At 45.3% G+C, this 101,776-nt stretch overlaps 4 protein-coding genes across 10 annotated transcripts in view; 3 read left to right on the top strand and 1 right to left on the bottom strand.

The window, feature by feature from the left end:
• The first annotated feature begins 9,874 nt into the window (after positions 1-9,874).
• Positions 9,875-44,515, top strand: EGLN1 (egl-9 family hypoxia inducible factor 1). The gene is made up of 5 exons (XM_086631566.1): positions 9,875-10,789; positions 37,306-37,425; positions 39,339-39,475; positions 40,954-41,021; positions 43,153-44,515. Exons 1-5 carry the CDS (start codon positions 9,875-9,877, stop codon positions 43,215-43,217), a joined length of 1,305 nt encoding a protein of 434 aa, XP_086487692.1. The 3' UTR covers positions 43,218-44,515.
• A 14,593-nt stretch (positions 44,516-59,108) lies between these two features.
• Positions 59,109-66,236, bottom strand: SPRTN (SprT-like N-terminal domain). Its single transcript, XM_086631571.1, has 5 exons — positions 65,980-66,236; positions 63,649-63,748; positions 62,806-62,934; positions 61,772-62,039; positions 59,109-61,482 (listed from the first exon to the last, which is right to left on the bottom strand). The coding sequence occupies exons 1-5, from the start codon at positions 66,231-66,233 to the stop codon at positions 60,749-60,751; spliced, it is 1,485 nt and encodes a 494-aa protein (XP_086487697.1). The 5' UTR covers positions 66,234-66,236; the 3' UTR covers positions 59,109-60,748.
• Positions 66,237-66,661: 425 nt separating this feature from the next.
• EXOC8 (exocyst complex component 8) lies at positions 66,662-75,351 on the top strand. 6 transcript variants are annotated; one of them, XR_015223022.1, is made up of 4 exons: positions 66,662-68,182; positions 68,853-69,701; positions 73,237-73,287; positions 75,113-75,351. XR_015223022.1 is itself a non-coding variant. In XM_086631565.1 (2 exons), the coding sequence occupies exons 1-2, from the start codon at positions 66,662-66,664 to the stop codon at positions 69,459-69,461; spliced, it is 2,130 nt and encodes a 709-aa protein (XP_086487691.1). In that variant the 3' UTR covers positions 69,462-72,607. The 6 variants fall into 6 exon arrangements, 1 of the variants encoding a protein (XP_086487691.1); XR_015223019.1 differs by having other exon boundaries at positions 68,853-72,033; XR_015223018.1 differs by having other exon boundaries at positions 68,853-72,055.
• Positions 75,352-94,302: 18,951 nt separating this feature from the next.
• The window catches only part of RHOU (ras homolog family member U), a 7,533-nt gene continuing 59 nt past the window's right edge, over positions 94,303-101,776 (top strand). The window contains exons 1-4 of one of the 2 annotated variants that reach the window (XM_086627388.1): positions 94,303-94,331; positions 97,435-97,550; positions 98,345-98,403; positions 101,380-101,776. The exon at positions 101,380-101,776 is cut by the window's right edge and continues 59 nt beyond it. In XM_086627388.1, coding sequence (XP_086483514.1) covers positions 94,303-94,331; positions 97,435-97,550; positions 98,345-98,403; positions 101,380-101,776 — 601 coding nt within the window. Of the gene's footprint in view, positions 94,332-97,216; positions 97,551-98,344; positions 98,404-101,379 lie in introns of those variants that run through there. The other variant, XM_086627382.1, reaches the window with a different exon arrangement.

Raw genomic sequence — 101,776 nt, 5'->3', positions numbered from 1 at the left:
TCTCATTCATGACAGTCCATCAGAGCAATTAAAAAATTTCTACCTGGTAAACTACAGAAATTCTTACAGCACTGATTGCTGTTTTCACTGATCCCAGTGACACTATTTCTCCATTCATTCTGGAGAGTGAAAGATCTCCTCTTCAGGAGTGTTTCTTGACTGACTGAGGGAATATCAGGTAGCTTTCTTTGTCATTTGCAGCTGACAGTCACTGTGGCTGCATTTTCCACTCTGCTGGCAGTAGTTTCTGTGTAGGATCTCAAGGAATTTCTCCCTGCACGTACGTTTTTGGGAAGAGCCCTCAATCTTAATTATGCTCCTCTCAACCTATCCGCAGACCTCATCTTACATTCAAAGAGATCCCGTTCCCCTTCCCGCTCCCACCACGCCACTCCGTAACTCTCCTTCCGCTGCCTCCATTGGAGCTCAGCAACTCCCCTGCAGAACAGCATTGCAAAACCTCCTTGGGGATGAAGACCTCCTCTATTTATAGAGCGCTGAGGCTAGATGAAAGTTTCCAGAGAGCATTCTGGAAGGGCTCCCGTCTAGCTGCTCTGACGGCTTACAAAGGGAAACGAGCTTGCTACCTTGCTTCACAGCTTTGACCTACACACAGTATTCACTAAACCTTTGCAGTAAAATACGTAGAGCACTCCAGAGCACCTCATGTTATACACTGGTATTTGTGAACCTTTGAAAAAGTTTTCTTCTTTACACGCCCCCTCCGTATCTGGATTACAAATGCAAAATCAGAGGCTTGAGGCAGATTCTCCAACATGAACCCACATTCTCGATTGATTTTTACTCTAGGTCTGCAATTCAGTGCTATCTTAAGATGATAAAGAGGCAGAACTGTTTTCAGCTTTGTGCTGTAGTTTTTTCTTATAAGGTTCAGTCTCTTGAGGCTGGTATTTTTCAATCAAAAATAAGGTTCCATTAACAAATGCACTGCTGAGTGTTGCTCCACAAAGACACGATTCAGGATTTCCTTTGCTCATGTGACAAGTGAAATATGGAATGTTCCTTAAAATAAGGGAGAAATGGTCACCCTAACTAAAATAAAGTAGGAGCCAAGCTGTATGCAGAGTAGGCATATTCACAAACACACGAGCCTTTGTGTGTTTATGAGCTAGCCATGTTTGGCCTCTCACATTGATAAGCTGCTGTTTATTTAAAAATAAATAAATAATAATTAAAAATAAGCAGCAAGCCCTTAACTGCTTTTGCCCACAACATATGCCTTTTATTGGAGGATATGTTTGCCCAAGGGAGGAGCGTTGCCTCCCACCCAAATTTCAACAATGTGTACCATTTGGTAAACAGGTGAGGACAGAGTCTCTATCTACTCTCTGCCTATCCCCTCCAGTTCAAATTCTATCTATGTTGCAAAGTGAGGAACCTGTAATCTGAGGAACCCTTTTAGGAATCTGGGTTTTACTGAAAACTCTGGAACATGGTCCTAGCATTAGACATATTCTGATGTTAACCCCCCAAAAAACCAACCAAACAAACAGCAACAAAAAATACCCAACCAACAAAGACAAAAAAAAAAAAAGACAGAATAATGACAGAGAGAAAATCTAGGCCCAATAAAACAGTAAGGAAAAAAGTGAAATCCACCTCCTGACAAGATAAGCATTATCATCTTCCATTGCACTACGGGTGGATGAAGAATGTGTAAATTGCTTGCTGACCTGTTTTTTGCTTCTGCATAAAAATGAAAGGCCATTTCTTCTAGTACCAATAAATGCCACCTTATCTCTAGGTCACTAATTAGCTAGCTGGGTGAGCAAGGAACAGGTTCAGGGGTAGCAATTCTAACCGTGACAAACTGATGCAGCATGATAGCAAGACTCGGACGCAACCCAGCCCTAATTACAGCTCTGTAGCACGTACTATCACTCCAAGAACAAACCAAAGATGTTAATAATTCATATTCAGCTGTGTGCTTGCACGAATTCCTGGTAAGTTTAATTTTCTGGGACCTAATATTTAGGTGCTTTGTAAAACCTCTCAAGCGTACAATTTCAGCATTATGGTTTACTGGATTCATTAACAGCGTTGTGCCATCTCAACATCCATTGAAAGTGATAAAACAAATAGTGTCAATTTAGATCATCCAGGGAGAATATAACAATTTTTCATACCAACATAGGAATTTAAATTACTATATATCCACTACTAGCATTCCTGGCTTACTAAATAACTATCCTTGGTATACGTTGCTTGGGAAGTGCTTTAAAAGATGCTGAAATATCTTACTCTGGTATTAGACTAAAAGTATTTGCACAGAGGGTTGTGCTTGTTAGCACAGGAAACAAGAAGACACAGAACACCACCATAATGAGTGTGCATCAATATCACAATTTTTAATACCGCATTTGTTCAGATCTAAAATCTTAAGAATTATTTTAATCAACAGACAGAACCTTTCAACTCCTAAAAACTGAAAAGAAAAAAAGCAAACTTTACAAAATGTGAGTTCCTGGCACGCTGCTTATAGAATCAATAGCCCAACACCCCTCTTCCCACATCCTTAGATAGCAGAATCAGCTGATACTATAGCCATTATCCTGTCTTGGTATTGAATATCGTGCACTTCAGATCTGCTGATGCTCTCAATACAGTTTCAAAAGGAAAGGCTTCTCTCTCAGTTAGGTAGAAAGTAGAAATGGGTCGAGTTATATAATACGAAGTAAATAAGGGTGAAGTTATATGACACGACTGAGTCAGCTCGCCGTTCTGACTTGGGTGGTCCTGCTTTCCCCTCCCTGACTCCTGGCCCTGCTAGTCCACACCCTCTCTTGCACCACATCAAACCACTCAGTAAGCTGATCCAACTTGTTAATCCAACTGAAAACTATTCTCTGGAACTGACTCACCGAAGGGCTTGACAAGCGTGGTGCTAAGGAACATGCTGCTGGAGAGAGCAGAGCCACCCCCTTCGGTGGGCAGCAGCTCAATGCCATGGCTTAAGTGTAGCACAACTGAAGGAAGAGTTGCAGAAGGGCACAAGAGGAGTGCTGAAGGCAAACAGAAGAGCATGGAGTAAAAGCCTATGTCTTCAGTAAGGATGGAAATGCAAGAAGAGGCATCACAAAGCCCTTGGGAGCAACGGGACATTGCATCCTGATATGCATGAAAGGGGTGCATGGGAACACACAAGCATCGTCCTGGCAGAAGGGAGAACAGGGAGTGCAGGAGAACACGGTGCTGAGCTGTATGGAGTCCATCTACATGGCAATGGCTCTTCAGGGTTCAGGCTCACAATGCTCGTGTGCGTGTGCATGTCTGCAGCCAGCCCTGGCAAAGGTGAGCTCTTCAGGACAGATGTGCTATCTTGATAGTTTAACAAAACATGAACTATAATATTGTATCCCCATTGTTCAAGAAAAGGAGGAGGACACCATTGTTCACTTGGAAAACAAACAAAAATGAAGCCTGCCCCCATTCTTCTCAAGAAATTCCCTCATCAAAAAAAAAAGAAAAAGTCAAGCCCCTAAGTCTTACTAAGGAATAACACCTAGTCAGTCTTATCAGTTCAAAAACTCCCTCACTATTGTCTTTTCCTTCCTCTCCTAAATTACTGAGACAGGTTTCTCCTTTCATAGCAGCAAATATTCGACGAACAAGCTCTTTTCTTGGAATCTCTCTTACTGGTACAACTGCCTCAGTAAGAAAAAGAACATCAGAAATTGTGCTAGCCAGCTGGAGAAAGGGAAAAGAAGCTGCATCTTCACTAGAAGATAAAACGTCCAGTCTTTTAACAAATACATCTTTATGGCTTCAGGAACAGTTCTTGAATTCCTCTCTCGAGCTCTGGGTAATAGTTTCCAGGGAATCAGGGAAAAAAAAAAAACAACACAAAAAAACACGGAGACCATAACTCATTAAATAGCAGAATATATTGTAATGCATGAGCTGAGGCACTCTCAAGCTTCCCAAACCAAGGTGCACAGAGCAAACTGTCCTTCTTGCCCACACCCCAAGGCATCTCTGTTCTCTTTCCCAAATGCAAGGCCAGGCACTGGCAGAAGAGAGAAGTACGTGCCTGGCAGCTGAAAGACAAGGAAAGAGAAAATACGATGTGCAATAAATCAAGTACGTGCAAAATAATCATGGCAGGCCACATCATCCTAACACTGCTCGGCATTGTTTCCACCTTGATGATCTTTCGGCATGTCACGATGCTGAATCATGATGACACAGGGGCAGGAAGCACGTATCAGACGCAAAGTGAAAAGGTCGTGTTTTGATTGTGGCCCTACGAAGCGCTGGAGAGACTTTCTTTGTGTTGGAGTCCCTTGTTCTCACGCTGGAAGACTTGCCTGCACCGCAATCAAGAAAAGCTTCCGGAGCAGTTCAGATAAATTTGACCTACATACAGATAAAACAGGAATTTTTTCTTTTTTTTCAATACTGCTTATCACTGTATCAGTGCATGTATTTGAAACAGTGTTTTAAAAATGTTCTTTAAAAGTAACTTTCTGCCCCTAACTGGACTTTAAGCACCCTGAGGGCCAGCTGGCTTGCTTAAGTTAGAGGCCGAAAATGTACATAATTGTCAGTCTTTAGCAAGACAGGGAGTTCTTTTCTAACCAAAGGCAGAAATACTCCCTCTGGAGAAACCTCTCAAACAATGTGGAAAAAGCTTTTGAACTTTCCATGGTACAAAGTTTAAAATGAGGACAAAACTGCAATGAGTCAGTCTTGAGTATTTTCTGAGCTCTGCTGCATTTCCATAGCTTTACAGATACAGACATCTGGTAGCAGCATTTTCAGTTTTAAAAAAAAAAAAAAAAAAGGCATTGTCTTGTAGTTCCCTAGCGTAATTCATTTTTCTTTAAATACAAATAAAATTATTGAAGCAGCCCCATATTTTAATCTGCATAAATCTCTCTGGATCAACCCTAACTATATTTCTGGTGTAATAAAAATAGGCCATGTTTCCAGAGAAGCAAACGCATATCATTTCAGACAGATTCAGGGACAGGAAAAACAATGTTAGCCGAAAAGCCCGGAGGAATCCTGCAATATTAAACACAATATTAAACACAAGTTTACACAAAGTAATTGAGAACACTTCTCCTTACAATTTAGCCCAACCCTTGTAATCTCAGATTATAATGAAAGGTTTTTCCTTTAAACATTACCCCATTCAGCGATAAACAACCAAATTATTCTGTTACTTTAATTTCAGCAAAACTTTTAGGGAAACTCTACAACGGCATCAACAAGCACTAAGCAGGATGGGAAGCGGTCCAGGGTACTGTGGATTATTTTCAGGGCTCTGAGCCCGACTCTCTGTTGTCCCGAGGGCTGTGTGCCACTTCATACCGAGACAGGAGAGTATCAAGCTCCTGGCACATCAGAGAGCTGAAGCCTGGATCTTGGAAATTGCTCAGACTCCTTGGCCTGTGCTGGCCACAGAGGGACTTGGCGGGACCCCACGGTTGCCACTAGAACAGCCAGTCAATAACTCTACACCTTCCTGATCGACTCTAACGGGTGACCCTTTCCTCACTTTGAAGAAAGGGAGGCGGGGGAGGTATTTGGGAGATGAAGAAACCACGCTAACCCTTTGAGCGCCTCAGGAAAAGAGTGTGTGTTCAACAAGGGAGCACTTGCATAGCCTTGTGGATGTACTTCGTACAGTTTGTCCCGATCAGAAAGGAAGCAAGTTTAACAGAGAATCCAACTCAGACACACAGTTCTCTAGTTTTATTTGGAAAAGCTGCAAACCTGTCACAGTTCGCTTGCTAGTATGAAAAGCAAGCTTGAAAAATGCCACTGTTGAGATCAGTGAATAACGGTTTAAGTGGAATAAGAGCAGTTAAGCTGAGGAACGCGGCAGAGCGGTCTGAGGGGAAGAGAGACAACGCTACAAGCCCCCGAGTTCTGAATTTTAATCGTGACGCTGTCACGGACACACATCTGTCTGACTGATAGCTTACACTACCACCAACCTCAGGAGCATGTGCAGCTTCCATGCGGCCTCCTGGCAGCAGTGAAAAACTTAGCCTGGAGCCCCAGGGACTTTTTTCCTGTCCACAGCAAAACTATCTGAAGAAGAGATTACTTTTTATTTAAACTTTATTTCTAGGCTGATTTTGTTCTGTGAATTAAGCTTCTCTAATCTTGTTATTCTGCATTCCCTTCTCTCCCTGGGTTTCAAAGATTCTTTTTTGGTTGCTTATACAACCTTAACCACTGCAGTGCTCAAAATATATATAAAGCATGGTATAAACGCAGCTATTATTACTACTTAGTGAAAACAGAAAAGTTATTCATTGACCAACATTCAGTTTTTGCATTTCTAACAAATGTATCAAATCCATATCTAAGTAGTGACAAAAAACTATGACCTTTCATTGAGTTTATCCCACAACATCCTCATCATGACTGGTTACTACTTTGCATTCTTTGCAAAGCAGTGTGTCTCACCATTACCTAATCACAAGCCAAGTTCTTTTCCAACATTCACTGACACAGACAAGAAATTAGCTATCCTGTAAACACCATGCTTAGGGAGCAAGCAGAGTAACCTGCAGAAAACAAGGAGAATGTCAGCAGGGTTGGAACTAGATGATCTTTGAGGTCCCTTCCAACGCAAACCATTCTATGATTCTATGATTCCCCCTCAGTTTTGGCAACCATCATGTTGGTCATTTGGCTTTGTATAACGTATGTTGCTTTCGTTGTGCTTTGTCCTTATGCGGTCTTTTAAGGAACAAGCTCTTTGGCAATGAATAGAGTCTTTATATGCTTGGAAAACATTTCTAGCATGTTGTAGACACTATTGTAATATAAATACTCATTGTCCTCCAATTTCCTTACCGCCACCACTCTTTTCTGCAGCTTTGTCACGGGACAACAACCTTCATTAAACTGTTTTGTGCCGCTGGTGAAGTGCTGCAATCATAAAATATGGCAAATGCTTCATATACCTAAGACGGATTTTGTTGAACTTGGTATTTCTGTTGACCACACTGGGGAAGAGCATGTCAAGACAATCTGAAGTAGCTCAGCACATTAGCAAATGTGAAAACTAAGACCAAGACCTTTAATTGCATCCCAAAAGACATGTGGGAAAGAACAAAAGACTTTTGAAGCCAAATTAGCCCATGAATTAATAACTATCATTAGGTTTTAGCCAGGCACCATATTTGTACCTTGGTCCTTTTCTTATTTGTTTCATAGTTGGAATACTGAGTTTCAAGTCTGTGACTTTCATCTTCATGATTGCTGAAGGAGTACGCAACAAATGCAAAAGGTCTAACTCTTCAGTTTCTTTCTGGCAGGACATCATTGTTTGCGTTTCTGAAGTTTTTTAAGATAACAGCCTTGACTTTCTTCTCATTTAGCCTGGTTTAACAATACTGCAAGTCCACGGAATTCCGTGGCATTAATCTCAGTTTAAAGTGAGCTAGCAGAATGTCTAGCCTAATGTTTTTGACATACCACATATTCCTTTAGTTAAAGAACAACTCTCATTAAGACTAGATTAAAAATCTGTCCACTTTATGCTCTGGATTTAAAACTCATTTTTAACCTCCTTCCTTCTGCCTCTACCACTGTATTTGCCTCTCTTTAAGAGCAATGAACAAAGAAATTACTGACCCACAACTCTTATCTGTTTTTAGTTCCCAGCTTTTTCAGCTCATTACGCTTTTTTTTTTTTTTTTAAATCAGCCTTGGAGCTTGCTGATCACCTTCACCTTGAAACCTCATCCTTTGGGCTTTCATGACCTTGTCCTCTCAGTACTCCTTTTGCCTTTCCAACAATTCATGCTGTTCTTCCTTCTCATTTTCTGTGTACGTACCGCAGGCATTTGTAGCCTTGGCACACTTTGTTTCTCCTTTCACAGCCTTCACGTAGCACATGCAGTGCCTAGCATTCCTCCAAGTCCTATTGCTATGTCAGTTAATTTTAAATCCAGTTCTATATAGAGAGATGATAAGAACCAAACCATTTTAATTGTGTACATAAAGCCATCTCGCTATAGCACACGTATATTACAGTCCTAAGCCTCACGACAGCCTGCGAGGAGCAAAAGCATTACTATTCCTCATCTATAGTGGCAACGAAAAACTGATTTATCCAAAACCATATGAAAGCCTGTAGCAGACTATGGGTTACCAACCAGAGGATTCATTTCACCTTTCTACCTCCAGGTCCATATATCGGCTCACGTACTGGACACTTCTTGGACTTTAGAATGGAGTAAAGTCTTAAGTTACAGGTAGCGCACAACAACTGCAGGCGCTGCCTCTCACCAGCCCAGCCCACGGAGTCAACACTTGCTGCCTGCTCACAAAATACTTCTCCGAGGGGGTGGGCCTTCACCTGGGAGGCGCGCTTGCTCCAGCTTACCATGAGGCTTTGAGGCACTGACCATGTTCAGCTGTACTGCAGGAAATCACAGAAGACACTCCACTTTCCTAACATCTGTGACAAGCAAGCAAGCAAAGCTGTGATTAAGCCGTATGGATCCGAGCTTACACATCACCTCAGGGGAGTCCAGATCCTCATGTGGCTTCTGACAGCCAATGTGACTATGTCAGGACCTTTGTCCCTCCACCAACACTGCTCTGCCAAACCAGCTTCCTTTTTCCTGTCAGGGGTTTTGCCACGTTGATCACGGCACTAGGTCTAACGCCTCCTTTCAGCGGCCACATGGCTTGTTCCTTCTTCCTGCATTTTGCTTTTTTTTTTCCTTAACCAGCCTGACTCCGGCCTTCATTACCGCAGTGTTACGTGGGGGGCAAGCCATTTATGAGGGAGCCAGTGCACGTCCCGCTCTGCTAGCTATCCCGCGGGGATATTTTGGGGCCCATAGGAGTGACAAAACCTGGCCCTCCCCTGTATCAGGGTGCTGCCACCCTCCTTGTCACTCAAGGCCACAGCACCCGGCTTCCAGGTCGGCCCGGTGCTCCTCCTGCTCCTCGGGGCCGCCGCCTCACCTGCGGCGGGCCCGCACCCCGTCCGCTCAACCCGAGCGGGTGAGACAAGGGCACCCACTGATTAGCAACCCGCTGCCCGCCCGGGGACGGCGAGAGTCTCCTGCGCAGCCCACACCGGTGACACTCCCAGCAGAGTTTCACCCCCGTCCCTGGCGGCGTGGGTCCGAGGCAAAGACGGCTGGGGAGGCCTCCCTGCTAGGGAGGCCGCTTCTGCCCGCCCTCCCGCCGCCACGGGAGCGCCCCGGCCGAGGATGCCCGGCCCCGGCCAGAGGCCTGTCCGTGGGCTCGGCGCCGGAGCCGGGCCCTGCGGCTGCGGCGGAACGAGGAGGCCCATCGGCCCCTCCGCACGGCGCGGCCTGCCCCGGCCCGGCCCGGCCCCGCCCCGCCCCGCCTGCCTGGCGGCGCGGCCCCGCCCGCCTGACGCGCCGGCGGCGCTGGCGGGCTGGAAGTGGCGTACGTGCAAAGCGGGCCGCGAGAGTGGCGCCTCCTCCTCCTCGCCCCGACACAGCGGCGGAGGCGCGGCGGGGAGAGGCGGCGGCCGCGCCGGCCCGCGCACTGGGCAGAGAGGCCGGCGGGGAGCGGAAGGCAGCCGCCCCACCGCGCCAGCCGGCTCGCCCCGCCGCCGCTCTCTCCCTCGGCCGCGCCGCCGCCGGCGGAGCGGCGATGAGGCGGCGTTAGCGGCGCAGGGCGGGCAGCGCGGGCCCCCGCGGCAGCGCAGCGCCCGGCCGCCCCGAAGGAGGCCGCGGGCCGGCGAAGGCGGAGGGGGCCGCGGCGGAGCCGGGCGGCCATGATGCAGTGAGCGTTCCCTCCCCGCTCGGCCGGGCGGGGGCCCGCGTTAGCGCCGCTCCCGCCCGCCTCCTTACATAACCCCTCGGCGGCGGAGCGGGGCTGCGGTGACACCACCAGCGCCATGGCGAATGACAGCGGCGGCGGGGCCGGCCAGGGCGGCGGCGAGAGCAGCAGCGGCGGCGGCGGCAGCAGTAGCAGCAGCAGCAGCGAGCGGGACCGGCAGTACTGCGAGCTGTGCGGGAAAATGGAGAACCTGCTGCGGTGCGGGCGCTGCCGCAGCTCCTTCTACTGCAGCAAGGAGCACCAGCGCCAGGACTGGAAGAAGCACAAGCTCATCTGCCGCGGCGGAGGCGCGGCGGCCGCGGCAGGGGGCGCTGCCGAACCCCGCGGCGGGCACCCCCCGCCGACCCGCGCCCACAGCGCCGGGGCCGCGGCGGGAGGCGGCAGCCGGGCGGCCGGGGCTGGGGCGGGAAAGGGCGCAGCGCCGTCGCCCCCGGAGGCCCCCGCCGAGGCCGCCCCGCTGACCAACAACCACGTCGCCGCCGCAGCCGCCGGCGGTGAGGCGGAGGCCCCGGCGGCGGCCCAGTCCCCGTCCCCCTCCGGGGAGGCGGTGCTGCTGTACCGGGACAAGTCGAACCTGTACCCGGGCGGCGTGCAGGCGGGGCCCGGCGGGGCCGCGCTGCGCCCCAACGGGCAGACGAAGTCGCTGCTGCCGCAGCGGCTGGCGCTGGAGTACATCGTGCCCTGCATGAACAAGCACGGCATCTGCGTGGTGGACGACTTCCTCGGCAAGGAGCTGGGCGGGCAGGTGGCCGAGGAGGTGCGGGCCCTCCACCACACCGGCCGCTTCACCGACGGGCAGCTTGTCAGCCAGAAGAGCGACTCCTCCAAGGACATCCGCGGCGACAAGATCACCTGGGTGGAGGGCAAGGAGCCGGGCTGCCAGACCATCCGGCTCCTCATGAACAGCATGGACGATCTCATCCGACACTGCAACGGCAAGCTGGGCAACTACAAAATCAACGGCAGGACGAAAGTGAGTGCGGGAGCCGGGGCCCCCTGTAGCCCGCATCCTGCAGCCGGGGAGGGTTGGGGCGGGAGCGGGGCGGCGGAGCCGGCGCTTCCCCGGGCAGAGGCGTGTGTGCGCGCACGTGTGTGCCTGTCCGCGGGTGTGCGTGCGTGAGCGCACGTCCATGTGTGTGTCTCTGTGTGCCCGTGTGTCTCTGTGTGTCCCCGGAGCCGCCGGCCGCCGCGGGACCCTCGGCCGCGGGCCCGGGCCGGGTTGGCCGCAGTCTGGGCGGCGGGGTGGGTGTTGTCCGCGGTCGGCGCCCGGGGGTTGCGCTGGACCGAGGCGGCGTGAAAGGGTTGGTTTACCTCCTCGCTTTTCCAGAGCGAAGGGAGGGGGAAGCGATCTCACTTGTATCCCTGAGTTTTGTTAAAAACGTGACCTGGAAGCTTATCCGCTAAGCGATGGATATTGAAAAGCAAGTTCTGCTGTGGCCTCCCGGAAAAACTGAAAGCAGTATAGTTAATTGCGGGATATACGGGGGGTACTTTTTTCTGGATACCGGCTGTAATGCGTTCCCGGTAGGAGCGGCAGCGCACCCCATACCCGAGTAGTATGAAAAATTCTATGCGTGACGCGTGCAGGCTCGTGTCAGTGGGTCGGGTTGCGGTAAGTCCCGGCTCAGGATGCGGGGTGCCAGGTGCTGAGCTTAAAAACGCGGATGGGAAACCCGCATCGATGGGCGAGTGCCCCGGTGGCACTGTAAATCGGTGGGTGCTACCGTGGGCAGCGGAGCTACAGCCGTGAGAAACAGGCTGGCTTCGGGAAGAGATTTATTTTCTTCCCCCCCCCCCCCACTATTATCAAATCTCTTTTCTGCAAAAAAATCTTACTCTTTAGCGGTATTTCGCGACCGGAGAGCTAAGTCAAAATCTCCCATTGTGTTAGCCTAATTTGCAATTCCCTTCTAGTCCTTTAAATAAAATTCACGCCCTTGGTAAAGGACTAGTAATGAATATTCATCAGTATCTTTTCAGTTTAAAAAAAAAAAAAAAAGAGGAGGGAAGCCCCTTCACAATTTGCTACCTCTATTAAAACATGAGGAAGCTAGTGAATTGGTAGGAACCATCCGCCGCGGTGGTTGCACTGTCACAGGCAGACTGTTGTTGGTGCAGCTGCAAAATCTCAGCTGGTAGGAAGCTGCGGGAGGGAGGAAGGGAGAAACTGGAAGGCAAGAAACAGCCTTGGATTTGTTTGGGGCACGGGAAATTCAAACTCCCGTGATAAAGAGGAGTGGGTGGGAATTTTTCATTCTTTTGAAATGCGGTCTTTGCGTACTTTTAGTTGAACTAATACTGTGATAAAACATTTTAAAGAGAGTGTGGTCTGCACTCCTCCTAGATCCCTATTAGGTTGGACTTTTCTAAGCCAACTTATGTTTCAAACAGTCCTAAATCTCTTTAAGGCCCTGTTACTTCAAACTTGCACTCTAAAAATATACGTGGCATTGCTGGGTTTCAATTTTGTGCAGTAAAGAATACTGCTTCTGCAAATAATATGTGCCAGGGCTTTAGGAAAAGTTTTTTGGAATTGTAATCCTGAATCACATGTGCAATTCTTGGACTGCTGTATTTTATGTTTCTAAGTAGTAACTGATACTTTTGCTAATTGTGGAAGACAAAGAAAAATCTCATGCAGCATGCTTTTGTGGAGCAACAGCAAAGCAATGAAGATCGTTTAGCCCCACTTGTTTTTCAGACACTGCTTAAATTCCTCTCTATTGGGAGATCAGAACAGGTGCAGGGATCACATCGGTAAAGGTGCAGTGCTTTACTCCTTGGCGGTACGGAAATGTGTTACTTTCTATCTTCTCATGTTCCCTTGCTTATCTCCCCACAAAAGTCAGTGCTTGTAGTGCTGCAGGAAAGCTTAGTTCCCCGAAGTTTCAGCAAGAGCAGAAGGAAAACTATCAGTCACTCTCTCAATTCAGCTCTGAGTTGAACGAGCAGAAGCAGTTGGTGAGAAGAGATGGCAAGTCAGTGGAAGAGTTTGATCTGTTGAAACATGGAGTTTGTCAGTGTTTGGGAATGCTTGTTTGTGAAGTGAGCAGGGATAGGAGTGATGTGACTTTGACCTTGCCTCTTATTTTTGCCTCCATGGAGAATGGCACCTTTCCTCTGCCATGAATACCACAGTAAGTTGAGTCGAAGGGCTGTGGCAAGAGGAGCAGTCTGGGAGTGGAAACTTCTTTTGTACATCCCTTCAGGGCTCCTGACTGTGAGAGAGGAGTGAGGGAAAGGGAAGATGTAAAATGAACAGACACACCTCTTGGGTATCTGAAGTAATGTTTTCTTCACGTCTTGCCCCTGCTTTTTCTGAATCGAGGTTTGATTGGTTTGCTGCAGGAGTCCCAGTGTACTTTTTATTCTTGGCAATATAGATGTGTGTGCAATGGAGCTGCTGTAGTAGCTGCAAACGGGTTACTCTGGAGCGTTTCTGTTAGTGCACTTTGCGTGGTGACAGCTGCTTAGTTACTTTTGTCAAATACAGCCTGCTTTCAAATCTTGGTGGATATATTGGATTTGCATTCACAGCAAAGACTTTTAAAAGGAACGATCCACGTGTAGTATTTATTCTTACTGGTTTCATTTCAAATAATAGGACCAAAAGGCATGGAAATGTAGCACACATTTACTGACTGAGCTCTTGCAGGATAGTTTTGCTACTCCTGTGTGTGTCTGTTGCAATACCGTGGTTTGCATAGTTGGTATGTGGAGAACTTAGTGTACGGTTTTACTGAAGGTGCTAAATAAACCAATTTTCAGCATCACTGGTGAGATTTGTAATTCCCCAGCATCTGGACCAGCAGAAGAGTTCTAGCCCTTGGCGATCCCCCTGCCCCTCCCTAAAACACTGCCAGTGCTAGCTGCACGAGTTAATGGGTTGGCCTGGTATTAAATGATTGCAGTTTGATATGGCACCTCATGCAACAGGAGACCTGCTGAATTGGGCTGTAGCTGTACTGGTGAGATCTGGGGTGGTGAAGTCCAGGAGTTTGTGTTTCCTCAAAAAGTAGTTTACTGACAAATCAGATGTGCACTGTTGCAGCTTCGAGGAGAAGGTGATTCTGTATTAATAGTTCTAAAGGTGTGTTGTTTTGGGGATTTTTTTAAAGCCGAACTTTATTTTTTTCTATTAGACTTTTACATGAATAAGAAGCAAAAACCCCAAACCACTTGCAGCCAGTTATTTAAAATGTTGAGTTCACTGCAACTTCTTAGAAAACTGGCTTTGTTTTTGAATATTGTGCAAGGGTTGGCATTATGTCACAGGAGTCACAGGAGCTTTTATTGAATCTTTAACCTTTACCACATCTAGCTCAAGCTCTGTAAACAAACATATCCTATTAGAGGGAATGAATCATAAACAAATCTGCTCCACAGTGTGCTGAAATTCCTCCCCTTTTTCTATTACTGAGTCTTCAAAAATGTTAACTAAATATACCTATAAAATGTTAGTTTTATTGTCTGTGTTTTAACTAGCAGCTGGGTATTTTTATAGAAATGAGTGGATTATTGATCAAAAGTTTAATGACCTTGTTGGTGAAGGCTAATTGTTTGTGATGTTGGAGAAGAACAACCGTAGATAAAACAGGAGTGATAATACCTAGATTATCAGTTGAATTTAGTTAAGGTTTAACTTGTCTACCTGTGGGTAGTGTTGGCACTGAACTTGCCATCGCTTCTACAAAGTGTCTAGAAGCAGTACATGAAAAGGGGAAAAGAATTGGATTTTGAGATGTATACCCTGCATCTCTTAGCCTGTAAAACTATCTATCAGGTGAAAAGCTACGTTGTTCTAGTGGCGTCTATTTTGAACTGATTTACATTGACCAAGGGCAGTCTCTAAGGTCAAGAACATGAAATAAAAATCAAATGTTAAGTGTGAGACACTTGAGATTTTACATTTGAAAGTCGCTGTTAGGGATTCTCTGTAGACAAACCAGGCTACCTAAAATTGATCCACTTAAACTGATGTGGTTTTGCTTAGGCCTGACCATCCGTAGATTGCTCTCCGGCCTGAAAGGTGACTACATAGCAGTAGGTATAAACTAGCCAGCCAGCTTTGAGGTGGGCGGACAGTACAGCAGCAGTTACAAGAGAATGGCTAACTATTTACTCATCTCAAAAGTCTTGACTTACTGCATTCCTTGCTTTTGTTTTCTTGGTTTCTTTCTTTCCAGACTCTGCTTCCTTCTTTTCTCTAGCAGATGGTGGCACATACTTGCATACATGAGCTGTAGCGTCTTTCTCCTACTTCCTGTTATTTTCTAGGTTTTTCTTCTTCCACTGCCTCCCAAAATACTTTTTTTTTTTCTCATTTCTCTTATCAGTTACCACACTTGCATGTGCATGTATTTCTGTTTCCTGCCCATCCTGTCTTAGCCGGTGGAGGTGTAAACCTGTTCATCAAAGTCAGGAAATTAAATCCTCCTGAATCTCACCCAGATGAGAAGGTTTTTTGTCCTTTGCCACACAGAGGCTGGGAAGGGGTTAAGGGAGGGGCAGCTTTATGAATTTTTTTGTTATGTTTCTCTTTCCCCTGTTTTGAGCTCTGCTGATCATATAAAACTTCATATAAATCTGAAGTTTGCATCCTTTCCTGGTATTGCAGTAGTATTGGGAGATCCCACTTGTGGACTAGGTTCCTCGTAATCACTGTATGAACAGACATCTGATCTGTCAGCTGTTCCTGCTTCTGCTCCCAACACACCACCGCCACCCATCTCCTATAATTGGGAGGAGATTGAACAAATAGTTTGACAGTCCCTGTTACATCCCTTTTGTTTTTGCTTCATTCCCACTCCTTATAACCTGTCAGAAGACTTACAGTTTGAATTGCTGCGTTTTAATGCTCTCCTGTCTCTACCAGTAGGACAGTGGCACCTGCTGCTTCTTAGCCACCAGTGGCTTAAAAATTTGCTTTATTGGCTGCACATTGTGCAAACCTGCTTTTGTGCTTTTTCTTGAAATTGTTGAATTGCATAATTGCTCATCTCTTATTCTCCCTGCCTTCAAACTCAGAATAAACTGACCCGACTGTAAGTACTTTACCTGCTGCTGTAATTCCCTGGATACTCATCAGTTTTCAATATGATGCTGTGTGCTAGAGCATGCCGGAGTTTCTGAAGACCTAGAGGGCTCTGGATTTGGACTAGTCTGTTCCTTATTAAATTAGCTTCTCTCAAAGTTAGTATGCTCCTAATAATCGTGTAAGAACGAGTGGATTTCTCATACCTGGCTGTTAGCTCTTCTATAAACTGGAAAGAAGAGGCTCTCTGCTCTGGCCATTTATATATGTAGCAGCTTTTCCTACAAATGTGTTGGATTAATGTTACCAAGGAAAGAAGTGTAACTAAGGAACAGTAATCAGCTGACAGAGCTGAAGCTGTCAGCAGTAGTGTAGCACTGAGAGGGGGCAGAGGGAACATGGGAGGAGGACAGGTTAAATCTGAGTTCTGCAGATGCTGTTTAAAATGGCGTGCAGGAGAGCTGAGCAAGGTTTCTGGATGTTCTTTCCACTTGAGCTTACTCTGCAAAATATGACCGTGAGTGTGTGTGCGGCAATAAGAAGACAGATAAAAATAAGAGGTAGGGAATAAGGACTCAGCAACCAAGCAGGAACTGGAAAGCATTGATGGTGGCAAAGCGCTGGTAGAAGGAAAGTGAGCACAGAGGCAGGTGCAAGGCTCTGCTGCAGCTCGGGTGAGTCCTGCCCTCATCTGCCAAGCCAAGGGCTGCAGTGGGGATCTGGGATGAGGAACGTCAGTAAAGCTGGGGGGGCTTCCCCTCAATTTGCTTGTGGCACGCTCAGTTACAGAGATACTTCTCTGTCGCTTGGTGGGTTTTTTCACTATCATACCTTGAATTTATTTCTTGTTAGAAAACTTACTGATCTATTTGATTCCTAATGGGTGACTGTATGGGTCTGAATTTGTCACTGAGTTGTGGGAAGGTGTGGCTAGGTCTCTCTCAGTCTCCTAATATTTGCTTGAATTGCTTGACCTTGCTAGAGTATGACCAGTGCTCATCCTTATCGATTCTTTCCTGACAGCGACGTTTCTGTTGGCGGTGGCATTTTCTTCTAGAATTGTGTGCTACTGAGCGAAGGATTGTATGGCGATTCCTGATACTTGGGGCGACCTGCAGTTTTTATATTCCTGTTGGGATAGAGCCCTGACCTGCGATGAATACATTTTCATTTGTTGTTCCTCATGTACAAGCATTTTGGATCCCAAACAGAACAGATGATCAAAAGGCTGTTTGTTGTCTCTAATGCAAATGATCTTTTGATTAAGAAGCACAGCATCTTGAAAAGACACGTGTTTGTGACCAGCAAGAATTAAAATGTGGATATTGCTGAGATTCTAGCAAGTTTTCCCACTAAAGAAAATTATAAAGATATGAGTTTTTGAAGGGCAACTGTGTGACAATTGTAACTTTGAATTATGGTATAAATATATTGTGTCTGAGGGTGGGGAGCACTGCCTGTGACTGCTAGGAACTTCTCCATATCCCTGTGTCATAGGCTAAAGTTCAGTGAACGCTTTCAGCTGGAGCCGTGGAGAAGTAGTCACTCTTCTTTGCCAGCACAAGTATTTACATGGCCATCCTGTGAACTGGTTTGGGGAACTGATCCATCTGAAATATAAACTGGCAAAAGAAGCGCTCCTGGTTCAATGTTCGGATGTTTGTGCTGGCACAGAGGACTGGCAGATGGTGAAACTTTCTTTCAGCAGCAATGCAAATTTATGCCAGCTTAAAGTGTTTGCCAAACTACAGCCTTAGTTTAACACTTAGAGACTGATTATTCCAAAATTTGTCTGTGAAAATTTGAACATGGTTTTTAAAAAAAATCTTTGCTAGCTACATGTTTTTCCTTTCTTAACTTTTATTTTCTTTGTTCTTCCATGTTCAGTGTGAGACTCAATTCTTGCCATGAGAAACGCATTGTTCTGGCCTCCAAGGATTTTCTTTGCCATAGTTTTTATACAGAAGCTTTGCTGATCTAGCTACCATATGATCCCATGTAACATGCACAGGAAAGAGGTATTTTCTCCAATTTATTTCTGCCATCCCCCAACTCCAAAGCTGGATTTATTTCTGCCATCCCCAAACTCCAAAGCTTCAGAACCAACCTGCTAGCTAGATTTCTTAACGCTTATTTACTCTTCCTATCCATTACTCTAGAGTTTTATTAGCACCAAAGCCATTCTTGGTTATCTCTATTTGACGGCATAGCTGGACTGGTGTCCTCTGTGATGAGCACTGTGCTGCAGCTTGCTTCTGGCTGCTGTTGGTGAGGAAGGTCCCTGCTCAGCCACATCCCCTTGTGCTGGGTTCAGCATTCATTCTGCTTCAGAGGGTTGGTCTGACATGGGCAGTTTCAGTACTATTTCAGCTTTCTTGTTTCCTCTCTGTTCCCTGGTGCATTAGGATAGCTCTGATGTTCTGGGTTGGTTCGTTGCTTGCTTTTTTCCAGTCATTTTTGACTGTGCAGCTGCAGTTAGTTTTCAAGTTGTTGCTGTTTTGGAGATTAGGAACCTGCAGCCTTGTGGTTTGTGCACATTGGTGATTTCAGTACAGTCTATCGTTAATTTCATTTTTTCCTGTTAGTGGTATCAATGACTTTCTGACTGTTTTGGTGCTTTGATGTGCTGTCTGTCCTAGGCACAGTGGGCTTGATTCACTACTGCCCAAAAATCAAGCAGGACGCTTCTCATCATAGCTGTGCAGTGCAAGAGGAAGAGCTATCTTCCCTTGCCAGTGGCCTCTTGGACTGAAATTCTTTGGAAGTCATGTCCTGCCAAGTCATAGGACCGTCTGAACAGCAGCTCTCCTCAGATCTCTGGGGTAGTTGTATCAGTAACCTTGAGTGGGAGTTTGAGATATGTTTTCTCTTTTCCTAAACAATGCTAAATTTCTCAATAGTTTGCCAGCAGTTTCCTGCAAATAAATCGGCTGCATGTTATTCTTTCATGGTGTTTACCTGCCTTCATGATGTTTGTAATTCAGTCGTGGTGTTTAGACCATCCTGGTTAATATCTGACAGCTTTTGCCTTGAACAAGCTAGGTGGCTATTGGAATTTTGCATAATGCTGTCCTTGTGGTTGCTACCGTGTTGTCCTGTACTGAGTGCTAGTATGTATATATGTACGTAGTGTATGCGTATCTAGTAAGCTACATTTAATCTTGTAGCTTAAATGAAGACTTTCTGCTGCAGCAGAAAGGAAACTTGTTTTATAAAAGGGAAATGTATACTTTATACAGAGCAGAAGTTTCATCTTGCCTGTCCAGAGTCTAGATTTGGGGTTATTTTTAGGCTTCTTGGAGAGCTGCTGTACAAAGACAGAACTTTTTTCAGTTCAAAATTCAGTTTTGAACTGTCGTGAGCGGGTTGGTTAGTTAATGCTTCAGTGGGTGCTTGTGGGGTTCCCTGTCTCTTGTGCTGCCGTATTTTGTTACCATACAGTAAAAGAGTGACTATGCATGTGTTTTGGGGAAATAAACTTACTCTGGATATATCAGTATAAGTTCTTTAATAGTTGGCATACTTTTTACACTACACTAAAGAAACAATATATTGAGAGCGGTATTTTCAGAGGGCAGAATAGTAAAATTATTTGACTTTCCAGCTACTACTAAATGGAGTAATTGTTACTTATTATACCCTTTTTGTCTTTCACATTTATGACTTACTTGTATATACCCTTGGACTAATGCTCGTCTTTGTGGCCTTTTGAAAAAGTAATTCGGTGCTCATGAAGTCCTTGTAAACTCCTTCCAGTTTCTGAAGGCTGTTGGTTAGCGATAGCTGCTCAAGCATATTTCCAGTGCAGGCTTGTGCCAGAATTAGCTGGTAAGTGGCAGTCATAAGCTTCAGGTCGAAAGCTAATTCACTGCTGTTCCAGGGCAGTGTCTGTCAAAAATAGAGCAATGCTTTTGTGCACGTAACAGCTGCTTACACTTGAAGACTTTCTTGTTCTTTGGTATTTGACTTAAAACTACTCGAGAGTATTTTTGTTAACATACAGTGTTATAAATAGGAATTGGGTAGAAACGTGCATGCCTGCACGTCCATATGGATGCTAGGGCCGTTGTGTATACGTTGTGTGCATAGTGCTCTAACAAAGAGATGAAGACTTTACCTGTAGGGTGACTAATGGGGCGTAACAAAAAAGACTATTTTATACCCAAGGTTTAATTTTACACATTAATTTAGGTTCAGACCAACTCAGAGCACATAGTTTGACCATGTAGGCACTCTGGACTGCACAAATGACATATACCTTTCAGGAGATGCTGCTACGTGGCCCCAGTGTGCTGCTGTGTCGTGGGTTATGTTGAACCGCCCCACACACAGCCGGTCACTCCCCCTCCCCCACCCCCAGGAATGAGGGAGAGAATTAAAGGATAAACGTGAAACCCGTGGGTTGAGATAAGAGTGATTTAATACAGATGATTTAATACAATGTAGGTGCTCACCACCCCTCGTATGCGAAGCCCGTCTCGTCCCGAAAACTGCAAATCCCGGACGAACGCGAGGCCCCGAAATAGAGAGGGGCAGAGAGGGAGAGAGAGAGAGAGAGAAAGAAAAAAAAAAAAACCAGCAGAGCAACAGCGCAGCAAGCGCAAAAGAGCAAAAGTGCAAAAAGAGCAAAAGCCCTTCTTCCCGGCTGACCCTCGCTTTTATACTGGGCATGACGCTGCATGACATGGAATACTAATTGGCCAGTTTGGCCCTCAGTCTTAAGTTCCACACAAATGACAAGGGGAATCGTGTCCCCCTTGTCCCAGCTATGCTCCCCCCTTATCCTGCCGTGTTTCTGTACTCCGCACACTGAAAAGTCCTTGGAGTTTCACTTCCAACCACAAACATCAGCTTGCTATCAACATTCTTCTCAGAGTGAGCCTCTGAGTGAAACCAAAACAGGGAGCTCTTCTGGCTGTTAAAAAAAACTCTGTCCCAGCTAAAACTGGGACATGCTGTGAGAGCAGAGCCTGAACCGCCTTGCCTTGCTGCAGCAAAAACAAGCATTATATTGAAAGCGATGCAGAGGTGAATGCAGGGAGGGAGTTTGGGAAGCTATGCTCCCTTTTCGCCCTAACAGGGTGGAGTAATTGCTGTGTTGGTTGTCAGATGACTGTAAGAAGCTTTAAAATTCAATAAGCTGGCTGAAGACTTGAGGGGTTTGTATGTATTTCCTTGATGTTGAGTTGTTTGGGATTTTTTTAATATATTTTAAATCTGCTTACAGAGGAGCTTGTGTTGTCAATTCACATCGCTTTGTTCCATTGATAGCTCAAAGTTCTTGGTGAAGTGGCAGAGGTCGTAGGTTTCTCTGCTGAGCGTGCTCTTGCTGTGGCTTGCTGACCTGCTGGTGTGTCCAGAGTCTGTTACCTTCCTGCTTGCATAGTCCAGAAGGCTGCAGCTATATAGTTAGAACAGTCTTGAAGTTACTAGTCAAATTTAAACTAAAAAGTTACAAAAATATACTAACCTGACTGTTGTGATAATGTCCATGCTAATTTTTAATGTAGAAATCCTCCTATGTTTTAAGCTCTCTCTGCGCTGTGAAAAAGACCAGGGATGCAACATGTGAAAGGTTTCCAAAGGAGTTTATAGCTGGTTCATAATGTATCTTTCTTGTTGCTGCTCTCTGTCCTGTTGAAGCATCTGTTGGAGCAGCCAACCTTCACTCTGGACACCAAGCTCCCGCAACAGCTTCTGCTGTGTCTGGACAGCGTGTGGTCTGTGCTGGGCTGAAGGCATCGGCCCCGTCCGGTTCCAGCGGTTGCTGCGTTGTTGTTCAGGCAGCTGGCACGCAGCCGTGCTGCTGTGAGAGAGGAAACTGCAGCCAGTTGATAAGGCATCTTGAACTGACTCAGTTTCAGCTGGCACGTTATGTGATGCCCAGTGAAATGGATGTTGGCTAATCATACCTCTGTTTGGCTTAACCTTATTTGGGTCTCCTTTAGCCTCTATATGGTAGAGCATCAGCCAGTCAGAAGCACTCTTCTTCATAATAGTGGATTCCCTTTTTCAGGTTGTATGGGGAGAGGCTGAGAGAGCTGAGGCTGTTTATACTGAAGAGGAGAACGCTTAGGGGTACATCTGTACCAGTGTGTACAGATACCTGATCGGGAGAGGAAAGAAGAAGCCAGGCTCTTCTCAGCTGTGCCCGGTGGCAAAGCAGTGTGCACAGTGAAATGCAAGAAATTCCATTTAAACAGAAGAAACGCTTTTTTCCGCTGTGAGGGTGATCAAACGGAGCAGCAGGTTGCTAGAGCGGCTGTAGAGCCTCTGTCCTTGGGAAGATACTTGAAACCTGACTGCTGGTCACCCAGCCTGCTGTGGGTGACCCAGCACTGAGCAGAGGGCTGGACCAGGTGATCACCAGAGGCACCTGCCAACCTCAACCCTCCTGTGGGAAAAGAAAAATAAGAATACTGCCTGGAGTGGAGGAGATACTAGTGGGAAAAAAAATATTTTAACAGACTGCAAAAATTGGCTTGTTTTGTAAGTCCTGCTTGTCGCATCTCTGAGGCTCGTATTTTGTCAGGCTGTTGTATAAATCAAAAACCTGCAGCTCTCGAGTTACAATCCTCACCCCTATTTTAACTTGTAACCATGCTTCTTCATCTGTATTCCCTACATGTTCTTGTTGCTCCTGCCCACTTTCCTCCTGCCTGTACTGTCCTGGAGACCTCGGTGTGCAGAGGTGGATCCCTTTGGTGCTGAGGGAGAGGAGAAGGGAGAAGGAACAGCTGCTGAGAGAGTGGGCCAACCCTGGCAGGAGTGCAGAGGGCTAGGCTTGCCTCAGTTGCTGCTCTCTGCCAGGTATTCAGCAGTTGCAGGCACCCTGTTGATGGGCTATCCACTGCAAGGACTGCATTCGAAAGATAAGAGCCACGTGCCTCTTGGGAGATGCCAGTTTGACCATTTGTGCCCTGTATCTAGTCACAAATTGAAGCCAGATGGAGTTCTGCTCATCTGAAGTGACCTTCTGTATGAACTAGATGCTAGACCATGCCTGAATTGTAGGTTAGAGCTATGTGTTTTTTTGAAGAGTATCCAGTCTTACTGTTTAAAAAAAAAAAAAAAAAATGCAGTGGGGCAAAGCATAAACCAGCCATTGTTACTGTTCAAATGCCAGTGACCCACTCTGCTCAAAACTTATGCTGTTTTTGCACTCTGGCTAATTAGTTTCAGATTCTAGCAAGTTGCCGCCTTGTGTTTGCTAGATGGGAGTTCTTCCTTATCCGATGTCTCTGTTTCACGCAAGTATTTGTCATCTATATTCATACCATTATGTGTTTGTTGTAAATAATAATTGGTGTGTATACAAAGCTTCAAAACATATATGAACTGATGTTCTTACATACCGTCCACCTTCTGGCAGTTCGGGAACTCTGAGCCAGATTTTGCATCTGGATCACTGCTTGTGATACGCACAAATGGGTGGACATATTTGCCATTAATTTATGTAATCTTGTTTTAAAAGCCATTTGTACTTTTGGCTTTTGCAACATCCTGTAACAACGAGTCCCACAGTTTGATTAGATGGAAAAGGAACTTCCTTTTGTTTAAAACCTACTGCCTGGTGATTTCAGTGTCTTCTAGACTCTCTGTATTGTGAAAACTCATTTCCCAGTAGTTCTACTTTTCATGGTTTTAAAAGTCTGTCGTTTGCTTCCATACATTTTTCAGCTGACATTCTTTCCCTCCTCAACTGAAGAATTGTAGTCTTTTTTAGTATTTCTTCAGATGAATCATGTTCCACGTTTTCTAGTCATTCCTGCTGCCTATCTGTGCAGCTTTTCTGGTTCTGCTAATCTCTCTTTTAAGGCAACCATAATTGCAGTAAGGCAACCATAATTGCAGTATTTGACGTACAAGCACATAATGAATTTGTATGCTGGCATAGTGATGTGTTCTGTGTCTAGTGATTTATGACACTTTAGTTGCCTCTGCTGTGCTGAGACGATGTTCTTAGAGTGGCCACTATTTAATACATTTTTTTTCTAAAGTGATACTGTGTATAAGGACGTGCTTTTTTTTTTTCCCCCAGAGGATATTCCTTTGCACTTACTCTTTCGTGAATTTCACCTGCTGCCATTTTGTTGTCAAGGTACTTGATATCATTTTACCCTTCTGTGCACCTTCTGCAGTCAGGGCTAGGATGGATTATGCAACATATTTTGGTATTGCATGTAAACACTGTCACTCTGCTGCTCACCCCCTTTTCGCAGGTCACGTATGAAAAGTACAGATCCGGTGGGGATCCTGCTGGTAACTCCTCATTTTTCACTCAAAGGAGGTTAGTTTGCTGTAGTGAAATTCCTGTTTCAATCAGCTATTTTGTTGCTCTTTGCTTTGCCTGTTCCAGTACTTTAGAATGCCTTGGAAGTAAGATTTATTCTTAAAATGCTTTATACTTAAAAATTTCTAAATTTTGCATTAAAATTAATACCTTGGGTAAATTTTTATTCAGTCTCCATTGTAGCTCAGAGAAAATGACATGTAGTGACTCCCCAAGGCCTCCTAACACCTGGCACAGACTCAAAAACAACACAGGAGTTCCTAGTCTGAAGTCCTGACTTTGTCATTTTCCTTAGTGAAAACAGAAAACAGGAGTGATCTCTCTCAGGAGCCAAAGGCCATGCCAAAATTATATTGTAATCTATATAGGCAATAAGAAACATATATTATGTTTACCTATTTAGTCCTATAAGTTTATAAAGAGCCTTGTAAATGTGGAAAATAATACTCCTGCAGGACAAGAAATGTAGATGAAGATACTGTCAACTAGCTTTATTTTAAGTTTGGTCTTCTCATGTTAGCAACACGAATGTTGTAGAGGTGTTGTTTCTGACTTTCACTGTGCCTTTTACTCTTTGTACACTTACATCCTCCTACTTTGAAGGGGTGTGCCCATTGAAAGACAAAGCTAGTTAACAAATGATCCTTCCTCACCATTGAGGCTTCAGCTTCTACAGTTCAACTAGTAATAGCTCTACAGTAAAACCCTGGAGAAAAATTGCCTTTGAATAGGTGAAAATTCTGAAATACCTTCCCCCCACCACCATGTTTGGGTACAGCTTTCTAGAGGGAGCGATGGACTTTTTCAGGGGCTCAGTGCAGAACAGAATTTGCCAGTGATGGGAAGATGGAGTCCCTGTAAGATTCCTTCCTTTTGAAAAATCTCTCATACTTTTCTTCATCATCTGTCCTTTGTTTGCAAGGAAGGGTTATCTTGGCTTGAGAACCTTTAAGTAAGGTTGCCTTTACAGAGGAAGTAAATTCTTTTCTGGAGTAACTTTCAGTCAGCGTGTTGGTAGCTGTGTGGCATTGCTTGTATTGATCCTGGGAATAAAGAATATTACAGTCTTTTTACTGGCACTTTAGGGTTTGTGTGTGTGCGCCAAACTGGGGGAGCAGTTGACATGCTTCAGGGCAGAGCTGCCGTTCAGAGAGATACAGACAGGCTGGAGGTAGTTTGCTTTTTTGCAAGGCCACTCCATGTGAACATTTCATCTGGGAGACAGATTATTTGAGCAGCCTCCTGCACGCAGTGGGTGAGTGAATATGAGCCAATAGTACTGTGCTGTGCATGGAGCAGTGGCTTTTTTCTTATTTTCAGTTGCAATTCAGTGTGCTGAGAGTAACCTCTGATGTCCAAGATGTTTTGTAGTGTGGTTGCCTAAGGGACCGGAGGACATGGAAAAGCAATTACAGCTGAGGCCTGATGAGGTATCTCAGTCATTAGTGCTTGCAGCTTGATTTCATGGGGTTAGTAGCAGGGCAGTAGCAATTAAAACCTGTGCTGTGGAACTTGGTCCCTTCATTACTGCAGCAAATGGTTGGCAGTGCCTCTGCCGTCCGTGGCTCCTTACCCACTTCTCCTCTTCCTCCCTCTTCTTCCCTTCAGTCTTTCTCTGGCTTGAAAATTGGTTTTCCTCCTCTATGGTTGCACATCTCAGATCAAGTGAAGACTCAGGATACAAAGTGAGTTCTGGGATCTGAAGTATCTTTAGTGTAAAGATACAGGGTCATCTACTACATGTAATAGAAGTCAGTAAATTGGTTGGCTGCCCATGGGTAATTTCCTGAAATGCCGTCTCCGATTCAGAAACCGTTATCCTCTGATAGTATGCAATAATAGATACATGTTTTAGCAGATCTGCTGTTTATTTTCAGTAGTGATGTAGAAATCTCATTTTAAAATACAGTCTATGGCCGAAAAACATACTTCTGCCAACCCTGAAATCTGAAGTGATTGCCTGATGACTTGAAGGGAAAGTTATTTCTTGTCTAGAAAGCTGGTGTTTTGCAGAATTGATTGTTGTTCCACTTGTTTCTTAGTTCTCATGGTACTCAGCATTATTTTCCCCCTGCTGGTAATGCAGATTTTTGTCAATGCTGCTCTTCCTTCTGATACCTGCTTCTCTTTCTTCGTCTTCCTTTTGTTTCACTCTGTCATGTGTCCATCAGTAATTTCCACTGCTGCTAAGATGAGGAGGAGTTCATATTCTTCAGTTGTTTCAGGGTGTTTGCAGACTGAGGCAAACAGTTTTTCATCAGCTATGTTCTAGCATATCTGTTTTTTATCTTTTTTTTGGTCACAACTTAAAGCTGGGAACAGACTTTGAAAAATTATACTTACGCTCTGCAGATCTTGCGTGTAGCTTGCATAAATACTTCCTATGGAACAGTCTTCATGGTCTGACGTGATGCCTCTGATCCAGGCTAGTGTTGCTAATCCCTGCAGTCTCTCCCTAGTGAGTACAGTAGATTGTAAAGCCCTTACTCTCCTTTGGTTTACCAGAAAATTTTCCACCAATTGCATTTTTCAAGGACATACAGAAAAACCTTTCTTCAGAAATATGAGAGAATGAGGTGTGCACGTCCTGTCTTGAAATCTGTCATTTCTGGGTGGGATGTGGAACAGGGTGCTTCCCTTTTTTAGTAAATGCAGTGCTTCTAAGAAGATTTTAGAGTACGTAAGTACTCAGCTGGTGTTAGGATTTCTAACTTCCTGTGTGAGCATTTGCGGACAGAGTTCCTGGTTCTGTGTTCTTCTGAGTGCCTTGAAAGAGGGGGGGAAAAAAAATCTCAATGACAAGTTGTTTCAGAGAGGCTTTCTTCTTGTTCCTGTCAGGTTTTGTACACTATGGCTTTTCTGCTTACGTTTTCACTCTGTATGGAGTTCAGGTTCTGCCACCTCCTGATTTTTAGAATGGGAAATTTGGAGTTTGAGATTAGCATCCTACCTCTAACCATGATACTTACTGAGTTACAGTTACAGCGATGTTGATTGACAGAAGTCTTCACAGATAGCATCGACAGGTGTCTTAGTTGTTGTTCACAGAAAGGGGCAGATCTGTGGAGAAGCCTACTTGCCTTTTAGGAGGGGTAAATATTTTGATGAATATATACAGAATATTATTTTCCTTATTGAAATAGTGGCAAGGAGGAAAGTTACCTAACTTTTTTGCCTGGACTGATTGTTTTCATAGCAGTTTTCTAATGTCCAAGTATAAATGGACTTGGAATGACCTGGATGGGTGGTTCTTAATCAATCGATAGTTGATAATGCAGCATGTTTTTTTCCCAAGGCATGAGAGTGATCTGTTTTTTCCATCATGCTGGTCTCTTGGGGCATATTTAATGGTTGTAACTGATGGGGAGAGCAGGGAAAAAGCCTATCAGAGCAGCATGAGGGAGCTCTGCTCTCTGCAGGAGGTCCTAACCTAAAGGTGATCTTTTTGCTGCCATGAGGGTAAACTTGCTGTAGAACAAGCTGAGTTAGTGTTTAAGAATATGGTGGGGCTTTTGTATCGGTTAAGTGAGGACAGGCAGTTTCCTCAGGTGTTTCTCGCTGCCTGCAGTCAGTGTTGGGTACATTCAGATCTTTCTTGTGCTCGTGTGGCCACGTACTTCTAAAACAAACACATCACGTTCCTGAGCCGCCCTCCTCCAGGAGTTCACTGAGCTGGTGCAGCCTCCTCCTTGTCCTGAAATAACGTGGCTGGCTCTGCTGGAACATACATGGAAGGGTGGGTTTTGGAGACACTTTTCTGACTCGCCTGCCAACATCAGCAGTCCTTCTTCTGGTGTTTATGGTCAATCTTTAGCTCTGTGTGGCCACAGCTGTTCCTCAAGTCTTTCCCAAAGTGTTGGTGGGAGCCTGACGCAGCTGGAACACCAGTAGGTTTGTATAACATCTGCTTATGTTTGAACTGGATATGCTGGATGATCTGGTTAAAACAAAAAAAAAAACCACCCAACCCAAATTGTTTATACCAGCTGAGAGAGCGCTCCTATTACAGTGTGATGGTGAGATTGTAAAGAAAGGCTTGGATGCAGACAGTTTGTGTGCAAGCCCATAAAAAGCAGTATGGGCAGAGTCAGCATTTCTTGGTTTCAAATTTTAGGTGACTTGAAAGTGTATTGTAGGCTGTTTGTTGCTTTTTGGCTTTAAACTCTACTCAGACTTTTGTGTAGCGTTAATATAAATTAGAGCAATGCTTTGTCTTTGAGCATTTTAGTGCAAAGTTATTTGCTTTTTTAATTTACAAATAATTTCAAAGAATTGTCTGGACTCGGATAGTAGGAGTGAATGCTATATTGTATAGTGTCAAGTTTTGAATGCTGTGAGCATGTTGAATCATGCATGTCCCCTTGCAAATATCATTAAGAACTATTTTAAAAATCATTTTCCTCAACATATTGTTTATGGCAGTAAATCGTTCTGTGGTTAAAATCTAGAGGTGCTGTGTATATGTATGTATATATCTCTCCTAGTAGTTAGCAAAACTATCGCTTAGTTTCTTATCTTCTGTAGGGAAGAAGTTCCAGGCTTCTCAGCATGTATAGTTTTGGGGGAAGAATGGTAGTGATGATGAGTGATACTCTTTAAATGGTAAATCTCTTAGCCATTCATGTTCACAGATATTGCAGTGAGGTTTTGTTTAAAGATAATTTAAAGAAAAAACAACAACCACCCATTGCCCACCCTTAATCCTTAGGGTTTTTTTTTCCTCCCCAGCCTCTCCTGGTAATAAGCAGTATAAAAAGTCTCCAGCTTTGAAGTTTGGGCTAGTGTGCATGCTTTATTTTTAAGGTAATGTAAGTTCAGTTTATCCAGTAGATCTCTCACAACTAAACAAATTCCGTGATCATATGCGATAATCTTAAAATAGGTAACTGTGCTGCTTCATGTGTCATCCATCAGCGTGCCTGGTGATGTCATGTGGTTGGCTCTAGAAAGCTGGTGTGCACAAACTGCTGTCGGAATATATTTTAAGTGATGTAGCTGAATGAGACTTAACTTCTTAACTATTTTAGTGCACTGTTGTAATTTGTTTTAATGTTGTGTTATTTTTAGTTCGTAAAGATGTTACTTCTCTGCGCTCTTTCCGAATGGTTAGTGATGAAACTAGTAAATCGATTAGTCTCATGAGAGAGCAGAACGTTCTGCCCCATCTTGGGGGGAGGGGGAAGTTTCAAAGTACTTCTTTTCTTAAATGGTATTATTCATTTCAAAGTATTTATGACATTAAATTAAAAACAGACTCTTAAAATTTGTGTTGATTGACTTACTTCTCTGTCAAATTTTTGTGCAGCGCCAAAACACTGAGTCACCAGTCTGCTTCTCTTGGAGGGAATGGGGAGTTATCCATGGAGGCCAGCCAATTTTACAAACACATTTTACATTATTCAACAGTTTTTTGAGTCTGAAGTGTATTGGTCAACTTAATTAATCATAATGTAGACAGATTTAGGCTGACACAAAGTATGCTTTAAACTCTTTTCAGCTGCAAAGTCGGGGTTGTGTTTGTTCCTAGGCTTTTAAGAGAGAATTTTCTGCCCCTGGTGACAGTGCTTTTCATCTGCCTTCTTTGGGAAACCTCAGTTGGGTGTATCTGGGGGATTTTTTTGTTAGTTTGTTCTAGGTGGTTAATTTTTTTAAGTTTGTAGTAGACTTTGGTATCAAAACTAAGAGAATGTGTTGTGTTGAATCTTAAGGGAGCTATTAGTGCTTTGAAGCGCTGACATAGCTTGGATATGTTCATATTAAATCTTTATTTATTTTTTTTTTAGAGGAACACAGGTAGTTTAGGCTTGAAGACGTTTGTATTCAGAGATGGATCAGATAAGCTTTACTTTTTTTTTAAAATATACTGTTTAAGCCAGTGTACAACTTTCTTTAGATTTGAACGGTTTTATTTTCCTAATTTATATTCCTAATCCGGAGTTTGATTAAGTTAATGGAAGCTAGGCCTTTGTAACATCGAAAGACTGCAAGGATATTTTCACTGGTTTCGGTGATTCAGTTTTAATACAGCACCTTTTGGTCAAATTGGCACAGTTTTGAGAATAGGCGTGTCCTACCTAACTTGGCTAGCAGCCTGGAAAATGCCAGTGTGTGAACTATTAGGGAAGATACAGTCTGTATTATTTCTGCTGAAGCTTGTAAGCTGATTCTGTTCTCTCTTCTCTTTACCTTTGAGACTTGCAGCTTTCCAAGCTCAGGTACAGGAGAGCAGAGAGAACCTTGTTAATGTTTAAGTATTGTTGTCTCAGTTTGGTAGTGGTGGGGGCTGCAGGACTTCATCTGGGAGTTAGGAAGTGTATTTTAGGTCTTCCTGTTATGTCTGTCTGTAACACTGGTTTCAGTCGCTCATCAGCTCGCCTTTTGAGATGCATTTCTCCAAGGCTTTCCTCAGGGCTCAATCAAAGCCTCACTGCAGGAACATGCCTTCTGTCCCTGCAGCGAGAATCTCCACCATATCCCTCAGGTTAATGGCTCTTGCTTGATAGTTTCATGGGAGCTTCTCTGTCTAATGTATTTTTTTTTTTTTATTTATTAGATGTATTCATCAAAGTATGAGCACATCCCACATGACTTAAGCAGCTGCAGTTCTGGGTTTTTTCCTGTGCCATTTGAAAGAACTGATGAATTATCCGAACTTGTATGCACATTTCTTCAGCGATTTAGGAGCTCATGAACATTTCTTAGAGCCTAATGTGCCTGCATGAATGAAAGGAGTGATATTTGGAAATTAACTTAATGTGATTTTGCTGTTGAGCAGAATTAGAATGGAACAGTAAAGGAAGAGTAAAAAATTTTATGTAGCTACAGCAAAAAACACTTGAGCTTGTTTGCCCAGTGGCTCCTTGGTTACATTCAAGATGTTTGGATCCAAACTTCATGTGGCTCTTCTGGCCCTGGAGTGCTGGGCTGAACCAGCATGAAAGTTTCTGACTTCTGATTTACATTGGTTTGTTAGGATGTGTGAAGTGAATGTTGTAAGAAGGTAAATGTCACAAAACTGAAGACAAGAGTAAAGCAGTGACTTAATTTGGAGAGAAGTTGAAGAGCCCAACTGCTAGGTGGGCAAAGCTTTCTCTAAACTTCAGTCGGAGAAATCAACATCTGATTGACAAGCTAGAAATAAGCAACATAGTAAGAGTATTAATCTGTTGTGCAAACTTTTGATGGTTTGTGATGTTGCTTGATTTTTGTATGCTTGTGAAATGCGGTTCTATCAAAGCAAGTAGAAATCTTGTATTGGCCATTGCATTGAAAGGCCTGGAAGGGGTGAGGTAGGTCAGGTTACTGTTGTTTCTGAACACCCTGGAAGCTCATGGAAGATATAAACCGTGTACATAGCCATGTGCTGATTCTATTTATAGTGTAAACAGCTATGTCAACTCTCAGTTTTTCCTCTCTCACTTCGTATCCGAGTTCATTTTTCATCTCTGTTCTCAGTTCGGTTTGTCTTCCCTTTGCCAGCTCAAGGCTCTGCCAAGCCTGCTTTGCTGTTAAAACTGCTGCTCCTACCTTCAGCCACAGGAGAGCAGTCACCCCAGTCTGGGGTGACGTGTACTTGGGCTTGCCAGAAGATGACCCAAATAGCTGGGATTTGAAGTAGTTGGGGTTTTTTGGGTTGTTTCTTTTTGTTTCATTTGTTGGTGTTGTTTTTTTTTGTTTGATCTGCAGCTAGGTGTTTTACCTTATCTGCAGGGAAAAATGCATCAGAAAATAATAGCTCATACTCCTTTGCTAATACACAAATTGAATGGCTGTAGTGGTAATGTAGTATTAGGAGGAAGGGCTTAAAGATAAAACGAGTCAAAGCTGCTGCAATGTGTCTGTCTCCTCCTTATGTTAGCTTCTGACTCGAATTTCCAGATTACTATTCTCTTAGGGACATGTGAACTACTGTGCTATTTAATTTTTAAGCCAATAAACAGTAGTTTACTTTCGTCTTGCTTATTCTCCAGTTGATGGTGATTGAAAGGCATGTTTTTCAATGAGGGAATCTTTGCAGGTGCTAGCGTTTCTCTCCAGCTTTTCTAGTTTCAGGGATGACTTCTGTGAACACTTGGATCTCTAGCCTTGCTTACTAGATCACAGAGCATATCAGTATAAAGTTTTACTCAGATGAAAGTTAGTGTTGAAATACTTGGATTAGCTGTGTCCCAAAGAGTTTATTTTAGCCCTTTCAGCTTCCTCTTTTTGGGTAAGGCTGACAGGAGTGTCTCCCCAGTTAATATTTTCTTTGCATTGCAAATTTCTGTCTCTGATTGTGAAGAGTCTGCAGGAGAAGACTACAGTCCAAGCCAGGTTGTACCACATTAGCATGTTTAAGTCAGTCGCCTTGACTATGCTCATGCAAGGTAGAACCAATACAGTGTTTTTTCCTACAGTTTGATTGTTGTTTCACACACCTGGTGAAAAAAATCTTAGTGACACGTGCTTAAACTGAAATGCATTTCCTCAGGACTGTTGTTTGTCAGGGATGAACAAATTCTTGAACTAGAAATATATCACTGATGGACCAAACAGGTCAGATTTTTTCTTTTCTTTGGTTCTTTGTTTCAGTGATGGTTTTTGATTTGTGGGTTGGTTTTGTTTTTTTCTTTGAATAATCTATCAAATGACCTATGCCAAGGATTTCCAGTCAAGTCTTTGAGAGCACCTGATAAATTTTGGTAGGAAGCCATTGGTCTTGTATTTAGACATCTTGTTTTGCTCACTGAGATTTGCAGTTCCTTCAGCAAACAGCAAAAGTGACATCTCCTTAACTGATGCAGCTTTCTTTAGTCTGAGCTAAACAAAGTTTTTTCACATTAATAAGTTAATATGACAGAACACGTCCCCTCTCCGTTTTGTATTTGTGGTTTGGGTTTCCCCCACCCCCTCAAGGAATTTTATGTTGTTATATAACTGGTATTTTCCTCTCTTTCCTAAGAATTTGCTATCATTGCTTCATTTTCTTAAGGAGCAAGACCTAAAACTTGTAGGTATCCAGCTGTGGGAGAAAGGGGAGAGGATGGAGGAAAAAAGCTTCAGTCTGTTTACCTGCAAGTTTCCCTTCTTTGTGTGTGGGAGAGGCTGTCATATCTATGCCATAGAATCTATGATATATGGGAGAGGCTGTCGTACTCCTCTGGGAAGAGGATGGAGGCAGCTCCTAACTGAACTCCCATTTTCTGCTGCACTGGTGTGCTGTGCCTCCCAGGGCTGAGTGTCTTAGCTGATGCCTCTTTACATCGTGGAAAAAAAACCCCATGGATTACTCCCTCTGATGTTACCTTCGTGCATTTAATTGCTAATTGGAATAATGGCTGACACACTGAGGATGGGGTTGCTGAGCCAAAAAATCTGTGGGTTTGATTAGTTCTTCTGTTAAGAACTTAATGTTGCTCATTTGGGCTGATGGCCTAAAGTTAATATTTCAGAGTTAAATGTTTGCAAGTAGAACATCTGTATGTGAATGAGCAATCAGCAGCTGCTTCAGTTTGTAGGGAGGGCGAATTCATGCTTTCTCAGTTACTCATGAATTCCGGAGGGTATCTTAGGACAGCCCTCATGTGCTAGGCAGCAGTGCGCAGACTAAAAGAGAATGCTGTTGGGTTAAAGAAGGTTAATACTAAAAATGTTTGCAAAGGAGTCCAGAGGGTGAATGAATCCAATGTGTGACTTAATTTTTCTGCAAAGAATATATTTAAGATTGCTAAATGCTGAAAAACTATAATGCCTGAGAAGCACAAAAGAGGAGACCTCCTTGTCAGTTACAAAAGAGCAAGTGTCTTGAGTTGAATTCCCCGATCGCTTTTATGGGAGAACTGATGGGACGAGTAGCTCTCTACTTTGGACAGCGAAAGACTTTATTGTTTGTAGTCTAAAACGCTAAGGAATGTTGGACATTCTGGTCTCAAATGCTTGGCTTTTTTGACTGCTATTAACAGTGCTTAAAAAAAAAAGCCACAAACCCCAAATTTTCTCCCTGCCTAACATACATTTGCTAGCTTATACTGTAAATGGTAAAACAACACAAAACTATGTGACTTTGTTATTTACTTAGGTCAATTTTTTGTCCTTTCCATGTGAGTAATCTTGCAGTACATGACATTTTGACATGCTCTCATTTCATGTTGTTTCACAAAGCAATACATTTCCCGTGTCCTGGAAATTGTTAAGTTTTGTGACTTAACCGTAGTTCAACTGGGGAGAGAGAACTGTCACACTAACTGGCGAAAGCAACCTATGCCCCACTGGCCGGTTTGCGGATTTGTTTGCTTTCCAGTTGGCTGCAAAAGGCTGAGTCATTCTTACTGTTATAACAAATATGTATTAGATAAGTTATCGCAGCAAAACTGTTTCTCGTCTCTTCCAGTTAATGATAGCAGAAGTTTCAGACTAAAGCCAAGAAACACGGGCTTTTTTTTAAAAAAACACAATGTCAACATTTTAGAGTCAAATGATTGCATGAAACGCTTCTGACACTGAATATGGCTCCTCCTTTTATGAAGCTGATGACAGCTGGTGTTTTCCCCAGGCTTTCCAAAAAGCGCTACTGGTCCTCTTTTTCTTTGGCAATGTTGATGTTAAAGTATCCATTTCAGTACCTTATAAGGGAAACTATAGCAATAGGATGCAAATTTATGCTTCTCTAACTGCAAATTTATCTTTTTGAGGAACAAATGGCAACCAAGCGTGCCCTTGAAAAAAAACACTGTATTGGCCAGAGAGACCTGGGAACTGTCCTAAACTTCTGACACTAGGTTTTCTTAGCTCCGCGACAGATATTTAGGTCATTTACATGCCTGAAAACCTTTTAATACCTGAATCTAACTCCTCGTGATTTTAGTGAGATTGGCGTTTCTCTAGCTACCTGGTCTCAACGTTTTCCTTATTCTGAATGAGTTTTAGTAGCTGTTTCACACAGATGTTGAGCAACAATTAATGTCAAAGTTTAACTTACATGATACTTCTCAGGAAAACCCCTTGAATTAAAACTTTCCTGTTATTAGGAATGCCAATACAGGATTTGATCTGGTTCTGCTTTCAGTGCTGCTCATGCTCCATGAGAGCTCGATAAGGGTTTATTTGGTCCATGAGCCTTTTTTCAAGAGGGCTGACTTTCAATGGAAACCAAATACCTTCCTCTTCCAGCCCAGCTTTGCTTTTGTTTTGTTCCTTTTTTTCTCTGTAAGAAAGGAAATTACAGAACCCTTATTACATTATTTGATATCTTTAACTCACTGTTTTGATTTTTGTGGGTTTATCTTCCTGCAGCAAAACTGATAAGTAATGGCTTTGCCAAACATTAGGTCACGTTACTTGATACGCGTAATATGTTTACATAATGTGAGAGTTGTAATGACAACTATGCTATGATTACAGTACAGGGATTGAGCAGGTGAAGTGCCTAATCTCAAAATTACAAGTATATTTGATATTTTTTTTGTAGTTTTGAGTACTTTTCATGCAGTGTAATGAAGTTTGGTTTAATTTTTAGGGTTTTTTATAACCACGGTGCTACAATTTGGCAAGTACTATGTTCTTATTTCTGCCTAGAAGGAGCTGCCAAAAAATTGCTTCTTCCCTTAACAGAGTATATATGGAAATAAAGATTTTTTGAAATCTTTGCTGCTATAGTGAAATCCAGTCTGCTTATATGTGATATACAAATATTTCACTGATTGAACTGCAAGTACTTTAAACTTTTACTCAGCGTTCTCAAAGCACAGTTTCTTGCAAGTAATGCAAACTGTGGAGACCTTTATTTGTTAGTATTTTAAAAAGGGAGAAAAAATGTTACAATGATTATGTAGCAAAAAAAGTACTGAAACCATTTCCTTGAAGTACTTTTAATCTGATGGGTTACGTTTTTTCACAGTAAGCAGGTTTATGTAAAATATCAAAAATATTTTTCCCAATAGAGAGGTGAAAGAGTTTGAAATCCGGAGATGTGACTTCAAATTCAAGTTTAACCCAGCTAAACCTAGACAGGAATGATTGTGTTTAAAAGTTTTGGGTTTGTTTGGGTTTTTAGATGGCAGGCATTCATTGAGGTTAGCGGTGTTTTGGACTGTTGGTAGAAACTCAGTTTTTTGATTTTCTTTTAAATTGATATTATGACTTTTTGCAGATAGGATATTGTCACTACAGACATCTGAGTACCATGGTGACAGTGAATTACTTGACCTGGAAAACTTCGTTCTGATCTCTTTCAAAAACCTGAAATGATTACTATTTCCAGCAACTGCATAAATATACGGGGATGTGCCCTACAACAAACTGGCCATGCGAACTGATAGCTAATCAATTTAATCAGGCCATCCGTGAGCAAGATGGCCAGTGTTTCACGTGCACATCCGCGTGTCCGATGACTCAGAAACCAAACCACCTTCTAGGGGTCTTTCAAGTCAGCTGAGCTAAGTGCAGCATGGGAAGTTAAATATACTACTGTAGTGGGAATCGTTTGATGTCAGAAGGTTATTGCAGATTACTGTTCGGTGTCTGTTTTCAATTTCTCACTTCTTGACTAAAAGGGATGTTTGTTATATGTGTAGGCTTGTTTCAACAAAGGTTCAAAGACCTCCTATGTACAGGACAAAACACAAGCCCAAGAATGCACTTGGAGTGATTTGAGTAAGATGGGCTAATGGTCTTGTCTAAAAAATCTCCTAAAAATAAAGTTTGACGCTGCTTTTTGAGGAGGAATTCTTTGCATCGGAAGCACAGAAGAGGGGAGGGGGGGGAATAAAAGATAAAAAGATAGGTGTCTGTGAACTTAAGTCTGGAAAATGAGTATTCTTATCACAAGGAGAAGCACATGCTACTTAGTTATACACAAGACAATTTTCCTCCCTTGTATTTCGTTCAAGGAAGGGAAGTCTGAAGGATTAATTGCAACACAGGAGCAGCCTCACCTTCCATACCTTAATTAACAGTGTTTCTATCAAAGTGTTTTCATGCCTTTGTTGTAGACATCTGTTGTGTTCAAACCTAGTTTTTCAACTAGAAAGAAAACACAGATTAAAAATTTCCTTTCCCATTATTTTGAACTTAATTTTTCTGTTGCTTATGTATTAATTACTCTAGGAATTAATACAGATAAAATATAGACTTTTCTCTACACACAGATGAAATTAATTAATTGTGTTTGATACTTTGACTCTAGGCTATGGTGGCTTGTTATCCAGGCAATGGAACAGGATACGTGCGCCATGTTGATAATCCAAATGGAGACGGAAGATGTGTTACGTGTATATATTATCTTAATAAAGACTGGGATGCCAAGGTATGCACTAATTTATTTATATAACCTTTTTTTTTACATATACTTGATCAAGCACCTTTGCTACAGGTCTTTGATCATGTCTCTGTTTCTGTGCCTTAGTTATGTTCTTACATTATGTTAACTGTGGGTATCCTTTGCCCCACTGATTCAGCTGTTAGTGAGAGCAGATGGAGATGAGGCATTTATCTTCAAGGTTTTGAATGATGCCAATGGGACCTCCTTGACAGTGAAATTAAGGAAAAGTCGTGTTTTTTCATTTATTTTTCTTAATTATACATATAAGCATCTGCTAGTATCCAAGCCTCATCAGTATCTAATTATGCAATTTATCGTACGTTATTTGTATGGTAAACTCCCCCCTACACACATACACAGCTAGTAAATAAAGGGTATTTGAAAGATAATTGCTTTTAGTTTAATTCTCTTTATATTCTTGTTGAATCTTGAGTTTACTGTTTGTGCAACTAGATTACTTCATCGAGTATGCGTATAAAAAGAAAGATGCTGTAGCTTGGGAGCAGTATCAAATAAGCCAAGTGTTAATGCTTCTTACTATATCAGTATAGTTCAAAGCAGCATAAGTCTTTGTACCATTGTAGATATAGGGTGTAGAATAGATAAGAATTTATAACACAGTTCAAGTGGTCCAAGTATTTACTGCCAGTGACTTGAAAATCTTCATAGATGCAGTGACTATGATAAAGTAACTTTTTAATAAGGATTTTCCTAGCAATTCAGTGGCATTAGGTAGATTTGAAGAATGGATGTAGCTAACTGGCTGTATTGAAAGCATGAGAGAGTAAAGCAAAGATAGCTTTGTTTATTCCTTGATTGCTGTGCAGTTAGCTATGCAGTTATTCTCATTGTATATGAAAAAAAAAAAAGATAAAACTACTGATACTTCTATCGTACTTAGGAAGTAGCGTGTGGAAGAGCACGTAAGCAGTCAGCTTCTGTGAATTGGGTGCACCAGATATGGGTAACACAGGTTGCAGCTGAGAGTTTTTTTTTTCTTTCGTTTCTTTTCTTGAATGCTGTCCATTTCTTAAAAGAGCTGGATGAGACAATGAGGCTGATAATGTACTCACATAAAACTGGTAGATGAGAAGGCTGAGTCAGAAATGGATGCACTTGAAGCTTTCTGTTTCTGACTGTTCTTTGAAATGTCAAATTTGAACCTTCCATAATAAAATAAATTACTAGCCTTTTTTGCCATGGTAGCATCTTCACATATAAGTGCACTGGTTGGACTGAATGTCTTAAAATGCCACTTTGGGGCATTTTTAGTTGATTTACAGTTTCTGTCCTGGAAAAAAATTAATATGTACCAGAGTGTAGAAGTCAAATTGCATTTTCACAATGACTGTGGAAAAATTTACTAGCTGGATGTTTAATTTATGAACAGAGGTATTTCATATTGTGCAAAATCTATTTTAAATTACAAATTAATACATTGACAGATGTATTGGTTAGCAAAGATGACATGAACTTGTGCTGCTGTTAAGTGAAACAATCTCTTTAATGAGACAGGGTGAAACTTGGATGTGAAATACAATGTTTCCCTCATTTGTATTGGCAAATTTTTAGCCACCTGTGTAATGTCAGTCTTGTCCATTTTTTACAAGTGGGTAATGCAGCTAAAAACCAGCCAGTCTAAACCCACATTACTTAAATATAAATGGAGGTTTAATATTTGCAAGTATTCTGAAATTACTCACTGAAAAATGTGTAAAACATATTGTTAAATGAAATGTATCAACAGAAAAGCCATAGATTTGTAATTTCTGTAGCATCTGATAAAGACTTTTATTTCAGTTCCAAGGGTCTGAAATATTTTCAAATGAGCTATTCAGGATTTTTAAATACACTGAGACGTTGTTTTCAAGCACTGGTTTTAAGTATTTAATTTGTAGGTAAGTGGAGGCATCCTTCGGATATTTCCAGAAGGTAAAGCCCAATTCGCTGATATCGAACCCAAATTTGATAGACTGCTATTCTTCTGGTCTGATCGCCGCAACCCTCATGAAGTACAGCCAGCATTTGCTACAAGGTAGGACTAATGGACTCTCCCTGTTTTGCATGATGCCTCTTTTATCAGGATGTGACCGAATACTAATGAGAGATTAGTGACACTATTAATAATGACCTTATCCCAGAGCTTTCCACATACAGTTACAGTTGCACTATGATGAGAAGGGTTTTTTTTCTTACTGGTTGATTAGGCTTTTGTTGTGCTGCTGAGTTTGTACGAATATCTGATCTCTTATTTTGGGGAAAACATCCTCTTGGATTGATAGGAGGGAGGACTGGAAACTCTGGAAGTTTCTGAGCGTGTACTTGGCAGAACTGGATTGGAGCCTACAGAGCCATAAGCAGACCCCACCTTGGCCAAGGGGTGTTGTCTTATTTTTGTTCATTTGATTTATTATTAATTATTTATTATATTTTATTATTTTTATTATTTCTCTGTAATGGCTTTACACTCACCTCCCTTCCCTTTGTCCTTAGCACCTTCCTGCATTACTGGAAGATTGACTAGGTACTTCAGATTTATGTCCCCTCATGTTGGGAGGGACTTGTTATAAAACAGTAATTTCCAAAGTAAGCCACCACGTTCTAGTTTGGGAATCGGGAGGGGGCTGTGGGGCAGAAACGACATTTGATACACATATCTTTTCTTCCTCTGGACTATTAGAGGAGTTGCTCCTAGTCTGAGTCACAGAGGGAACTTGCTATCTCCTTTGTCCCTCAGTGCAGGGCAGGGGATGATGCTGAAGGTACCTGCCTTCGCTGCCCCCACACCCTGAGTGGCGTTTCCAGATAGCGTTAATAGGTAAATCACTGGAGTTGTGATCCAGACTTCTGTTGCCCATGTCGCAATAAGTTTGGATGGCCAGAGCACTGAACGTGGACTGGAGCTGTGAGGTAACACAAGTACTTTTGCAAGAAGCAGCTTGAAACTGCCATCAGTGAGTCCACTTGCAGCCTTTCGGGAGGCTGTACTGCTGTCCCTCTGCCCTGTGTGCTCAGAGCAGTCTCAGAGGGTAAAACGCCATCTACTAAAGCTCCTTAAAGTCTTTTCTATAGGCAGTGGAAAACCAGAGGAGCTGTGTAAGAAGGAGTAATTAGGTTTTCCCTTATGGCAAACATCCAAAAAAGAGGTTCTTGCAGTGTGACGCAGTGATGGACTTGACTAAGTAAAGTAAAAGATGAGGTCACAGAGGAAGGTGATACAGATAGAGACAGTATTACAGATTCTGGACAAGAACCATAATAGCAACTCATTAGGAAAAAGTGTAAACTTACAGCATCAGTGTCACCCTTTCAATGACTCTTCAGACCATACCTACGAATAGAAAAACAAAACAAAACACCAAAACCAAACAAACCTGCTTGCTTTGTGCTTTATGAAATCTTTCTTCTGTCAGGCTGCAGAAATATCATCTCATTTAGGTTGTGTTTTATGTCAAGTGCTTGCTGTTTTTTCTCTTCATACTTCAGGAGTTCTTTTTCCATCCATTTCCCTAGGTACGCAATAACAGTGTGGTATTTTGATGCAGATGAAAGAGCACGAGCTAAAGTAAAATATCTAACAGGTAATCTCTTGTTAATATCTTCTATGTTCTTTTTTCCTGGAAGAATAGCTAATTAGTCCAACCTCACCTCCTTGTCACCCACCCTGTGCACAAAGGGAAGGAAAAACAGTGTAAGTCAGAGCGCGAGGTTTTACAGGGAAGGTGATCCAGTGGTTGAGCTGCTAGGCAGTGACTTGGGAAATCCAGGTCAGTACCTTGTCCTGCTCACGCTTCCTCTGAGATCTGAGGCTGTTCAGTATTTTTATACGGGAGATAAAGCTTCTCCCTAGTCTTGTCTCCCAAATAGGTGTGGAGGATAAATACACCAGAGACTGAGGTGCTGCAGAACTGAGAGCCCTGGAAATAGTTTTGGTTGCACACGGTGATTCGACAAGCGAGTGCAACTTAACTTGACTAGAATGTCTATACTGGAAAAAACAGAAGCCTAAAATTAAAATCTGGAATCAAAGAATGGAGCTACTTCCTCCATTTCCAATTCCACGATTCTAGCATCTGTTTTCCTTTTCTGGCTTCTCCCTCCAGAGGAAGTTGATCTAATTTTCCTGTTCAAATTAACATTATAAGGAGAAACAGCCTAGGACTTCTGTCATGCTTGTGATTTGCCATCACGATTTTGCGTTTGTTACAGTAGTTTAAAAATAAAGCAAAATCGTGTGTACCGCAAGCGTACACATGCACAGGGCCGGTTTCTCCACGGTTTCGTCAAGAGCTCCGAAACCACTGATGTCGAAGACACGTGCCACTCATTTCCAAATGAGATTTCCATTCCTTGCGGTGAGGCATCTGAAGCGCGTCAGCAGCCCCAGAGCTGCCCAGCGGCTGCGAAAGCTGCAGCGTAGTTCAGTCCACCTTGGTGCAGCCGGTGACTTTGTGCATTTCGGGAGCAGTAAGAGCAGCTCAGCTCCTGCCTGGCTTGCGAAAAACGCAGGGAGTCTCTCTGCTCGGGCCGGACAGGCTGTCCCACTGCTCGGTGGTGACTTCCAGGTGGTCAGCAATGCCGGATCACGCCCCCCTGGTGTGCGCAGGAAACCTGTCTGTCTGTAAGCCCGGCTTCGTGTCGCACGCGTGTGACCAAGCAGCTCCTGCAGCCAGCCTTGCTGGATCAGAGCTGTTTCGGTTGTTTCCGTGCAGCTTCAGCTGCTGCCCTTGCAGAGAGAGCGCAGGGAAGTGGTTTGGGTGGGCTTGTGTCTGCAGTGAAGGTGCTCCCCTCATGCCCCCCTGCCTCACCAGGGTGCCCCTAAACTGCAGACACTTACGGAAGGAAGGCTGGGTTGGAGGGGTTGTTTAAATTTCAGTATCACTTTGCCCTGTAATTGATTTATGTCATCATACTGTTGGGATTTCAGTTTTCATTTGCAATTAAAATTGCATTCTTCGCTCTGTATCTGCAGCAAGAATTGTGCAAGATGCTTTTTGTTTTCTACTGGTAATAAAATACAAAACTATAGAATAAAATGTCATAAAATAGATTGTCATTAAGCCAAAAATTAATAGTTTTCTAACTAAAGCCATGCAGCATATGTGTGAATTTTTTTCTTGAATATGAGATACTGTGTCTGTTAATGTTTTGACAGTTTATTTGAGGGTACCTGAAGTTATCTCAGTCAATCTTTAGAAAAAAGGACAGAAGAGGTGTGGGTTGGTTGGTGGAGGGTTTTTTGCTTATTTTTTAGCAGCAAGTCAAATGGAACGTTGCATTTTAAAAATCCCTTAATTTCTTTACAAAGAAAGTAAAGAATATCTTCTGGGTATTTACAAAATACCCAGAAACTCCAGATATTCTGATACAGAATCATGGACAATATCCTCGGATTCTTAACTGGACGTTCTTAAAGTTTACCTTTATAAAGGCTGAGGTCATGAGCTTCAGAACGGCACATGTGAAGTGAAGTATCCAGTTTCCTACTTGGGCAGCCAAATACATACCTGCTTTCAGAGGCGACGAGTAACTACAGCTTGTTAACTATACAGAGAATGTATACAAAAAATACCCATTTTGCTTGAACGTAGTATGAGACAGTCTTCGAAGTACTCTCTTAAAACTAATCTGGAAAGTGATGTAGCAGTTCTGTAGACTGTGCTTTGATAAATGCTGAAAAATGAAACTGATTTCCTTTTCATGTTTTTGCAGGTGAAAAAGGTGTGAGGGTTGAACTTAATAAACCTTCTGACTCAGTTGGGAAAGACGTTTTATAAGCCTTTGATTTAGCAACTCCCCTTGCTATTCTCCCTGATAAATCTTGATGCTATCTATTAACTTCTGAATGTGAATAACAAGATAAAGGAAAATCAACAACAAACCAACGTTTGAATAAAGAAGCAAACAGTGTTTCAATGTTGCATCAAATAGAAGATTCTTCGACTGCTGAAGCATTGTACTATGTGATTGTGACTCCAGGCCTGTGACTGCTTATGTGAAGAAGATAAGCAATCAGTAAGAAACAACATATGCATCTGGACATAAATAAGTGCCCTACATAGAATTTGTCCATCCTTATATTTTGCCAGACCTGTCATCCAGCTGAATCCAATTCATCTCTCCCTTTTTTTATATGGTAAAAGTTTGAATTTTGGGTAATTTTTGTATGACCAGGTACAGTTTATCAAAATTGAGTCTTAAAAAAAAAAAAAAAGAAAAACTGAAAAAAAAAGAAAAAAATTTACAGTATTCTCCAAAATAACATGGATCTATTTTTGTAAAACTGTTCATACTGTTCTCCTCTGCCATGAAAGACCTAATTCAATGTAAGGGTTGCCAGTAACTGATAATCACTTTAATTTTCTTTACACCTTAAGTCAAAAAAGGAGCACTTTAATTACCAGCTAAAAACCTGATTGTTTTATATCATATCTCACACTAATCTTAACTTTTAAAGATTGCTGCTGTATTGTTTTTTTGACTATGTCCTCTTGAACCTTATTAACAGAAGCAAATCAGTATCTTGCTATTAGTAACATTCAGTTTGTGGTTTTGTATGTTGAATCCACGGAGGGGAAGTTTCTGTTTCTTCTTTGTTTTTTGGTTTGATTTATTTTCGTTTTGGGTTTTATTTTTTTATTTTAAAGTGATTGGCACTAAGTGAACTTGACACTATCGGTTGCTGTCATTGGCTTTGGGGATCTGGTAAATACCATCAAGTTACAAGAACATACAAGGGCTTTCCTAGGCTATTAGAGGTACCCAGAACCTCCCTATGTACTTGACAGAAAATTTTGAGCATTCTCCCTTTTCTAAAGAATACTTGCCACTCTACTTTCCTTTGTATATAAATTAATAGACTGTCTAAAATTCACTTTTTTAATTTCCTTTTCAAATGTTGGTGTCCCATGCAGTCTGTAAGTTGACACCTTGACCTATTATATAGTATCAAGGAGGTGGTCAGCACACTGAAGCTGAAGTGCATCACTGTAGGCTCCTTGTGCAATACATCTTTAGGTTTTCACTGTGCTGAAGGATTTCCCCGAAAAGGCACTGCCCTTTGACCAATGCTGAGGTATATATTTAGTAAGAAAACCTTTATTTTCTTTTTACATTGTTTTCATTTTATCAAGGAGAGGGGACATCACAATAAAAGTAACGTGCAGAAACTTTGATATTTTTGGTTTTTTCCTTCTTCCTTTTTTTTTTCCTGAGCTTTAAAAGCTTGAGAAAACAAAAGCAAACCTATAAAAGACAGCATTCATATTTACAGGAGTTTGAGGGTTGATCAACTTACCCACTGCAGTTTTCAATCTGTCCCTTATTTCCTTACTTAGCCAAAACAATGTGAGTGTACAGAAATATTTCTGTATATATTACAACTTGTGACAATTTTAGCATCTGTATAGTTTGTATTCAATTAGAGACCTTTTCTATGGAAAGCTCAGTAATTTTTTATTAAAAAGATTACTATTGTTCATGTAAAACATGAAAAAGCTAATTGTTTAGTAACAAACTGACAGAAAGGGGAAAAAATTCAGTATTGGTGTATTATTTAGGAGAACCAACAGAAATCCCAGTTTTGTTTTGATTTCACTTTTCCTTTTTTTAGTAAGTTCTTGCCCTTTACAGTTCTCATCCTCTTTCCTCTTTTCTTCCCAGAAAAACAGACAGGATAACTTTACTGTAAGTGCCTCTGCCAACCTGGCCAAGGAGTGCAAATCTTCATTACTGTCTGGTCTGCAGTGCATTTAGGCTACCAATGAAACAAGCAAAAAAGCCACATCTTTCTATTTCATCTTCTTTTAGTACCACTTTAACAGAGGTTTGGTTGGTTTTGTTTTAGAAATGTAAGCATAAGCCTTTAAACTCATTTCAGTCCCTCTGTAATTCAAACTTCTGCAGTTACACGGTGTATCAAATTCTAATCACACTGTAGGTTTGTGCTTGCCAGACAGGTTTAAAAAGTGCTTAATTTTTCACTCCATGTAAGTCATTACAATAGGGTCAAAAAATCAGTCAGCCGTTTCTTCCATGTCTTCTAGAAACTGTTCATTTCATGTCGGTTGAATATTCAGTCTTGAGCATCACCAAGCAGGTCCTTGTTTTGAAACTATTTTTTAAACTGTCTTATGATCTGTATGTGTCTAGTCCTGGTTAAAGATAAAGCTTCATAATGCTATTTTTATTCATGATGTTAGCCAGCTGTAAAATATGACACCTTTATCTATAGCAGGCAAAGAAATTCAGGATTCATTTACAGGTTGCCTATAAAGTTGTGTAATTTGAAAAGCAGTGTTCATTATGAAAGAGCTCTCAAGTTGCTTGTAAAGCTAATCTAATTAAAAAAGATGATGTATAAAGGTTCTTGAAAACTGTGTGGTTGTTTGTAATATTTGTAACTTTTAAAACTACTCTGCAGCAACTGATTTATAAATTCCCCCTTAAAGGGGGCATGTGGATTTTTGGTGGTTTTGTGGGGGGTATTTTGTTTTGAGTTTTCGGTTGTGTTTTTGTTTGTGGGTTTTCTTCCTTTTTTAAAAAAAAAAAAAATCAGAGCTATTTCTGCTCTGGAGGAGGATCTGTTTGTTTTGTTGTTTGGTTGGGTTTTTTTAAGACTGCTTACAGTTACCTGGGTGTGGTGATCATTTTCCCTCTCAAACAGAGAGCACCGAGTTTAGGCTGGCTGGAGAGTGATGATGGATATAGTCAGCTCTAGTTTTTTCACCACTTTCTGACAGGTATGTGAGATGCAAAATGAAGGTCCTCTTTGAACAGGATTTGTTACAGTTTAATGGGAGCTCTTCAGTTTTATGTGTCCCAATGAATTACCAGCCCTTTGAAGATGGTAGAAGTAGAGTCTACAGATGCCAACCCATAAGGAGATGCCACACAATTTCCGTAAGCTTTTCGATGAGCTTCCTAATTACTGTATGGTAATCAAGGAGGCATCTGGCTGGCTGTGCTTCTGCCTTTGCTCTTAACTCTTGTGAACACCCCCCCCCCGCCACGTGTGCTTGTCTGTCTTGTGCTGGTTCAGGAAGAGTTGTCTGGATCTACAAATGAGTCTGCCAGCCTTAGTGTACCTTTCATGGCACTTCGGTACCTGTTGTACTCAGTTCTGCTCTAAGGTGATGGTTCTTGCCTGTGTGTTAGGCTGAAACCTAAGTGCAGCAGCACTGAGCTGATCCCAAAGTGCTTTGAGGCTTTTACTCAGTGCTGTATAACTTCTTGCATGTTCTCTAGAAGTAGCCTCTTCCCCATCTTTGTTTTACTTTGCACGAGGAAGAAGCCTTTCTAGCACTTCCAACCATCATGTGTAGACCTGATTTTTTTTTTTTTTAATTAGCACATTGTTGAGCACAATATGCAGAGGGATCATTTTGCATAGTAAAGTCAAACACTGCACCAGGGAAAGATGAAGTCTTTCTTGGGTGTTTCTCAAAAGAATGATACTTGCAAATCTGAGAGGAAGCTAGATGACAGCCTCTATCTTATGTAAAACATCTGGCTGTACTGACCACTTTAAAGTCAGGAGTGCAAAGATCACATCTCTTAAGTCACACTTACAAGTATAACCAGACTGGAAAGTACCATTTTTGTGCGTGCTAAATGCTGTGAAGAAGAGGGGAGAGTGCTAAGTGACAAAAGCAAACTTCAAGTCTCAAAACCACAAAAGTCTATTGAGTACCTTGCCTGCAGGCATGCAGATATGCAGATAGCTGCATGTGCTTGCAAACACATAGTGGGAATTTATGAGTACTGAGCAGCAAAGACTTTGAAGAAATTCATGAGACTTAACTGGATTTGGATCTCATTTGCTTCATTTTTTGGGGGGAGGGGGTATGGATCTGCAGAAACTTGGGTCTCCCATCGCCAGCTTTCATGTAAAATACTCATTTAGCTTTTTTTGTGGATATAAAGTAAAGCTCAAATATAAGTACGTACTGCAAATGCGTTGAAGTCTGTGCTCTTATGGTGCTACAGGAGCTGTGTTTACTCTGGAGCATCTGCTGAATCTGAGTTGCCCGACCCTGTCATGGGGGTGGATAGCAGCTGACAGAAACAGGTTCAAGGTCCTCTGTCCTACCAGATGAAACCAGTTCCAGAGAATTAGCTCTGTTGACTTTTGCTACCACTTACTCAGTTCCATCAAGCTTTTTCCCCATAGCTTTGAAGTTGAGCGCATGTATAGCACAGTTATCCCTTTCCTGAAAGAAGGGGGAGGGTGGAAGGCAAATGGATGAGCCAGATACTAAGAGTCAGCTCTAAAAGCGGAAGGGGCAGATGAGTCTATCCCCAATGGGTTGGTGATTTGCATCTCAAGTCCTTAGCAGGACAGGGAAGAAGGAATGAGTTGAATAGAAATGGTAAAGTAGGATGGGAAGAGACTGATGCATAAGACCAAGATAAAACTTATGTGTAGGGTGGGTGTGAGGAATATGGGACATGCCAAGTGAAAATACGCTGTAGGTGTCTGCTTTGGAGACAAACATGAAGTGTAAGGAGAAAGAGTACACAATGTGTTTGCCTCAGGAAACACAGCTGTTGATGCATCTCATCCATCCTTTCTCTTCATGGATATGTTGCAAAATAGTGTATTTTTATCTCTCAAGATGGGAGGTTTGTAACTTTTTGCTTGCATTAGGACTTGGTTTCCTTGTCTGTCTTCCAGTTGTAAGTTAATTGGACTTTGGGGATTTTTTTTTTCTCCTCTAATTTATTAAACGTGCAGCTCAGGATTAAACTTCTATTGATAATAGTTTATGGGCTCTTCTGGAGAGTTTGTTATAACTACCTTGTATGTGATGTGGTGATAAATGCTGGAGAAGGTGACCAGCTCTTTTGGCTTGTAAGCCCAGTACCAGCATCTTCACATGGCTAAATGTTTGCAGGGCATGCCTGTCCTGGTTTTGGCTGGGATGGAGTTAATTTTCTTCCTAGTAGCTGGTGTAGTGTTAAACCACAACGATGCCTCACATCTGAGTGGAGATTGATGTAAAACACAGATGGACTAACAACTTGCCAGTATCACACAGGCAGCTGACTTGACTGCTTCAGGGCAGTGTCTAAAGTGGAAACCCATTATTTCTTTCAAATGCTGTTGGAGAAGGGAAGTAAAATTTCATCTCTGAATATTCACCGTGTGGATCCAGTGCTCCTTGTGGGCTTGTCTGTGTGTCAGTGTGGTTTGCCAGAGTGGAACCAGTTCCTCTCCTGGACTTCTTTCAGGGGCTGGTGTGGTTCAATTTTATTTTTGCTTTTAAATAAAAGATGAATCCAGAATAACTAAAATGCAGAGATTGGACTCTACTCACAAACAAAAAGCCTAATACCTGAATATTGTATTGGGTTGTGAGCTGGTATTTCGCTACCTAAAGAAAGGAAGAGTCAAACAAAAAGCCAAGCAAAAAAAGGTTCGGAACTATCTTAAGGCAAGTCACTTAGATTGTAGATGTATCTTGCTTACACTACTGTATGTAAGCGAGCTTTATAAAACTGTCAATAAAGATTGCATTGTAGCAGAGGACGTGGTGGCAGCTCTGAGAAACATAAGGGAACTAGAATTCAGAGCTTGATTAATTGCTGTTGCAATCCTGGGAAGTTTTTTGCATACAGTGAAGATGAGAGTGAATGTGTCAAAAAAAAAAAAAATCAAACAACAAGAAACCGCTAGCCAGCAACAAACGTAAATGCCACCACCTCTAAACCTAAACTAAAAAAAAAGTGCAATTGTGGCTTTTGGTGAGTGCAGTACCTTGGGTTACTGGAATGGAATGGTATTCTAGAACAAGTGTTTCTATTTGAGCCCCTGGCAGCATCTTTAGAGATAAAGGAGAATATACTTCTCCAAGGAAAATGTGATTGTGGACACCACTAACGTTTGGCAGAGGGAGTCGGGGCCATGGGTAATAACAGAATCTGTTTTCTGAGATTAGAGTCCAGTTGATGGTGTTCCTGATAGAAAAGAGCAAGGTTTGAGATGTCGGATTTGGCATATTTATTTTCCCTTCACTTCCCCTTCCCCAGCCACAACATAATAGTAAGTGATGTGGTGCTGGGCACATGTTCTGCACAGTCGCGTTTCAAGGAACAACCAAAAACTGGAGTAAGTTAACTCTCTTCGGTCTTAAATTTTTGTTCCATGTGGAACTCTTTAATGGGATGTAGGCAGCAATTTCTAAGCTTCTTTAATTCTATTTTTTTGCCCACCTGTGCCATGAGAACACTTTAGGTTTTTTTTTAAAAAAAAAAAAATCAGGCTTTGTTTAAAATAGCACAAGTAGGAAGCAACTGTATATGGTTAAGACTTGCTGCAACTTTATAACCACGCAGCATTACGCAATGACAGAACCAGGCAGGGCATGTATTTTATGGTAAAAATGAGCTTTACACAAATCCAGGAAACCGTGCAGGGTGGCGGGGGAGTTTGTGGGGTCCTTCGCTGCCTGCGAGCGGGGGCAGCTGCCCACAGTGGAGGCTGTGCTCGGGGCCACAGAAACGTTCTGGGAACTGGTTCCTGGGGACAACTGGAAGTGAGAGCGAGTGACTGGGTCCCCCCTGTCCCCCAGCCACCGGGACAAAGCCTCCCCGAGAGCCGAAAAACAGAGTTTAGAGTCCTAGAGATGACAGAGAGGCAAGTCACGCCATTTTCGATGGAGGATGCTGTGCTGCACAAACAAAAGGTATCTTATCCAAGGATATGTATTTTGGTTGGGAGGTTTTTTTTTGTTGTTGTTGATTATGATGGTGTAAGCTCTTGTTCAGATACTCAAGAGGCAGCTTTATCTACAACTAAACATCCACTGGTGCAGGGATGAAGGAGCAGGGGAAGGTGGTTGGTTACACGTCCAGTGCTTACAGTAGGTTTCCAAATTTGCTCTAGTTGCCTCAGGCAAGCGCGCACGGAGAACAGCAGCCCTGCTCCCCGCCTCGGTCCTTGCCATTCTGGCTCCCGCACACACGTAGGGGGCCACTCCTGCCCCCTCACTAGCCCACCACTTCTGCGTCCTTCCAGCCTGCCTCAGCGCCCCAGGCATTGCCCTGCGTCAGCTGAGCTGCAGGCTTTTGTGCTACACCCCCTGTGTGGGTGTTGGATTAAATTATAAAATACTTGGCTGAGGAAAAGGTTTGTGTTTTGTTTTTTTCTCTGAGATGAAGGCTGGCACCAGCCTGGTGCCTGCCCTTCCAGGTGCTCAGGTGCTACCCAAGCCCTTGGCTGAGAGTTGCAAAAAATGCCTAGAGAGAAGTGGCTACCAAGTCACGGGCAGCAGCATAGCTTCTGGCTGCTGCCGCTGGGCAAAAGCTCGGTGCAGCAAGCTGCTGACTGTCTCGAGGAAGCAAACGCGTGAATCTTGAATTGCTGAGGGTGCTCCTCCTCTTTTGGCAGAGGTGGTGGGATTACACATGACAGCTGAACTGTGGTGCTTCATGGGCCATACGCTGAATGCCATGTATCTGACCATGCTAGCATAGCCCAGGTGCAGTTTCATGCCAAGTGTGGGTAGTCTTTCTATTGAAGAAAGTGAAGGGAGACACAAGCAGCCTGGAAACTGCTGCAGGATTCACAAACAGGACGTCAATCTGATGAAGGACATCAAGCTGATTCATGTCATTCTCCTCAAAATGGTATCACTTCGACACAAATCCACAGCTACGTATGAAAATACACTCGAGACTGGCATCGACCCATCATATAACAAGCCAAAGCTGAGGGAGGATGCTTGCCCAACAGCAGGCACCTCCGATCCCTCTCCTCTTCCTGAAGAAGTTATGGCAATGCTTCCCCCCGTACCTGTTGTGAGGCTGGTAGGGACTGACCATGATCCTATGCGTGGTTCAGTGCCTGCACTGCAAAGGGGGCAAAGTGTTAGCTTAGTGTGGGAGCGCTCCACTGCAGGGCAGTCCTGAGGGAAGGTAACGTTTCTGCAGCCTATAAAGGGATTAAAAGGAAGGCTGCATTAAGGCAAGTGTAGGTATTTTCCTCCAACCTCAGGTCTCCTCGTTCCTTCAGGAGCTGCTCATGTCTAAAACAGTTTGCAAACAGCTCCAAAATCATGGTGGCATCGCTTACCACAGGGGACGTGTGACTGCTTTGACAAAACTGTGCTTCAAGAACCAAGCATCAGCTCAAATATTCACAGTAAAACCTCTTGGGTGGTGTCCTCTTAACTCTGCCAAATTGCCTGGGAAATGTTGCCAGCTAGCTTGAATAGTCTTTTGGGGTTTTGCAGTGCCTGAAATACCTCCCATTTCCTGTCATCAGATGCCTTTCCTGCCTTCTACATCTCTTATAGGTACATTCGAAGTTAATTACATCTGAGCTTTAATTCACGTCATCTGCAGGGCTGATAATCCTGCCCCCCACCCCCACCGTGTTGCTTGGCCAGGAAGCAGCAATTAAAACCTGTTTTTCCAGAGCAGGCCATGAGAAGCAGTGACCCAGCTACCTGCTTCTCTGCTGGGCTTCCTTGTACCTGTCTTTGTGTTGTGGCACATGCCTGGCTCCTGCCTGAAGTCCCCCATGGGATGGGGGGCTTGTCCCTCCCGAACACAGCCTGGGTGGTGGCAGTGATGAGAGCTGCCTGTGCCGAACCTTGCAAGCAGAGAAAGGAATGTGCAGCTGGAAATAACCAGATGGTTACAGATGATGTGAGAACTCCTGGGCTGTGCCAGTGCAAGGGCAACAGATGGATCTTCACTGCTGTCAGCTGTAATTTCACTCTGTCCTGAAGTGTTCATGGGGTTGTTAGGCAGAAAGCCAGGGCTGCAGAGGTAGAAGAGGCTCCTGGAGATGGTCTGGTCCAGCCCTCCTGCCCTGAGCAGGGTCACCTAGAACCAGCTGCCCAGGACCATATCCAATTGGGGTTTAGGTATCTTTGAGGATGGAGACCCCACCAACCTCTCTGGGCAACCTGTTCCTGTGTTCAACTACTCTCACTGTAATAAAGTTGTTTCTTACGTTTAAATTAGATTTCCTATATAGGTACTGCTAAATGCAAAGCTATAGACTAACCCAAGTAATTCTTAGCAACGTATCCTACAAAAGACAGCAGATTTGTGACTGAAGTCCCTTACTTGCAGCTTTTCATACCCTGCCTGGTAGAGGTGCTGTCCTCTGTGAAGCCCTCAGGGTGCTTTATCCTCAGGACGACTCTTCCCTTTGGATGTGTTCCTGTTTGCCATCTGACAGAACAGCCCAGACTTTGCACCATATCCTGCCACTGACATGTTATCTGGAGCAGCCTGTGCCAAGTTGCATGGTCCTGTCACACACCAGGGAGTTTGTCTTGATGTTGGTTGAAAAACAGCTAGTATAAGATGTGCTGTGCACTACAAATAGCACAGCCCCTACCAGTCTTGGGAGCAATACCTGCAAAATAGCAAGTGTGTGCTGGGTTACACATTAAACAGGCCAAAACTATTGGACTTGGTACACTGCGCTCAAAAAGAAGGGGCATAAAAAATGAACTGCTCTGGTCAAATTATTTCTTGCTTCTGAGAAGTGCTGCCCTTGAGCTGAACGAAATGGCCAGTGCTTCCTCGAGCCATGCACTAGTGCTGCAGGCAGGCTGTGTCCCACCGTGCACCGGCTGCAGGCAAGTGCTGCAGAGGCTGCACTGGCTTCTGCAGGTGAGCACCCTCCGAGCAAGCAATTTGCAAGGCTTTTTTGCTTTGTGCCTCTCTCTTGTGGTCTAACCCCAGCCAGCAACTAAGCACCACACAGCTGCTTGCTCACTCACCCTCAGTGGGGTGGGGGAGAGAATCAAAGGGGTAAAAGTGAGAAAACTTGTGGGTTGACATGAGGACAGTTTGTTTCATAGGTAAAGCAAAATCCACGCATGCAAGCAAAGCAAAACAAGGAATCCATTCACTGCTTCCCATCAGCAGGCAGGTGTTCAGCCATCTCTGGGAAAGCAGGGCCCCATGACAGGTAATGGTTACTTGGGAAGACAAACACCATCACCCCAAACATCCCCCCCTTTCTTCTTCCCCCAGCTTTATATGCTGAGCATGATGTCATATGGTCTGGAATATCCCTTTGGTCAGTTGGGGTCAGCTGTCCCAGCTGTGTCACCTCCCAACTTCTTGGGCACCCCCAGCCTACTCGCTGGTGGGGTAGGAAGCAGAAAAGGCCTTGGCTCTGTGCAAACACTGCTCAGCAATAACAAAAACATCTCTGTGTTATCAACACAGTTTCCAGCACAACTCCAAAACATAGCCCCATAGTAGCTACTACAAAGAAAATTAACTCTATCCCAGTCAAAATGAGCACACTCTTTCAACTCTTTCAAAACACAACCCACCCCCTCCTGGTGATCAAAATCCACTTACAAATGGGTGGCAGCACACCCACCAAATGGATCATTCTGGGAAGAAAACAGATAGTTACTGAGATGCTTCTATCTGGGTGGTCAGTGGGAAGGCAAAGGCAGGGGAGCAAAGCACTGGGGAGGAAGTGGAGTAAGAGCAGAGAGGCCCTTTGGCTGTCCCCCCCATCGGTAAGGCACCAAATGAAGCTACTAGAATAATTAACACCCCCAACTAAACCCTATTCCTATAGGTAAGGTGCTGTACTGGGACTTCACTGAACTCTAGTGCACATCTTACCCCAGGCTTTGTGTAACATCTCTAAAGAGAAGGTGCTTGCATTGAACACACAAGCCATAGTCCAGAGATCGGTGTCATTTAAAGAAAAATGCTTCTAAATTAAGCAATGCTGCTTAACTACTTCTTCTAAATTAAGCAATGGGGAAGCCAAATATTTGGCTTTTGGGTTTTGCTCCTTCCAACGTTCTCTGTTACACCATTTATGAAATGTCAGGTCTAAGACTTCTTAGGACAAAAAAGCAGATGAAATGGTGCAAAGGACAGGAGATGGTTGGGACAGAGACAAGGTGAGCTATTTAGGCCAAGCTGCTGCACCTTCTTAGAAACTTAATCTAGTCTTAAAGCATCCTGGCCTGGCAGAAGCTAAAAGGGAATGGAGAGATTAAGGCCATGGCCCTCTCCCTTTTTTTAGCGTTCACACCTACAGTTCACGACCCTTCCCTCAGCCTGTCGCACCCCTCCAGCTCGCTGGCTTAGCCATGGAGCCAGAGACAAATTCTGTGTTTTGTAAATGCCTCTGACTTCCTATGACTCCATCCTGCCTCTTTTGGGGAGCTGAGTTGATGCTGTGTGGTGACAGAAAATTAGCTTTTTCACTGCAATGGACTCAAGTGATGTGGTATATGTAGACCACAAAATAACCCTTTGGGGTTATTTGCTGAGCCCTGAACTAGAAAAAGGAGCTACTGGCTCATTTCCCAAGTCCCTCTTGCAGCAAAGTTAAAAGAAACACAGAAAACCCAGTTAGACGTGAATTCTACTTCTCAACTCTCAGCTAGTTGCAGACCTCCCCTCCCCGCCATTCCTCCTCCTCTAACCTGTTTTATGGTCCAGTCCGGGGTTCCTGCTGATCCATCTTCAGCCTGGTGCGCAGCTGTAGGTGAAACGCGAGGCTGCAATTCTGCACTTTCTGTTCCTTCCCTGTACAGGTTGGAAAGGAAAAAATAAGTATTCCTTAAGTGCAAGGAGTGCCACCTAATGGCCTGTGGAAGAATCCCAAAGCCCCACGCAGCCTGGTCTGCTGGTATTTTTTCCATATGCACAAGTATATGAAAACACACATAGTGTATTTTCACACACATCCTGAAATGCAAGTCTCTTCCTTGGCCTGTCTACTCATAAACTAAACTTTAAGGGTAATTTAATGTAGAGTCTTTATGTTCATATGCAAACTACTGTTTCTTTAAGCTCAAGACTTCAAAACAGCTGTAATAATCCAGATGCAAGTAAGAACTTGGGTATTTTCGTTTGGAGTGTAAAATCCATGAATGCTGGCTAGCAGGTAAGAAGCAGCTGATGGAGAGCAGCTGTTTCAATGACATCATTACTGTGTCAGGCAGCAACAATCATATGCTCACAGGGGAACGTAGGTCAGATGTAACCTCCGGAGGTCACCCAGCCCAACCTCTCAGTGGCCTTTCAATCTGAAGTAGCTAAATGCAACAGCTGCTGCACAGACACCGTGTTCAAGAATGAACTGTCTCCAGCAGCCATGAAGCAAACAGCTGTGGTAGCAGCCAGAGCAGTCTGCGTCACCCTGTCATCACCACAAATTGCTCCAACCACTTTAGGAGAGATGTCCATCTCCCTTTTTCTCAGAAACTCAGTCTTTGTTCTTTCTTGATGTTATTCTTCAGTAAAGCATAACTTGCTTTACTTTAAGGATACACAGGGATGCTGTGTGTATGGAAAACAGAACAGAATCAAGGAGCTCCAGAAGAACACACAAGGAAGAAGAAAGTGCTTACAAGCCATTTAGTCTACAGCACATCTTGCTGCTGCAGCAACAGAAGCTTGAAGTTTGAACAGCTACTTTGCATTTCAGCTGTCCAGCTACGACTAAGCCCTCTCTAGACTTTGATTTTGTAAAATATTAGTACCTGGTATCCTTTATTACTAGCAATGGTACAGTGGCAGGTAGCACGGCCCGTTTCAAATGAACAACATTTAGTTCTCTTGAAAACGTTCCTGGAAAGGAGGCTCAGGTAACTAACTCCTACACAGTTCAAGCAGCAACACCTGCCCTGACTGAGAAGTGCTTCCACCTAGACATAAATAGTCTGCTCATCAGCTTACACACAGGAATTGGGGCTGAACTTGCTGTAAGAATATGCTTCCCATGTGACCTAGATACGCCCAGTGAATATGAATACTGGTTGGACTACTGGAGATGCTAAATATAGAGGGATGGCACATTATCACTTTTAAAACATGTTATAAAGCAGACTATTTCTATTATCTATCTTCTTGCAGGATACTAATTTATTTTTATTAGTCCAGAGAAAAATGCTACTTCCAATTCCTTCATCAGAACTCACCAAGTATTATGAAAATTTCCTAGATAACATTTCCATAAAAAGTAAAAAATACTTGGAAATATTTGACCTTCAGGATTTCTTGCCCGATAAACAGTTTCAAAGCAACTTAAGAGCAGCCTCTTTTATAATAATGAAATTACTAAGTGACCCTCGTTTAGGTAGTTTAACTTCTAACAATGTTTTCTGAATCGTTCCGAGCAATTCTTGTAGATCACCACTGAAAGAGACTGCTTTTGCCTTTAGTTGGCAGAACCATTTGTTGACCTCTCTCATACCTGATTTGTCTCAAAAGTCAAGCTTGTTTCTCAGTTTCCCAGTCAGACAACTTATCTTGCAGTTCAGTGAAGCATGTTTGTTCAAGATCCATTACTAGTTTGTGTTGTTACAGACAGTATCTAAACTCGCTCCGGACAAAGTCAACTGATACAGAAGACTGATATTGTACATAATTTCTCACCTTTGACCCAAATTTACCAGCATATTTTAAAAACATACTGCTAGTCATTGTTGGAATTGTGGGAAGGACACTGTATTCAAGAACAAAATCTTACAGAAACAGCATTTACGGTAACATATCCGAAAAAACAAGGCCATGACCTGTTAGTAGCAAATAGGTCGCCTATCCACTCAGCTCTTTGTCACCTTTATCTCTGTGTAAAAGAGATCTTGGCATCATAATACTTCATTGCAAAAACATGCCTGGGCAGAGGTGATGTTTTTCCAAGGCTAGTCTGAAATTGCTCGATTGTTTTGAAAACACATCTGTTTTAGGACACTTGTATATTTGAGACAGGACTTGCCTACAGCTTAAGTTCCTCCCCCCGGCAGGCTATACTATTCACTGAAGTTTACAAGCCAATTCCCGCATTTGTTTCCTATTTGTTGTTCAAATGAACACTACTGATGTAAAAGACACCATTAGAAAAAAAATCCATTTGAATATAAAAATGTATTTAACAATACCCACAATCCTCCCTTCCTGAAGCAATCCTTTACTCTTACCAGTTGCAGTAAAGACAAACCAGGAAACCAATGGGAACAATCATAGAATGGTTAGGGTTGGAAGGGACCTCAAAGATCATCTAGTTCCAACCCCTCTGCCATGGGCAGGGAAACCCTCCACTACACCAGGTTGCCCAAAGCCTCATCCAACCTGGCCTTGAACACTTCCAGGGATGGGGCATCTACAACTTCTCTGGGCAACCTGTTCCAGTGCTTCACCACCCTCTGAGTGAAAAATTTCTTCCTTATATCCAATCTAAATCTCCCCTCTTTCAGCTTAAATCCATTGCCTCTTGTCTTATGACTATATACCCTTGTAAAAAGTCCCTCTCCAGCTTTCCTGTAGGCCCGCTTTAAGTACTGGAAGGCTGCTATAAGATCACCCTGGAACCTTCTCTTCTCCAGGCTGAACAGCCCCAATTCTCTCAGCCTGTCTTCATAGCAGAGGTGCTCCAGCCCCCAGATCATCTTTGTGGCCCTCCTCTGGACTGGTTCCAGCAACTCCATGTCCTTCTTGTGTTGGGGACTCCAGAGCTGAATGCAGTATTCCAGGTGGGAATATCTCTCAAAAAATGCTTCACGACGTGAGAGATCATTCATGACATGAATCTAGTCCTCATCTTAAAAAAAAAAAAAAAAAAAAAAAAAAAAGTACTTCTGAGTAGAACTGTCCTTGTAAATGTCAAGTTTCAGTGGGAACACTGACAGATTCTGCAGTTTTAAGAAGCAAGTATGGAAAATTAACACATCAAATAAAGTTTTAGAAGCAGTATTTGTAAAGTTTTTGTCCTGGTTTCAGCTGGGACAGAGTTAGTTCTTTTTAGCAGCTAGAATAGCTCTGTGTTTTGGTTTTAGTCTGGGATTTGTTATGAGCAGAACGCTGATAGTTCACTGATGTTTATAGTTGGCACTGAGGCCTCACAGATTTTCCAGCTGCTGTGTTCTGCCAGTGTGCAGGAGCACAACAGGATAGGGGGGAGCATGGCCGGGACAAAGGGCCCACAACTTCCCTTATGATTTCAACTTAGACCGAGAATTGAGGGCCAAACAGATCAATGGAGTATTCCATATCATGCGACATCATGCCCAGTATAAAAATGAGGGTTATTGGGAAAGAAGGGCCTTCGATCTTCTGGGGGCTCTCACTCTCAGAGTGCCTTCTCTCTCTCTCGCTCACTCTCTTTTCAGGCCTCCCGCTTGTCCAGGATTGCCCTGTCAGGACTCACCATGTCAGGACTTACCTGTTTCGGGATCATTAGTTCAGGATGGGATGGGTCTCAGTCATCGGGTAGTGAGCAATTACACTGTGCATCGCTTGTTTGTGTATATTGTTATCATTATACATACGTATATATTCATATATTAGTAGCAGTAGTATTAAATTGTTTGTGTTTCAACACACAGCTCTCTTTCCCTTTTCCCCTTTAATTCTCTTCCCCATCCCCTGGGGGTGGGGGAGGGCGAACAAGCAGATGTGTGGAGTTTAGTTACCAGCCGGCCTAAATCAGGACAGTTTTCCAGAGAAATCCATCGAAAGTGGAACCGTACTACAAATATTATGGAGAAGGCAGAGGCTGACGCAGTCTATGTTCACCAACACCTGTTTTTACAGGGAAATTTAAGAAGCAAAAGTGTTAATACAGAAAGGATCTATGAAACCAGACTATCATGAGATACACAAGTGAGCGCACTGGTAACGCAAAATGACCGCAACTGCCACGTGAAACCCAGGCTTAATGAAAATTTAAAATTCGGTACCAATTTATTCAGAATATGGAAGAACAATCGGATTCATATCAAATATCTACGGTGTCAGTATTTTAAAAAATACACCAATATTTAAAAACAGTAAAGGTTATCATTTGCTAAATTCCATTGCACATCAGTTTATTTCCCGATTTCAAAAGGGAGCAGCAAGTAATTAGTTATATAAAGGCAGACATATGTGCATCCAAGGCTAATGTAGCCATTTAAAGTTCTAGCAACAATATATGAAACAGCATAATTATTTTTTTTTAACAAAAATATTTATAATCGATTTTACAAGTAAGGAATCAAGCTGTTACCTGTTTAACCAGTTAAATACCTTGAGTGCAGCAAGAGAACTGTCAACATTTCAGAAAGTTTATATGGAGAACACATCAGCTCAGCATTCATAACTTTTCACAGCACACCGGTTTTAGTACTCGACTGACTGACTTGTTGGATACTAACCACCAAGCTGGCTGGCTTCCAGAAGCAGCAAAACAAAGAGAGTCAGCTAACGTCAATTTAACCAAAGCTTAACTGAAAAATCATGAAGGCTTCTATGACACAGCCAGCAGTTTTTACAGTATTGCTACCAATATTCCTCACAAATTTACTTACTAGTATCGGCATATGGGACTCAGTTACTCATGCACCTAATACCTATATCCTAAAAACTAATGAACTTTCAACACAGAGTTTGTGCAAACAGTTAGAAAAAGTGGGTGGAGAGTCCAGCTGGGATCCTGGACCGAGAAACACACAAATGACTGAAGCTCAGTAGCTTCCATTTGATCACTCCAACTTTTAACAGTATAGCTAAATTTTAAATCCTTCTCGAGAATGAACTCCTCAAAACTATTTTTTAATTGAGCCCTTCAGTGTAGGACCTTCTCATCTCCCAAGTGTCCTGTGCTTGATTTCCTAGCACCTTCATTGCCCTTCTGGATTTTCTCTTTTCCTGCTACAACCCATCCACTAAACCTAAACGGATGCTTTGCTATGTTTTTGATGCCTGTGCCTCACCCACCTTTGACAAAAGCCCATATTTGAGATTCTCACTCTTGTCTATCTTTTCTAAAAGGTCACAGGTGACAAAGGCCACCTGAGAGTGTAACTGTAGCTTATGCAAAATACTCACTATTCTAAAATTAACCACCACTTAATTACATTGGAGTAAACAGAAAAATTCTTATCTATTATAGGTGGTTAACTTCAAGAACAGCCAAAAACACTTAAAAAAAACCCCACACAACACAAAGGGGTCTTAAGAATAAATTAGCAGGATTAAAAATGTCTTAATTTTTAGAACTGCCTTGAAAACAGGCAGTTCGGCAAGTATCCACCTTCTCTTGCATTACCCAGATTCTGCAGCAAGAACGTTGGCACAAACACCCACCTACTAAAACAGGAGTATTCGATTCTTTTGAACACAAGTAGCAGCTACCTTCCTAGTCAGTTCTGATGTGCAACTCCAAAGACTCATTCAGTATGCTGACAGTAGTTTAAATGACAGTTCAGAAGAGGTACAGAGAAAAGTGACCACAGCTAAACAAATCCTGAGCCAAAGTAGTTTTCAAGCAATGTTTTCAGTCCTAGTTTATTCTTTAGAGACGGCTTTCCAGAAGGTTTTATGCAAGACAAGAATCAAGGTGTTCATTTATTTTAGACTCCAAAACCTCCGTCTGGCAAACAGGACAACCGACTTTTTTATCCTGCCTTACAGTAGTGCTGGAACTTGCAGAGGGCACTGTAGATTCAACTTTGGTTTTCACAGGTGTATTTATACTTAAGGTGACATCAGTACTCCCTCTTTTAATGAAATAGTTTTCAAAGGCAGTTTTGTCTTCCATTTTTGGCCATTGCTGTAGTGTATTGGTACACTCAGAGCTTTTTTGCTTGGATGCCGCCTGAGCTGTTGCTGTCTGCTCAAAACAGATTTGTTTTGGCGGCCTGTTATGAAGCGGCATAACCCTCTTGCCATTTGCAGAACGTTGGTTTGATTCTCCCTCCATAATACGAGCAATTTTAACAGGTGATCCGCTAAGATTCTTGTAAGCTTTTGTATTAGCAACAGAGGGTTTAGGAAACTCACGCTTTGAAGCTAAGTTGATTTTCTCACTGGCATCATCAGTATAAAGTGGAAAGAAGATGCCGCTACGGGGTGATTTTTCAAATTTTATCTCGTTTTTAGGGATTGGTATTGTCCTTACTGCTGAACGATGCTGTGAACCAGGTGTTTCACTGGTTTTAACACTGCTGCTGAAATTTGTGCTGTTTTCTGAGAGTCCGCTCCCTCCTCCAAGCCGATATCCCTTTCCACTAAAAGGCATCAGATCTTGCGTATCCCGTGTTTGTGTCCTGCCTGCAAAATAAGAAAAGTTACCAACTTTTTCATATATAAACTGTGGGCTTAGTATTTTACATGTTTCACCTGAAATATCTGCTACTTGAAAACAGTGCAGCAAACTATACAATTTGCAAACAATTAAGCTGAGAAGGAGCCTACAAACACACAAATAAAATGGGCCCTGCTCTTTGCTATGTAACAATAATATCTAAACAAAGCTCATGTAGTGGTTGATCTCTATCTGTTCAAGGAACTTTTTGGACAAAACCAGCTTGGAAAAGAAAAAAAGAATAATTTTAAATACCTTTGTTAGTTGACTCAGAATCTGGAAGTTTTGCTGGCTGGGTTTTCTCCTTGGATTTCTTAGAGAAGTTCTCTGGCTCCTTCACTTTTGTGAATGTACCTCCACACGTCTCTTGATGCTCAACCCACCAAAAGTCTCGTGCAGAGGGTGCTCTATTCATTGAACGTTTCACATATCCAAAGTAAGGTTTTCTATTTCGACAGGGGCCATTGCATCGCCACCAGTGCTGGCGGTACAAATCCACCTCATCATGAAAACTATGATAGATCTAGGTAAAAAAAAACAAACAACAGTAATTCACAAAGGTTTTCATTTTACATCACTAGCTCTATAATTCCGCCCCCCTCCCCCCCCCGTGATTTTTACATTGCCAGTTAAAAGAACTGAACCTGGGTGAAATGTTATCAACATTTAGATACCATCAAAACAAAGCTTTAAAAATAAAGACAAGATGTATAGGAATATGTCCTGGCTATCTAGTCTGAAATGCAATAAAATCACTTAAAAAAAAATCTATCTACAATTTCACCCTAAATGATGTACTGTTTAGAATGCATGGTAACCAATACCAGTATTGTATTTTTCCTCCAGCTATTAGGTTAATTGATCTTATCAGACACATGATTTTTAAATATCATCAACCTATTAGCCTGTACTGATATAAATCTTAACTAAAACAGACTGCTCTTCTCCAAATATTATTCTGAACATGTAGCTATTTTGTTCCTGGTACCATTAACTTGTTTCAAGACTAAAGGAAAACACTAACAGAGCGAATACTGGAAAAATTGTGTGACTGATAACCCACCACATCTTCCTCAACCTGTTCCCATCATCTTACCCAACCTGTTCCCACCATCTTCCCCAACAAACTAACTACGGAACTGGCACCCACTTGGATGCAAATTTGCATAGGTGCTAACTGTGGAGCGTCTAACGAGAACAGATGTATTACTCGTATCACATCAGGAATATTGAAAAACCAAATCAGTAAAAACCCCACTGTTAAATTAGGCTGAGTGGATTATGCTTACGGTGACATTGGCGCCAGTCAAGCGATTAATGCGACGCATGTGTTTGCAGAACTCTGGTCCATGAGATTCACGATCTTTGTCGTTATTAGTAACAAAAAGCAGGGCATGGATCATTTCATGCAACAGTGTCTGAAAAGATGCACATTATTAGCTCTTCACTGAAAAGCATTACATACAGTTTCAAAATTAAACCGTAAATAAATTTACATTTATCTTGGTACTGATCTTACTTTCATGCATTCACATTTTCAGTCTGGGTCATAAAAACATAATACTTACTCTACGTGTCAAATCAAATGACCTCTGTTCCCATACCACCAAAACATGCTGGAGAACACTACTACAGTAAGTGACATTCCAAAAAGGAGAAATATTCTTAAGTTTTAAGTCGGATCTTTGAAGAGATCAACCCTCTACAACCAAAGAGAGAGATACTTGTGAGAAGGTTGAAACTCTATGGTGTTTCTGTTGATTAAACAAATTCGAATGTCAAGCCAACTCAAACAAGCAGCCCTGACAGAGGCATGAGAAGCCACACAAAGTTATGTTTACAATCATATCCTATATCCTTATTTTCTTCTGTTGGCCTTTTGACCTAAAAGATGAAACTACAGCCATTTTCTAATTGTGCTTTCACTCCGTGTTTGTTTTTAATATTAGAGGACAATTTAGGAGCAAAAAGTCACCATGATGTTGCAACACAAACATAACAATAAAGCCACCACTATTTTACAATCTGTAAGTCAACTGTATATAAGAATCCCACTATGTAAAATGTGTGTATGGTGTGTGGGGGAGGCACAATACATTTTATGTGCTGATTCATGAACAATCTCCAAATACCTCAACAAGATCCTTCCTTGGTCTTAACTTTAGGAGTGGCTCACTTAGACGAATGGAACACATTCCACCTTTTCCTTCATATCTACACACTCCAGCACAGCTGAAAGAGACACAGAAAGAAAACAAACATGAAAAGCTATTTGTTTCTGTAGTACATGAAGAAAACTGAGAATTTGAGCTAAAACACCATCCCCTTCCAACACACACTAGGCAACTCAGAACAGGAAAAAAATCACTTTTGGTAGTAACTTGTAAAACTTAACATCATTAAGCAAGAAAAAAAAAAAAAAAAACAAACCACAACTTCCTCAGAATAAACTGCGACTGAACAAGCAAAAGTGAACTATAATTTATTAGATCTCTTGCAGTTACCCAATTCAAACTAGCAATCCTGAAAAAAAAAATTTATTTTTATATATATATATATATATATATATATATATATATATATATCTCACAATGGACTATTCCGAGCTAACTTGTTCAGGAGGCAGAGGGCTGTTTCCATTAGAACTCCTGATGGAGTGAAATATATAAAACAGAGGCTGGAGAATCACAGCAGCCAACTCTGACTTCACTGCTGGTTGCTGCAACTTCACTCCTCACCCAACTTTTGGCTCTTACTGACCCTTTACATATTATCACTTATGCCTACTAATCCAGCAGAACACACTTTTTTGTTTGTTTTGTTTTGCTATTAGGTTAGTCTTCTATCAGTTCAGTATCCAAATATTTTCAAGCGTCTAAGGAGTACTGCAACCAGCAAAGGACAACAGAGGGCAGGACTCCAGCAGCCAGCAATTGCATCAGCTGATCTGCTGCAGAACTACAGCCTGCAATTCAAAGCTTTTTTATTTTTATTTCAGATCTCTTATGTTCTCCTTCCAAGCCTATTCTAAATGTTGTTAATATACTATTACAATTTCATGTTTGCCTTTCTGCCATGCTGTAGAACTATCATAAAAACTGAAAAAAATGATAGCAATACAAGTATCTTCTTTTAAGCTCTGACATACACATGTTGTGGGTTAGGCCGCTCTGGCAACCAAACCCTACACAGTCGCTCACTCACCCTCCCCCACCCCCAGGGATGAGGGAGAGAATCAAAGAAGAAAAAGAAAAGAGACCCGTGGGTTGAGATAAGAACAATTTACTACTACCTCTACCAATATATATATATGTATGGATATATACAAGGATAAATATATGAAAACGAGTGATGTACGGTGTAATTGCTCACCACCCCTTCACCGAGGTCTGTCTCTTCCCAAAGCTAAGGATCCCAAAACAAACAAATCCCAATACCGTAATCCCGGATGAACTGGAGGCCTCAAAAATAGAGAGCGAGAGAGAGAAAAAACACTCCGAGAGTCCGAAAGTGAGTCCCGGAAGGGCAAAAGCCCTTCTTTACGGCTGACCCTCACTTTTATACTGGGCATGACGCTGCATGATATGGAATGCTAATTGGCCAGTTTGGCCTCAATCCTAAATCCAAGTACAAACCACAAGGGAAATCGTGGCCCCCTTGTCCTGGCTATGCTCCCCCCCTATCCTGCCATGCTCCTGCACACTGGCAAGCACATGGCAAGGTGAAAAGTCCTTGAGACCTCAGTGCCAACTACAAACATCAGCGTGCTATCAACATTCTTCTCAGACCGAGCCTCTGAGTAAAACCAAAACACAGAGCTCTTCTAGCTGCTAAAAAGCAGAGCTAACTCTGTCCCAGCTAAAACCAGGGCAACACACTTTAAGACCAAGTTATTTATTTCACTTTAACATCCTTCCAGTTTTGCCTGCACCACGGGAAAAGCCATTCATGGCCAAAGGCGACAAATGAAGGACGACGACAGTGACCAACCCCCGTCCTGCGATACGAACTACACCATGAAAGCAGGACGTTCAACCACCTGGAAGAGAAGCTGTAGCACTAGTACATCATGCCTACGAAGCCACAGTTAGGAGCAGCACGTGACAGCTTTTCCTCCTCCTCCCCAAGCCCCACGGCTGTATGATAACACGAGCCGCTGCCTGTTTGACGGGTCACAGGCTCTTCCGACAGCCCCGACACAGCACCAGCGCACTCCACGGCAGCTTCTGAAACCCGAGGCCGGTGAACGCCATCCGACAGCGCCGCTCGGGAAGGATCGTCTCCCCTCGCCGCCTTCCCGCTCCAGGCGAGCCCCCCGCACCCGGCTAACCGCCCGACGCGAGCCCGCTCCCCGCCCGAGAGCCCGAGCCCCGGCCCCCGCCCCCTCCCAACGCAGGGCCGCCCTCCGAGCCGACCCAGCGCACACCCCACCGCCGCCCCCCCCCCCCCCGCCGACGGCGTACAGGGTCATGCGCGGGCTCCACGACACCTCGACAGCCGCCAGGCGCCCCCAGAAGAGCGACTCGTTGAACTGCACGAAGAGGCCGCGCACGTCGGGGCTGGGGTCCAGCAGCTCCCAGGCCTCGTCCACCACCGACAGCGGGCGGAGGGCCGAGGGGTCCGGCGAGGCCTCAGGGCACGCCGCCGCTGCCGCCTCCTTATCCTCCGCTTCCCACAGCTCCTGGAGCTGGAGCGCCAACACGAAGTCCTCCTCCATCCCGCGCAGCGCCGCCGCGGGGACGCCCCACCCACCGGGCGCTCACACCGCCCCGCAGCCCAAAGGAACGGCCAACGCACGCGCACTGCGCCAGAAACGACACACCGCTGCGTCACTCTGCCACCACGCATGCGCCGAACACTCTGTAGTGCCCTCGCATGCGCGAGGCGGGATCCGCTCACGACTCCTCCTCCTCCGCCCCGCCCCGTTCGGGGCCGGCCACTCCCCGGCACGGCGGCCCCGCGTCGCTCCGGGCAGTCGCTTTCCGGCGGGTTCTCGGCGCATGCGCAGTCGGCGCAGTGATGCTGGCGCAGGCGGCTTACGTCCCGCTGTGCGCAGGCGCAGCGGCGCTGTCCCCGGCGACGGCGGCGGCAGCGGCGGCGGTGGCGGGGCGGGCGCCGGGCGGCGGGGCGGCTGGAGGCGCGGCGATGGCGCTGTCGTTGGGCGAAGGCGGCGGGAGCCGGCTGCGGCGGCAGCTGGAGTCGGGGGGCTTCGCGGCGGGGGAGTACGTGAAGCAGCTGTCGCAGCAGTCGGACGGCGACCGGGACCTGCAGGAGCACCGGCAGCGCATCCAGGCGCTGAGTGAGGAGACGGCGCAAAGCCTGAAGCGCAACGTCTACCAGAACTACCGGCAGTTCATCGAGACGGCGCGGGAGATTAGCTACCTGGAGAGCGAGATGTACCAGCTCAGCCACATCCTCACCGAGCAGAAGGGCATCATGGAGGCCGTCACCCAGGCCCTGCTCCTCCAGGCCGACCGCGACGACCCCGCCCTGGGCGCCCGCCGCGCCGCTGTCGCCGACCCCTTCCTGCCGCTGTCGGCCAAGGAGGCTGCGGCCAGCGAGGAGGGGCGGCAGCGCACGCTCACCACCCTCTTGGAGAAGGTGGAGGGTTGCCGTGACCTCTTGCCCGAGAGCCCCGGCAAGTACCTGGTCTACAATGGCGACCTGGTGGAGTACGACGCCGACCACATGGCGCAGATCCAGCGGGTGCACGCCTTCCTCATGAACGACTGTCTGCTCGTGGCCACTGCCCTGCCCAACCGCCGCGGCGCCTACCGCTATGATGCCCTCTACCCCCTCGATGGGCTGGCTGTGGTCAATGTCAAGGACAACCCGCCCATGAAAGATATGTTCAAGCTGCTCATGTTCCCCGAGAGCCGCATCTTCCAGGCTGAGAACGCCAAGATCAAGAAGGAGTGGCTGGAGGTGCTGGAGGAGACCAAGCGCAACCGGGCCCTCAGCGAGAAGCGACGTCTGGAGCAGGAGGCCATGCCCCGGCCTGCCCCAACACCCCCTGAATCCACCAACCCCTTTGAGGAGGATGAGGAGGAGGAGGAGGAGGAAGAGCCCTCTGCGGAGGAGGAGGTGGTTGACCTCTCACTTGAGTGGATCCAGGAGCTGCCTGAGGATCTGGACGTCTGCATCGCTCAGCGGGACTTCGAGGGGGCAGTGGACCTCTTGGATAAACTCAACGAGTACCTGGGGGACAAGCCTGTGAGCCAGCCCGTGAAGGAGCTGCGGGCCAAGGTGGATGAGCGGGTCCGGCAGCTTACAGACGTGCTAGTGTTTGAGCTGTCTCCAGACCGCTCGCTGCGGGGAGGGCCGCGGGCCACCCGCCGAGCTGTGTCCCAGCTCATTCGTTTGGGCCAGTCCACTAAGGCGTGTGAGCTCTTCCTGAAGAACCGGGCAGCCGCGGTGCAGACGGCCATCCGACAGCTGCGCATCGAGGGCGCCACGCTACTCTACATCCACAAGCTCTGCCATGTCTTCTTCACCAGCCTTCTAGAGACAGCGAGAGAGTTTGAGACGGACTTTGCTGGCAACAACGGCTGCTACTCGGCCTTCGTTGTCTGGGCCCGCTCTTCCATGAGGATGTTTGTAGATGCCTTCAGTAAGCAAGTCTTTGATAGTAAAGAGAGCTTGTCAACTGCGGCAGAGTGCGTCAAGGTAAGAGGGTCCACAGAGGGTGGTGTGATATGATGGCCAAAAAAAGACTTCAAAGCTTGTAAGTCGTCTTTTCTAACCCTAGGTTAGTTGTTGACTCTTGAGTGGGTCTCTGGAGAGGTTTTCTGCGTTGAAAGGTTAATATTCATTTAGGGTTGGTTCATTTTTTCAATTTAACTGAGGAAAACATTAAGATGAAAATACACAGCAAGAAAAACCCTGCCTTTATCAGAAATGCAAAACGTGTGTATTCTTAATTTGCCTTTAGCCAGTAGAAGGTCCTAAAATTTGCATAAACTACATCTGAATCATGAGTATTTTGAAGACTTTTTGTTTGTTTTCCAAGCCTGTCCTGAACCACATTTCCATATTTTTTTGCAAGACTAACTTTCTCAGGTTATGGTTTCTTTCAGCTGCTAATAAGGGGGGGGGTGGGGGGGGGAAGTGTGTGTGTGGTGGTTATCATGTCATTGTCCAGAGTATTTTTGACAAGCAGAGTTTCATTGTTCAGTTATTAGTTTCTCATTAATAAGGAATTTCTTAAAGTAGGAGAAATAAGTGAAGTATGATTAATGCTTTCCCGTTTCCTAAGAATGATACATTTTGTAAACATGTAAGATGTAAAGGGGGCCTGCACACTAACAACACTCTGTGTTTGTGTTTGATACCCAAGGTAGCTAAAGAGCACTGCAAGCAGCTTAGCGAGATTGGACTGGATCTTACCTTCATCATCCATGCCCTACTGGTGAAGGATATCAAAGGTGCTTTACAGAGCTACAAGGATATCATCATCGAGGCCACCAAGCACCGCAACTCTGAGGAGATGTGGAGAAGGATGAACCTAATGACTCCAGAGGCGCTGGGGAAACTCAGAGAGGAGATGAGGAGCTGCGGGGTGGGCAATTTTGACCAATACACTGGTGATGACTGCTGGGTCAACCTTAGCTATACTGTAGTAGCTTTCACTAAGCAGACTATGGCCTTCTTGGAGGAAGCGTTAAAGCTTTACTTTCCAGAGCTGCATATGGTTCTTTTGGAGAGTCTGGTGGAAATCATCCTGGTGGCTGTCCAGCATGTCGATTACAGTTTACGGTGTGAACAGGACCCTGAGAAGAAAGCATTCATTAGGCAGAATGCATCCTTTCTGTATGAAACTGTCCTTCCTGTTGTGGAAAAAAGATTTGAGGAAGGAGTTGGAAAGCCAGCCAAGCAGCTACAGGATCTGAGAAATGCTTCAAGATTGATGCGTGTAAATCCAGAAAGTACCACCTCTGTGGTGTGAAGTGACCTAACTGTTGTCATGAAGAGAGTGTGAAAGCACTTACTGAAAATGCTGTACATTGAATATATGAACTAAATGGGTTTTCTGAGTCCCTGAAAAATGCAGAAGTCTAACTGCTGCATTCCAGAAGCTGAATACTTACAATCAAATCTTGCACAGATTCAACGCTTTTCTTGGTGGATGATGGGTAGAAGAGTGAGAAGTAATGTTGAAGTCACATGTCCTTGGACAGCATATCCTGTAAGAATGGCTTGTGTAGTGTTTGTGTCTTGAGAAATACTATAATATACAATTTTTGGCTAAATGTTTGAGAAGATCTTAAATATATGTACACCATATGGCAGGAAAAGATCACTTCTTATCATGTCACTGTAGGAATTCTTTTTTTAAGGCAGCGTTCTGGTAGGAGGGGAAGTGCTGAAACGCTCCCAGGGTGTGGTATTCAGTGAGGCACATCCGCCATCCAGATGTGACTCAGCACTGCAGATAAACAACGTGGATTTGCACAGCCTGATTTGTTTGGTAGCAGTGCAGACTTTTCAGGTTCTCCAACATTCGAATTCCTTCATTCATCTGAGAGGCAGATCTAAATTAAAAATGGGTTTTTTGTATAGGTTTTTGTATTTAGGTGAAGGGGCTACTTCTGTGTGATAAGCTGGCCTGTCAGCTTAAATTACAGCTCTCTGAAAACAAACTTTCTGCTGTCAGAAACATTTGTTCCCTTCAGAGAATGAGAATAACTTTCTTCCCTTCCCCTTTGTGTTCACCTTCCTTGTTTTCTCATGGACTTCATTGGGATCAAGTCCATTTGACGAAGTATGCACTCTTGCTTCAGGTGCTGTCATAAATGCATTATGGGCCATTACCTACGGGTAGAAACCATAGTCAAGAGATACAAATTCTCTTGAGATGTGCAGGGCAGGGAGATGGTCCGAAGGTACTGTTTCGTTTGGAAGAAACAGAATGCTAGTTTTGGTGTACAGAAGCAGCATAAGATGAAGAGACTGGCTGTGAGGCATCTTGTGAATAATGTGATGTTCAAAATACACACTGTCTCTCCTGCAAATACTAGAATCATTTCTTGTAATGCAACAGTAACCAAGGAGAAGGATCTTTCTTTGCAGAAAACACAAGGACTGTATTTGGTTAGGATCTCTAATGTGGATGGGGGAAGTTTATGCAAATACTTGTTTGTTAGGAATTAAGGTGATGACTGCCTCGTTCAGTATGTGTCTCTGAAAATAAAATAAGCCAAGTCTTGTGTGAAGGCTGGCTTTAGAAAGCTGTCAGCATCCTACTGTAAGCTGTGTAAACTTTTTCCCCTTTAGTGCAGACTTTCTTAGCTGTAACATCATTTTCTCACAATTAAGGAACCTAGTATTAGGGAATTATTGAGTATCCTATTCCTCTTGTGCTTTCACATGAAAGCTTTTGCAATTTGTATCATGGTAATGAATGCCTGTGACTGCCTGAACAAACCAGATATCACCAGTAAAACATTCTGCAGAACTGCTTATACTGGAGCTTCTTAATTTCTCCCTATTTTCACAGTGCTAGTTCAACCCAGCTTTCACTTTAGTGGCTAGTTTTCTTTCTCCTGCTCTTTGGATGCCTTTTGAACTGGCAGATTTTGCAAAGCATCCTGCTGCCTCTGCTCACTTGCTCTCCAGTGTTTGAGCCTTTTGCTAGCAAATCACAGAAAAAACCAAAACAAACCAACAACCTACAAAATGTTTTTAAAGGGTAACTTAGTGCTCTTAGCTGTACCTGATTGAAAACCACTGAAATAGCTATAGTTTTATTTTAAGGTACAGGGACAGTGAGAGTTAAAACTTGTGTGAACATGTTACCTCCAAGAGAGCACTGCACATGCGTCATTTCACTAGTGAACTATCTGATACCAGAACCTAGTTAAGTATATCGATTTAATATGTTTCATGTCATCTATTTAAAGTCAGCAAACGTAGCAACCTGGCCTTACTTAATTTGAGAAATATTTTCAAGTGGATTGTAAGAAAGAACCCTCCATGATGATGGGTATTTTGGGGGAGAGGGAGAAGGGAAGGCTTTTTTTCTCTGAAGACAAGTATATTTTATTGTTTTCTTTACAGCAGAAGAAAGCATCTTGTGAGCACAGAATAAGTACTGATGAGCCTTATGTATTTTTTTTCACCCTGTGCTAGAGAAGGGTAAGCTGTGGAACTGCCACTCAAGACTCTGATTGTTGTGGTGCTTGAGGATTTTGTGTAAGAAGCTGGATTGTAGTTTCCAGATTCCTAGCTCTGGCATAAGATTCAATAGGAGGAGAGCCCGGTTCATGCTTCTGTTGCAAGCTGGTGTAGCCCATCTTATCCTCGTCAGAGGATGAAATGTGCAGTGTCATTCTGCCATGTGCTCTGTTATGTCTCTGTCACGCTCCCTTCATCAATCTATTTACGGCACACAGGGCCTCTGCCGTCATCCATGGAGCAGTGGACTTACATGGACGTTGGTTTTAATGGATCAGGGAATCCGGCCTTTCCTTTGGGTGATCGAATACCATGTTCGCGTGGCTGTCACAATTCAAACACAGGTGTGGATTTGTATAAACTGTGGTAGGTAGCATTGATATTTTGTAACTTGTGAACCTATTCAAGTCATAACAAAAGAAAAACAATGACGTAAGGAAAATGGTGTGCAATTAAATTAAACACACTTTGTATGTTAATTCAGTTAACAGAAAAAGTCACCATATGCTGAGAGTCGTGGTTTAATAAACTTAAGATTTGCAGATGGTAATTTGGAATGACACTTTTCTATTCCTGAGCTGTACACTTGTGGGGATGATGATGTTCAAGTTGGGATTTGCAGTAACTGCTGAATAATATGGTAGTAGTTTTGTCAATTTGGGGAAGAACTAGTATTTTTTTGTTTGTTTTGAGACAATTGCATATAAAATCTGGTTGCCTTTAGCTGCTCTGACAAAATTGTAATGTGTAAAATGAAGATTTTTTTTTTTAAATTCAGATGAATTTATGTATTAGAACTTAATGCAATAACTTTTCTGAACAGTGAGGACCATGCATTAAAACTTTTGGACATTCAACACTAGTGGTGTATTTCTGTTTTTGTTACATCACCATCAGAAAGAGGATGTTGGTTCAAAGTTCAAGTCCACTAATAAATTTTAAGCAAAGTCAAAGAGCTTCAGGTAAGTCGTTTGTGAGGGAGATGTAGGAGGCAGCCAGGTGATGAAAACCAAGTGATGTCAATTCAGTTACATTCTTACGAAGTCAGCATGTGGCTTAATAAGGTGAATTTGTAAAAAAATGTTTCTCACCATTGTATCTGATTCAATTTGGGGGGGGGGGGGGGGGGGGGGCTGTGCTCTAGTCTAATGAGACGTTGGGTTGATACAAGAGGCCTTATCAACACCAGGGCAGCATAATGCTGTAGGGTTTGTTACTTTCCAGAGACTGTTTTGCCACCGGAGTCCCTGCAGACTTAACCTGGATGCTAAATGTGCAGTACAGGCCATCTCCTCACTAGGTGGAGTTTTGTCCATGAAAACCTCAGTGTGCTGCGGGCAGGCATTGGAGTTAAATCTGTGCTACCTCCCAGCATGGCTTGCGATGTTTTTGTAGCATGTTGGGGAATGAAGACGCTGGAGCAAACATTTCAGATGTTACGGTCAATTCTTTTTCCTTCCTTGGTAGTGCTTTTCTTTTGCGTTTTCTAATTTTTATACTGTTAATTTCTTAATTCTTCATGTTTTCTTTTCCTGCTGTGTTTCTAGATTGTCGGCAGGCATCCTGCAGAGGATCTCAGGTTTCTACTTTTTCTAAAGGTATGTACCAACATGTGACTTTTGTTCTGCCTGAGAGACACTCTGCTAGACTGCAAGCCCCTGTAGAGATGTGAAGTCTCTTGTCCCCGCTTTGGCTGTCTTAAGATCTTCAGCTTAATGACTTCTCAAAGTCAAGCTTGTGTGACCTCTTGTCATTTTACTTCACTATTGGTCTGAAATTCCAGTGAGACCTCATGCTCATAACGCAGCTTTGCACTCCAGCACAGTAATGCAGATGGTCCCCACCACTGATCTTAACTTATGTACTCTTTACATTCCCTATGCTGCACAACTCTTAGGTTTTAATTGGGTTACCTTTTACCTAAAAATGTTAGTAGTTCTATGAACTCCCGGTGCTCTGAAGAAAATCAAATCAAGGAGCTTTGTGAGCATAGCCTATAGCCTGTAGACACATACTTTTTGTCAGAGGTTTAACACCTGTGATATGCATTCAGTTCCTCCAAACTCTGAAAGGTAGTGGAGAGAGAAACTCTGCAAACTGGAAAGAATGTTTCTCAATCTTCTGTAGTATACTGTTTTTGTGAAAACAGATTTACACCCTTTATAATTACGAAGGATGCCGACTAGAGTAATAGATCAGAATTTGATTGAGCCACCTCAGACACACAGTAATTACCTCTTGAGTATTTAGGAAACTTTGCTAATACAGCTTCAGTGGCCTCAACGTGCCCTGTAATAGAGTTCTCAACTTCAGGGTTACAGGCTGAACTAGATTCTCTGCTACAGATGTGCTCTGTTTGACACAGCAGAGAGAAAGTACTAGCAAAAGGCCTGGCCTGTGCTGACCACTGAGCAGTACTGCCCTTCCCGCTGGTTTACCTGGCTGATCAGGACAGCTTTAAGGCAATTTTAGATGCTTTTCTGTGACCGTGTAGTATTTGTCCTCTCTCCCTCCCCATGCAGTGGCTGGATCACAGCTGCATTCCTTTTGATGGCCTGAGCATCCCACTTCTCACCCAAGCAAAAGATTATATAGGAATATGGGGAGAACTTGCTCCCCAGATTACTTGAAGAGAGCTGTGATGGCACACAGTTGCCGGGGGGGGGGTCCCACAAGAGCTCTGCATTGGTGAGCAACACCTCCGTGCAGTGAAAACAGGCATCCGCTGCATATGCAAGCAAATACAATTGCACTCAATTTGTTCTCATAGACCGGTAAAAAAGCTAAAAGCAAGTATGAAAGCTGAGATATTAATCTCTTCGAGTCATGGCAGGAGCTGAACTCTGAGGCATCAGTGATGATTACCCAAAATATAATTTGGCTCTGCAGCTGTGGGGAAGCTTGTTCAGATGTGCTAATATGTTGGCACATGATTATTGAATGTATTGCATTAGGGAGGTGGACCAGAGAGAAAAGCAGGTAACATGACCTTACTGCTGCTTGGGAAGCCCTTGGAGATGCTTGGATTAATGATGATTTCAAGTTATTTAAAAAAAATAATAAATCATGCAGCTCTTCAGTTGGTTGCACCAATGCTCCCAGTTCTTTCTCTGTCCTCCCAGAAAGCTGATGCAGTCCAAATGAGAACTCTCATGAAGGTGAGAGAGAGTCAGCCAAATCCTTTGCAATATGAGGCACGTGAATCTGAACACCTGCAAACTTGAGCAAAATTGAAACCTGAACTTCAGACACTCCCCAGCCTGACTGTGGGCTGGGGAAAACTTTGCCTCAAACGCTTTTAGAATTCAAGTTCTCTGGGCTTTGAGTCATTCCTACTGTTCTAAAATCACAATTCATAGAGAACTGTCTGTGCCAATCAGATTTGTTAAGGCTAACATGTTTGGTTTTTTTTTTTTATCACAGCTTTACAGCACTGCTGCAGCCTGGGGACTCCTGTTGTTATATTCATTTTCAGCTCTCCAGACCCAGTTTTCACAATAGGAAGGGGCCCAGCTCCCTGCCCCAGCTTCTGCAGGAGGAGGTTGTCAGAACAGTACTTGAAGCTCTGCAGAGAATCCTTCCTTCCTCAGGATTCAGTGAATTTTCCTCTCAAAATGTGGGTTTCTGATAAGCAGCTCCTGTTCTGCTCCCCCCCCCCCCCCCCGCCCCCGACTAACAATTGGCAGGATTGTTTGTTTTCCCACTCTGCGTTGTAACTTCTCCAGCAGAGGTGCCAGATTGGCTTTGTGGAGGAAGGAGGCCAAACTGCATGTTAAATTACAGTCTCTGCATCTGTTTTAACATAATTCAGGCCATATACCTCCCTGCCTGCTCTTGTTAATGACAACGTACTTGAGGAGGAGGGGGATTAGGGGGGTGGCAAGGAAAGAGGTGTAATCTTTGTCCCTCTGACTTCCATCCAGCAAGGTGCTTAAGCACATGCTGAAGAGCATAATATGTCCCCCTGAATTCACGAGTCCCATTCCAATACTCAGTTAATTAGATGTTAAAGTGCTTTTCATTCGTGGAGCATCAGTAAATTTCAGTTGAATTTCACAAAACCAACTAACGAAGAAGCGATAGGGAGGCGATACTACAGCAGCAGCAGCACAGGAGCAAACAAAGTGTGCATTTCTGCGACGGCTCAACTCTAGTGTGACAAACTGTGGTCCCACACAAAGCCTTCCCCTTCTTCAGCGGGAGCAGCAGGCTCCATAAATCACCAGCGATGCAACTTTCCAGGAGGCGGCGATAATGGAGTTGGACACGCTAAAATAAAGTTGCTTCGCGTGATGGCTGCGGTATGTCGCACTGCGTTAGGGCGGAGGAAACACCCTCGGGAAAACTACGACGCCTGATGAAGAGTGCACAGCGAGGCTGGATAGCTGCTGTTCTGGGATGTGGCTCCACCTGAGCCTGAAACTGACTGGACACCAGGAGCTGGCACCAGGAGCGTCAGTCCCAGCCTCCTGCTGCACCGCATCCTCCTTCGTTTTATCCAAACCCAATGCCTCCCACAGCGAGCGCTTCCCTCTGCTGTCCACCCAGCCTGAGACGGGTCTCCTCCCTCCCGGTGGGATTAAACCCTGTCTGGTTTGCTTGGCGACAAGCAACGTGCGCAGTGGGCAGAAGGCTTCCGCACCTCCCCCTGGCATCTTCACACGGCGGAGTCCCTCTCCTGGTGTGCCTGCAATCAGTCACCACTTTTTGTTTTCCCCTGAAGTTTATTATCATTTAAATAGCCTTCCAGCCTGCGATGTCCTGGGGAGTTTCTGGCTCTGCTGCCTCCTGTTCTGTGAAATTAATTCGCCCAAGATCGTGCCCTCACAGGAAAATGGTACGGGTTCAGCTAAACTGGTTTAGGAACTGTTTTATAAACCTACGCGAGACCTTCTGTGGCCCTTTGGTTTTGACTGGAGCACTTTCTACGTATTTGGCTTGGGGTGTAACATGCTTAGACAGCAAAGTGTTTATTCCCAACCAAAATTACAGCACTGAATCCTGCTGTCTGGGCAATGTTTTTGACTACTATGGGCAAATTCCATATTTAACTCAGCGTGTGTTTTTAGGCCTTGAAGATTTAGGGGCCAGACTGCAAATGCCTTTAATCAGGAAGTAATTAATTGCACAAATTTCCTCCTTGCAGTCAGCATAGTGCTCGTCCAGGTAACACTCCCTGCGAGGCAATGGCTCATGCCTGTGCACTACTTTTATTACTGTATATCTCTGCTAATTAGTTCCTGTTGGATGGTAGGCCAGGTTGCTACAGGGGCTTCAGATAAAAGGTACAATCAGTTAAGACAATCTGAAGATAGCTTTGAGAAGAAAAACAAATGCTTTGTTTTCCTGCTGAGATTTTTTTTTTATTTTATTATCATTATTTCTGAAGAAAACTCCCAGCAGGATTCGTGCTTTTGATGGAAGTCAGGACCAGGTTTGTGACGACTGTTCCAGCACCTTGATGTTGAGCATGCTTTTTCCAGAGTACCCTGGTGCTTGTCCAAGACTGATCCCCAGTAGGAAACACTTAGTTTGCCTCTTTTGCGCCCATATCCATGCAAAGGATCACAGTCCTGGTTCTCCCTCAAAAATGATGTTCAGCTTAACTTTGAGAGAGGTGTGTACATAACAGGACAGGGAGAGTTGGGGGGAGATTTAGTGACTCATTGACACTCCCTGGGGCAGCACATACACAATGTCTCACAAAACAAGAGTGTAAGGATTAGGGTCTCCCTCTGCCCCACAGGCAGGTCAGGGCCATTTCCCCACACACACCCCGCTAATGCTGACATCAACCTTGTTCCCTTTTTCAAACACAAGCCACACATCCTTCCTGTCCTACATGCTGGCTGGAAACGACAAACTCCTCCATTATGTTATTATTATAATTTACTGCCAGAAACCTTCCGTTCTGCACACCCAACGCACAACTCTTCGTGTTTGACTGTTATAATTGTATTTTCAAAGTTATAAATAACACATTAGCCTGGTTTATGTGTTCATGCAAGTCAAGCTATAAACTGGCAGATGAATGAAATTAACTGTCTCCAGAATTCACATTCCTGTCACTTATTCAATTATTTGATCAACATAATTGCTCAGAGCAAGAGCTAATCGGAAAATGACATGCATTTACCCTCTCTATAGAGGAGGAGAGGCTTATCAGGTATTTCACTGCAGGCACTTTCACTACTTCCAATATTCTAGAAGAAACAAGATTATTAATCGAGCCAGGGCCAAACACACAAAGCTTGTTTGCTAGCCAGATGCTTTCCTACCCTTAAAATAGTTCCAGTATTTTGCGGTGCAAGGCTTTGAACACGTCTATACTGCAGTGCGTACAAGCACCTTGGCACAGCGGTATGGGAGCCGCAAGCTGGGCTTGCCTCCAGGAGTCTACAGCACTAAATGTGCCCTTGCTTCTCTATATCTGTATTCATGCTGGTGCTGCAGCTGTACGTGTTTTGGTTCCGCCTATGACCAGCTCCCATCCTGGGAGCTGATACGGAGAATATCGGTCGGCTGAGGCAGAAGAGCCTCTCAGGAGTAGCAAAGGCAGAAAGTGATTTTTTTCTTCTTGCTCTTGTAGAAAAGACTGTAATTCCCCACCTTGCCAGCTCAAACCCTGCATCAAGGCCACAGTTTGAAACACTGATACCTTCGGAATTATTGTTTTGTTCCTTGCCTTACTCAGACGTTCTGATTAAAATTGTGAGTCTGCGCACACACACACATCTACACATCTGTGCACTTTGTTATTAAATGAAAATCCTAGAAGCGGGTGCCAGAGCAGAGGGGTGGGAATGGAAAGGACTAAAGGTAGGAGGCTAAAATTCTAAACCAGTCCCTGTTTCCATTATTAGCTTGAGTACTGTTTGGGGTTGGAATATTTGATTTGTTTAAGTAAGAGACAAGAAAGCACTTTTCCACTCTGTGTGGAGGGGGGGGAGGAAGCTCATCTATCAACGCCAACAGTTTGCAACCTATTGTCTGCAGGCCCTGAGGGGATCTGAGGGTTATCTATAGGGGAAAGGGAGCTAAGAAAATCAACCCTGTTGTCAGTTGCCTTAAATTCATGACAGATGGTCTGCACCTCCGCTGGAAAATGTTAGGGTCTGCAAATAAAAGCTGAGTAAAAACTGGAGTGTTTTCCTCCTGCTGTTCATAAGCAGTTCAAGCATCAGGTTTTGGCTACTTGAAAAGACTCCAAAAGTGGTCCACAGAACATGGCTGAGAAACACAATGTGCTGGATCTCGCCCCCTGAGCTCCAGCTGTGCTGCTGACACTGCCCAAGTGGCACAGGACAGCCCTGGGAAACTCACTGTGCTACATGCAGTGTCCTAGGGGCTGGTGTGTCTATATTTGATGAGAAGTAGTTAACTAGGTGAGTAATTATTTAGTTCATCTAAGTGGAGATTAAGAAATGAGCGCAGCACAGCCTAGTTATACCAGGGCATTTCTGATAGAAAGCAAAAGCATGCAGCAAGAAAATAAAAAAGTAGCCCCACCATGGGCGGCCAGGGAGCTTGCAGGGGTCTCCGGGGGGGAAGGAACTACTTGTAAGCACAGGTTTGTTGTGCTGCTTAATGAGGATGCCCCGCAGTTTGGGAAAACGGGGTGCTGAGGACACCAGGTGCCATCCCCGTTGGCATCTCTGCTATGTACACAGCCACAGCAGGCAGAAAACAAGAACGATGCCAAGGTTTGAAATCCTGCGAGTGACTCCAGCTAGCGGACAAATAGGCCCTGAGTGGGATGCTGTGATCTCGAAGCCGATCATTATACTAACGGTATAAATCAGTAACCTGATGGCACCACAGGCCATCTCGCATGGAAAATCCAGGCTCCTTTGTTGCCAGCTCCAGACGCAAAGGGAAAAAATAATAAAAAACCCCTACGGTATGTGGGGATCTTGCAAAATCAAGACGCTGCTACGGCTGAAGCAAGGGCCGGACATGCCGGGAAGCGGCCTTTGCCCGGGCAGAGAGCCCAAAGCAAAGGGGTGCCGCAGGCCCCTCGCACGGGCAGCGGGACCGGGGCAGCACCCAGGGAAGCGCGGCGCCCCCGGCCCTTCGCCTGGGCTCCGCACCGGGATGCGGCCGGGGAGATGCTCCCCTGGAGGCCAGGCTGGCACCCTGCCGCCCTCCCCGCCGGCACCGCCCCCGCCCCCCGCCCCCCCCCCCCCCCCCCCCCCCCCCCCGCCCCCGCTCCGTGTCCCTGCCCGGGCCGCGGCGGCACCGACAGCAGGGGGCGGCCGCCGCCGCCGCAACCCGCCCGCCGCCCCGCACCCAACCCCGCAGCCCAGCAGCTCCGCCGCCCCGCACCCCGCCCAGCAGCTCCGCACCCGAGGTCTCCCACCCCCCTCCAGCCCAGCAGCCGCACAGCCCAACGGGGACGCAGCCCCGCAGCCCAGCCTCGGACCCAGCCCGCAGCCCTCCAGCCCAGCATTTCAACGTGCCCACCGCCCAGCTGCCTCGTAGTCCCTCAGCCCAGCGCCCCAGCAGTCCCCAGCCAAGCACATCGGCAGACCTGCATCCAAACGTGCGGTTCTGCAGCCCTGCAGACTCACAGCCTAGCATCCAGACCCTGAATCCCTGGGTCCCAGCATCCCCATAGCCCAGAATCCCTGCAGCCCTACAGCCCAGGAGTCCTGCAGTCCCACATCCCCAGCCCAGCATCCTCACAGCCCACCATCCAAGCTACACAGTGGCCGCAGAGCTCCGCAGCCCTGCAGCTCAGCATCCCTGCAGCCCCACATCCAGCAGCTCAGCAGCCCAAGCAGCTCAGCATCCCCAGCAGCTCAGCATACCCCAGCTCAGGGAACACAGCAAGCCAGGCTGGCACAATGCTGCTACTGAGGCTGGCACAGTGCTGCTGCTCATGGGTCTTGGTTTTACTATGGTTTGTGCCCCCGGGGGCAAGGACAATTGTGACCGTGGAAGTAGTTGTAGTTATGCTGGGGCTTTTCCGCCTGAGGCTCTGTTATAAACCGTACTGGCAGAGGTGCTATTTCATTCCTGAGAGCTGGAAAAGTCTGTCTAGTGTGGGCTTGCTGCAGCCTGAGGAGGCGGCTTTGCGAAATGTGCAAGATGCAGCCAGAGTTACTGGTGCACCGCTGGTCCCACTGCAGTGCAGGGCTGCGGGCAGGTATGCAACACAGGTAAAGAAAGGCCGCAGCAGCTGCCTCTGCAACTTCTTGGCTCCAGTGCTACAGCCTGGTCCTTTACTGTGAGCTTCGTCCTCATCAGAACAGTCCCTTCCTATGCACAGTAACAGATTTTTCTGCAGGATTTTAGCATTAGAGAGGGATACTGGAAACCCAGTACTTTTCTTTAACACATTTAAACACTAGGACATTCATCCTGCTGATGGTGAATCGCCACGATTGCATTTCTGCAACTGGAAAATTCAATAAATACATGCAGAAAAATTATTCTCCTTCAGTTTTTTGTCTATTCCTGTCCACTTTCTTGTCCTGCTGAGCCTCACGCTGGCAACCCCTTGCAGGAGGCCGGTAGCATGTTCGATCTGATGGAGTGCTTCTCTCATGCCTGACTTACAGCAGAGCCTTGCTGTATACCCAAAGTGATGGCACAGGTGTGCTGCTCCTCTGTGAACATATTCCAAAGGCACGTGTGGCCTGTCTTAGCTGGAACTTCATCCTATTTTTTATTCAGGCACGAAATATCTGGTTACTATTTTCAGTGGAGAGAAGGTACTTGAAATGGAAATAGTCCCTCAAGTCGCAAAATGGGATAGAAAATCAAGCCATGGAAAATATTTGCAGGCAAACAATAAAAATGCAGTTTGAGTCAATGGAAATATTTCATTTCAGTACTTTCATGCTGAGTTTTATTTTATCACTTGAAATTAAAATTATTTAAATTGTAGAAGACATTTGAATAAAGAAAACATTATTCTAAATGTCAACAATGGAAAAATGTGATGCTTTGATATAATTGTTTTCCTTATTACTTTTATTTGAGAAATGTATTGGGCATGGGGTTTTTTTGTAGCTCCTACAAGAAAAACAATAGTTTTAAGGAATCGGTATTTTTCAATTAGAAAATATTTAGCTAAAAACTCCTATCTGGAAAAAAGCTGGAAATAGTTAGTGTGAAAAGTCTAGCAGGAAGCTTTTAGTTCCAGATGTGTTGTTCTACTTCCCGTGGTATGACAGAGGTACTTACAATTAAAGTTCAAAGATGCAGCGCTGGTGGAACTAACTACATATTTCCTGATGTTTGTGCCTGTCAGCACAGGGGTGGTTAGATCACTATTTACAAATCCAAGCTTAATTCATTCTCATACCAAAGGGAGTGATTAAAACCTCAGCGATTTCCAGAGAGAAACCAGGGCCAGTGTACTCGAGGCTTTCTCCCATCTTATTTCTAGCTGTGTTGTGTTCGGAAGAAAGATGCACATAGCAGATACAGTTCAATCCCAGACCTCCTCTGGTGAGTCAGAGTCAGCTTCTTAGGTCTTACGGATCTTAAGTCAGGAGGCAAGGATGGTCTTGTGGCTTAGGATAAGGACTGTGAGTCAGAAGAGTTTATTCATTAAAAAAAAATTGCTCCTTTCATTTATTACCAGATGTCTCTAACCAGCCTAAGCAAGTTGCTGCTAGAAAATTTCAGCTGTAGGCATTTTAAAGCTGGAGGAGTTAAAAAAGAAGAAGTCCAATTGACATTTGATCATTTCTGCAGCAACATTACATTGGTCCACAACCGGTTGTCCTGATAGGAAAAGGACAAGCACCAGGGTAAATACCAGAAATATCCTGATTAGTGTTTCAGGCTAGCTGAACTCCTGTTGATTAAGCTGGGAATGTTGATTAAAGACCTCAAGCTGTGACCCACAACAATTTAGTCAGGTTTCTCCTGCCGCTTAGCCAGGCTTGAGGGAAATTGAAAAGCAGGAGAGAGCCTCAGTGAGTTTATCAGCTCTGAGCAGCGTGTTTCTAGGCAGATAACCTGCAGGTACCTCTGTGCCCAGCCCCAGAGCCTCACAGGGGATTCAATAGGCTGTCTGTGTGATGATGGCAGATATTAAAGTCCTTAAAAAAAATTTAAAAGCCAGCTCAGCTTTGGGCCAATCCTCTGGAAATCAGACATTCAGTCTGTATAGTTAATGATCAGTTGGTGGTTTAATAGCCAAACGTGAAATTAAGGGTGATTAAAGCTTAATAAAAAAATCAACTGCTCGGTGACTGTAGTCAAGACAATACTTGGTTATGTTTTGGTGGTTACTTTTCTGTCTAGGCTCTCACAGAGGCTGTCAAGGGATATTTTAACTTGTCAGGGTGGTAGCACCATAGCAACAAATCTGTCAGGAGCCACTCAGTTTGGTGTACAGGACCTGTTTTGCATACCAGGCCTTTGATCTTTTGTCTTTAGCACTGCCATTTTTTTATGATTGTGGTGAAAAGGTGAAATAGGTCCCTTGTTTAAGTAGGACAATTTATTATTGTCATTTAGCTTTTGAAGGACAAGCTGTGCAGAAGAGCTCCAGTCAGGCCTTGAACGCAAGAACATTTACACTTGGGTTAACAGGGAAGAAAGGTGCCATGAGGGTTTGCAGAATCCAGCCCCTAGTGCATCAGGAAAAAAAAACGTATTTTTATTTGTTCATCTTCAACCCATGTTTCTTCAGTTTACTGACAAAAGAAATGTTGACTATTTGAACTACAAAAGCTATTGCAATAAAGAAAAGGCTGCTCCCTTCTGCTTTGTACCATGGCAACAAGATTGTTGGGCAAACTTTGACTGAATAACCTACGATGCCACTAACTGCTGTGGAAAGCGGAAGGAATTCAGACCCGTTTTGAGGGCACCAGCTGAGTCTGTCAATCCAGAAGGTAAGGAAAGAGGAATCCCTGCAAATCAAATGGGGACTTTTCCAGCAAGACCATACAGGGATGGTATGATATAGGTAAGTGATATAATACAGGTAAGAAAAACTGCTGCTTCCCAACACTAAAGTCTAAGAAGTAAGTGTCATTTCTTGTTTCTATGATCTTTCTCTGATAGACAGCAATCTGAAATCCAGGACAGACAGCATTTAACAGGATCTAGCTGCACGTCTGACAGCTCTTGACTATGTCAGGCTTCTTGGGCAGCATCAGGCACCCAGCACTCGTGTGTGCCTCACCTACAGAGACGAGCAGTCCCCCTGGCTGCAGGCAGTGCCCGGCGCTGGGCAGCTGGCCGCAATCACATGGGGAAGGGACCCAGGAGGGCTCCTAGGTGGACACCTAGCCCTGCGATTTTCAGGCTGTGTATTAGGGACACACCGGTGATCCATAGGGCAAGAGGAGGTGGTCAGTGAAGTGGATGGAGAAAAAGCAAATCAAACAGGCGCATCTAATTCCACGCATGCAAACAGATATTACAGTGAGAGAGAAAGAGTACTGAAAGGTATCCTAGGCTTTGTCTGGTTTCTGTAGCTTTGGCAGTGAAAATCACCAAGGAGCCATTGCACGTTACAGTCCTTGGGATTGTTTTACAAAAGTATAGTTGGAAGAGAAATTGTCAGGAAACACCAGCATATCCCAGATGCTTAGAAATAAAATCATCTGTCTCTAAGCATTTCTGACAGTCCTGGGGATCTCACCTTGCTGGAGATGCCACAGCCCCAGGAGGCAATCACAATATGCCGCTGCCCATACCATTAGAAAGTTTGTCCTGCCATCTATATTGAGCTTTCCCTGCTGCAATTTAAGCTCATTATTTCTTGCTTTATTTACCTCCACATGATGTGGAGAACAGATTATTCCCTTTCTCTTCGAAGTGGCAAAGCTGACTTGTGTTCAGCTCCTTGTTGCTCATATAGCTCTTTTGTGGGTGCAGCCCACCCCTCCTTCGCCTCGCTGCCTGCTGGCGAGCCAGCGATGACCAGTTTCCCCCAGAGCAGCCCCGGAACGTTGCTCTCCACAGCTTTCCTTTCTGTTGCTTTCAATTTATTCACTGCTGTCTTCCCATCCTTAAGCACATGCTGGATTTGCCTTTGGTTTTGAGCCCTTTTCAGGCAATCATTCCTGTCCCTGAGCTGTATTTCCCAGGATCAACAAAAGCACTGTCCCATTTCCTCTGCTCCCGCTTTGCTCCTTTGCTTCCCTTTGGGAGGGATGCCCTTCACAAACAGCACCTCCCAAACCCGTGGGGACCGCACCATACACACACATGCAACCAACTCCACATTAACGAGGACCTAAGATAACCCAAACCACGAGAGAAAAAAAAAAGAGCTCTGTGTATAGTTGGTACCTGGAGCTAAACAGAGATATTTTACCCTTTCTATTTTTTGTTCATTGTTGATCTGGACATTTTTGTTTTATCAGATGGGGAGTGACACTCGAGACCTAACTAATTTGTGCCTCTTGTCAACGGCTCTTTGTTTTCGTCTAGTTTTTTTTTCTTATTTTTCCACTGACCCTATAATCATTTCTTTGTTCCCTTTGGTAAGCTGGTCACTCAGATCATTATATTCCCGCAAGGCAGGCCTGTCTTAAACCTGGCTGTATTATTACTCATAATAGCAGCAGCATTTGCTGGGATGGCAGCGATGCATGGCAGCCAGTGCTCCCTCTGCCAGGCACTGGACAAAATATCACACTACCCAGCTCTGGAGTGACCAGGACACAAGAGATTGAACCCCAGAAAAGAAAGCACCTTTTTCTTACAAAACCAGATGAAACACTTCAGACTTTTTCCTCGTAGGTACTTTATTGCCCATGTTTATGGCAGGCTTTCTGCCTACACTAGTGAAAGCCAGCAGCAAGGTACTAACAAACTAATAAATAAAGGGGAAGCAGGGTGCAGGCCCAGGCGGTTGCCCATACAGTTAAATGGTTGGCATTGTCCTTGCACGACTTTGTCCCAAACCAAGAGAATATTCCTGCAGCCGGTGCCCAGGCATGTTTTGGGAGCTGGAGTGGGCCAGAGAGGATTCCCAGCAGGAGGTCTGGGCACAGCTCTCCTGCTCCAGGGGAGACAACAGCTTATCCCTCTGAGGATGGCTGGGCATGCCGGTGGGGCTCGGGGGTAGAAAACATCCCCTGGCCTGTCTTACTAATTTGTGTAGCTGTAGCCTTGGTGTCTTGGCACTGCACAGCTTTTAATGGGTTTACTCATCTCAGCATCCCTGCAGGGCGGGAAGCGCTGCTCAGCCCCTGGGTCTGAGGGGAAAAATGCAGCCTTGGGGACACTGAAAGGACAACGTGGCTCCAGAGAAGCCCTCAGGTCCCACAGCCTGTTTGTTTCCCAACCTCCTGCCCCAGCCCCAGGGCTTGAAGCCCCTCGGGATGGTGAGGATAAGCCAGCCAAGATGCGCCCAGGTCAGATGCGTATGCTGAGCCACCTGGGAACGCACAGGACGAGATGGGGCCACCTCCTCTGAGCTCTGCGGCAGAGACAAAAACCAGCCTGCTGAGGCTGGGAGGCTTAAAGCACGTGCCAGGCAAGTCTGGTCCTGAGAGCAGGGCCAGGCTCGCACTTAACTTGACCCTTAGGGACTTGCAGAAATTTAGGCAGGGACCTGGCTCCTCCACACCCTATGCTTTGCCTTACTGGGACATACAAGACCTCGGGGCCTCTTGGAGACCGCATGTCAAATCCATATGGACAGTTTGTGCAGAGGAAATTGGTGGGGTCAAGAAGAGCAGAGGGTGTTCAGCACTTTACAGCTGCATTGCCTGAAGCTCCTCTGCTGAGAAAAACAGAAAGCAGTTCAGCATCATGAACTTTCCATATTCATTTTCTCCATGCCTGTGTTAACAGGGAGACGATGAGTCTTTTAGCTACTGAGTCATCTATCTCTGCTCTTAGATCATGCCCATCACCATGGTGTCGTGAACTGTGACTACAGAGAATCTGTATTTGTAAATGAAGGTTTCATCCAAGAGTTGCATATGAAAACACAGTTTTATCTACAATTGTATTTTGAGCTTTTTATAAGCAACTTTGATATCCGAAAAGTCACAACTGGACCTTTCGACAAGAACCTTCAGGTTTCCAGGCCAGCTCCCATGCACGCATTTAACGTCCCTGCAGAGCCCTGCATGTCTGGGGTGAGGATTTGCGGCAGAAGGAGGGTGTTGGGAGCTGCAGCTCTGCCCCAGGCCACCCAGCTGCAGCAAGCCCACCTCTGCCATGACCCAGCCACGAGCTTTGCTCCAGTCAGCAGCCAGCCCGAGGTTCCGCAGGGCAGGGACGGATCCAGGGGCCATATGGATCCAGGTTGTGAGGCTTCAGCTGTATTTACGCCAGCCTTTTGTTCCCTCTAGCTCACCTCTCGCTGACACCTGCACACCTCCTATGTGGTGGGAATATTTGTGTCTTTCCCTGCTCCGGGGCACTGACAGCAGAGGTGCAGTGAGGGCTTGTTACCCACACCGGGTGGAGCTGCAAAGCTGGACCCCACCGAGGAGGGGAAACCTGCTTATGGCCTTTCCTGAATTATTATTCTCCCTGCTGAGTCTTCTCCTTGCTTGGTACTGCCTCTGGTAGGAAAGATATTTTTTCTTGCATTATCAACACAGCTTAGAAGCAAAAAGAAAACTCAGCAAAAGGAAAGCTACCACCAACCGAAAAAGACCCATGCAAGAAATCTGGGCCTCATCCACTCTTCTGTTAATTAGCCTTAAAGAAAACAATAAAACCAGAAAGCAAAGCAAAAGCCGACGGAGGTAATTAGGATGGGCTGCTGGAGAAGCAGGAGCTATGGGAAATGGGGAGACAGCTGCGGAAAGCATTACCTTGAAGAGAGCCCCAAATTTCTGAGGTCTGCCTCTCCCCTGAGCTCCATTTTGTGGCAAACCTGAGTAGATGGGATAATCATCACAGCTGTGTTTTGGGCTGGTTTAAGAGGTTGCACTTTCCTTGCTGCCTTTGGAGCGCAACAGCAGTGGCAGGCAGTGTTCCTGCTAGCACAGCCCGGCTAGATCCACTGAAACAGGCAACCAACCAACCTCCTGGAAGAACTCGCTGGGTTGTTTTTGCCTGTTCATTTTCAATGACAAGTTTCCGAGGAAAACAGTAGCATTTTAAAACCCAAAAGTCCAGCCAAAAATGCTTGTGGACTTTTCCCTCCTCCTCTCCAGCAAATACTTTGCTGCCTGTTTTACAATACCATTTCTATTGACGTAAAGCGAAGATAAGAAATGTTTGCCCGCATTGCCTCGTGCAGTTTTCCATGTGTGGCTTCTGGCTGATTTGCCATGTGTCCCTGCTGAGGTCTCAATCCACTTTTGACTGAAAGCATCCAGGTCCTTGCTTGGCTTATCATGCCGACACAGCTGGCAACCTATTAATCTCCAGCTCCCAATGCCTTTATTTCAGTGAGAAAGCTCTGGTGCCTTTTAGTGGTTTGTATTTACAACTAACAGAGGCTGGTGTTCAAAGCCCCTAGGTCACTTGTCCATGAAAATCCCTCTCCTGAACGGTTGGAGCAGGGAAAGGTTCAGCATTTTCATCCCTCTTGCTCTGGCACTCTCTTTCATAGGTATGGAGAATGGTAATGCAGCGGGAGAAGTAGGTTTGAAGCCAGGATCACGTTATCTATCAGTAACGATTTGCCCTTGTTCACATCTTTAATCTGAGGACTTCAAGACATCTAAGATGTATCTTCTCATAGACTGATAAATTGAGGCTCACTTTTCACTCTACAGAAGTTTTCCTGTAGAGCTATGTTTTTAGGCACATGAATTCTGTCGGGTCCTTCCCTCCTCAGCTAACAGAGGATGCTAGTCTGGCAGGGTTATACAGCAAGGGAGGCCTTTGAATCTCATTCTGTTCAGAAAATTGTTTTAAACTAGGCTGGCTGGTGAAAATAAACCACCCTGGCAGGGTTTCCCTTGTAGAGCCATGTTGGTTGTACCGTTCTGGCAACTTTTTCTTTGTAAATCCTGTGAAATCCTCAGACAGAGGGAGGTTTGTGAGCAGGAAAGCTGGGACTAGAATGGCAATTTCCTGAGCCCGTCCTTGTACGCTGGCCAGGCGACACTCTGGCTGCTAACAGAATAGTTAGCGAGGGACTCACAGGTAGAGACAGGACACTTGAAAGGGAAAAAATATCTTACATTGTGGCTGGCTTCTACGTCTAATTATGTATGCTTATTATGGCTGAAAAGCGCTGCCTAGAAAACCTGTGAATTGAAGGTTTTCATCCCTTCCCTGAAACAGAAGAGAAACATAATGCCTGACTAACTGCTTTCCAGTATCCCAAACCTGCTTACAGTTCCTCTCCCAAAGCAAATTTCTGGTGGGGTGAAGCTCAGCATGCTGAGAAGTACCCACTCCTCCCCAGCCATGGCAAACAGCACTGGGGGAGGTAACCTGGGCTTGGCACTGAGCTGGCTCAGCCAAGCTGGGGATCAGGGAGGCACCTGGGAGCCTCCAGGTACAAACACCTGAGCCAGGACAGCACAGATTCGGACAGCAGGGTTTGCTCTGCACCAAGTTAATTGTGTTCTTTGCTCTTCTGCCTTCGTGTTACCATGTAGAACAGAAAAAGCTGTCGCTTTTCCTACTCTGCTAAGCTGCCCCAGAACTAGCTGTGCATGCTGCCCCGCGATGCTCACCCTCAAAGCCAGGCAGCTATCAGGGAAGCACAGTCTGCTCACTTTGAATAAAACCAACACTTGCGCTGGCTGGTTCCAAGCCTTTTAATCCCCACCAAGAAGATCCTAGCAACTGCTTTCAGAAAAGATTTGTAAATGTGGAAAGCAAAAAGGCTTTTCAGGTGTGGCCATGGGGTTCTTCCAAGTTTGATACCAAGAGGAAGCGCCTGGCTCCAAAAGAGGTAACAGTAGGACCACTCGTTGTTTTTCAGACTTTAAGAGTAACCAACTAAAAATGCATTGGCCAGACTGTCCACAGGGGCAGGTCAGCACCGATCCATTGGCTGGGACAAGCTTCACCAGGGAGGGTGGGTGCAGAAGCGAGCGTGGGAGCATCCCTGCAGAGCAGAGAGTTCTCTCTGCCCTCCTCACCTCCCAGCACCATTGACAGAAGTTAAGTCCCCCGTTAGGAAGCTGCTCTCACCGCCCCATGAAACCTGGGCTCATGCAAGGACATATATGGCCCAGCAAGGGGTGCCCTTGGAGACATACCACAGCAGTGGGGAAGCAGTGGAGTTCTCTGCTCACCCTGGCTAGTGACCATTCCAGCCCCATCGGGCATATTTTACAAGCACCATAAGATATCACTCAGCATTAAGAGGCTGTTCAGTGTCCTGGTTGTCTATGCCTAGGACAGACACAGACTGCCCACTCCCTTGTGTTCCCCTTCCTCTCGCAACGTTTGCATTTGAGTTTAAGATGTGCAAAATCTACCTCCTTGCTGATTGTCTCCCTTTGCGCTTGCGGCTCTGCCCCATCAGCCTGGGCTCCAGCTGCCTCCTCCTGGTCCTCCAGCCAGGTCTGATCACAATATCCTCTGTCACAACTCATTTGCAAACTGGGACCTTATTCTTAAATACAGCCTCACATCCAAAATGCAAAGACAAATCCCTGCACTTACTTTAGCAGTATATGAAAGTGTCAGCATGTTTAGGTCTGACCACTGAGGACTCCGCGGTCCCGACACCAGCTCCACATCTCCCACTGCCCAGCTGGAGTCCCCCCGACACCTCCCAGCTGCCCCTCTGCAGGCCTGGGAGATCAGGCTTCTTATATCTGTTGTCCCACCAGAGTGGACATTTTGGGGAGGAAAGCCTAGGTCTGGTAGGCTGCTCTGGAACTTGGCTCCCCTTTGAAGCAGCCCTGAGGCCTGAAACTCTGGCAAGGTGATGGATTCAGGTATGGCGTACGTGTGGGGTGCATGGAGGAAGGTAATGAATTTTGGTAGGTGCACATGGACTGCTTGGGTTCATCCCCATTCAAAGACATGCTGGTGTCTAATCAGTATGAAAATAAAACAGATGCCTGGCATAACCCTGAGAGGAAAACTGATAAAGGTCTTTTAGCTTAGCTAGAAAAGGTCTGCTGCACAGAAAACACCTATGAGATACAGACGACATCAGGAACACAGATGATGACACCGAAGATTGGAGTAGGAGCGTACACGGAAGACAGTGGATTGCAGCCTGCGCTTGGGCACGAGGCCATGGAGATCTACCTGTGGGGTCACATGAAGATGCCTGGAAACGCATGTCACCTGTGCTCAAGCATGGGTGGTGGGTGAAGAGAGCACTCACCACAGGGATGAGATCAGGGCTGGAGCAGGAGCCAGCACTGGCAGTGGGTTTATCCCTGGGAGTGCTACAAATGTCAGGAAGGCTGTGGCAGAACAGTTACCCACTACTCTGTCCTGACAAGGAGGGAGGGGGTTGCTCAGTAGGAAGGAAAGTTTTTCCCAGCTGCTGGAAAGAGCTGCAAACCAGGATTTTGACAGCTGTTTTGGGAGTCCACCTGGGCAACTGGCGAGGCTGCAGCAGCTAAGAAAAGCTAGAAAGGGGCTTCACATATGGGCTGATAGGCAGTGTGGCAAAGAGCATCTGTGCTGGAGATATCATGGCTGTTTCGGATGCCAGCTGTTCTGCCCCTGGCTCCTCAGAGGCATGTGTCCAAGCTGAGGTGGTGTTTCTCTGCTCAGCTCTCTCCTCTGCCACTCACCAGCCCCTCCAATGTGCAGCACATTGCCCAGGCATGTTTTCTTCTCCTCCAGCTTAGTCCTTGGATTCACCTCCCTCCAGACTGTCTCTGGAAATTGGGGCTCCTAGGATGGAAACAGCATGGCAGGTTATAAATCCCAGTGAGCAGGAGGGTGATGAAACGCAGTATGGCACAGGGTAGGTGCAGTTCCTTCATCCAGATATTTGGCAAAACCACCAACTTTGTTATTTTCTTACCAAGACATTGATCTGCCATCATCTAGACCTTACTCAGTGTGTCCCTAGCAGTGCCCAGGCGACTTGCTGGGGCCACCGCTTGGTCCCTGCTCAGACCTGGCAGAGAGAGCTCTGGGAAGAGCAGCAGGTCCAGGGCAGAGCTCCCACCTTGAGTGCACCCCGAGAGATGTGGAACAGCCCTAGGGCAGTGAGAGGCTCGAGGACAAACAGGCAAATTGGTGATTGTCACATGAAATGCAGGACATGAAGCACTTTTCAGCAGCTGTGACTCCAGATCAGCTGAAAAGGATTTTGAAAGCGAGATAAAGGGATCACCTCCCGCCGTGGTTCCCCTGCAGAGGCACTGCAGATAGGAGGTTAGGGTTAATTTGTTTTCTGAATTAACTAAGAATTTGGGAGGCTTGAAGCAATTGTGCTTTGGTTTGAGTTTTTTTCAGGTTTATCTCAACAATCCTTTTTGCCTGTGAGTTTTTGGTAGCAGTCTTCTTAATCAGAATTTAGCTGGAGGGGTGGGGAGAGTTTACTGTGCTAATAATGTGTGCCGGTTACTGATCCCTTTCCCCAAGTAGCGAAAATTTCCCTGAGATTGATATCTTGGGAGATGAAAATGTTCTTTAAAAAAAGCTCTGGCAATTTTTTTTTTTCTTATTACGAGTCAAATATATAATAAAAGCAGCAACATCTTGTACTCCTCTAGCTCTTTTCCTTCCCAGTTCTCAAAAAACAGCCTCAAAAGCACTTCTCTGGAGTCAGGGCAGGTCAGAGCCGTCCTTTATGCAAGCTGCCTTTTCTTTCCCAGGTTGTTGCCCTTTCTTTGTTCCCTCATGCTTCCCCTTTCTTTCCCCCCCCCATCTCCCCTATCACCAGCCAGCTCAGCCACGTCACCATGACCCTGCTCTTTGGAAAACGAAGGGGTGCATCACAGATGGTTTATTTTCCAGACCTTGGGGTTGCTCTTCTCGACAAAGAACAGGATCTCGGTGACAGCCCTGCAGAGCAGGCTGTCCCCTTCCCTTGAGCAAGCAGCAGCGCATCACGTCATGCTCAGAGTGTGCTGCCTCACTCCCTCGCTTCTCTCCATGTCAGGCTTTTCAAGTTTCTACAAGAAAAAAAAAAAAACAGGCGGCTTTCATTCTGCAAGGCCAGCATCCAGTTCATATTTTTTATATCGCAGGGAAAATGATAAGCCAGGATATAACAATGACCTACTTCACGTCTTGATAAAATAATTTCCTCTCTCTGTCATTTTTCTCAAAGAATAATATTTGACTAACGCGAGCATGTAAGATAGAGCCAGAGCCTTCCTGTGAACTGGCTGATAATGCACCAAATTCAGCCCCGAGACAGACAACTGCCACCCTGTTGACCTACGTGGAATTAAGCCTGTTTATCCCCCGGCTCAGAGCTCTGAAAACAATTGGGTTCAAACCTGTAAGATGTGCGCGTGCGATAGGGCTGAGGCCGAAAGCTTTGGAGATGGCGGCTAACTGTTACGGCACCCCTCCGTCAATGCACCCTCAGCCCACTGCCAGCACGACTGCCCGGGAGCTGCTCCGACTTGCTGCTGTGGTGCAAACAGCCTCCCCTCTGCAGAACAACCGGTTAGCTCATCCCCTTACACAAAGGCCTACTGTATTCGGTAGGGTACATTACAGTATAGGGCAACCATGCAGCTCTGAAGCGGCTCACGCCTCCCTCCCCGAGCACGGAAACAATGCAGACCGTTATAGCTATCTCACTGGAGCCTGCTTAGCTCAATGCATTGACTGTGTTTGTCTACTGAAGGTGTTTAAAAATATGCACGTGGCATTTTTTGCTCGCAGCGTTTGCATGAAGAGCGTTCTCACATCATCTTTTGACACCGTTCAAATGGCTTGTCACCCAGCACATATTGCCCGCCCTCTCATCTCCCACCTACAGGAGTTTTCCTTGTGATTGTGCATCTTTCCTCTTAATGAGTTCTCATTGCAGCGTTGATACGGGCCATGGATTTGCCATTTGTCACTGCAGAAAAGAGGTGACATCGCTCAGGCATCCTTGTGTCCTCAGCCGGGTCACATTCTGTCCTGGCGTCAGAGATCACAGTATGCCTGCTCACCTTCAGCTGGCACACTGTCCAAAACGGACAGAAATTCATCTGCTGTCATGATTTCAGCATGCCATGATGATGCCCTAGATGGCCAAAGCCAACCAGCACATGGTATTTACCATATTTACCATCAGCTTATTTACCATCAGCGTATTTACCGTATGCTGACTTCCAGCATCACGTGCCATTCCACAGTACTAACAAGGTACATGATTTATGGGATGCTACTGAGAGTAAAATGCAGTTAAAATTTAATTATAGTTCTCCTTTTATTTCTTTCCTTGCATAAATGTGGTATGAACCAAGTCTGGGCTATTGACTTTTCTCCGATTTCTTGCTCCCTGAGGTGGAAAGTTCCTCTGGATTTCTAGAGATGGAAAACTACAGAGTGCTGAGCTCTGGCAGAAGGGAAAGCGTAACAAGCATCCGGGCATGGTGACGGAGACTCCTCTTGACAGCGGTGCTCCTCAGGCACAACAGACCTTTCTATCAAAGCTCATGTGTGTGGGAGACAATTTTTTTGGGGCACTGTTTGGAGCCTGAAGATTCAACTCTCACAGGGAACTAGAGTCTTAAAAGCTGCACCTTTTCCCATTGCACATGCCTTTTGTTAGCCTTGCCTTGTCTTGCGTAGAGATGCGGCTCCGTGTATGCTTAGAACCACGCAGAATAAAAATGAGGCACGGGACTGCGAATGTGGCTCTGCCCCTGGCACAGAGCAGTAGGGAGCAAACCTATCAGATATAGCAGCATCCAGCCCCTGTGCTCCACGCAGCTCTTCAGAAATGACTGAGGATGTTACTGCTTGTATTCCACAGATCCTGACTACCTTCAAAGTTTCACTGAGGTGATTTGCTTTCAGTTCAGAAGAAGGGACACAAGACTGCAATTCACCCATTTTCTTCATGGCTTAGTTGAAGGAAAAGAAGGGCCTGTAACAACTTTTGGTACTGGGATTGGTACCTGATTTTGATCAGGGATGCGATTTGTCACCTGTATCACTCCTACACCAAGCCATGCGGTTCACTGTTGAGAGAGCATTGGTGCTCAAGATGTTACCACACTACCGGCTGCTCTGAGCCCCCTCAACCATTACAGCAGAGCAGCCACGCAAAGGCTTCTCTCACCTTTTCAGTGAAACATCTGCTGGGTTGAAGGTGCCTAACACTGAATTAAACAAATGCCGTAGCTTTGCAGCCAGGTGGCTGTGGAGATGTAGGCTTTAGGGCTATGCTACAGAGGGAGCAACCCCAGGAACAAGTGTGGCAACAGGCTGCCGTGGTGGTAACCTTTCAAACAGCTGCAGCTGTTTGCAAAGCGAGCCTGCACCTACACGCGTAATGTTTTTCCCTTTCCCAACAAGAATAAGCCATATTAGCATTATCCCAGCACAACTGCGTCCATACTCAGGGGAGTTAGCTGCAACGGTATTGTTAAAGCAATTCAGCTTTTGTAGGTAGACAGGCTATAATTACACTAAATTAAAATAGAATGCTTTTGTTCTAACCTAGACATCCCCACGAGGACTTGCACCAAAATAACCAAAGGTACGAATTAAGCCATTTCTGTTATTTCAGTACATGCCTGAGCACAGGCAGGCTCCCACTCTGATCCTTCTGGCTGTCGATCCTGGCAACGCTCAGCTGCCTGGTTGATCTCCTCTTCTCAGGCTTCCTCACAGGGGGATGAATAAATGAAAGCACTCAACTGAAGAAATGCTTCTTGGTTGCAGCCAGGTGCCCTGTGATGTTTCTCTCTGACACTAACTCCTGCACATGGCAGCATCATCTTTGTTCATTTAGGGGAAAGCAATTCTGCAGGACTGGGGAGTCCCACAGGAGGGTCAGTGGCCCTTTCAGGTCTTGAGCATGAGGGTCACACTGAACCCCTGCACTCCGCTGGCTGCTGTGCTCCACCCCTGCCCGGCTGTGCTCCCCACAAGAAGCAGTTGGGCACTGTTGCCCCAGCGCAGGGCTCCAAGGAGCAGTTTCTTCCCCACCCTTCCAAATGCATGCACATGGCATCCAACCTGGGGTCTTTCCAGCTGCCTCCAGCCAGGGAGGACCTTGGCTCTGGCCCTGCTTTGGAGTGCCCAAAATGTTGTCTAAGTGCATGATGAGCATAATCCCATGGAGAGCTACAGCGGCTGTTCCCATGGAAGAGGCCAGGACACATAGGAAAACAAGATCAGCTTCAGCGAGTGACTATTTCCATGAGACACAAGCCTTGGCAGGGCCTTCGGTGGTCAGACCACCACGCAGCTCCAGTGTTTATAGAAGCAGGAAGATGACAGCCCCGTAGGCCCGACATTGCTAGCTCCTGCAGTGAGCACGGGGCAGGCAGTGGGGAATGATGGCAGTTGCACCACGTGCTGCAGTATGAAACCAGCTGCATCATGTGTGTTTCCATTTCAGTGCAGGAAATGGGGAAACAGCACTCCAGATCACCCTAGGAACTCAAAGATGATGAAAGTGGTATACTGAAATCCCGACATTTAAGTTGTTTAAGCTACCTGTATTTGCTGTCTGCAAAACGAGGATACTAACATCTGTATCCCAGATTCTCCAGGTGGCAGCATTCACGCTTGTACAGTGCTGTTAAGGTCCCCAGAAGAAATGCGTCAATAACGTTCCCAAATTAGGGCAGAGCCAAACTTTTCAGCAGCCTTTCATTCTCTGTGCTCAACTGCAAAAGTTTCCACGGCCAACTCATTTGAGCGGTGCTAAAAACATAGTCTCCCCATTTCCCACGGCACATGGCCCAGTTTATCCCTCCCCAGGCCTGCAGGTGGGAGCTTACCGAGCGCCCACCGCTCCCACGGCAGACACGCCGAGAGCACCCGTCGAACCTCAAGTGCGCTCCCGCCTTCTTAAGTCCTATCACTACATTCGGCGGGGGCGAGGGGCTCCCGCGGCCCAGGGAGCCTTTGGGCACGCAGGTGAACCCTCGGCCCGCCTCGCCCCGCTAACAACGGGGACGGACCAGCCGCGGAATTCCCCCTTCCCGCACGGCGGCGCGGACAGAACGCGGCGGCCGCCAGCCGCGGCTCCGACGGGCCAAACGGCGCGCCCCGGCCCCGCCCCCGCCGCGCCGGCCAATGGCGGCGCGCGGCTCCTCGCGGCGCTCCGCGGCGGGGCGAGGGGGCCAATGAGGAGCGCGCCCGCGCGGCGGCGGCGCGCCCTCTGTGCGCCCGCCGGCGGCCGTCGGAGCGGGCGGCGCGGGGCGCTGTGGCGCCGCCTGCCGGGCCGGGCCGGGCCGGGCCGCGCCGGCTCCTCCCCGCGCGGCGCTATGTCACGCGGACGCGCGGGGCCGGCGGTCGGGACTCGGTAGCGCGTGGCGAGGCGAGCGCAGCGCAGCCGGGATCCCGCTGACGCCGACTGCTCCGGGAGCCGCCGACACCGCCTGCGCCCGGGAAGCGCCAGTGGCGCCGGGGCTGGCTTCGCGGCGGTCGCGCCGCGCCTGCCGGCCCACCGGGGCCCCGCACCGCCCGCCCGTCACCACCGCCGCCGCCGCGCCTCGCCGCCCTCCGGCCGGCGGCCCCGGGTCGCGCGCCGCCCCCCGGCCGGCGGGGCTCCGCGTCGCCGCGCGGATGCCGCCGCAGCAGGAGGGCGAAGCGGGCTACATCAGGAAGCCGGTGCCGGGCGGCTGCGAGGTGCCGCCGGTGCCCCCGCGCAGGGTGCGCAGCGGCCGGGCGGCGGCGGCGCTGGGGGCGGCGCTGGGCGGCCGCTGCCGGGCGGCGGGGGCCGGGGCCGGGGCTGCGGCGGGGGCAGGAGCGCCAGCCGGGGCCGGAGCCGAGCCGCGGCGCAGCATCAAGTGCGTGCTGGTGGGGGACGGCGCCGTGGGGAAGACCAGCCTGGTGGTGAGCTACACCACCAACGGGTACCCCACCGAGTACATCCCCACCGCCTTCGACAACTTCTCCGGTAAGGGCAGGGGGCGGCTGCGGGGAGCGGGGCGGCGGGAGGGGGTGCTGCCGCCGCGGGGAGCGGCGCGTCCCGCCTGTGCCTCCCCGCGGGGCCGTGGCGGGGGCTGCTCGGGGTGGGGGGTCCAGCTTCGGTTATTTCATTATTTATTTATTTGAGGGTTGGACCGGAGCTTGTTAGGCTTCCATCGCAGCCAGCAGCACGCGGTGATCTCCCATCTAACGGAGCCCGGCTGGCAGCTGGTGTCGCGCCCGGCCGTGCCGCCAGAGCCGGGCTTTAATTGTGAACTCCCCGGTCTAAAACTTCCAGCTCTCGGCGAGATTAGAAGCGCCTAAAAGGAAGGCTTAAATCCTTGCCTCGGCTCACCATTGCAGAGGGAGAGGTTCTGGGTTTCCTCTCTGGTTCGGTGGGGGGCTTCTTATGTCCCGGGCGCGTTGGAGATGGGCAAGAGGATAATGAACTAAAACCCTTCGTAGCAGGAAAAAAAAAAAAGGACACGGGCCGCTTGGCCCGCGCTCCCCGCCGCCAGCTGAGGGCTGGTGCGGTCGCTCCCAGCCTCATCTCGTTCAGCGAATAAATCGGAAAGCCCCGAGGGGCTCGTGTGTGCCCAAGTGTTAGCGGTAGAGTCACTCCGAGCTCCGTTAAGTTGTTAAATCTAAACTAATTGAAGAGAAAACTGTCACGAGCTGAGGGATGGTAAATCTTTCCTTTCTTTATTTTTTTTTCCTTAATGGAAAACGTGTAAAGTTGGCCTCACCACACTTTTCCCCCTCCCTCCTCCTTTCTCTCCAAAGCTGTCGTGTCTGTCGATGGCAAGCCGGTGAGACTTCAGCTCTGCGATACAGCTGGTCAGGTCAGTGAAGCCACTTATTTGATTTAAGTGACAGCGGGAGGGGAGAAGTTGTTTCACAAAGTCGTCCTGCTAATGACTTCATGGATTTGAAAGGATTCCCAGTGTTTGATTATCTTATTAAACCGCTATCGTTTTCGCTGCTGCTTAACCCACCGCTTTGCCCGGTGTCTGTTGAAGGGTGGGGGACAACATACTGTGCCTCTGTGTAGGGGCTGGGCACAGGCTGCTGCTCCGCTGGCTCAAGCTGCTGCTCTGCTTAGCCTGACAAGAAAGGCTGAACGTATGGAGGATTCAAGGGCCACCTGGTTTTCTCTTTGAGTGGTTATCACTGTCTTTATTTTTGCCAAATAACTGCGGGTTTCAGAATTACAGTGTTTGGGATGTACGCATGCAAAGCATCTGCAGCCGTAGGTGTGCAAGAGATAGGGTTTTTGAAGGGGCAGAAGCCTAAGGGAGAAAAAAGTCCTATTGGGTGTTGTCCGTGGAGTATTCGCCGTTCCCACCCACTTAAAAAGTGCTTCCACCCCCAAGCCGAGGTTTGGTGTAGTCTGAGTCCTGAAGGGTTGAGGGGGGTTGATGGCTCTCAGCTCCTGCCTTGCCTGATACGTAAAAAGAACCCGTTTCGACTGCCTTATATTTTCTGCAAGTCCCTGGCTTGTACCACCCTGAGCAGTATGCAGCACTGCTTGCCAGGGATTGAGTCTGGATAGCCAAAAGTATTTTGCTACCTAGCTGGCATTTGAAGGCAGTGGGACTAGGTTCCTGTGCAGCTTTGTGCATCTGGGTCTACGCCTTCACCAAAACCACGCTGAAAAATCTCAGTGGCCTTAACATACAAACCTATTTAGGTGCGTTGTAACTGGGCGCCCTACTTAAGAAAGGGGTTTGAAGGGCTGTACGGTCCTAGACAGCAGTGTAGCATTCCCATGTGTCCTACAAATGGAAGATAAAATCCTACAAGCAGCCTTCTGCGGGTGATGGTACAAAGCAGAACAGCAGAACTCTCCTGTGATCTTGTGCCCTGCTGAAGGGATGGGCTGGTACCACAACAGCCTTGGCTGTACACGTTCATACACAGAGCGTGGCAGGTGGAATTGTCATCGGGTGACAGCCTGTGGGCAGGCAGCACCTGTGGGAACGCGGCCACAAGTGGCAGGAGACACAGGGAGGCCCAGTCAGAAGTCGTCCCGAATAAAAGATACCTAGCAGGACACTTTGGTAAAACACTGCTGCAGTGAGGTGGCTGCTGAAACGTGCAGCAAAAAAGCAGCACTCCAGGCAGAGGGAAATTGTATTTGGGCATCTCCAGCCCCAAGAGGTGTAGAGTCCCTGCAGGTCATGTACCTCCCATTGAAACTGCAGGAGTGTGCTTGGTGTATAAAGGGCGCTGTTTCTTCTGGATAGAAACCCTTAAGATCCGGGTTTGGCTTTCAAACGCGTTGAATCGAGCCCTTCTGAGGTTTATCACGTAGCAAGAAGAGGTGATTACGTGGGGAGGTGCCTTTCCGTAAAGGGCCCTGTCGTTCAAAGCGGCAGCTCTCGGTAAATACGGGGCTTCTCTCGGGCCAAGCGGCAAGAGCCTGGCTTCCTCTGAGGCTTAATCTGAGAATCAAGAGAGCTAATGAAGCTTGCTTTCCTGACTCGTGTTTTATAAATTGCTGTCTCTCTCGGAGATACTGCTGGAAGGAATGCATTCAAGCGAAACGAGTCTTCTGAGGCTTCCAGGGGGCATTAAACTGCATATCCTGGGCCTCCAGAGGCTTTAAAGCAAAATTTCACATCTCAAAAATTAACAGGGGACTTGCAATTCAGCAGTAAACTGCTGGGACCAGAGAGGGTTTTTCAGCTGTGTGTGTTCTTTGCACTTTCCATTCAGAGCTTTTGAGAACGCGGTCCGCTTTAATTAAAATGTCACTGCCGCTGAGGCAAATCCTACCTGTTCAGGCTGCTAGTGTTACCCTGCTTTTATCCTGCTGTCAGCATAAAAGCAGCCTGCCTGGAGTTAACCCTTGCTTCTTGCTGCATTCTTCAGCATGCCTTTGTTACCATAAGGTGTTTGGCTTTCTTGTGGCTAGTTCCTGAAGCCGAGAAAGGGCCTTGCTTGGCTGGAGCTTGCACTAAAAGGAAAAAAAAAAAAAACCACAACAAAAAAAACCAAGAAAGGTAGTGCTGGGAGGCCTGTTTGCAGTTTGTTTGATGTGGCATGGGTGGGAGGGAAAGGTAAAGCTCTTACTCTATGCCATTGGCATGTTAAGCCTGCACATTGTGAGTCATTATTGCTGCCATCAGATTGAAATCCCTGGGCACAATGGCAGGGAAATTATTCCCATATCCTGTAGGATGTTGTTAAGTAGTCACCAGTTAAAAAGCCGATTCCAGGAAGGGTACCCTTGCTGCTGCCTGCTTGCTTGCTCCGCTCTTGCCTGTATCTGGAGGTAGGGTTGTTGACAAAGCAGCTTTGAGGTACTCAGGTGCTCCTCATCAGAGTGGTTCACTGACTCGCCCCTGTGAGAGGTGGACCTGTAGAAAGTACCTTCTTCCTCCCATACTTCGATTTTTGACTTCCTCGCTCGTGTGCCTTAACTTGCTTCCCGTGGCATCGCTCCTTTGCTGAAATAGGGTAGAGGGCCGGTGTACAGAGAACAAAGGAATTATTTAGGCACTCGAAATGAGCTGCAGCATTAGTCAGCTACATAGGGAAGCCACCACCGCTGTCCTGTGTGCCCAACAGTGACAGGGTGCCTGCCGGCCAGTGGCCATGAGACCTCAGGCTGGGTACGGGTGACTTCTGCTGGTAACACACCTCATTGAGTGGTCTGGGTGCTCATGTTGAGGTGCCTCTCAAGATGGCAGTAGCAGGTGATGCTCAGCTTCCCCAAAGGTCAGCGGCAGGCTAGAGCTGGGAGCTTATTGGGATGTCCTCTGGGGCTGGTGTGCTCTTTCCGTCAGGTGCTAATGTGATTTCATTCCGTGCAGGATGAATTCGACAAACTCAGGCCTCTGTGCTACACCAACACGGACATCTTCTTGCTGTGCTTCAGCGTGGTAAGCCCCTCGTCCTTCCAGAACGTGAGTGAGAAGTGGGTTCCTGAAATCCGTTGCCACTGCCCCAAGGCACCCATTATCCTGGTTGGGACGCAGTCAGACCTCCGTGAGGATGTCAAAGTTCTCATCGAGCTGGACAAGTGCAAAGAAAAGCCGGTCTCGGAGGAGGCTGCAAAGCTCTGCGCCGAGGAAATAAAAGCCGCGTCCTACATCGAGTGCTCTGCTTTGACTCAGAAAAACCTCAAGGAGGTCTTTGACGCGGCCATCGTGGCTGGTATTCAGTACTCGGATACCCAGCAGCAACCAAAGAAATCCAAGTGTAGGACTC

Source organism: Tauraco erythrolophus, chromosome 2 (assembly GCF_009769465.1).
Source record: "Tauraco erythrolophus isolate bTauEry1 chromosome 2, bTauEry1.pri, whole genome shotgun sequence".
NCBI classification, from domain to species: Eukaryota; Metazoa; Chordata; class Aves; order Musophagiformes; family Musophagidae; genus Tauraco; species Tauraco erythrolophus.
Note: the sequence above shows the minus strand (reverse complement) of the source record. Positions and strands in the feature narration are given on the sequence as shown.

Bases quoted from the DNA above. Each gene is read 5' to 3' on its own strand.
- SPRTN (XM_086631571.1), bottom strand. From the start codon at position 66,233: ATGGAGGAGGACTTCGTGTTGGCGCTCCAGCTCCAGGAGCTGTGGGAA. The intron at 63,749-65,979 runs GTACGCCGTCGG...TGTCTCTTTCAG, and splicing joins TGGAGCCCGCGCATGACCCT to CTGTGCTGGAGTGTGTAGAT. The intron at 62,040-62,805 runs GTAAGCATAATC...TTTTTTACCTAG, and splicing joins TGACTGGCGCCAATGTCACC to ATCTATCATAGTTTTCATGA.
- EGLN1 (XM_086631566.1), top strand. From the start codon at position 9,875: ATGGCGAATGACAGCGGCGGCGGGGCCGGCCAGGGCGGCGGCGAGAGC. The intron at 37,426-39,338 runs GTATGCACTAAT...TTTAATTTGTAG, and splicing joins ATAAAGACTGGGATGCCAAG to GTAAGTGGAGGCATCCTTCG. The intron at 41,022-43,152 runs GTAATCTCTTGT...ATGTTTTTGCAG, and splicing joins TAAAGTAAAATATCTAACAG to GTGAAAAAGGTGTGAGGGTT.
- EXOC8 (XM_086631565.1), top strand. From the start codon at position 66,662: ATGGCGCTGTCGTTGGGCGAAGGCGGCGGGAGCCGGCTGCGGCGGCAG. The intron at 68,183-68,852 runs GTAAGAGGGTCC...TTGATACCCAAG, and splicing joins CTGCGGCAGAGTGCGTCAAG to GTAGCTAAAGAGCACTGCAA.